Source organism: Oryctolagus cuniculus, chromosome 4 (assembly GCF_964237555.1).
Source record: "Oryctolagus cuniculus chromosome 4, mOryCun1.1, whole genome shotgun sequence".
Classification (NCBI taxonomy): domain Eukaryota; kingdom Metazoa; phylum Chordata; class Mammalia; order Lagomorpha; family Leporidae; genus Oryctolagus; species Oryctolagus cuniculus.
The window spans coordinates 174,840,129-174,962,024 of NC_091435.1; the positions used below are offsets into that span (position 1 = coordinate 174,840,129).

Here is a 121,896-nt window from a genome sequence, read left to right on the forward strand (position 1 = left end):
AACATACAAGTGATCATCCCTAACCTGAAAACCCCAAACCCTAAATGCTCTAAAATCTGAACCTTTTTGAGAACTGACGTAATACAAGTGGAAAATTCCACGTGACCTTGTGTGGTGCGTTGTAGTCAAAATGTAGACGCACTGAAAATCCTGTATGAAATTATAATCGGGCTGTGTGTACAAGTGTATCTGAAACACAAGTGAATTTCATGTTTAGACTTGTGCTCCACCTTCAAGAATTTGTTTTTGACAGGCAGAGTTAGATAATGAGAGAGACAGAGAGAAAAGTCTTCCTTCCATTGGTTCACCCCCCAAATGGCCACCACGGCCGGTGCTGTGCTGATCCGAAGCCAGGAGCCAGGTGCTTTTCCTGGTCTCCCATGGGGTGCAGGGCTCAAGCACCTGGGCCATCCTCCACTGCACTCCCGGGCCGCAGCAGAGAGCTGGCCTGGAAGAGGGGCAACCGGGACAGAATCCGGCGCCCCAACCGGGACTAGAACCCAGGGTGCCGGCGCCGCAGGCGGATGATTAGCCTAGTGAGCCGCGGCGCCGGCCCATCTTCAAGATTTAAAAAAAAAGTCATTTGAGGCCGGCAGTGGAGAGCTGAGACATGCACCCAGCCCACATGGGAGGCCGGCACTGCAGGCGGCCGCTTAGCCTGCTGTGCCGTCCTGCCGGCCTCAGCTTTTAATTTTTTTTTTTTTTTTTTAACATTAATCAGCTGCAGACCGAGCATCGGTGAGCCGCAGTCCTATTTTTGCCAGGACTCAGGAACATGATTTGTCTTTTGCTCTAAGGCCAATGCTGACGCCCAGGGCTCCGCCCACACCTGACCCTCTGGGCTGACGGAAGCTCCCGCGTGCCCTTCGCCACCAGCCGAGTGTTTGCAGTTCCTCACGGGGCCGCACCACTGCTCTGCCTTATTCCCCGCCAGCGCGGGGCACCCTCACTTCCTGTCTCCTGTGGGAGAGGGTGAGAAGGCTCTGGCTGTCCCTCTGCCCTGCACCCCTCCGGTTTGTCCCCTAGACAAGCAGTTCCGGCCGGTAATTGTCCCAGCTGAACTTGGCACTGAATCCCTGGTTTCCAGAGATACTTCTGCATCCGCATCGGCGTATTTCTGAGGCCTGCAGCGCGAGACGCCTGCGAGCGTGTGCACAGGGTTTCGATGACTCCCGCTGTGATCTGAGAGAGGACATCGTGTGCAAAGACCCGGGTGCATCAGCTTCCTAGGCTTCTGTGACAAGTCACCCCAACCTGGGGGCTTGCGCTCGCAGAAACTTACTCTCCCACTGTCTGAGGCCGGAAGTCTGGAACCAAGGTCCTGGCTGGGCCGGGCTCTCTCAAGCCTCGGGGGAAGAGCCTCACCTCCTTTGCCGCCTCCTCACGCCTGGTGGTTACCAGAAGTCTTTTTATAAACATGTATTTAGTTAGTTGTTTTAAAGTCAGAGTGACAGGGACGGGGGTGGGTGGGGGTGGGTGGGGGAGGGGGGGGAGGAGGAGAGCTCGTCTTTGCTGCTTCACTGCCCAAATGCCTACAGCAGCTGAGGTTGGGTCAGGCGGAAGCCAGGAGCCAGGAAGTCCATCTGGGTCTCCCACAGCAGGGCGCCAAGTACTTGGGCTTGCGTCTGCTTCCTCCCAGGAGGCCGCTGGGAAGCAGAGGCGAGACCTGACCCCGGCTCTCTGTAGGGCTGCACAGGAGCATTCCGAGCGGCAGCTTAGCCCACTGCACCACACCCACCCCTGCCAGCAGTCCTGGCTCTCCCCGACTTGCAGCTGTGTCACTTCAACTTACACCTGTCTTCACACCGCTGTCGTGTGTGTGAGTTCACAAGATATCCTGCCGTAGGTTTATCTCCATTTCTCCCAAAACAGCACCAGTCATCGGCTTAGGAACCACTGGACCCCAGCGTGACCTAATCCTAATTTGATTATGCCTGTTAAGACCTGGTTTCCAAGTACAGCACACTCACAGGCCCCGTGGTGAGGCCGCTCTCAGCACCACAATGGAAGACCCTTACCAGTGGAAGCCATTGCCGCAACGGCCGGGTAGCTGCAGGTAGAACTCAGGGTCAAGGGTTCATGAGCTCGGCTCTGGTTAGGCCCTCACGGTGGGTGGTGCGTGTAAAAGCGCACGTGGCAGGAAGAGATCAGGTCTCCAGACGGAAACCAGACAGTGATTCGGGGGTCTGGCTCAGGCTCCCTTGAGAACCCACTCGGGGGTCCCATGGGAACTTTGTTAATCCCTTCCAGGACAGTGCCCCTGCAGACCGCTCACTGGACTCCACTCCACAGAGGGTCCTCCACCTCTTCGTGGCCACATGGCAGACCGGTCTCCCACACCTCCATGTGCCTTTGGCCTGAACGCACTCCTCCAGCAGCCCTTACATTCACTGCTAAACAAATTCACCTTCTGGGACCCGACTCCTCTCTTATCTCCTCCTGGAGCAATGCCCATCATACAGTGGCGCTTAATCACATCTGTAGGGTGAATGAAGGAAACTACTGGCGGTATCTTTTGTCTACCAAATCTTTCCAAAAGTTCTTTTTTAAGATTTACTTATTTATTTGAGAGGCAGAGTTACAGAGAGAGAGAGAGAGGGAGAGACAGAGAGAAAGAGGTCTTCCATCTGCTGGTTCACTCCCCAAAAGGCTGCAATGGCTGGAGCAGGGCCCATCTGAAAACAGGAGCCTGGGCTTCCTCTGGGCCGCCCACACGGGGGGCAGGGCCCAAGCACTGGGCCGCCTTCCACTGCCTTCCCAGGTGCATGAGCAAGGAGCTGGACTGGAAGTGGAGCAGCCAAGACTTGAACCGGCGCCCGCAAGGAATGCCGGCGCCACAGGTGGAGGTTAACCTATGCGGCCACAGCGCCGCCCCCGGTCTTTCTTTGATTGGACTAACCATGGAGTTCTGGCCCTAGGGGACGTGCAGACTCTGCTCCTGAAAGTCTGACTTTGAGCTGGGCTCTGGGATGCGTCCACAGCCTCCGTGGCAACTTGGCAGAGAGGTCTCCCCACGCAGCCTCAGCAGAGTGCTTTCCCATCACCAGTGGGGACAGTGACCACTGAGTTCCACCCTGAGATGGAGGGGTGCCGAACGCATTCACTCTGGGAGAGACCAAGGTGCAGAGGGCGGAGACCTTGGCCCTGGTCTGCCAGCAATCTGTGGGAGGGGTGGCCGGCCTCTGCAGCTCCCAGGGAGGGATCCCCCTGCCCCACCCAGCCTCCCGATCAAGCTGCAGGGCATCAGGAGTCCTGAACGGGAGGTGACTCCCAACGGTCAGCACCACACACGCAAGAAGAAACAAGATGACGTCTTGAGATGCGGCGCTGGCCTTGCTGTCCCTTTAGAAATAGGAACTCTGAATGAAACCCCCCAGGCCTTTTGTGCAGAGCACAGGTGTTACCAGGCCAGGGCAGCTGTCCGCCAGCTCTCAGCATGCAGTCATGCAGGGCCCTAAGTAACACGGCAGCTTCCACGCGGCCACATGCCTGCGGGTTCTGTCCGGAGAAGTCTGTCTTGGTAAACATGGCCTCTGGTCATAGTCGAAGTTAAAGGACCAGGACGTGTTCCGGAAAGGAAGAGACCCCATGCTCTGATGGTGAAATTCGGAAGGGACGTCACCATGGAGACCCTCTTGGCTTCTGACACCCGTCGGGAGGAAGGCTCGCCCAGCTGCAGCCTTGCCCAGTTCTGACTTGGTGACCAGGGGCGTGCAGTGGTGAGGATGGGGCTGGGTGACCTCCAGAGCGGGCAAGAGCGAGCACAGAGCAGAGAAACCCATCCGAACCGGATATGTCCCAGCGGGGTAGCCTCGCTAGGGCCCGGGGGCCGTCACCTCGTTACTGGTGGCTTCGTCTGCATCTTGCAGTGAACTGGAGGCGCTCGCGCGCACGGCATCGTTGAGGCCCCTGGTCACGCTGTCATAGGATGGCGGGAAAGACGTGGCAGACGCACTCTCAGATCTGTCTGGAAGCGCACAATCTTCATCTCCTGGGGGTGGCCCGACCTCCCCCTCTGCCCTGGGCACCCCCAGGGGGTTGGCGAGGGCCGAGGAGCGGTGCAGCACGTAGCTCCGATAGGCCTTTTGAATGACAGTGGCTGAAATGTCTTCCTGCTTCCACCGGAGGGTGGTTGCTATTGGCTCGTAGGACGCTTTGGAAAGATTAGTAGCCATAAACTTCTCTTCCATATTTGCCTTCAGAGAATCCAAGTCGCCGGAGTCTCCCAGCACATGCTTGGTGAAGGCAAACAGGATGTCCAAGCAGTGGATCTTATCCCCAGGGACCAAGGGCAGGTCCATCTGCATTAAGATGTGCTGGTTGGGTTTTGGGATTCGCAGGGGGCCGGAGAGATTGTCTGCAAAATTTGAGAGGGCAGAAAAGGCGATGAACTGCGTGGCCTCGGGGTCGAACTTCTTCCAGATCTCGTAGAACATGTCGAAGTCGTCCTCGCTCAGCGGCTCCGTGCTCTCCTCCGTGGCCACGCTGAAGTTCTCCAGGATGATGGCGATATACATGTTGACCACGATGAGGAAGGAGATGATGATGTAGGTGGTGAAGAAGAGGATGCCCACGGCGGGGCTGCCGCAGTTGCCCCGGGAGCCGCTGCCGGTGGGCAGGCTGGGGTCGCAGTAGGGCGGCCCCGTGTTGAGGATGGGGCTGAGCAGGCCGTCCCAGCCAGCCGACGTGGTGATCTGGAAGAGGCACAGCATGCTGTTGGCGAAGGTCTGGAAGTTGAACATGTCGTCGATGCCGGCCTCGTGGTTCACATGGGGAAAGCTGGCCATGCCGAAGATGGAGTAGATGAACATGACCAGGAAGAGCAGCAGCCCGATGTTGAAGAGGGCGGGCAGGGACATCAAGAGGGCGAACAGCAGCGTGCGAATGCCCTTGGCCGCCCGGATGAGCCGGAGGATGCGGCCGATTCGGGCCAGGCGGATGACGCGGAGGAGCGTCGGGGAGATGAGACTTTCAACCGACTTAAGAAGGGCGGAAAACAGCAGGCCTTAAAAAAGAAAGAAAAGAAAAAAAGAGTGGGGCTGATTTACTTAGCACCACCGACCACCAGCCCAGCTGGCCACACCTGAACACTCGTCCTCAAGGACTCCGGGTCCTCCACGCCTAGCACAGAGGTCGGCAGGGAGCGGGCTCAGGAAATGCTCATTGCGCGAATCTGCTACCCCTCCCGGAAGCCTTGCTTTTCCCACTATGTCCTTGCCTTTCCCTCCACCCACAGCTGTCTTCTTAAGTCGACCTCTGTGGTCAGAGCCCTGTCTCCTGCAGCCCGTTGCAGCTGGAAGTGACTGCACCGCACCCACGTGCCCACGGCTCTCACGCTGTCTGCTCTTGCCCGACGCTGCACCTTGTTCTCAACGCAGGCCCTGGGACGCCCAGGCCCCCACGGACTTGTCTCCCTGTCTCCTACTGTGCAGAATCAGTCCCTGGCGCAGGGTCCCGTGGATGATTGCACAGAGCCCGGGTTAATTATAAGGATCCCAAGGAGTCAGCAGCTTGCCGACAGCTGAAGCGGACTGGTTTTGGATGGCCAGATGTCTGTATGATGGTGCTAATTTGCTCCTTTCGTTTCCCACTGTGCTTGAACTCAGTTTGGGCCCGGAGATGGGCTTTTTTAGGGTCAGTTACTGCCCCCAGACTCAGTTATGAATAAGGCTGAAGGATGAAGAAGGTATATGTTCCCTTATTTGATGTCTAGTTGGGGGTTTTTGAAGCTTGGTCTTGGGGACCTGTAGGAGCCTGCTGGGACCCACAGAGGCTCCATTGGAACCAAAGTTGTCCCAGTGATGAGGCCAGGGCTGGGGCTGGGGGGCCGCACTCCTCAGGACAGGTGGTGAAGGAGCCTTCTCAGGGGCGCTGATTCCTGGCCTGCCCTTTGTCATGCCGCAGGGCTGGTCTCAGTGCTGCGCTGGGAGGAGAGAGGGAGTGGGAAAGGCCTTGGGAAATCATTGTGATCCTGGATTCTGCAATCTTTGGGAATATCTTTCTCTTAAAGTCCAGTTTGACAGGGACATCTTCCTATAGTACGGGAACATCGTGTGTCCATACAGTCTATAGTTTTCTGCTAAACCGCTGGCCTTCAGCTTTTAAAAATATTACTTCTGTATTTGATACACACACAGAGTGAGCGAGCTGCCATCTGCTGGTTCACTCCCAAATGCTTCCAGTAGCTGAGAATGGTCTGCCCGAAGTTGGGTCTCGCGTGTGGAGGGCAGAAACCCAAGTGCTTGAACCATCACTGTGGCTAGCGAGGACCCTCGCTGGACAAATACTGAATCCAGGCGCCCTGCTGTGGGGCATGGGCGTCGACATCGTTGTCCTAACTCCAGGCCTGCTGCCTGGGCCTGGTCTCTGCTTTCAGTTACGTCAGGCCCTTACTCAGGGTAGATGAATCCTCACACTTTAACATCAGATACTCGGTGACTGTCTCCGAGTGGAGAAGGAAGGGAGGGAGAGGGCAGACAGACAGGCGGGTGCCTCCGTGTGCACTCCAGCTGCCTCCGCGAGCGGTTCCTGCTCACTGGTAGCTATGTGTCCTCATCACAGACCTGACTACTTGGGGTGCATTTTATCTCTAGCCTGATGATATGTGAAGTTACATAAGGAAGCTCATTCCTTTAATATAAACTAAGAAGGGTTTACAGCTCTCCTTTGGAAAGTGAAGCAAAGCAAAGCAAAACAAAAACTGATAAAAACCAACCTGTTGCTCCCCCCCCGCCCCACTATGCTATGTGAATTAGGCAGGTGCAGATGGCAAATGTGAGAAGGGCCCATCCACACGAGAAATTGGCACTAGCCAGTCTCGAGGGAGCCAGAGTAGGTGGTTTCCGTGGGGGGAGAAGGGGAAGTGGAAGGCGGAGGCAGAGGGCGCGAAGCTTCAGCACGCAGCACGCAGGTGGGAAGGCTCCACAGCTGTGCTCTGCAGCACAGTGCCGGTTTTTAATGTTTGTTTGCTTATTTATTTGAAAGGCAGCGTTGGGGTGCGTGCACTTCCAGCCATTGGTTCCATAGTGCTTAACGTTAACAATACTGTATCGTATACTTAAAAATTTCTAAGACAGCAACTATATTTTAAGTGTTCTTAGCACATAATACAAGGAAATTAATGAGTAAATCAGGCAGGAGGACATTTTGGAGGTGATGGCGTGATGGTTTCATGGTACCTCCTCATCTCCAAGCACAAATTACATACACTGGATAGACACAGACTGCTGTATGTCAGTCTTACCCCGATAAAGTGGTTAAAAAACTACAGCAGCAACAACGAGACAGACAGAAAGAAAAACAACTCCTCACCAAGGCTAGGTGAGACCGCGCAAATGCTGCCAAGTCCTGCTGAGACGCTACCAGCTCCTGATAGGAAATCGATGGGAAATTTAATGTACAGCTCCGCCCTGGCAGGACAAGGAGAAGGATTTCCCCACAAGGGTTTACGGGTTTACTTCCGATGCACAGTGAAGCTCGTGAGCTGGGATTTGGCTTCTCAGGGTCACCGTTCAGCTGAGCCCCGAGCAGTGCAGGGGCAGCCTGCCGGCTGTGGAAGGAGGCCCTTAGTTCCTGAGAGCAGCCTGGTCTGAATCCAGCTCTGCCCTCCGTGAACGCTGTGCCCTCGTGTGACTGCTGAGTCTCTGGGGTCTGATTTGACGTATACTCAGTGAGGGCACCACCCTCCAAGGGCTGCCCGGCCCAGTGCCGGGAACTCCGCGAGGGCTGTCGTGGTTCCATCCCCCAAGCCAGCTTCAGACTCTACCACTTTCCCTGAGCAGCGGTGCCCCCGCAGCCCCGGGTTCAACACCCAGTGCTACCCTGAGAGCCGGGAGCTCTCGACTTTCCTACTGCTCAGGGCCCTCCGTGGACAGCCACTGGACTCCAGGGCCTCGGCTTAGTGGTGCACTTAGCAGAGCCCTCCTGGCCCTTCCTTGTTCTGCTGGGAGCCCACTTCTTCCCTGCCAGGCTGGACTTTAGAACTCACCACACATCACAGCACCCACCACCTACTCCGGAGATGCTGAAGGCGGCCCCTGGAGACGCCCTCACCTTCCAGCCTGAGGCTCAGGAGCCGGTGTTCCCCCGACAGCCGCTGGGTCTCTGGAGCTGGGCTGTGCCCCCGGCAGGTGCCCCAACAGACTCGACGGCGTGGAGAGAGCAGCCGGGGACACTTCCAATCTATGGTTCTCAACGTCTACCATGCATTTTGAAGAATCATCTTGGTTTTCAGAAAGCAGCCCAGACGACCCCAGAGGCCAGATCTCCCCTCACCCCCCCAAGCTGCCCACTTACTCCCAATGGAGAGGACCATGACGATGAAGTCAAACACATTCCAGCCGCTGGTGAAGTAGTAATGCCTTAAGGCGAATATCTTCAGCACACACTCGGCCGTGAAGACAGCCACGAAGAACTGGTTGATCCTGCTGAGGACCTGGGCCTTCTCCTCGCTCTGGTCATCAGTCTCCACCATCATGGTGATCATGTTGAGGCAGATGAGGGCCATGATGGCGATGTCAAAAGCTTGTGTGGTCACGATGTCAAAGACGAAGCCCTGGCACTTGTTCTGGGAAGACAAGGGGTGGCGGCATCAGGGCCTTTGTGCTGGCACAAGGAACAGGCCTCCGGAGGGGCTGGGTCCCCCACAGATGCGTGTTAAAAGCCTGCCTGGGGTGGGCACTGTGGTACGGTGGGTAAGCTGCAGTCTGGAATGCCCACATCCCATATCAAGCACCAGCGCTGGTCCCTGCTGGCCCACACCTCCAGCCCATCTTCCTGCTAATGCACCCGGGGCAGCAGAAGGTGAGCCAGGGACTCGGGTTCATGCACCCACGTGGGAGACTCCCCCGGCTGCTGGCTGTGACCCGGCCAGCGCCAGCTGCTATGGCCTTTGGGGAGTGACACAGTAGACGCAGGATTCTTTCCCTCCCTGTGTCTCTCCCCTCTTCCTGTCATTCTGCCTTTCAAATGAATAAGTGCATCTTTTCAAGTGTCTGTCTCTCTTCTCTCACTCTACATCCAGACAGAAGCCACATCTTGTCCATTCCAAAATCCTTCTTCAAGTAGATTCTACTTCATTACCCCAGTTCCAGCCCTCGCCACCTCTCCCAGCCCTCGGAGGCCTTCGGGCGCTCCCTGCGACCTGCTCTGTGGTCTTCCCTCCCCTTGCAGTGCCAGTCCAGTCTGCTCTCTTGGGGATTATGTTCCAGTAGTCCTGAGGGGCCACTCTTCCATTTCGTCGCGCCGGGCACACTGCGCTGGCCCTTCTTTGGCTCCCTCAGCCTCCACGCTGACCCCGAGTTCTGACCCCCGTGGACGCTTCTCACCTCTACTAGACAACGAGCCCTTTGAGTTCAGGGCCCCCCGTGGAGCGAGGGCTCAGGAAGCCCTTGCAGAATTGCTGAGGGGAGGGCACCTGCTGAGGGTAAGGTGTGCAATGACGCGACTTACCCCTGAGAAATCTCTCTATTCCTGGGGTGCACAGACGTCCGAGCCGATGCAAGCAGGGCATCCGGTCAGGTCCTGATTCTCTGCCCTCTCTCGGGAGAGGCACAGGGGCCTGGGTAACCGGGGTCATTTGCATCTGGTTATTTTTAATGTGGCCCTCTATGCTTTCCTGTACTGTTAACATCCTACTGCTGTGCGAGCCCTTAGTCCCTACGTCATTTTCTAGACCTCCTCCGTGTGGTGCTGCCCTGGGCTGAAAACACGTCTTCCTACTCAAAGGCCACCACTGTCTCTGCCCCAACACCGCAGGGTAAGGGTCAGGCCCGGCTTCCTCCTTGTTCCCCACTGTCCCCAAGCCCTGTGCTGTCCCGTGTCACATAAAACCCTTCCTCCCCTGGAGCCGGTCACCTGCTCACCACCACCCCCTACCGGCCTCCTGGTCCCTTTGCTTTGCTGCTGCTGGGTCAGGCTCTTGGTCACACTTGTCCTCCCTTGGCTGTCGCCACTCTTCTGACATTTATGTGGATGTCTCTCAGTCCTTGGCTCCTTAGGTAAACCTGCAGTGACTTAACCACTCTTCACGTTAATTAAACTCTTCCTGAGGCTCCAACTACAGCTGTGGTCTCTCCCCATGTTCACAGCTAGGTTTGCTGAAAGAGCTGTGCAAACCCCTTGCCTCCTATTCGTTGCCCAACACTGTTCTGGCCCCCATCCTGCCACTGACGCGGTTCTCGCTAAGACCTCTGACGACTCCTGTGCAATCCAAGGGGGCCTTGCTGGACGCTGCTTCACATCTCTTTGACCTTGAAGCTCCCTGCCATGTTTTCCTTCACATCTGACTCTGATTTTTGCTTGCCCTTCAGGCTGCTTTTTAAAAAGGATTTATTTATAGGGCACAGCGAGAGAGAGAGAGAGAGAGAGAGAGAGAAAGAGAGAATGAGAGCCAGAGAGAGGTCTTCCATCCACTGGTTCACTCCCCGAATGGCTGCAACAGCTGGAGCTGGGCTGATCCAAAGCCAGGAGCCAGCAGTGGTCTCCAGGTGGATGTAGGGCCCCAAGCACTTGGGCCATCTTCTACTGCTGTCCCAGGCCATTAGCAGGGAGCTGGATTGAAAGTGGAGCAGCCTGGACACAGACTGGTGCCCACATGGGATGCCTGCGGTGTAGGCAGTGGCGTGACCCACTCCAGCACAACGCTGGCCCCCAGGCTGCCTTTTCAAGTCTCCTCCGCCCCACTTTCGGACACTGCAGTCCCCGAGGCTCCACTGCGGGCACCTTTGCCCTTCCCTCTGTTCTTTCTCCCTCCAGCCCGGCACTCCTCCGGCCCGGGAATTAGCACATGTGTGGTTTCTGCTAGATTTGTCCCTGTCCCCGGGGTGTATTCTATTTTTTTTTTTTTTTGACAGGCAGAGTGGACAGTGAGAGAGAGACAGAGAGAAAGGTCTTCCTTTGCCGTTGGTTCACCCTCCAATGGCCGCCGCAGCTGGCGTGCTGCGGCCGGTGCACCGCGCTGATCCGATGGCAGGAGCCAGGTGCTTCTCCTGGTCTCTCACGGGGTGCAGGGCCCAAGCACTTGGGCCATCCTCCACTGCCCTCCGGGGCCACAGCAGAGAGCTGTCCTGGAAGAGGGGCAACTGGGACAGAATCTGGCGCCCCGACCGGGACTAGAACCCGGTGTGCCGGTGCTGCAAGGCGGAGGATTAGCCTAGTGAGCCGTGGTGCCGGCCCCGGGGTGTATTCTCTGAGCGCAGGCACTTGGTTCCCCTTGTTCACTGCGCTAACCCTGGGTCCCCCCAGTGCCTGGCGAATGCGCGGAAGACAGAGTGGGCCGCTCTGAGTGGTCTACACCTCAGTACGATGCACCAGCCGCCCTACCAGGTTGGATTACCCTTCCCGCTGCACACGGGTACCTGTTGCATACATGCTAGGTGTGTGTCTGTGAGGGAGACCAGGGAGCCGTCAGGGGCTGTCAGAGCAGGGAGCTTCCAGCGAGGCTCACTTGGCCTCTGCGTCGTGGTGGGAGGGCTGCCCCTGCTGGCTTATAGCGAGCTGACAGACTCAAAAGGACGTGGGCCCATGCACAACTGCCGCCTCACAGCTCTCCCGGGGCTGGAGGGGGTCGTCCCCCATCTGTTGAGGGGGCTCTGCCTTCCGCAGGTCTGTCTGGAGCCCCTGTAGGGGCCACATCCATCCCAGACCAGAGCTGTTTACAAACTCCTCAGGCCTGGGGCCTGGGAGTCCTCATCGCCCCATCTCCAAACTCCACCCTGTTCTCCTGTGCAGACTGCGCTGGCCGGGAGAGGCGGTCGGGCTGGGGCCACAGACACGACGCTGGGCCTCACCAGGGGCCGCGGGATGGGCTTCTGGGGCTTCTTGGAGCCCAGCTTCTTCATGGCGTTGTAGTACTTCTTCTGCTCCTCCGTCATGAAGATGTCCTGGCCCCCTAGGTGCACGAGAGGGCCACACTCTGTTACTAACACAACAGGAACCCCCGGGGAGCATGCTGGAGGGGGAGGTCCATGCCGGCGTCTCCCCTCCTCTGCGGAGAGACACGCCGAGCCCAGGACCGGGGGCGTCTTGCTTGGGTGCCTCAAGCAATGGCAGAGCTGTGGGGCTGGGGCCAACCGGGCTTTCCCGTGCGGGTCTCTGAAGCAGAGCTGGTTTCTGTTCTCCGGGGACCCAGAGGGGCTGCCTGGATACACGAGAGGGAGGGCCTGCGAGCTGGACTCCAGGGGGAAGGACTTGCTTGTTCCCATCTGAGCCTTGGGCCCAACCCTCTTGCAGTGAAACTCACTGGGCTTCTTGCCAAGGGGCCAGAGCTTCCCGCAGGGCCTCTGGAGCAAGCCCTGTGGGGCTCAGCCCCTCTGGCGAGGAGCTGGGGACATCCGTGGCCTTCTCCCCGGGTCTCGGCCTCAGAGGCACCGTGGCCCGTTCTCCCGAGGCCCTGCCGACTGCACTCCCTGCGCTGCTGCAGTGGTAGCAATCTCATCGTGCGAGTTTTCTTTACGGATCCCGCGGGCGTGCTGCACCCCACCCCTCTCCTTGCACCTTCCAACAGGATTTGAAACCACCCATTTCAGAAGGATGTTGGCACAGATGGGTCACTGCACGTGCTGGAGGAGTGCCGAGTTCCGTGGGGCCGGGAAGGGATGTTGGGCAACTTCTGGACACAAGCGCGGGGCAGCACTGAGATCTGTGCTGGAAAACTCTACTCCTGAGACCGCTTCTGCAGCAAAGGCCTCCTGGAGAGGACTCGGGGGGACACCGTGGACCCCTGGCTCTGCCACTAACGAGGCCAGCTGTGTCCCTGCTTCTGTCCCCTCACCTTGAAGGGGAGAGGGGCCGCTGCCGTGAGCTCAAAGCCCTAGGTTCTGATGAGCGGGCACTGTCGTGCTGAGCCCCCGTAGGGCAGCCACAGACCTGTCCTGCCCACTTCGGATGCCCCGGACCTGGTCGGCAGGACGCCTGCCTTGCTGGATGTGTCCTAGTGATCCCTGGCTCTGAGTGTCCACTCCTGAACTGGGCTCTGTTTACCTGAGACTTGGGGAGATGTGCGATGTGGCCGGCAGGGGACTGAGTCAGGAAGGCCAGCCCGGGCGCCCACGGAGCCGGAGGCGTCACCCCTCACGCTCCGATCTAAAGTGGCGCCCCACCAGCCTGAGGGGCAGGGAGGGTGGCACGGGGGCCTGGGCTCACCTGCACTGGTCTCACGGCTGGAATATCAAATACGAGAGGTTGGCTGGGATTGGGTGCTGACCAGCCAGTGGGATCAGGCCCTCCCCGGGCGAGTCAGACAGTGAATGGAGGTAAGACAGGGACTCTGCTGGGCCCGGGGCCCCGGCTCTGCCTGTGCCATCCCAACCCAGCCCTTGGAGGGGCCAGAGCCTCAAACAAAGCTGGGGGCGCAGCCCCTTCTCTCCCGATGCTGCCCACGGGGTCCCACCTGTGCCAGTGGGAGGACTGGGGACCCAGGGCGGGGGAGGGGAGGGGTGGCGTGGCCACGGGAGGAACGCAAATGTCCCAGCAGTGGACAGGGGCGAGGGCTTGGCCAGGGCAGGTGGTGTTGGTGCTGAAGGCCAGAGCCGGGTCAGGCGCCAAGGGCTGCGAGTGGTCTCCAGGCCAAGGCTGAGTCCCTGTGGGCAGAAGCACCCAGGCCCCACTTATCTTTTTCTTCTGTTGATTGAAGTTGTCAATTATGACCCCAACAAAGAGATTCAGGGTGAAGAAGCCTCCGAAAATGATGAAGATGACAAAGTACAGGTACATGTACAGGTTTTCCTCCCACTTGGGCTGGCAGTTGACCTGTGAGCAGACGAGGTGGGTAAGGGGAGGGGCTGGCCCGAACGCCCACCTGAGACAGGCCATTCACCTGGGAGCGGAGCTGGGGAGGCAGGAATGGGCGCGGGGGGAAGCAGCAGGAGCCCAGAAAGGCTAGCGGGAGGGGTGTGGCTGCATGGGCGGCCACGGCGGGCAGCTGTGGAGGACGCGGCTCAGCCACGCACCCCCAGAGCATTCGGGAATTTTCTACAGTCTCACCAGACTTGTGCATGAGGGTCGCCCACGCGGACCTCGAATCTCCCTCTTTCTGGGGGTGCTGAGCCAGCCCAGAACACTCCGCAGGCACCGGAAGAGCAGCCTGCCAGGAGCCCAGGTGGGCCAGGCCGTGGGGGCAGGCACGTCCGGCGGCTGCCACGGCCCGAGAGGCTCCGCCCCCAGCAGCACCTCCCCACCTGGCTCCCGCCCAGGGAACTCCTGCACACACACTGCCTGTTCCGTTACCTGATGCTTGCTTCCCTCTGGGAGGAGCAGAGGCGTGTGTATGGGAGGGGACGGGGTGGGCTTGGACACCCGACAGAGGGACCACTGCACACTGCGCACACAGGGATGGCGTGAGGCTGCTCCGGCATAAGGCCACGTTCCGCTCTTGTCAAGGACAGACCGGCATGGGTGGGACACGGGCAGAGGAAGGCTGGGGGCACAGCGGGCTTGGACTCACGTCTCGGGAATCAACAGCTGCGTACATGATTTCCATCCAGCCCTTGAAGGTTGCCTGGAAATGCGGAGCAGAGGCCTGTCAGTGTCTGTCCCTCTGCCTGCCCAGACCCTCCCTGGTGAGTGGGGGAAGGCACCCAGCTAAGGGGTCTTGAGGAGCAAGGGGCTCGGCAGCTCATGTGGCTTTCGGGACAATAAACTGACGCTGGGGCCGGCGGCGGCACGGTGGGCTTCTGCCCTTGCGATGCCGGTATTCCCTATCAGAGTGCCGACGTGCATCCCACTGCTCCCCTTCTCATCCAGATTCCTGCTAATGTGCCTAGCCTAGGCCCGAGTGCTTGAGTCCTGGCCACCACACCGGAGGCCTGGGTGGAGCTCCTGGCTCTGGCTACCTGCAGGCATTTGGGGAGTGAACCTGCAGCTCTCTCTCTCGCTCTCTCTCGCCTTTCAGATAAGTAATTCTTATAAAAAGCAGACATGGAGACATGCACAATGGGGCATGGACTACATGTCTGGCTCTCCAGTCAGCTGCTCCCAGGCTGCTTCGTGACCCTGGTCGAGTCTCTGTCTTGGGACTCAGATTTGCTCAGCCACGTTCGCACTTGCTGCACAGGCCATCAGCACGGGCTGTCTCCCCGCCTGGAACGGAAGCCACCCACACTACCGTCTCCAGTTTAGTGTTTGTGAGTTCCTGCACGTGGGCGTGCCCTCTTGCACCCTGAGCCTCCTGGAGCACTTGCTGGGCTGTTTCTGTTCATTTACTTGGGTTTTTCTCATAAAACATCGGCCCCTGGAGCCAGGGCTGCACTGTGTCCCCGAGGGAAAGCACAGCACGCGGCACAGCAGAGCTGCTCAGTGGATGCGGGAACAAACGGCAGCAGGCAGGGCTCCTGGGTAACTGGATGAACGAGTGGGAGGCGGCACGGCTGCATCGGAGGCCGGCGTCAGCGTGAGGCGTCGTACAATACGCCGACTCGGAAGTCACGACTGCTCGGGGACCATGTGGGTCGGAAGACAGAGACCTGGCTGCACCTGTCCGCTCTGCACAGGTGGTGTTGTCTGAGCGGTCACACGTGCGATTCCTGGCAGCCCCAGCCCTTCACGCTCCTCCCCCACTGCACCACTGTGAGGCCACGCTGCAGCTTGCAGGACAGAGAAGGCCCTTGGCTCTCCCTTCCAACCCTGGCAAAACCCCACGGGCATCTCCTGCCAGGCCCCGAGCAGCTGAAGGGAGAGGTGCAGCTGGCTGCCGGCTGACTCACCACCTGGAGCAGCGCGAGGTAGCCCATGGCAACGTTATCAAAGTTGACTTTGACGTTGACCCAGAAGAGCTTGCGAGAGTCATTGTGAGCCATACAGTCAGACTTGTTGTCCACAATGGAGAATGGCACTATGGAAAACACTTCCTCGGTGGTGTTGATGCACTTCCAAAACTTGCCGGCGAACAGGTTCACGCCCATGATGCTGAAGATGAGCCAGAAGATGAGGCAGACGAGGAGGACGTTCATGATGGACGGGATGGCGCCCACCAGGGCATCCACCACCACCTGGTAAAAACAGGACAGGGCCTAGAACACTCAAACGCAGCCTGAACTCCCTCCTGCGGGGCCCCATTGACTCCTGTGCTGCTCGAGCCGGCAGGCTCTGAAGGCAGCCAGAGAAATGCGCTAACTAGCGCACCAGCAAGCTCAGGCTCGGACTTCCTTCCCTAAACCTGATCTGGGCAGGTCTCCGTGTCTCCCTCAGCACCGAGGCGAAAGAGGGGCTGGCAAGCACACACTCACTCGTTTGGGGATGTGTGTGCATGTGTGTGTGCGCATGTGCACCTGTGTGCATGTGTGTGTGCGTGTGCGCATGTGCGTGTTTGTGTGTGCACAGGTGTGTGTGCGCACGTGTGTTGCATGTGTGTGTGCGTTTCACTGCACTTGCAGTCTTCTGGGACCTCGCGTTGTTCCCTTTCAATACCACACACACAATGCAGTGTCAAGCACGCTGTGGTCAAGAGTCAGTGCACATCTGAATCCGTGTTCATAAGCCTGCTCATTTGTGAGTCAGCAAACAAGAACCTGGATGCAAAACGAAATGCATTTCAAGCCACTTCAATCTCTAGCTTCACGCGCTTGTAAAGGCACAAGTCAGTTTCAAAAGCCCCTGCTGTCTGAGCCAAGGGTGTAGACACAGCGTGAAACCTCACTCTCTGCCCCCTCTGAGGGCCAGCCTGGGTGGGCGGGGAGAGCAAGGTGGGGGCTGAGGATGCGCGTCAGGAAGGGGGTGGGGGAGGGGAGGACGGCCACAGGGCCAGGTGGGTGCCGATGGCTGGTGCTGAGCTGATGAGTGGGAGAGCAGCGACCGTGTGATGGAAACACAGAGAACCTGGCGGGTTCTGAGGACAATGACAGCGAGAACAAGAGCGGAGCTGGGATGCCTGTGGGGCCACGCGTGGGCATCACCACCTAAGAGCAGGAGGGGGTGGGGCCTGAGTCCCGGCAGATGGGATGTGTCTGGGTGAGAAGGGAGAACGAGGGAGGCAGGCTGTGCAGCACCACGCCCGCCAGGGCAGGAAGCGGAGCCGCAGAGCCGACCTCCGACCTTCGACCTTCGTGGTCGGGCCCAGAGCTTAGGGTGGGTGCTGTGGGGGTGTCGGGGGGCCTGGGCTCCCAGCTGCTCCGCGGTGGTCTTACCCGCATGCCTTCAAATCGAGACAGGGCGCGCAGCGGGCGCAGGGCGCGGAGGGTCCGCAGGGCTTTGATGGACTCCACATCCGAGTACTTCAGGATCTTGGCGATGAGGCTTGTCAGGGAGATCTGCGAGGGGCAGAGAGAGGGAGCATCGGCCTTGGGGGAGGAGGCGGGTGTCTCATTCCGCATCCCCCCGCCCTTGGCTCCCTCTGTGCTGTGGTCCTCCTTTATCACAGATCTGAGCCCCGGGCAAGGGACGCTCAGCCAACACACAGCCACCCTGGCCAGGTCTGTGCCCCAGCTCCTAGCTGCTGAGTCAAGTCTGTCTTTCCCTTCCAGGACCTTGACTGTCAGCAGCTCCAGGCTTCCCTGCGTCTGGCCTTGTCAACAGGTACAAGGTCAAGACCCTTGAGGGCCTCACGTGTCAGCTTGACTTGGCTATAAAAGTGCAGAGGAGCAGTGGGCTTTCTGGATGGAGGCCCAAGAATTGAGCTGCCCGGGCACTGGGGGCGCCATGGTGTCAGGACTTCATGGTGCCCGGGCACTGAGGGCGCCGTGGTGTCAGGACTTCACGGTGCCTGGGCACTGAGGGCGCCATGGTGTCAGGACTCTGTGCTGCCCGGGCACTGAGGGCGCCATGGTGTCAGGACTTCACGGTGCCCGGGCACTGAGGGCGCCATGGTGTCAGGACTTCACGGTGCCCGGGCACTGGGGGCGCCATTGTGTCAGGACTTCACGGTGCCCGGGCACTGAGGGCGCCATGGTGTCAGGACTTCACGGTGCCTGGGCACTGAGGGCGCCATGGTGTGAGGACTTCCTGGTGCCCGGGCACTGAGGGCGCCATGGTGTCAGGACTTCACGGTGCCTGGGTGCTGAGGGCGCCATGGTGTCAGGACTTCACAGTGTCCGGGCACTGAGGGCTCCATGGTGTCAGGACTCCGTGCTGCCTGGGCACTGGGGGCGCCATGGTGTCAGGACTCTGTGCTGCCTGGGCACTGAGGGCACCATGGTGTCAGGACTCTGTGCTGCCCGGGCACTGAGGGCGCCATGGTGTCAGGACTTCACGGTGCCCGGGCACCGAGGGCACCATGGTGTCAGGATTCTGTGCTGCCTGGGCACTGGGGGCGCCATGGTGTCAGGACTTCACGGTGCCCGGGCACTGAGGGCACCATGGTGTCAGGACTCTGTGCTGCCCGGGCACTGAGGGCGCCATGGTGTCAGGACTTCACGGTGCCCGGGCACCGAGGGCACCATGGTGTCAGGATTCTGTGCTGCCTGGGCACTGAGGGCACCATGGTGTCAGGACTCCGTGCTGCCTGGCCCTTACCTGCACGGGTATGCAAGGTTCCTCTCAGACTCCTTGCTCAGTGCTCCTGGCTATTTGGAGTCGCCTTGGCACTAGCCACAGCCAGGAGTCAGAGGGCAGGCCCCGGCCCCAGACGCCCCCCGCCCCCCCGCACTCACGGCCACGATGAGGAAGTCCAGCCAGCACCAGGCGTTGGTGAAGTACTTCTTGAAGCCGTAGGCCACCCACTTGAGCACCATCTCCAGCACGAAGACGAAGGTGAACACCCGGTCCGTGTATTCCAGCAGGGCCTGCACCGTGGGCTTCTTGTCCAGGTAGCAGTCTTCAAAGGCCTGGGGGGAGGGGCAGGACAGGCTGCCGGCTGGGCCCCACGTGGGGGCCGGCGTGGCCCTGTGTGCCGTGGGGCGGTGCTGGAGGCTCGGGCAGAGACCAGCCGCGAGGCGCTGCGAGCCAGCGGGGATGCAGGCAGCCCTGTCGATGCTTTGCAGGGCTGCGAAAGCAGGTGGGAGGGAAAGCTGTTCGCTGGCGTTTTGGAAGTGAACTAAAGGGAGCCTGGGGTGTGGACTAGAAGGAAAGGCGTCTGGGGATAGTCCCGGGCAGCTCTCAGAAATGAGTGAAAGCTGGCACCGAACCCGCGGGGGGGATGCCTTGGGGCCGCGCCGTGGACAGTGGGTTAAAGCCCCAGTGCAGGTATCCCACAGAGCTGAGGGCATGGCACAAGGGCCGGGCCCACCTGGACGCTGTGCAGGCTGACGGCAGTCAGCCCGCGGGGGCTGGGCATGACCCGCAGGCGGGCTCTTCCCCGCTCCTCTGCTCCTCTGGGGGGCTTCACCAAGATGGGGGCACAAGGAACCCGCTCTGGCCTGCGCTGGGGTGGGGGCTGGTTGCACACACTGGGGAGCACAGCCAGGAAGGAGCTGGTTGCAGCCCTCGCACGCAGGGGTCTGGAAGCTCTTGCTGCGAGACCCTGCTGAGACAGGACCAAATGCACAGGGGGTCTTCTGTTCAAAGGGCGCCGGATTCTGTGCAGGGAAGCGTGGGGGGGAGCCGTGCCAAGAGCTTCCTGAGTGCAAGTCTGTGAGTGACAGGAAATGGGTGTTTTCCCACTGCCCTTTGCTGTCATTTCCAAGTTCTTTTCCTTTGTGCTTCATGTCGTCAGACGAAGACTCCTGCCACTTTTAAAAGGTGAATGCATAAGGAAGACGAAGTTTGGTGTGGGGCTGTGTGGTCCCTTGGGGATGGAGATGGGGGTGCTGGGGTGGCTGCTGCGAGATCTGAGGCCCTCTTGGGAAGGGAGGGGCAGGAGGCGGTGGCTGGCTGAGAGGAGGGGGGGAGCGCAGGAGAGCACTGTGCTCCAGGCCGGGAGGGCCATCCCACCCCTGCCCTGTGCAGGCCAACGTGCAGCTCCCGGCCCTGCAGCCTGCTCCGTCGCCCTGGAGACAGGGCCCTGGCCCTGCCCTGCCCCCTGCTGCCCCGTGTGGCTCATGGCTGGCAGTGCAGGCACCACTGGCAACTTGCTGGGGATGTGCAGTCTAGGCCATGCTACAGCTCGTCCTACTCAGAATCTGCCTCTTCATCAGCTCCCCAGGTGAGGGAAGGAGAGGGAGAGGGAGCGCAGGTAAGCCCTACCATCTGACGGCTCGCTCTCCAAAGGACTACAGTGGCTGAGGCTGAGCCAGGCTGAGGCCAGGAACCAGGAACTCAACCAGGGACCCCCACTTGGGTGGCAGGGACCCAGCTACCTGGGCCGACACTGCTGCCTCCCATGGTGTGCACTGCCAGGAGGCTGGGATTGGGCGTGAGGCTGGGACCTGAACCCAGGCTCTGTGAAGTGGCCAAACGCTGTCTCCTCGGCACCCCAGAAGGGGTCACACCTGGGGAGGTGCCCCTGCAGCGATGTTCCGTGAGCTTGCAAGGCCAAAGAGCAGTTGCAGGTGGATGGACAAGGCAAGGAAGGACGGTCCTGTTTGTCAGAGGCCAGCAGCTTTGGGAGGTCAGAGGCTGGGAGGCCAGGGACTTTGGGATCAAATAAAGGCAAAGTTAGATTTTGCGGCTGATAAGCTGGGTGACCTTGAGCAAGCCCCTTGACCCTTTTGTCTTGGTTTCTCCAGCTCTAACGTGGAAAGCACACATTCAGGGCCTGGCATGCTTGTAGCCAGGGTTAGCAGGCCCTAACACGGGCACCTGCCATGCTCTGGGCCCTCATGCTGGCCTGTGGCTCTCCTCGCAGGCACAGGCCGGGGGAGCCCTTGGATGCAGCTCCAGGGCCTCTGGGTTGGAAGACCCCACCTGGAGGGCTCTGGGGCAGACGCCCCCTCCCTTACCAGCGCCCCACTGCTGAGCAGGATCATGAAGATGATGAAGCTCTCGAACCAGCTGTGCTCCACGATGCGGTAGCAGGTCTTGCGCACCTGCCAGCCCACGGACCACGGGAACTTGGCAGTGTTCACTTTGCAACAAGGACAGCGGCGAAGGCAGCCTGTGGGGACAGGTGGCCGATGGTGGGTGTCCCATTAGGCAAAGACGACCACTTCTGCTGTAGCCCCGCAGAAAGACCCCTGTCCTGGGAAACTCACTCACAGCCCTTTGGGTGAGAAGCCTCTCTCGGAATATGGGAGCAAAGCGTTTCCTCCCAGGCCGTCCTACAGCCCAGCGCCTCAGGCGTTCCTCTGGTCTTGGCCACTCTGTCGTCCTGCCCAGCCTCCTCCTCACGGACACACCAGTGGTCTGTGTCCTTAGCCCCCACCCCAGGTCCCTGGGAACCTGGCAAGCCAGCGGCTGTGGGCTGGAGCCGTCTGAGGGGCTGTGCCTTGAACCCATGCCAAACCGAGGGGTCACCATGTGGCCGGGATGAGGCCTGCGTCAACTGGAACTAGAAGTGCGTTCGTTTTTCTTCCCATTTGTATTTTGTAAAATCGAGGCTGCAATGACCGTTGCGTGAACTGTCTGCTTAGGTGTTCATGGTACGAACACGTGCTGAGAAAGGGTGCGTCGGAGACAGGCTCTGCCTTGAGTGACAGAAGCATGGAGGGAGCCTCGCGCGGGTCCCTCACGCCCGCATAAGCATTTATGGCGGCAGCTCCCTCTCCCCGGTGCCCAGGGTGGCTGGTTTGTCACTCAGGGAGGGCTTTCTAAGTGCACCGGGGAAGACGTGTGCTGTGTCTGATGTGGCGTGAGAGGCAGGCAGCTCTGCCAGCTGCCGCGCCTCGTGGCACTCGTGTCTGGTGCTGGTGCCCTGAGCCTGTTTGCCTCCCGTGGAGCCGACAGCGCCGGGTGCTGGCCCAGGCTGCCGCTTTACCGTCTGTGAAGCAGTCCTCTGGCTCTTCCAGGTCATCCGCCAGCTCCGGGATCTTGCGCAGGATCTCCTCAGGATCCAGGCAGTCCACCGTGCTGCCCTCCGAGGAGCTGGTGTCCTCCACGCCCTGTGGGCAGAGGCCCAAGGCAGTGAACTCAGCTCTGGGGGGGGCCGGTCACTGCAGGCTCAGCCGGGGGCTGGCAGGAGCACCGAGGGCGTGGGTTCCCGCCACTGCACCTGCCGGGCACCCCTTGTGTGTTGGGTGCCCCACAGTGGAGGCCCCGGGCACTGACCCTGGTGTGGAGCTCAGGCTCAGCTGTGCACAGCGGAGACCTCCGGGCCCTGATGGAGCTGGCGACGGCCCGAGACACCGTAATTACGCCCATGAAGACTCCTGGCTCTCGCTGGACTTGAATATTTAATCAGGGAGCAATGCTGCAGGGCCTCTGCTGCCCTCCTGGCAGCGCCAGCCTGTAATGTCTGCTGACCAATTCAATTAGGAGTCGGAGCTGTTCTCCCATTAGTACACCCGATAGCCTGGCTAATGGATCCAAATGCTGGGGTCGGTCCCCGTCTGTCGCAGCCAGGCCCCTCCCTGCCTGGCCAGGGTCATGGACAGGAACACAGGAACAAAGCCAGCACCGAGGCGTGTGCTGACAGCGGAGTGCTTGGATTACGTGGAAGGGCCCAGGCCACGCGTGTGCGGGATGGGCCGGCCCCGCCCAGTGGGGACCAAACCGCCTCCAGCTCCCACCGCAGCCACTCTTTGGCCCTGTCCTGCTGTGGTCAGCCTCACCTGAGGCACACAGCCCGTGGCTGATGGGCTCGGGGGGCTCTGGGGTGGATGATGGCTTCCTCACCTTGGCCTAGCCTGGGCCTGTCCTGCAGGCAGTTCTCGGTGGCCAGCTGACCAGATTCTTGATTCTAATACCTGGAGTATTAGAGCTGCCAGCCCTTCATGGACGCGGGGTGCCTGACAGCTGGCTGTCTTCAGAGACTCGCAAGTGGCACGGCTTATTTTTACCTCTTGTAAGGCATCCCTCAGCCCTGACGGGATGGGGACAAGAGACTGCCGGGAGGTGGGAGGTGTCGGGGAGGCTTCTCCGTGGGCGCCTCCGGCTTTTATCGGCTGGCTCCGAGAGATGGCTGCCTTTCCTTGGGAGTCGTCTTTTGTTTCTGCTTCCTTGGCTGTCACTCTCTGGGCACCTGCTCTGAGCTACACCTCTGACACGCGCCCTCTCATCTGAGCTTCCAAGTCACCTACGCAGCAGGCACTGCCGGCCTGCTTCTCAGATGAAGAGACCGAGGTTCAGAGCGCCCCCCAGCTGCCGCACGGCCCCCTCTGCCTTCCTGTCCCCACGCCGGCCTGGGCAGGGCGGGGACGCTGAGGCCCTGCTGCCGAGCCAGAGGCTGGGGGACTTAGAAGGTCCCCAGGACCAGAAGTGAGGCATAGGGTTGGGTGCAGTCTGGAGCGCTCCGCGCCGCCCCCGCTTTGGGGCCCTGCTCGGGGCCCGGCCTGCGCCCACCTCCTCGGGGCGCTCACATACCTACCTCTGCGGGCACCTGAAGCGCGTCCTCGTCGGCCCGCTTCTCCCGCAGGTACGGGGCCAGGTCCTCGGAAGATGTCCCAGAGCCAGGGCTCCCGGGTGCCCCGACTTGCTGCAGCTGTTTCTGCTGGGGAGAGGGGTTCCGGCTGGGCGCTTGGGCCACCCCTGGCTGACCACTTCCCCAGTGGACGAGCTCGCTCCCGGCACCCGTGGGCTTCACGTGTGCAGCCACCACACAGACAGGCACAGCCTGCGTGCTGCGTGCTGCGTGCTGCGTGCTGTGTCTGGCTCCGTGTCTGGCTCCGTGTCTGGCTCTGTGTCTGGCTCTGTGTCTGGCTCTGTGTCTGGCTCTGTGTCTGGCTCCTGGCTCCGTCAGAAGCCGTGCGAGCTCGGGAGAACCATGCGTCCTCCCTGCTCATCTCCCACCTGCAACCCTGAGATGGCAGGATCCAGCGCTCCGCGGTTCTGACGACGAAACGCGCCCACGTTTATGAAACACCACTCTGCCACGGCACTAGGCTCAGCTGGTGCTGCCTGTGCCGGGTATTCCTTGTCCAGGAGTGAGACTGGGTGTGGACCTGGTCACCTGGAGCGCCCCAACTCCCAAAGTGACTGAAAATGCCCACAGAGTTCCTGTCCTTCCCTCTGGGGTGGGGTGGGGTGGGAGTGCCCTGCCCTCGGCTGTCACCCAGACAAAGGCCTGTGAGAGGTGGCTGCTGGCACACAGGGAAGCGACAGCTGCGTAGGGAGAGGTCACAGAAGAGCAGCGGCCTGAGGCCACTCGGCCTGGCCGGCAGCCCCGCATGTCCCGAGGGGCCACCCAGGGATCCCTGGCCTCCGGCAGCGTGCAGAAGTGCACGCTGTGTGTCACTTAGAAGAGGGTGGTGAGGGCTCGCATACCAACTTAAGATAGTAAGGAATAGTGAAATCATTGAAAAATGTGGATGGCCCCAAGGGCTTATGTGTGCCTTGCGTTCTTTGGCTCCGGAAGCAATGTGTGCCATTTCCCACGGCGACACCTGTTGGGCAAAGCTGGCTGCGTGAGTCACGCAGTCATCAGGAACCCTGCTCCCGAACAACATCGTGTTCTCGGAGCAATCTCATCAGCATGTCATGCGCAGGGCTTGGGCTGGGCCCAGCCAATGGGGCGGCTGGGTGAGAGATGAGCCCCACGTGTCGCACCAGGTGGCCTGGGGCTCGCCAGCCGCCTGCCCCCTTTCTTTCAGGTTCTGTTCAAAGGCCACCTGCTCTGGAGCCCTTGGGCCGGTTTATGCCCCCGTATATCCAGGTGTCCTGCGGCCTGGCCACGCCGGCCCGGCTGTGGGAAGGCCTCAGTTGTGACTCCCTTCTGCCCCGTCCCTCCCCCTTGGCCGGGGCTGTCCCAGGGCAGAGCCCTCACCTGTCCTCTGGGGACCCCATCCTGCCCGGCGCTCTGGGACTCCTGTTCACCGTCCTCTTCCAAGTCGTCCAGGTCGGATTCACCCTCAGCAATGGGCACAGAGACCCACACGGTGGAGCTGCTGATTAAATCGCCGGGTCCACCCTTGGGGCCCTGGGGAGCTGGGAGCCCTCCAGGGCTGCCCGCGGCCGCATCGGCAGCAATGCAGTTCTCGGCTTTGGAGCTGGACAGCGGCAGCTTCACCGGCAGCGGGGGCTGTGCCTTGGGTGGGGGGAGCCGGCAGTGCCTGCTGAAGAAGCTGCGGAGGGACTGCCAGGCGCGCCGGCCGAACACCTGGATCCGCGCCAGGGCCACCTGCAGGTTGTTCACCTCCCCATCTTCCTCCGGGGCAGTGAGGTTGTCGGCACTGAAGGAGTTGAGCAGCAGGGCGATGAACAGGTTGAGCACCTGAGGGGAAGGAGTGGGAGGGGAGACGGAGCCATCAACCAGCGGGGCCCCACCGCAGCCATGTCTGCGGCTGGACGGCGGGACGGTCACAGTCCTGGCCTCTCCCTGCCCACCCGCGATGCTCTTCCCGGAGAGCCCTGGGGATGTCCCAGGTGACCTGTGCGCTGTGGACAAGGCTGGGGGCACGCTGTCCCCCGTGGAGGAAGATCTCCCTGCTGAGCCAAGGGTGGCACCCTGGGACAGCAGGGAAGAGCCCGTGTGGGCCAGCACTGGGGTCACCCCATCTGCTAATGCACTCGCGTCTACTCCTGCCTCTGGGGTCCTGGGCACGTCTCCTGCTGCTTCCGGCTTCACATGCTCCCCCTCCTCACACGTGAGCAGGGCTGGGGACTTCCCACCCCCCGGAGTGCCTGTGAAGACTGAGTGATGCAGGGATGTGAATGCGTGGAGGGAGGCGCGCTTCCTGGCTGAGGGTCGGGGCCCCTGTGGCTCCACAGGCGAGCTCAGCCCCACGCTTGGGGATGCAGGCTGGAGGCATCTCTGGATCAGGGACCAGGAGGGAAAGACTTCAAAGTGTCGGAATCTGTTTCACATCCTGTCTTGGCTTAGCATTCTCCTGTCAGATCCTTCTAGAAGAACCCAAGTTGGCCACCTCCCAGGGCTCCTCTCACACAGGCATGCAGTGCCAGGCAGGACGGGGGCCCTAGAGCAGGTGGGGGCAAGTCGGGGCTGGGGAAGAGATGTTACAACAGATTGGCAGGATGGTCTCCAGAGGGGACCGCCCCAGACCCGGGAGTGGATACTGCTACCAGTGTCCATGGCCCCGCCCCTGGCCTTCGTCTTGTCCACAGGCCTATCCCCATGCCCTCCTGGGTCCTGAGCAGCAGCCCTTACTCCTCTGTTGGGCCCCTCCCTCCATGGCCCCAGAGTGAGCAAGGAAAGCTCTCCTCCAACAGCTGCCAGTTCCTGCCGCGGCCCAGACCCCGCGGCAGGCGATTTGCAGCAAGCCCGGGAGTGAACGCTGTTTGCTCAGTTTTTAAAGGAAGTTAGAGCACAAGGAGGTTAAGTCTCTTGCCATGGGTCACCCAGCTGGCAAGCAGTGGGATGGGGGACTCCACACCAGTCTGTCTCTGCCAGCTGTGCCCGTGTCCTGTGAGTCCAGCTGCCGTCCAAGACACAGTTCTCATAATGGGCGGGGCGGGCAGTCTGAGTCTGAAGACTCTGCAGGCGGCGGGTGCGGTATGGGGTAACGGCGCGCAAGTCAACCCGGACGCCCCCTCCGCCGGCCCCAACTCACCACCAGGTTCCCCAGCACCATCACCGTCAAGAAGAGGACGAGGCACATGGCTGCCTGGCCGACCTGCATGCAGCTCCACATGTTCTCGATCCACTCTCCGCAGAGGATCCGGAAGACGATGAGGAAGGAGTGGAAGAAGTCGTGCATGTGCCAGCGGGGCAGCTGCCCGCTGGATTCAGAGATTTTCTCCCTGTTTTGGAAGTAGCTTTCGCCCAGGAGCTGCTTGCCAACCAGGGCGAAGATGAAGACGATGATGGCCAGGATGATGGTGAGGTTCCCCAGGGCCCCCACTGAGTTCCCGATGATCTTGATGAGCGTGTTCAGGGTGGGCCAGGACTTGGCCAGCTTGAAGACCCGCAGCTGCAGGGAACCAGAGGCGGGGTTAGGCCGTGGCGGCTGTGGTCATTGGAAACCAGAGGGCTGGGAAAAGCATAGGACAACTCATTCCATGGAGACAGAGGGCTCCCTGGACGCTGCTTCCAGCAACCTTTCTTCCCAGGTCACAAGTTACTCAACAATCGGACCAGCCTCAGTGTGCCTCACTGGCTGGGGTCTCAGGCCGGGGTAGTGGTCTTCCACATTTACTGTTCAATAGCCACAAGCCTGATCCGTCCTGAAGTGGGTGGTCCCTCCCTGTAGGGGTATGGTGGGGTTAGAGTGGGCTCACAAGTGAGAGCAGGCTTGCTTTTGACTGGAAGAGAGGCTGGCCAATTCCACCAACGCATGGCCCACTGCAACCAACTGGGCACTGCTCACTTTGGGGCAGTGGACACCGTCTGCTGCCCCTCCCAGCTCTGAAACTGCAAGTGTACATAGTTTCATGCATACAAGATTCAGGAGTTCTAGCCAACCAACGCAGTGAACCTCCCCACTTTAACAAACACCAGAAACACGTGTGCTGGCCTGTGATGTATGTGGCTGTGGGTTCCTGTCCTAGTTACTGAGACAAGAGGAAGACTCAGGGAGTCAAATATGCTGAGTCCCATAAGAGAGAAAGCACTGTGAATAAAGATAAATGAATGTTTAAAAAGAACATGTATGGTCCTTTATTAGAGAGAGTATCTGAGCTCTTGTCTGTCACCAGTCAAGGTATACTTGTGGAGCGTCCACTATGAGCCAGACTCTGGCTTGGGCGCTAGGGTGTGGAGCTGAACAGAAGTGAGCAGCAACCAGTGTGTTGTCCAATAGGCAGGTGGAGCCCTCTGACGCAGGAAGTACCACATCCACTCCTCTGTGTGATGGGGAGGGGTCTGTGTTCACCTTAGAGGTGATCTGGAAGGTGCTCTTAGACTGGATGCAGAGGTAGCTGATGGAGACCAGTGAAAACTGGGCATTGGTCACTTTCTTGGAGGGTATTGGGGGAATGTAGTTAATAATACAGTGATGAAAGTCGCCATTCTCACTGCATATTCTGGACAAGTGCAAAAGCAGAGGCCAGAACAGTCTCTGACACTGATAACAGCTGCCCACCACACCATAAAGACTTGCAGGCACGATGGGGACAGGGAGGGATACAAGGACGTGCTCTTTAGCACCTGAGCAAAAACACCAGGCACTGGCCCCTGCCTTAATCACAGCTGGCTAAGGTTTCTACCAGTGCCTTAGTTAGTTGTGGGAGAGTGTTAGCAATTAGCATTAGAATCCCCTTAGATGGCATTTTGTTGTGCAGAATTAAGCTCATGCTAAACTGTTAGTAAACTGTGAGGAATTCCAAGATGGCGGAACAGGGAAGGCTGTACCGCTCTAGGCTAGGGGTAAAAAATTAAAAAAAAAAAGTGTAGGATGTACATTCTCAGGGGAGAGCTAGAGAGAAAGTCACAGTGGAAATTCTACAGAATTCTACAAAGATACCTGCAGGCTGAAAGAGAGGATAGAAAAAGATATTCCATGCTGACAGAAGTAGAAACGAGCAGGTGTAGCCATCCTAATATCAGACAAAATAGACTTTAACATAAAAAACTGTTAAAAGATAAACAAAAGGGGCCAGTGCTGTGGTGTGGCAAGTAAAGCTGCTGCCTGCCGTGCCGGCATCCCATATGGGCCCCAGTTCGAGACCTGGCTGCTACAGTTCCAACCAGCTCTCTGCTATGGCCTGGGAAAGCAGTGGAAGTTGTCCTTGGGCCCCTGCACCTGCGAGGGAGACCTGCAAGAAGCTCCTGATCCTGGCTTTGGATTGGTGCAGCTCTGGCTGTTGCAGCCAATTGGGGAGTGTACCAGCAGATGGAAGACCTCTCTCTCTCCCCTTCTCTCTCTGTGTAACTCTGACTTTAAAATAAACAAATAAATATTTAAAAAAACAGAGAAGAAATAAATAAAATTGAAACCCCCCCCCAAAAATACAAAAGATCCATGGAATGAAAAGCTATTTTTGACAAAATAAACAAAATTGATACACCATTGGCCCAACAAATCAAAAAAGGTGGGAGAAGACCCAAATCAATAGAATCAGAGAAGAAAAAGGAATTTAACAACAGATACCACAGAAATAAGAAGAATCATCAGAAATTACAACAAAGAGCTATATATCAACAAATCAGAAAATCTAGAAGAAATGGAAAAAGAAGATCAAGTGGATAGATTCCTGGACACACACAACCTTCCAAAATTGAAAGTTGAATCATGAAGACACAGAACACCTAAGCAGCCCAACAACCAAGACGGAGACTGAATTGGTAATAAAGACCCTCCCAAAACAGAAAAGCCCAGGACTGGATGGCTTAATTGCTAAATTCCACCAGACAAATAAGGAAGAGCTAATTCTAATTCTTCTCAAGTTATTCAAAACAATTGAAAAGGCGGGAATCCTCCCAAACTCCTAATTCCTAAACCAGAAAAAGGAACAACAGAGAAAGAGAACTGTGGACCAATATCCCTGATGAACATAGATGCAAAACCCTCAACAAAATATTAGCTAATCAAATCCAACATCAGGAAGATCATTCACCTGAACCAAGTGGGATTTGTCCCTGGTACCAGGGATGGTTATCTGCAGGTAATATGGAAGACTAGGCTGGATCCCTTCAGTCTCATTTTTGCCAAATAACACCTAAAAGGCTGGAAAACAAAATCTTCAGTGTTTCGATGACCTGTCAATAAAGTAAGGAATTCTGCAGGCAGAAATGAAATTACAGGAACCCAGAGAAACCCAGAGAGCCGAACTGATTGCTAAAATCAGCTTCTCTCTGGAGACCTTTACATGATGGCGTGGGCCTACATGGAGGCAGCAGGGGTCTCTGAAGCACGGGAGCAGGAACACAATGCACGTGTGTGAAAGGTACTGGTCTCACCAACACCGGAGCCCCTCACAGACTGGTTCCAAAGAGCTGGTGCCTCCCAGGACGAGCCAGACACTGCCCAGCAGGACGCAGGGGAGCAGGGGAGCTGCACTCCAGTGCTGGCCACCAGGCAGAAGGGGCGAACAGACACTGAGAGTTTGGAACTGCAAAGCGCTTCTCACACAGGCTTTTAGCTGGGCTTCACACTGCTAAGGTATTTCAAGTGAGCATTTAACTTAGAGGAATCTTACAAAGTGCCCTGCGGATATAAACGAAATACTCTCTGGAAGAACCTGTCTTCATTCCAGGTTTTAAAGGATTCCCTCTAAAGGTGTCTGAGAGTTTTTGTAAAAACTACCCTGCCAACCAAATGAGCATGCGTGCACACACACACACACACACACACACAGGCACCAGGGGTGAGAGGGATCCAGGAGAAACCTGGCAGCAGTCATTCACACAGCAAGGTGGTTACCCCAAGACTGCAATATAATTAGGGATAATAGGTTTTAAGAAATAAAATTAAACCTGAGGCTATGTGCAGAGAACAAGAAACCATAAGAAAATTTGAAAAATAAATAAAAGAGCCTTGACAAATGAAAAACATAATACTTAAGATTAAAAATCTCTTGACAACCGACAGAATGGGAAAAAATATTTGCAAACTATGCAACAGATAAAGGGTTAATAACCAGAATCTACAAAGAGATCAAGAAACTCCACAAAAACAAAACAAGCAACCCACTTAAGAGATGGGCCAAGGACCTCAATAGACATTTTTCAAAAGAGGAAATCCAAATGGCCAACAGGCACATGAAAAAATGTTCAAGATCACTAGCAATCAGGGAAATGCAAATCAAAACCACAATGAGGTTTCACCTCACCCCGGTTAGAATGGCTCACATACAGAAATCTACCAACAACAGATGCTGGAGAGGATGTGGGGAAAAAGGGACACTAACCCACTGTTGGTGGGAATGCAAACTGGTCAAGCCACTATGGAAGTCAGTCTGGAGATTCCTCAGAAACCTGAATATAACCCTACCGTTCGACCCAGCCATCCCACTCCTTGGAATTTACCCAAAGGAATTTAAATTGGCAAACAAAAAAGCAGTCTGCACCCTAATGTTTATTGTAGCTCAATTCACAATAGCCAAGACCTGGAACCAACCTAAATGCCCATCAACGGTAGACTGGATAAAGAAATTATGGGATATGTACTCTTTAGAACACTATACCACAGTAAGAAACAACAAAATCCAGTCATTTGCAACAAAATGGAGGAATCTGGAACACATCATGCTGAGTGAAATAAGCCAGTCCCAAAGGGACAAATATCATATGTTCTCCCTGATCGGTGACAACTGACTGAACACCAAAAAGGAAACCTGTTGAAGTGAAATGGACACTATGAGAAATGGTGACTTGATCAGCATAGCCCTGACTGTTAATGAACAACTTAATACATTATCCCTCTTAGTAGTTTTTTTTTTTATCTGTTCTACTTAATATGACTGGTTTAATTCTGTGATTAATACACATTTATTCTTAAGTGTTGAAATTTAACTGAAATGTGATCCCTGTTAAACATAAGAGTGGGAATAAGAGAGGGAAGAGATGTATCATTTGGGACATGCTCAAGCTGACTTGCCCCAAATGGTAGAGTTAGAAACATACCAGGGGATTCCAATTCAATCCCATCAAGGTTGCATGTACCAATGCCATCTCACTAGTCCAAGTGATCAATTTCAGTTCACAATTGATCATAATGAAAGGACTAAGAGTCAAAGGGAGCACATAAACAAGTCTAGTACCTGCTAATACTAACTGATAGAATAAAGGGGAGAGTGATCCAACATGGGAAGCGAGATACTCAGCAGACTCATAGAATGGCAGATGTCCTAAACAGCACTCTGGCCTCAGAATCAGTCCTAAAGGCATTCGGATCTGGCTGAAAAGCCCATGAGAGTATTTCAGGCATGGAAAGCCAAGACACTCTGGCAAAAACAAACAAACAAACAAACAAACAAAACAACCTAAATGAAAGATCTCTGTGAATAAGATCCCAGTGGAAAGAACAGGTCTTCAAAGAAGGAGGTACCTTTCTCTGAAGGGAGGAGAGAACCTCCACTTTGACTATGACCTTGTCTAAACAAGATAAAAGTCGGATTACTCAAAAGGCTTCCATAGCCTTGGAAACTCATGACTGGAGCATAGGGAGATTACTGATGCCATAAACAGGAGTGTCGATTTGTAAAGTCAACAACAGGAGTCACTGTGCACTTTCTCCTCATGTAGGATCTCTGTCCTTAATGTGCTGTACATTGAGATTTAATGCTATAATGAGTACTCAAACAGTATATTTCACTTTGTGTTTCTATAGGGGTGCAAACTGTTGAAATCTTTACTTAATGTATACTAAACTGATCTTCTGTAAAAAAAAAAAAAAAAGAAATTATCAATCCCCAACTTGACTCTCACTGGGATTAAATATGACAATAGGTCTGATCTGATTTCATCATCATTTAAAAAATCATCTATTATTTTTCACTTTATGTTTCTGTGTGGGAGCAAACTGTTGAAATCTTTACTTAATGTATGCTAAACTGATCTTCTCTATATAAAGAGAATCGAAAATGAATCTTGATGTGAATGGAAGGGGAGAGGGAGTGGGAAAGGGGAGGGTTGTGGGTGGGAGGGACGTTATGGGGGGGAAGCCATTGTAATCCATAAGCCGTACTTTGGAAATTTATATTCATTAAATAAAAAAAAAAAGAAAAAAAATCTCTTGTAGTTTTTTTTTTCAAGATTTTTTTTTTATTTTTATTTTTTGACAGGCAGAGTGGACAGTGAGAGAGAGAGAGACAGAGAGAAAGGTCTTCCTTTGCCATTGGTTCACTCTCCAATGGCCGCCGCGGCCAGCACGCTGCAGCCGGCGAACCGCGCTGATCCGATGGCAGGAGCCAGGTGCTTCTCCTGGTCTCCCATGGGGTGCAGGGCCCAAGCACTTGGGCCATCCTCCACTGCCTTCCTGGCCACAGCAGAGAGCTGGCCTGGAAGAGGGGCAACCGGGACAGAATCCAGCGCCCCGACCGGGACTAGGACCTGGTGTGCCGGCGCTGCAAGGTGGAGGATTAGCCTAGTGAGCCGCGGCGCCAGCCTCTTGGAGGAGTTTTATAGCACATTTGACACAGGGAAGTTTGATGAACTGAAGATAAATCGAAAGAAATGATCTATAATGCAGCCCAGAAAAACGTGAGATGGAAAAGTTCAAAATGATGTAAGAGGGCCAGCTGTGTCTGCACCCAGCAACCAGCCAAGTGGAGACTCCTGAGTCTGGTGGGGAGAACAGACAGAGGCTGGGTGCCCGTGACTGTGGGAGGCTTGTGCGGCAGGGCTGTGAAACACTGATGCTGCCTGGGAGGAGTCTTCGTGTGGCTGGGACCTTAGGAGTCACTGTGGGAGGCTCCACACAATCAGGGCTCCCTGCTTACCTGGTGAGGGACACTGCTGGGGAATCTGAGCTTAGACCAAGGACTGCACAGATCCTTTGTGTGGTCCTTGTGGCACAGCAGACAAATAATACACTCACAAGGGCTAGCATCCAGGACTGGTCTCCTTCAAGGGGACTCAGCTGAGTCTACCCCAACAGACAAGAACAAGCCTCCATCTGATAAGAGAGAGAGAGATTGATTTACCACGCCAAACCTGGGAGTGTCACCTCAGACAGGCCCTTCACCCTGGAGCACTGAACACAGCTCCTTGGCCTCACACGCCACATGCCTCTTAGGCATTCCCTGAAAGCAGACACTACTAATCCACACAGACACAGTCCAAAAACAAAAGCTGCCCCAGTGAAAAAAACAAAGAAAATACCAACGAGTATCTCCATAAATGCGGAATAACAAACACACCAATTCAAGAAACAAGAATAAGGAAGACAACATGAGCCCCCAAAGAACACAACACTTCAATACTAGATTGTGAAGATGATGATATTGAAGAAATGTCAGAAATCAGAAATTAAGAATTGATCATAGAATTACTGAGAAGTAATCAGAAGTGAATGCATGAACTAGTGAAATCTATACATGACACGAAAGAAAATTTCTCCCATGAAATTGAGATCTTAAAGAGAAATAAAATTAAATCTTTGAAGTGAAGATTTCAATAGAACAAATAAAAATGCAGTGGAAAGCCTTAACAGAATCAGTGAAGCAGAACAAAGAATATCCAACTTAGGAGACAAAGCACAGGAAAATACACAGTCAGATTAAACACAAGAAGAAATTAGAAAACTAAAAAACACTGTTGGGAATCTACAGGATACTATTAAATGCCCCAGCATATGGGTTACAGGAGTTCCTGAAGGCGTGGAAAGAGGGGAAGGATTAGAAGGCCTTTTTAGTGAAATAATAACAGAAAACTTTCCTAATCTGGAGAAAGAAAGGGACATCCAAGTACAGGAAGCACACAGAACTCATAATAAACATTACCAGAAAAGATCTTCACCACGATGCATTGTAATCAAACTCACCACAGTGAAACAAAGAACAGATTCTAAAATGTGCAAGAGAGAAACACCAGATTACTCTCAGAGGATCTCCAATTAGACTCACAGTGGACTTCTCATCAGAAACCTTATAGACTAGGGGAAAAAGGTACCCTAGTCCACTGCTGGTGGGAATGCAAACTGGTAAAACCAACATGGAAGACAGTACGGAGATACCCTAGAAATCTGGATATAGACCTACCAAATGACCCAGCCATCCCACTCCTGGGAATTTACTCAAGAGAAATGAAATCAGTATCAGTAAGCAAGAGTTATCTGCACCTCCATGTTTATTTCAGCTCAATTTACAATAGCTAAGACATGGAATCAACCTAAATGCCCATCAACTGAAGACTGGATAAAGATATCATGGGATATGTACACTATGGAATGCTCCATAGTGGTTAAAAAAAAATCTGGTCACTTGCAACAAAATGAATGAATCTGGAAAACATCACAATTAGTGAAATAAGCCAGTCCCAAAGGGAGAAATACCATGTGCTCTCCCTTATCTGTGTGCACCTGAAATGAAATTTATTGAAGTGAAATTGACACTTTGAGAAGCAATGACTTGAACAGCCCTTGTCTTAACTGCGGAGGGATAGTTTCGTCTTTTTTTTCTTCATACTATTTGTTGAACTCTTCACTTAACATAGAGTTAATCATGAATATAAAGTCAGATCTCAGTAAAAAATAAGAGTGGGAATAAGAGGGAGGAGGAAGTTTGTAACTGTAAAGCTGTATAGTTCTGCATACAGTCCTATGGACTTACTTCAGAGGGTATAGTTTAAAAACTTGTCATGGGACCCCAAATCCCATTAAGCTGGGTGGTAGAAATGCCATCTTAATTGTTAAAGTGATCATATTAAGTGTTAAACTGAACATATAGATAGGATTAAGTGTTAACATGATCATATAAATAAGATCAAGTGCCTGGTAATAATATAGATAGAATCAAAAAGAAAATGTTCCAACATGGGAAGCAGCCGACACATCAGACTCACAGAATGATAATCGCTTTAAATAACACTCTGACCTCAGAATCAGCCCTTAAAACTTCCTGGTCTGGCTGAAAAGCCCGTGATAGCATTTCAGGCATGGAAAGCCAAGACACTGTGGCAAAAAAATGTTCTACATGAAGGATCTCTGTGAGTGAGACCCCAGCGGAAAGACGTGGCCATCAAAGAAGGATGCACTTTTCTCTAAAGGGAGGAGAGAACTTCCACTTTGCTTCTGGCCTTGTCTAAACCCTGACAGAGTTTGTTGACTCAAAAGGCTTCCACAGCCTAGGCAGCTCATGTCAAGAGCCTCAGGTGATCACTAACATCACACATAGGAGTGTTAATTGTTAAATTAATAACAGGAGTCACTGCGCACTAACTTCCCATGCAGGACCTCTGTCCTCAATTTGTTATTATGAGAATTAACTATAAAGCTTGTTCTCAAAAAGTTTTTTTTGTGTGTGTGCGCACAAAATGTTGAGATCTTTACTTAGTATACAGTTGGTCTTCTGTGTATAAAGTTAACTGAAAATGAATCTTAATGGAGAAATGGGACTGGGAATGAGAGAGGGAGGAGGAGGTGGGGCGGGAGTAGGGGAAGGGGGTGGGTATGGTGGGAAGAATCACTATATTCTTAAAGTTGTACTTATGAAACTTGAACTCAATAAATAAAAGATTTCTTTGGAAAAAAATAATAAGGGAAATGGTGTGTGGGGTATAAGGAAAAAAAGATTAAAAGAGCTTGAAGGAAAAAATAAACAACAACAACAACAAAAATGACCTAAGAGATGTGGAGGGATGAGTGACAGAGTCAGAGTCCAGAAGGAAAGAAAGAATGGAGTGGAGGCTACAGATAATGTCTGGGAACTTTCTAGAACTCAAGAAAATCTATAGATTCAGAAAACCAATGTATTCTACACATTAGAAATAAAAATAAATTTATACCGAGACACTTTATAGTGCAATTGCAGAACACTGGAGACAAAGACAAGGTTTAAAAGAACCCAGAGAAAGGCAACAACAGCAAAATGAAAAGCTGATGGCTCATCAGCAACAGTGGAGATGAAACCATCACTCAAGAGCTCATACCCGTAGGAATATCTCTCAAAGACAAGAAGAAAGCCAAGGCAGATCTCAGATAAACAAAACAGAGAGCTTACTGCACTTACTCAGAGATTCTAAAGAAGGCACATTAGCCAGATGGAGAACCATCCCAGAAGGAAGGTGTGATACACAAGGTATGAAGAGCAAGCAAGTGCTAAGTGTGAGAATGAAACCCAACGGACATGAAATGAACACCACAGTGATGTCTCACGGGGTGTGGCGGAGACTCCCAGATGCGCAGGCAGACTGCGTTACAGCTTGCAAGTGGTGGGAACGCAGTATCGGATTTTGGCCCTGGGATGGAGATGGAGGCATTAGGGGTGTACATTATCTTCAGGTGCAGCCACAAGCCCCTGGCGTTTCTCCTTTCCTTCCGCGGACACCACAGAGGCATCCACTGAGGCTCATGTCATCACAAGATGAGGTCATCCTGCCTCTCGGCGTCATCACAGAGCAGACGCTCCCAGGACAGCTGCCTGTTGAACCTCTACTACTTTAAGTCACAGATTTGGGTTGGGGATTGAGAGATTGCTGCAGTTAGCTGTATGTCTCCTGATTAATGTGGAAACGAATACAACGAAAAGGCACCGTCATTTGGAAAACGTCCAATGTGCGGCACTGGCTTAGTGGTCATGTGTTGGACAAGAAAGCCAAGAAGGCAGGCTGGACAAGGCTTGCTCTGTGTTAATTTTCATGGCAAAAGTCTAGCTTGCAAAAATTCTGGAGGCAGATCATAATCCTCTGAGCCAACTGCCCAGGTGGAAGGGTTTGTAAAACCTTGGTATTGTGTGTCAGTTGTAATTCAGACTATTTGTCTCAACACTACAAAAAGACATGACTCCAGGAAAGATTTTGCTGGTTTGTTAGAAATAAAAGAACCTAGAACACAGATAAAGTGCCTTAAAAATTTGGGGAAGTCTAGTGCCTCCTGATCCCAGGGAGCAAGCAATGGGGTCAGACCTCTAACTGCTGAAGACTGATTCGCTTTTCCAATGGATGAGCAACTCCGGCAAAGATCATGTGTTAATGGGAGAGCCACCATTTGTCTTGAGAGAGAAAGGCACAGGGACAGAGAGCAAGCAGAGAAATAACGTGGAACTGAGGACTCTGTCAACAAAAATACGTTGAATGTGTAGCACAGGAGCAGTCTGGAGCCACTGCAAGGATCTGTACCGCGAAATAAACCAGGAGCCCTGATTAAGAACATTTCCACACTTTAAGATAGAAAAAAAAAAAAACCAAAAACCCCTGGACTCATGATTTTGCACAAACAAGAAGAAACTCTGAGGGCTGAAGGCTTTCTTCAGGTATGGGTCAGTCACTCCTTGAAGATGTCCCATGAGAGCTGCCTGGCTTCCATCAGGTGAGTGAGGGATAAAACTTTATTGGGTTAAACTACTGAGTTTTTGGGACTGTTGATATAACAGCAATATTTACCACTAGTTAGTGAAAAAAAAGGTTAAAATCAAGATAAAGTTAAAATACTTAGCATGACAATAAGTCAAGGGGAGGGGTAACTGGAATGAAAAGGTGTTGGGGGGGGGGTGAAGATTTTATCAAGCTGTTGACTTTGATTAAGTTGCACTTATGCTGTCACTTCCAAGGCAACTACTAGAAGACCCAAAGCAGAGTTTTCAGTTTTCAAAGCAGCAAAGTCGGGAAACAGAACAAAGAGAAATCACCACGTTAAAATCAAGGAGCGAGAGGGACCCGGCTTCACACCTGTCCAAATACATCAGGCTTCACAGTAAAACAAGTGCACTTAATGTTCTGGCTAGAAGACAAAGCCTGGATTGTCAGAACCAAATACCAGCCCAAAACTTGAGCGTGTGCTATTTGCCAGAGACACATAAAAGCCCTAAGGATCACAAAGACTGTCAGTACAAGAGCAGATAAAAACATAGCTGGCAAATTCTAAGCCAAAAGGATGCAAAGGTATTTAATCAACGTCAGGCAAAAGAGATTTTTTTTAAGGCAAAAAACATTTCTAGAGATAAAGAAGGTCAATCTTACAGAAGTTTCACTTTATTAGGAAGACACAGCAACTTAAAAATATGTATGCACTTGGTAATGTAGCCTCCAGACAGACCCATAATCAGAACTGGGAGATATTTTTATACATCATCCCCCAGTAACTGCTAGAACAAACAGCAGGCGACAATAAACAGGGATATGGAATACTGATATCACACGATGAACTTTCTCTACCGAAAGGGTATATGTAGACTATTGCACCCCACAACGGCAGAAGATAAATTCTTTACAAGTACATAAAGAACATTTTCAATATATTGAGCCAAAACCAAATTATCTATAAACTTCAAAGCATTGAAATCATACAGCATATGTTTTCTGACTACAATACAATTAAGTTAGAACTCAATGGCATAAAGATGACTAGGAATGCCACATATGTTTTGAAATTAAGAATTGCACTTCTAATTAACCTTTGAGTCCAAAGATGAATCAAAGTTGAAATTAGGGAATAGTTAGAACTAAGCAATAAGGAAAATTTTACATATTAAATCAGTTCTTAGAAGGAAATTGAAGTCTTAAGTGACTCTATTGGAAAAGAAACTAGACTGAAAATTGCATCTTAAGAAGTTAGAAAAGAACAAAATATGTAAATGGAGGATGTAATTAAGATAAGACACAGGATTATATGAAATAGAAAAACACCAGTGACGCACACAGGATTAAAAGCCAAAAGTTGGTTCTTTGAAAAAATTAATTACATTGATGATCTTTGGCAAGATTAATGAAAAATGATGAGAGAAAGCACAAATCACTATTATTAAGAAAACAGTGACACAAGCGTAGGTGATACCGACTTTAAGAGAAAGAGGCATAGTGCACTGGTTCATCGTTCCTATAACAAAATACCCGAGGCTCGGTATTTATCAGGAAGAGAGCAATTTAAGCCACCGTTCTGCAGGTGCAAGGGCATGGCCCTGGCACTCGCTCAGCCCCGGGGGAAGACCTCAGACACACGGCCTCAACCGTGACAGGAGCACAGGGTCGCACCACAGAACTCGGGGTGAGAGCAGCTGGGGCCCATGAGGGCTGCATCCGTCCCTCTGAGGGCGCACCGGCCACGACCTAGCGAGCTCTCACTGGGTCCCAGTTCTTAGAGCCCCATCGCCTCTCAGCCTTGCCTCTCTGGGACCTCGCCTCAGACAGAGCCACACAGGCTACACACAAATGATAGCATAGCATACACAGCTCCGTGCGAACAAACTGGAGATTTAGATAAGAGGGAAAAATGGAACGACCGGTCAGAGAAACAGAAAACCTAATTCAATCAGCAACCACAAATCTTGACCTCCAGATGACTTCACTCCGAGTCCTACCAAATCGACAAGGAGCAGGCAATTCCACTCCTACTCAAAGACTGAGTATAGAAGAGAGGGAGAATGCTCAGCTCTATTTTAAAGGAGACTGGCATAACCTCGATACCTTACCACCACACTCGGCAAGGATGACGCAGGTGAGGAAAGTTATGGGTCAAATACTACTCGTTAATATGGACGCAACAATCTACAGCAAATTATCAGCAAAATGAATGTTCTAATGTATTCAAAATACATTATGGGGGCAGCACTGTGGCGTAGTGGGCTAAGCCTCTGCTTGTGTCGCTAGCAGGTTCATGTCCCAGCTGCTCCTTTTCCTAGCCAGCTCTCTGCCATGGCCTGGGACAGCAGTAGAAAATGGCCCAGAGTGCTTGGGCCCCTGCGCCCACATGGGAGACCTGGAAGAGGCTCCCGATTCAGATCGGCCCAGCTCCGGCTGTTTCAGCCATTTGGGGAGTGAACCAGCGGATGGAGGACCTTTCTTTCTGCCCCTCCCTCTCTCTGCCTATAACTCTACCTCTCAAATAAATAAATAAATCTTTTAAAAAATACATCATGATCCAGCTGGGTTTATTCCAGGAATGTGAAGTTGATTCAGTCTTAGAAAATAAATTCATATAATTTATCACTTTAACAAATTAAAAGAAAGTTTCATGGCCGGCGCCGTGGCTCACTAGGCTAATCCTCTGCCTGCGGTGCCAGCACCCTGGATTCTGTCCTGGTTGCTCCTCTTCCAGTCCAGCTCTCTGCTGTGGCCCAGGAGTGCAGTGGAGGATGGCTCAAGTACTTGGGCCCTGCACCCGCATGGGAGACCAGGAGGAAGCACCTGGCTCCTGGCTTTGGATCAGTGCAGCGCACTGGCCATGGTGGCCATTTTGGGGGTGAACCAACGGAAGGAAGACCTTTCTCCTCTCCTCTCTCTCTCACTGTCTAACTCTGCCTATCAAAAAAAAAAATTCATGTGATTATCATGATACACACAGAACAATTACTTGATAAAACTAAACATCCATCTGTGATAAATATTTTGAACAAAAAAGAGCTTCCTAAATTGATAAAGTTCTTTGTTTTTAAGAAGTCTTGCCACAGATGTCAGACTTGGTAAAATACTGGAAGCGTTCTCTCTGGGGTCAGGAAAAGGGCGAGGATGCCTGGTCTTACTGCTGCTCTTCACAGCCCTAACAGCCTGGTACAGAGAGGGAGGAACCAGAGTAGAAAAGGAGGAGAGAACTTGCTGTTCCTACATGACCTCATTGTGTTAGAAATCCAAAGGATTATACTAGACAACTCATTGGAATTACTGAGATATTCCTGGATGATAAATTAAATATTACAATGTTAGCCAAAATAGTTAGAAAAGGGTACGTTGTGGCTGTCTGGGGAGTGAACCGGCAATGGCAGGGCTCTCTCTCTGAACCTGGAAAGTTGATCTCCCAGAAGTCGAGAGTAGAGCAGGGGCCCCAGCAGCCGAGGAGAGCAGAGGAGAGGGCTGGAAGGCTGGACCACAGGCACTGAGTCAGTGCTGGGTTCTGGGGTTCTGCTCCACTGCAGGGTGACCACAGACAGCGATGACTGACTGTATATTTCAGAAGAGCTACAAGAAAAGGCTGGGGATGCTTTTAGCACAATTAAAGGGTGGGTGCTTGAGAAGACGGTTTTGTGCACCCTGATCTGATCTGAGCATCACACTGTGTCCACATATATTGAACCATCACCGGACTCTGGCTTCACGCAGGGGGAAGGTCCTCTTGGAGGAGGTGACTTGTGGGCCAGGTGCCCAAGGTGGAGAGTAGCTGAGCCCAGCGGAGGCCACAGGGGAAGCCTTCCAGGCAGGGGAACACACGTGCTGGGAGAAGTCCTGCTACGTGTCGGGAAGGGAGAGGCCTCAGGCTGCAGCAAGAGGCCAAGAGGACAGTGCTTGGCGAGTGAGTAGGCGGTCAGGGGAGCTTTGCACACTGCCAGCCAGACCCTGCACTCTGTTCTCGCAGCAGTGGGAAGCCACTGGGGAGTTATGTGTAACGCATGTGCTGTTGACAGTAGGGGAAACCCGGTGTGCGTGTGTTTGTATGCAGTATACGGGAGCCTTCTGTAATACCTGTCTACTTTTCTGAGAATCTAAAATTGTTCTGAAAAATAAAGTCTGTAAATTAAAGCTATGAGACTGGCCCACTGAGCCATATTGTTTTTCGCCAGCAATGCCCACGCCTTGGATGCAGACGTCAAGGGAAATTGTTGGCTTTGACTCCAGGCTATGGGTTTGCCATGCACACAGAGCTGCAAGGGCAGAAGGCAAGGCCTTGGTGATATTGCAAGGCCATGGTGATACTGTGGGCCATGAATCTGAGCCAGGGCAGGAGGGAAGTGCTGCAGACCCCACTTCCGTTGTGGAGTCAACCTGTTTGGTTGTTGGGGGCTTTGGACATTGTAGGTCGCACCATGCACCTTAAATCAGCAAGCTGTTTCCCCGAGGGTACCAAAAACGCTTTATCAGAGGACTCACAGTGGCTTCTTTGGGGACCACGTCTGGATGTCTTCCACTGGCCCTGCCTTAGGGCCCGCCCCTTGCTTTCGTGTTCTGGCTACTTAGAGAAATAGGCTCTTCTCTAAACGAGATGTCATGTCAAGAGGCCGGCCTGGTGCCCGACACGTCATAAGTTGGCATGAGTGTCGTTGCTATTATTATTTGGGAAGAGAACAAAAGCCTGCTGCTGGTGCAGAGGCGGCGACCCGCCCAGGGTCAGTGAAGTCAGCCCGGGAAAACCACATCTGCAGGCTCCCCGGAGCCGTGCCCACCTCCCTGGGGACAGGCAGGAAGGGGAGCCAGCTGTGGAGTGCTCGAGCGCTCGGGGACAGAGTGCGTCCCCCAGGCTGAGCGCCTGGAGGTGGGTGGGGTTTCCGGGGGCAGCGTTACCAAGCGGAAGGTGCGCAGCACGGACAAGCTGCCCTTCTTGGACATGCCCAGCTCCAGCAGGCTCACAGTCACGATGATGCAGTCGAAGATGTTCCACCTTTTCTGGAAGTAATAGTAGGGGTCGAAGGCGATGATTTTGAAGACCATTTCCGCAGTAAAAAATATGGTAAACACCTGTGGGTGGAAGCAGGTTCTTCAACACAGTGGGGTCTGTGGGGTTGGGGGATGATGGCTAAAAGGAGAGCCCGGCCTCCGGTCTGGCTTCTGTCCCATTTTTAATCTCCAGTGCTCAGGGGGTGTGCGTTAGAGCCACGTGGACGGTAGTGGGGTGGGGTAAGTGGATCGTCTCCAGGGAGGCTGTTGATGCCACTGAGGTAGCTGAGGGGCCAGTCTGCTCCGGTGGTTAACAGCGTGGGTTGAGTGCAACCACCCAAGAAGAATCCCAACTCAGCCGTCTGCCGGCTTGTGTGAGCTTCACTGGTGACACAGCCCTTCTTAACCTTAATCTCCTCATGGGTGCAATTAATGCATGTGCAGCCCTCAAGCAATGGGCTGGCAGGTATAAAGCATTAATAAACATTCGTGATTAGCGGGAACAAAGGACATTGTGAGATTCCTTTCCGCTCTGAGTGTCTCTAGTTGTCTTAAACAGGACAGAATTCTGGCATTGGAAGAGGCAAGGAGGACAGCAGAGGCCAGGGCCGGGGGCTCCCCTCATTCCCATCCATTCCATCAGAGCCCGCTGGCAGGCTGGGAGGCAGGCAGTGGCAGCCCTGTACTGGCAAGGGAACAGGTGAGCTGACCACGCAGCCAGTGCCATAGACCACAGCTGTGGGACGCACAGCATCTGCTGTGTAGCCTCTGCAGGCAGCTAGGATGGTGCATGTGTGTGTGCCTGTGTATGTGTGTGTGCATATGCACACGTGTGTGCACAGGTGTGTGTGCGTGTGTGAGGTCCTGCATCTTAGAGAGACGGAGTCAGCTCTGGCTCCATCCTATCAGCCTTGCAACCCTGGGCAGGATACTTGACTTCTGAGTGTTAGTGCTCTCCTGGGATGCGATGCTGGTGACGACCACGCAGCACAGGTACGCTGCTGAGGTCACATTCCCCGAGCACTGAGCACACGCCCTGCCTTCCTTCCTCAACTGGCTCTGCGCTGTGACTCCTCAGCGTCTCCAGCTACAGAATGACAGTGGGTGGGGCTCAACAGTCTATTTTTTGCATTCGAGTTTTAAAAGATTTATTTATTTATCTGAAAGGCAGAGTTGAGGGGAGGGGGGAGAGAGAGAATATCTTCCATCCACTGGCTCACCCCCCAAATAGCCACGACAGCCAGGGCTGGACCAGACTGAAGGCAGGAGTCAGGAGCTCCATCTGAGTCTCCCGAGCTCTGGCACCATCTTCTGCTGCCTTCCCAGGGGTATTAGCAGGGAGCTGGACGGGAACTGGAACAGCCAGGGCTTGAACTGGTGCTCATATGGGATGCCAGCATCACAGGCAGACTCCTCAAGTGCCCACAGTCGATGGGGCTGGGCCAGGCTGGGGCTGGGAGCAGGGAACTCAGTCCAGGTCTCCCATGTGGGTGGCAGAGACCCGACCACGTGAGCCATCCCTGCTGCCTGCAGCACCAGCAGGAAGCTGAAGTCAGGATTCAGATCTGACACTCAAACCTGGATACTCCGATATGGGACGTGGGCATCCAGCACCCTAGCCGCCAGGCCAAGTGCCCAGCCCTGTGATTCTCTGAAATACAGCACAGCTCTCCTTGCCTGCCTTTGCGATGTAACTGCACATACTGATGGGGCACAGTATCTCGTCTCACACAGCTTTGGGCAGAACACGACAGCCCAGCTTAGGTGCACGCTGACTGTACACTGTTCTGGAGCCTGCTGTGGGATGAGGGGGAGGGGGAGGAGACTTCTGGGGAAGAGTTTTCTCTGGGACCCCTGCACCCACGGCTGCAGTCTCTGGGGAGCTGGAAGAGCTGGGAGTCCCAGTGCACCTGGGCGACCACCTCTGGGGGACCCGGAGCCCTGCCAGTTTCTGCTTACTAAGTGTGTGTGTATACACGTGCAGGCACAGGCACACACACACACACACACACACACACAGCAGGTCCCTGAGGCGGTGCAGCCCCAGGGTTAAGAAGAATGGGCTCTGAGCCAGTCGGCTTGGGTTCAGATCCCAGGGTAAGTTTCTTAACCTTGTGCGTCTCAGTTTTCTATCTGTGAAAGGGAGCAATAATAGCACCTGCCATATAGGGTCGTGGTGCAGATAAAACGAGGTAATCCAGGGCCGGCACTGTGGCACAGTGGGCTAAAGCCTCCATTGGTGATGTTGGCATCCCACTGGGCACTGGTTCTAGTCCCGGCTGCTCCTCTTCTGATCCAGCTCTCTGCTATGACCTGGGAAAGCAGCAGGAGACGGACCAAGTCCTTGGGCCCCTGCACCCAGATGGGAGACCAGGAAGAAGCTCCTGGCTTCTGATTGGCCCAGGTCTGGCCATTGCAGCCATTTGGGGAGTGAACCAGCAGATGGAAAACCTTTCACTCTGCCTCTCCTTCTCTCTGTCTGTGGCTCTACCTCTCAAATAAATAAATAAATAAACAAACAAACAAATAAATAAATAAAACCTTTCTTTAAAAAAAAAAAACACCACAGCTAATCCACAAGGAGCTTGGGAGAGCACGTCTGGGCTTGAGTGGGTGCTGTAACAATTATTGCAGCAAAGACCAGGCTGGGCTGCTGCTGTCCCTCTGAGTCACTTTAATTCAGCCTCCACTGAAACTCAGCGTGGATTTTTTTTTTAACTTGTTAAAAGCAAATAATACTAAAAAATGCTGGAGGAAGGTTTAAAGTAGCATCGTGCCTAAACTGGATGTGACAGGAAAAACAGACACCCAGCACAGGGGTCCCCACATCCCCCCTCCCTGCCTCCTCCTGCCTCCTCCACTCACCCAGCACAGGGGTCCCCACATCCCCCCTCCCTGCCTCCTCCACTCACCCAGCACAGGGGTTCCCACATCCCCCCTCACTGCCTCCTCCACTCACCCAGCACAGGGGTCCCCATGTCCCCCCTCACTGCCTCCTCCACTCACCCAGCACAGGGGTCCCCACGTCCCCCCTCCTTGCCTCCTCCACTCACCCAGCACAGGGGTCCCCACGTCCCCCCTCACTGCCTCCTCCACTCACCCAGCACAGGGGTCCCCACGTCCCCCCTCACTGCCTCCTCCTGCCTCCTCCACTCACCCAGCACAGGGATCCCCACGTCCCCCCTCACTGCCTCCTCCTGCCTCCTCCACTCACCCAGCACAGGGGTCCCCACGTCCCCCCTCACTGCCTCCTCCACTCACCCAGCACAGGGGTCCCCATGTCCCCCTCACTGCCTCCTCCTGCCTCCTCCACTCACCCAGCACAGGGGTCCCCACGTCCCCCCTCACTGCTTCCTCCTGCCTCCTCCACTCACCCAGCACAGGGGTCCTCATGTCCCCCCTCACTGCTTCCTCCTGCCTCCTCCACTCACCCAGCACAGGGGTTCCCACATCCCCCCTCACTGCTTCCTCCTGCCTCCTCCACTCACCCAGCACAGGGGTCCCCACGTCCCCCCTCACTACCTCCTCCACTCACCCAGCACAGGGGTCCCCACGTCCCCGCTCACTGCCTCCTCCACTCACCCAGCACAGGGGTCCCCACGTCCCCCCTCCCTGCCTCCTCCTCCCTCCTCCACTCACCCAGCACAGGGGTTCCCACGTCCCCCCTCACTGCCTCCTCCACTCACCCAGCACAGGGGTCCCCACGTCCCCCCCTCACTGCCTCCTCCACTCACCCAGCACAGGGGTCCCCACGTCCCCCCTCCCTGCCTCCTCCACTCACCCAGCACAGGGGTCCCATGTCCCCCCTCCCTGCCTCCTCCTCCCTCCTCCACTCACCCAGCACAGGGGTTCCCACGTCCCCCCTCACTGCCTCCTCCACTCACCCAGCACAGGGGTCCCCACGTCCCCCCCTCACTGCCTCCTCCACTCACCCAGCACAGGGGTCCCCACGTCCCCCCTCACTGCCTCCTCCACTCACCCAGCACAGGGGTCCCCACGTCCCCCCTCACTGCCTCCTCCACTCACCCAGCACAGGGGTCCCCACATCCCCCCTCACTGCCTCCTCCTGCCTCCTCCACTCACCCAGCACAGGGGTCCCCACGTTCCCCCTCACTGCCTCCTCTACTCTTCCTGTGCCTCAATGGCAGCACTGAAAACCAGGGCCGCTGTGGTTGCAGGCTGGGCCGTAACGGAGCTGGAAGGAACCTTCTGTGTGCTTGGATTGCCACTAGCCGGGGAAGCGCTCTCTGGCTTCATTCCAGGAGAAGCAGCCAAGAGCCCGAGTCGAGTGGCTGTCCCAGGCTCTGTTAAGGGGTTCCAGAATACCGCCTCCCACTCAGGGCTCTCTCCAACCACTGGCCTGCGCTTGTTCATCCCAAAGTGATTTCCGCCAGCTCAAGCCGGGTCCTCCAGAGTCGCCCCCTGTGCCCCGTGTCCCCCCCGCCAGGGCTGCCACCCCGCCCCCGCCCCGCCACTTACGATGTTGCCTGTCTGCAGCATGGTGTCGAACGTGCTGCTCATGCCGTGGTGCTCCATGGCCATGAAGATGGTGTTCACCACGATGCACAGGGTGACGGTGAGCTCGGTGAAGGGGTCGGTCACCAGCTCGAAGAGCCTGCTCTTGAGCCGCACCCACGTGGGGCAGCACTCCCAGATGAGGTACTTCTGAGCCAGGCCGGTCAGGCACGGCGGGCACCTCTGTTCCGACTCCTCCAGTTCTGCATCACAGGGGTGGTCAGGAACAGCTGTCAGCGCCCGCGTCTCCTGGGACGCCCGTCCTATGGCCATCTCACAGGCCTTGCTAGAGCTGGTCACGACCTCAGCCCCCCTTCTCCCCAGGAATCCTCCCTGCTCCCTGGCTCCTTTAGTCTCGCAGCTTCACCCAATCCCTGTCCCCATCCCGTCCTCAAACCTTCGGGCACGCACAGTTTACTGCCTGTTACTTCTGTCATGTTCTCCACCTCCCCGGCTCAGCTGTCACGCCTGTCCCTTTAACAGACCCTCAGTTCCTTTACCTTCCTCCTCCATCGCATGTCCCTGGGAAACCCAACTTGAATGCACCCGGTTTGCAGACTCCTGTGCACTTGCACCCAGGAGCTGAACCTGGCCGGGGAAGAACACACAGCCGCGCTACCTGGGCCCAGCAGCGATGCGGGAGCCCCAGCGTGTGCCTCGCAGGAGTCCTGCTTCTGCACCACAGGCTGCCCCTTCACCTGTCCAGCCTCCTCCGGCCACCAGCCCGGCCTCTTCCCCTCCACTCCTCACTCTCTTCTGTTTCACTCAGGATGCACAACTGCCCTCCAAGGACTTCCTCTCCTCCCCCCACGCCCCGCAGTGTGTGAGTCACTCTTCCCTCCTACTCACGAGGGGCCTTTCCTCTCCCACCCTCTCAAGCCCCTGCCATCCCCCTTGCCCCCTTTGAACCACCCGCACCAGCATGTACACTGGCAGTGTCGTGTGCAGGTTAAGCTGCCCCGTGCGATGTGGGAACCAGTTCGAGTCCTGGCTGCTCTGCTGCTGAACCAGCTCCCTGCTAGCGCACCTGGGAAGGCAGCGGAAGGAGGATTCCGATTCACGCACGTCACTGTGGGACAGCACGTTCCAAGCTGAGTCTTAGCCACGCCAGCCAAGTGCTGGAGAACCGAAGCATTCTCTCCTAGTCTCCCTTTTTCCTCTGTCTAGAAAATCTCACTGAACCATCTGTTTGCCGTTTATACGAGAGTATTTTTAAAGTTCATGGAAAAATGGAATTAAAAGTTTGTCTTGGTGCAAAATATCTTGAAATCCATACATAGTTGTTTCACGATGTGCATTTCCCACAGACTTTTGAAGACCGTACATATGCAGGGATTTCCTTCTTTTTCTTTTTTTGCATCAAAATAAACTGCCTCTTCATCCTGTTTTCCACTAACTTTTTGAAATGTCTGCGTAGGCACGGTTTCTGCACTTGATCCTAGCCAAAAGACTGAGCAGCAGTGTGTCCAGTGTCTGGTCTCTTCCTTCAGCACTGGGCTCCTGTCTCTCGCTGCCTCCATTGAATCTCCACTTGGGTGTGTAACCAGGAATTTCATGGCTGTAAGTACAGCAGTTCCACTACCAGACACGCGTCCTGTATAGACACCAGCCCACATAGGCCAAGACAGACGGTGCCCGCTCTTTACAATAACAACACAGTGAAGAACATTATGAGAAGGGAGAGGGTGATGGAGAAAACCTTTCTATGGGTGAGGGGTGTGTGTGCTCGTATCTGGATAGGAAGTGGCTTACAGGATACAACAGCGACTGGGAAGGGGTGTGCTGGGAGACCAGGCAACGGGGTGTGGGGTGGGGTGGGGTGGGGTGGGGTGGGGTGGGTGGGGGTCCTCGGCAGGAGGGTGTAACTTGCACTGCAGGCACATTTGCTGGGAGACCAGGTCACGGGGTGGGGGTGTGGGCTGTGGGCTATGGGGAGGGTCCTTGGCGGGAGGGTCTAACTTGCACTGCAGGCACACTGCAAGGCTTGAATGCTACTACTCCGGGCATTTTCTGAAAGCAAATGAAGGTACCGGAAGTACCAGGCACCACATACCCCGTCTGCTACCAGCTCATCCCCCACTGCTTCCCTAAACATTCATGTCACGTGCTTTCCCATATTTGTGGTAACTGACAGAGAGAAAACAAAAGAAATGTAACCTAAGAGAGAGAGACTGACCGGCCGAGATGTGACTCCTTACAGCCCTGTCTATCCTCGGAGGAACAGTGGTTTTTCTACTTCACTACTTGCTGGAGTCTTTACTTAGTGGAGCTGTGCTTATGAAACAAGCTGAAGGTGTCATTGTAAAAACTGAAACAAAAGTAGAAAGGAAGGGGGGAGGGGGGAGCAAGGGGGGAGGGGGGCAGGGCCTGAAGTATCACTGCGCTCTCAAACCTGTATATCTGGAATACACGACATCTGTTCACCTTATAGAAAGGAGAGAATTAAAAACATTCATACTCAGATTGTCATTGCTTCCCTGTTTTCTTGCATTCACGCCGTACCTGTGAGGCTTTTCTGTCCGTGCCTTCTCCTTCCTTTTGTTTGACTTTTTGCGTGGAGAACTTTGGTACACTTGGGCTTATTTTGGGTAAGGAATAAGATATTGATCTGGCTCACTTTTTCCAATCTCTTCTTATTAATACCAATACTATTTACAATCTTTCACTTCCCCGAGGATTTTGTCATTAGTTATCTCTATACTTGTCTATATATTTCATATATTTGTGTCCATTTCTCTTTCATAGATAAGCTGCCTACCTTCACCACTGGCTTGCTTTAACTACTGGCTGTGGATTTTTCAGACACCAGAAGTCAAAGCACATTTCCGTAAAGAAGTCGGCACATCCGGGAGCAAAACCAACCACCCCAGGGGCAGAACGCAGGAGCTTCCCCGGTGCCGAGGAGCAGCCCGGCAGCCATGGAGCCGCCTGTCTGTGAGGCGTGCTGGGAAGAGGGGCTGTGCTTTGTAAGCAGCGTCAGCACTGCTGGGCGACTGGGGGCTGAGAGCCACACACGTGCCAGTTTGCAGCATGACTGTCGCCCCTCCCCAGAGAATTCTCTAGACGAGTGAGGCTTTTCCCTCCCCTCCTGCTCTGGTGCAGAGGGGCTCTGCCGCCGTCACGATCAGTGTCTAGGTGTGCCTCCTCTCTCCTTGATCTTCAGTCTGCCCCGTTCTCACAGGTCCTCCTCATAGCATATACACTCCAAACACACACACCAATGCCTCCAAAACACAAAAAACTAAAATCCTCCTACCCAGGGCCTCCTTTCCACCCTCACGGCAAACCTCCTGTCTGTGCGATGCCTCCTCTTCAAGCCACCGACGTTGTGTCTGCCAACTCCTGTATGCTGTTTGTCCCCTTCCACTCGGGTCACCACAGATAGCCACGGACACTCCGAAGGCGGCGTCCGGCCCGACCCTTCCGCAGCACAGCCTCTGCTGCTCTCTGGTCTGCTGAAGGGTTCCCTCCTGGCTCTGCACTGCGCGCCTCCGGGCCTTGTCCTGTCTGCAGGCACGCCCGCTGCCTCTGTCCCCTCTCCCCCACGGCTGATCATTGCAGTTTGCTCCACCTCTGCCCCAGACCATCTTGTCTTTGGGCTTGATCTCCACGACGCCACCTTACCCACTTGCCTCTTGTCGGAGTCCCCATCTATGTTCACACACGCTTTCCAATACGCATGCCCAGGCTGCCTGCTGACTCCTGCTGTAGCATCAGCTTGAGACTGGACATCCCTAGCTGGATGTTTCCCAGGGAACCCGGAACCCGAGTCCCAGACTTGAGTCCTCCTCTCATCGTTGTCCAGCGAAGCCCCCTGCTCTCCCTGAAGTGGTCACGTCCAGAGTAGCCCTTTGCTTGCCCACACCAGAAAAAGGTGCATCAAGTCCTGGATCCTGTGTCCTGGGGGGAGCTCTCAGACCCTTCCTCTTCCCTTCACACCCACCCCCCCGCCCGCCCTACCCCAGAGCCTAGGCACTGCCGTCTCTTACCCAGGTTCCCTGCCGACACACTTCCCCTCCTGACTCCTCTCTGAGTATTCAAGCGACCTTTACAAAACAGCTCCCGGCCTGCACTGCTTCAGTGGCCGCTCACTGCTCTCAGGGTGAAGTCCACTTCCCCAATGTCGTCGGGGGAGTTCTCGGATCTGCTCCCAGCCCCTCCTTGTTGCTCTCTCTGTCCCAGCTACATCAGGGGTTTTCACTCTTCCTCAGGATCCTTGCAGCCTCGAATGCTTCTGTGACCCCAGACTAAACGTACCAATTTCCCTAGCACCCTGCACTTCCTCCAGACACTCAGCACCAGACTAGTGACTTGCTCCACGTTCTTTCCTGCTAAGCGTGAGGCAGCTGTCCTCACTGCTCTGGTCCTCATCTGTTCGTCTGCTTTGGACAACTGTCAGATCTCAGCGTGCGCGGCAAGCGTAGATGGCTCATGTGCCTTGAACTCAGTGAACTGCCAAGTCCTCGTAGGCCTCTGAAGCCCTTTATCACGACTCTGACAGCATGAGTACGCTTCGTGTAGCCTGTGGGCACCGAGGCCCTAACACGTGGCCAGGGAAGGCTGCACGCACTGGGCTCAGAAAACTGACACTTCAGACCTCACCAAGGTTTCCCTTACGAGGCTTTCTGGAAAGTGTCATTTCCCTTGCCTTTCTCTGTCTCCTCTCACAGCATCTTTATGGGAAGCACCGTGTCCTGTCCCAAGTATCTGACTGCTCCTTATTTTCTTCTTCGTTTAGTCAGTTCAGATCATTGCAAAGTAGCACCACTCGCCCCAGTGCCGCCCCGTGAGGCCCAGTCATTCACCACTGATTCATCTACCATCTGCCGGCGAGCGCTCTGCGCCGCGCACTGCTCTCCTAGCTGTGAGCAAAGCAGGAGCATCTCTGCTCGCACGGAGTTTGCAACCTGGTGAACAGGACAGTCACCATCTGGAGAGCATCTACCATGCGCCAGGTCTGGTTCAGAGGATCTTCTTGGATCGGAAGCCTCACAAAACCCTGCCAGGTAGGTACATGTTCAGTTTTTACTGGTGAGAAAACTGAGGCACCGCGAAGTTCATGGAGCCCAAGGGTGCAAGGCCTCCCACCACGGCAGACACAGGCCGCCACCAGGCGCTTGGGCTCCAGGCTGTGTCCTTACTGACGAGTGTCCTCCGTCGCCTCCCCTCCACCCCAAGGCCTCCTTGCATCTTTCTTACACTGGGATGTTGGGTTCACTGCTGTCCCCGTCTTGCAGGTTTTGCTCACTGGTCACGTGGACGGAGCGCTCCTCCCTGGATTCTCCTATGACTGACTCCCCGCCTTCACTCGATTCCTGCTCTGCGCATGGAGAAGGGCCTTCCGGAAACACGCGATCCAAAGCCGCCCTATCTGCGCCTCCCTTCCCTCCTCTTTTGCTCTCCCAGTCCTTATCACTGGGAAAGTGACAAGTGGGGGGTCCTTACCCAGGGACTCTCCTGCCACTCTGCATCCACAGAGCACTCTCTGAAGGTGCCTGGGGCGGTCCCTACCCAGGCACGTTGCTGGCCTGTGCCATGCTTAGCTTGTGGATCTCTCTAATGTTTTCCAGCTCTGGATTCGCCTAGGACAAGGCACCTACAGGCCCTGCTTTCAAGTCCCTCAACCGTTCTGGGAGTTTCCACTGCATCACACCCTCTGCCCACGTCAGGCTTTATCCCAGGGCTGGGAGGAGAGCGCCTACGCTCCTCAACACTCAGACTCCCACGACACTTCGATTTGCCGGGGGAGGTTCGTAACTGGGTACGGCCAACCCCGCACACCACACAGCCCGAGGCAGAATAAAGGCTAGTCAGGAGAACCGTGTGCTCAGGTGAGGGATGAAATCACCCACTATGGGCTCTTGGTTGGCAGGTGGCCGGAGCCTGGTGCCACTCCCTTCCTCCACCCTTTGGTTGGTACTTAGACACAGCCCTGGGGAGCCCGGGTGGATTCCCACTCGAATGTCAGAACCCAAAATCCACAAAAATTTAGTGAAGCTGATGGATTGATTTGTTTACCTTTCAATGTCTAGCATTAGAAGCATGGGGTTTGTGGCAGAAATTAATTCACAGCTGTGAAAGTTACAGCCACGAAACACGGGATAATTTTGTCATGTTAGAAAATGTAAGACTGTTACATTTCTAGGAGCTGGAGAGCCGGCCTGGATTTCTCTGGTCTCTGACAGTTACTTCTTAAGAACCCACTTCCGTGAGTGCAGAGGGCACCTGCTTCGTAGCAGATGTGCATTTGAGCAACAGGTGGCCCACAGCGCTCCATTCACCGGAGTCTTGTGATTTTGAAAAACTACAGACGTGAAAACCGCACTGAGAAAGGGTGAGGGCTCTGCCTCGGCACGTGCGGGAGGGGCGTTTCGGATCTCAGGACACAGAGGAGCGTCCACGGGGCCGAGTCGGGGCCTTCTCCTGCTACTCACACGGCTACTCAGCACAGCGCAGTGAACAGACGTTCCGCGAGCGGCACTTACCCTCGATCACGGAGGTCATGATGCTGACGACGCTCATCGCCCTTTGGGTCCTGAGGGGCTCATCCAAGTACTCTGCTGACAAGAACGCCTTCGCCTTCCCTGCATCAGAGGCCTGCAGTGACACGACAGAGGAGGGTGCTCAGGCCACCCTCAGCCTTCCCTGGTAACCACAGATGTTGGCCAGGCTCCTAGGACGGAGCTGCCAGTGAGGCTGCCCTCCACAGTCAGACTTGGAGAACTGGGGCTGGTACTTGAACCTGGGCTAAGCGCTCAGCCATCAGCACAAGGACGTAGGGCTGAGACGGAGCCAGAGCCCCGGGTGGAAGCTGACAGGGTGGCGGGCGAACCGGCAGCTCTGTGACTGTCTACGCTAGGACAGGACCTGGGCAGCAGGGTGCGGACGGGGCTGCCTCAAGCTCCTTCAGGGTTTCTACTATGGGGCGGGAGCTGGGACCAGGCAGGGCGTGGGAAGCTTACAGAGGATTCCTGCTCTGTGGCGGACTGTCCTGACCTCCCTTCTCACAGACCACCTCCTTCCCAACATACATGGTCTCTCTGCATAGACTGTCTGTGCGACTTGACTGTTCAGACACAGGTTGTCTGCAGTAGACTGAAGGTCTGGGACCTACTCCAATGTGTATGTTGAAATCCTAATGCTGTGGGTTTGGAGGTAACGGTATTTGAAGGTGGATTTGGGAGGTGATTTGGTCATGCAGGTGGAGCCCTCGTAGCTGGGACAGGAGACTCCAGGGAACTCCCTTGCACTGTCCATCCTGTGAGGACACAGCAATAGGCAGCCTCTGCACACCAGGCGGTGGACCCTCCCCAGACAGCAAATCTGCAGGCACCTGACCTTGACGGCCCCAGAAAGAGACTTGCATTGTTTACAGTCACCCAGTTTATGATGTTCTGCTATAGGATCCTGAACTGCACAAAATGTTGCTAGGACTCCTAGGAGCTCCTCTGTTCTTCGATGGACACTTTGTTGTTCTGATGAACCCTCCAGCTAATTAGAGAGCATTTTACGAGGAGAGACAGGAGGCTCGGGAAGTTTAAGTGAGATGTGACTTGTGAGTGAGGTCTGACACCCCTATCAATGCAGCGAGGAAGGGCTCGAAGCGTTAGTCTCAGGCTAGCCGAACAACTGAATGAGAACGAATCAAAGTCAGAGCCTGCTGGATGGTCAGAATCTCGGGAGCAGACAGAGGAAGGTGAGGGCCCTCAGGAGACAGCACGAGACGCCTGACTGCGGATGGACTCCTTCCCAGAGGCCCGCCAGCTGCCTTCACCTTCGGGGCTCTCTGCTCGTTCGGTCTGCCCAGCAGACCTGCTCTCCACCTTCTCACCCCGCCACTGCCTGGGGAGGGTGACCTGGCAGAAGGCACCACATTCACTTTCTGGTTCTGGTCAGGTCTGGTCAATGGGAGGCGCAGACAGGCATCAGAGGATGATGGGGAAGGAGAAGCAAGTCAGTGACGTTATCTCCTGGCTCCTCCGGGAGCAGAGGCTGAGGAGCAGCTGTGATCATCTATCTAAGATCACAGGTTGTCTCAGGCAGCCCCGTCGGTTCTGACTTCCGCTCTAGGTGTGCAATAGGTCTCCACTGTTGCGAGCATCCAGGTGCCTCCTCATCCCAGCTCACACCTCTGTAAGGGTTTCCTGAAGCTCTCTCCACTTGGAGTGGTCTCTGTTTCTTGCTGGGACCCTGAATCACGTGACACTTCATCAGGCTGAGCCAGGGCAACTCTGTGCAATGCATCTGAGTTAGCAGAATCATACAGGGCCTCTTTGCAAGTCTGTTTACAAATTGCTCTGTCTCCCTGGTTAGCCAGAGAGGACAGCTGAAAAACACTAGGAGCATCATTACTGGAACGGAGGGGGAGCACCAGTTAGCTTCCAGCCCCAGCCTAGTGAGGAGTCCCGGGTTTGCCACTATGCTCTGTGATTGTTCTGTCAGAGTGTGGTCGGGTGCTCCCTGCTGCCCAATGTGTGCATTTGGGCCGTTTTTCCTGTGAGTAAGCAGGGATTACTTTGCTGCTGCTAAGATCTGCTCTGAGCATCTCCACGAATTTCTCTGCTTCCCTCTTGCCAACCCTGGATTCTCAGCACAGAACCACAAGTAGGAAGAGACACTCACCTTGGGAGCAAGAAAGTCCATCTCTAAAACAGTGGAAGTGAATAGGGATGGGGGGGAAAACAAGATGAAATATGGGGCTGCATGGAACATAAGCTGCCTCACTGCACTGCAGGGTGGACCAGAAGCCTGTCTGAGCTCAGGTAAACCCACTCTCTCTCGGTTTCACTTGCCCTGTCTGTAACAGGGGAGTTGCTGGAATGACAGCTAAACACTGCCGTTGGTGATACACGTGGCTTCCTGGCCCCAGATCTCCAGATGGAAGGCACCTTTAGAGTCGAGAGCACTCACAAACTCACCAAGACTTCAGTGGCTCCAGGAGCAGGCTCACTGGTGGGCAACGTGAGGTGTCCATCTTTTCCATGCCCTGAGCCAGGGTTGGGGCGTTGAGTGAGTGGGCTCCTAGGGAGAGGGCCTTGTTGTCCAGGGCCCTGATGGCTTTCCTGATCTCCATGAAAGACTCCATCATCTGTGACCCCATCATGGAATGAGGCATCTCGGTCAGAGGCTCGGAAGTGAAAGACACTGCCGTGGCTAGCCCGGCGCCTCCCAGAGTTCAGGCCTAGGAAAGACTGGGCATTGCCCCAAAGGAGTAGAAAAGAAGGCTGGAGGGAAGCTGGTTCTCCAACAAACCCAGTGCACAATTTTCTCCACCCACTCCATTTTCTCCAGCCTCAGTCTCACGGCTTCCCTTGTTCAATAAAGCCAAAATCCAATGGTTGCTTTGGGTAGACACAGGAGGGAACAGGGGATAAGGAGATTCTGGACAGAACAGGGGATGGCCAGGAGAGAGAAAAGATCGCAAGACGTTTGCTTATAGGTCATCATGACAGCTTCATCCACTGGATGGGTCAGCTGTTTGCTGGCCCTTCGCCACAGGGATAGAAAAGTCTGTTTTAAGCTCCCTTTTCCTCATTCAAAGTTGTGACCTGAGGAGATTTTAATATGCACACTGGTCCTGGAATATGCTTGGTAAGTGATTGTTGAATGAACGTGTGCACTCTATTGTCTGAAAATTAGTTTGTACAATTCATTAGATCCAGGCTGTAAGAATGTTGCAAAGGAGGAGACTAGAGTTTTATTACATAATGAGCTTCTAGGATCCCTTGAGGCGGCTTTGAACCATCAGCAATGGAGAGATAGAAAGGAGAGTTGCAGACTAGTTTCCTGGAAGAACAATTCCCTCCCTCCAAATCAATAAACAATTCCCATCAAAACCTCCCACTGAGAGACCTGTGTGGCTCACCACTGCCAGGGGAAGAGAGCTGATTCACAGACTCAGGGCCCCCAGAGGGTTGGTGTGCAGGGTTGGCCAGTTCCCATGACCACAGAGGCAGCCTGACCAAAGAAGTCATCGAATTCTGGCCTCAAGTCATATTAACTATTTCTAAACTACAAACATCAACTTGTTACTAAATTTTTACCACACTGCTTGATTCCCCCTTCCTTAATTTCTTTTGTTTACAAAATTACTAAGGCAGGAATCTTGACAAGTAGGGTTTTCCTTCTTTCTCCCCATATCCCAGGGGACTGAGTGTCTGTGCCTGACTATCTGGAGCTTGGTCCTGTTCAGGAGCCATCACTGGAAGTCCAGTATAAAACGAAGCACTCTCTGCCTAGAATACACGCCTAAGCACTACATCACGCATACAAATCCTTTGGAAGCAAAGGAGCAGAACTGACAAATCCATGTAGAAGATCAAAAGATGGAGTGCTTCAGCACCAAGCAAACCAACGAAGAGGCGGAGAAGAAAGCCTGGGTCCTGCCTTTGACACCCAGTGCCTATCTGGCCACCAGTTGTTTCAGAATTAACCTTTTTGACAAGTGACAGGCAATGATCCCCAAGCCTACGAACTACAATGGCCTTAAAGTTGCATCATACAAGAAGGCCAGCTGGTCTCAAGTGCGTTGTGTCTCTTGCATGTCTTACCTCCAGCCACCATGTCATTGCTCTTGGTCAAAACATGGTTTTCAATAAAAACTGCCTCAGCCTATTTACCAGAACTTACGGAGAAAAAGAGGAAGTGGATGCCTTCTTGAATGAGCTCCAATTAATCTATTACCTTAAAGAAATACCCAGGGGTAGGCATTTGGTGCAACAATTGAGACCTGCATCCCAAACAGAGTGCCTGCGATTGATTCCTGGCTCTGTTCCTGACCCCAGCTTCCTGCTAATGTCACACCCTGGGAGGCAGCAGTGATGGCTGGAGTGACTGGGTCCTTACCACCTACATGAGAGACCTGGGTTGAGTTCCTGGCTCCTGGCTTTGGCTCAGTCCCAGTGTTGCAGGTATTTGGGAAGTAACCCAGTGGATAGATGATCTCTCTCTCTGCCTTTCAAATAAGAAAGTTAATAAACAAGGGGTACCCAGCTGGCATCTCAGTCTTTGTATGCACAAGTTCTTTTTCCCAATCTGCTCCTCAAACCCTCCCAAGTCTTCAGTTACTACTCATCTCCATTGTTCCTCTTCCTCTCCCTGTAGGAGTGGATGCTCCCTCCTGTATGGGGTCTTCAAAAAGTTCATGGAAATGCATATTATAAAAACAACAATGCATGGACTTCAAAAATTTTTTTTGCCACAGAACAAACTTATCTTTGAATTCAACTTCACTTCCTCAAACTTTTTGACCCATGTATATGTCTTTAATACAGCATTTGACACATAGCTGTTTTTGTATTTGCCTCCTCACCCCAAATGGAAATCTTCAGGAAAGAGACCATTTTTAGTCCTATATATCAAGCACCTAGTATTGTTGAGCGAAAATTTCTCTTTTCCTGCCCCTGAAGGTAGCCTAACTGGAGAGGTAAGCACACAAGCCACACAATTGTTGGACATACAGGTGCTAATCTCTGAGGGGCTGACTCCCTGGGGAACAGGAATGTCTGATTCAGGACTGACACCTCCCTGGGAGCTGTGACTCATCCTGGCCTGTGAGTGCTGCAGTCCCAGCCAAGCCTCCTTTGGAAAACCACAAAGACTCCAGGGTGTGCACGCCAGGTGCTTCTCAAAAGAGGCAGAGCAGGGAAGAGAAGGGCACAGGGCGCAGCCCAGTGCCTTGTGTGGGGTGGCACTGAGGCTCGAGTGCATGAGTGTATCTGTGCATGAAGCACACGCACAAATCTAGGCTTGGAGAGGTGAGGCTGCCAGATAAAGCAAGCAAGCAAGCATCCTGCAGGCGAGCACAGGAAAGGGGACTGGGAGGGAAGAGAGGGGCAAGAGGCCTGGACAACAGCACGTGGGCCCCCTTTCTGTGCTAGCAGTGCTGGAGTTGCCCTCCCATGGGGAGGGGATTGACTCTCAAGCCCATGGAGAGGGATTTTTAGTGCAAGCCTTGAAATGGGAGGCAGAACATTATGAGGGGGAGAGTTGATGCAGGGTCTGAGGTGAGGTTCTGAAGCCGTATCTGGGCTGGAGTGTGTCACAGCGATGGATTCCAACAAAAACATGACAGCTTGAGCCATTGGGCCTGAAGCCTGGTGTCAGACTAGCTTGTGGATTATTTCAGCACCATGGACAGGAAACCCTTCCCCACCCCCGGCCTGCCAGTCAGCGATTCCACTGCCCAGTTCTGAAATTCGGGAGTCATCTTGGACTCCTCTCTCCTCTTTCTGCATCCCAGCGTCCAGTCCTGCTCATCACCCCTCCTCCACAGAGTTCTCATAACTCATCCCTTTCCTTAGCCACAACGTCCATTTTAGTTGAGGCTGCATTTGGAAGTGGTGCCTGGGTTGCTGAAACGTCCTCCTGATCGCATGCCCCCAGCTTCTCCCACCATCCAGGGCAGCTGGAGAGGCGGGCGGTCTCTGCAGACAAACCAGGGCCCCTTACCATCCTGCGCTGGTTGTAACGCTCGGACTGTGATGACTTGTTGTCGTCTGTGGAGCCCTCTGACACCCTCGGCTTCGTTCTGTGCCTTCTCTCACTGGCATTTTTGGAGGCTAAGGGTGACCCACTGTGGGAGTGCAGGGAGGCTGTGTCAACCCCCAGCGCTGTCAGAACCTGTGGAGAGAGAAGAGCAGCTGCAGCAGCTTGGCCGTATCTGGTGGAGCCCAGCCCACACGCATGCCCCAGACGTGAGGGGCATACACGCGTGCCCCAGATGTGAGGGGCAAACACGTATACCCCAGACGTGAGGGGCGTACACGCGTGCCCCAGACGTGAGGGGCGTACACGCGTGCCCCAGACATCAGGGGCATACCCACTTACCACAGACGTGAGGGGCATACACGCATGCCCCAGACGTGAGGGGCACACACGCATGCCCCAGATGTGAGGGGCATACACGCGTGTCCCAGACATGAGGGGCAAACACACATACCCCAGACGTCAGGGGCATACACGCATGCCCCAGACGTGAGGGGCATACACGCGTGCCCCAGACATGAGGGGCATACATGTGTGTCCCAGACATGACGGGCATACACACGTGCCCCAGACATCAGGGGCATACCCACTTACCACAGACGTGAGGGGCATACACGTGTGCCCCAGACGTGACGGACATACATGCGTGCCCCAGATGTGAGGGGCAAACACGTATACCCCAGACGTCAGGGGCGTACATGCGTGCCCCAGACGTGAGGGGCATACACGCGTGCCCCAGATGTGAGGGGCAAACACGTATACCCCAGACGTCAGGGGCGTACATGTGTGCCCCAGACATGAGGGGAGTACACGCATGCCCCAGATGTGAGGGGCACACACGCATACCCCAGACATGATGGGCATACACAGGTGCCCCAGACGTGAGGGGCATACACGTGTGCCCCAGACATGACGGGCACACACGTGTACCCCAGACGTGAGGGGCATACACACACACCCCAGACGTGAGGGACATACACGAGTGCCCCAGACGTGAGGGGCGTACACGCATGCCCCAGACATCAGGGGCATACACACTTACCACAGACGTGAGGGGCATACACACGTACCCCAGACATGAGGGGCATACACGCGTGCCCCAGACGTGAGGGGCATACACGCGTGCCCCAGACGTGAGGGGCATACACGTGTGCCCCAGACGTCAGGGGCATACACGTGTGCCCCAGACGTGAGGGGCATACACGCATGCCCCAGACATCAGGGGCATACATGCGTACCCCAGACGTGAGGGGCATATAGCGTACCCCAGACGTGAGGGATTTGAGCCAGAGGCGGCCAAGACTTAGGACTTGGGTGGTGGATGCGGCCATGGCGAGGCAGCCGTCCCTGGTCACCTCCCTCACCGGATCTCACAGTGGACTGCTGGGGTCTCCAGGGACGGCAGGGGACGGCTCACACCTGCAGCCCTCTGCACATGCCTCTTGCCCTGGGCTGGGTGTGAGCAGGAATCGACTCGTCCTGCTCCGGAGCTCCAGCTGAGAGCACTCCACCTAGTGTCCGCCTGCCATGGTTTGGCTGTGGTTTGTCCCTCAAGGGCCCATGTGTTGGGATCCCAATCCCTCCAGCGCAGTGACACGGGAGTTGATGGAACCTTTAAGTGGTGGGACCTATTGGGAGAGCCTTGGGTCATTGGAGGAATACACTCAAAAGGGACTGAGGTAATTCTCATGGACTCGCTTGTTAGTTTTTTTTTTTTTTTTTTTTTTTTTTTTTTTTTTTTTTTTTTTTTTTTACAGGCAGAGTGGACAGTGAGAGAGAGAGACAGAGAGAAAGGTCTTCCTTTGCCGTTGGTTCACCCTCCAATGGCCGTCGCGGCTGGTGCGCTGCGGCTGGCGCACCGTGCTGATCCGAAGCCAGGAGCCAGGTACTTATCCTGGTCTCCCATGGGGTGCAGGGCCCAAGCACTTGGGCCATCCTCGACTGCACTCCCTGGCCACAGCAGAGAGCTGGCCTGGAAGATGGGCAACCGGGACAGAATCCGGCACCCCGTCCGGGACTAGAACCTGGTGTGCCGGCGCCGCAGGCAGAGGATTAGCCTAGTGAGCCGCGGCGCTGGCCTCGCTTGTTAGTTCTAAAGAGAGGTTTGCTATAAGAGCCTCGACCTGTCTGCAGCCAATTCTTGGGTTTCCTGTTTCAAGGTGTGATTGCCGACTCCCGTCTGTGGTCCCACAACTGCCACTCACAGGGATGTGTGCAGCTAAGAGGCCTCCCCAGAGCCAAGCCAAGGCAGGCACCATGCCTTCCCTCTCCAGAGCTGTGAGCTAATAAGCTCCTTTCTTCACAGGTAGCCTGCCTCGGGTGTCGTGTGTTGGCCACAAAGGGCTGACTAGTACACAGCCTCCACCCATCCTGCTGCCTCCACTTCCCTTCTCTTGAGGGCACTCTCAAGGGTATCCTCACTTGGGCTCTCCTTCGGGAAAGCCTGACCTACGAGGGCTCTGGGGTAAGAAGAGTCCTCCTACAGGTTCCCAGTGCTGGTCCCGCCTCAGTCCGAGAACGCAGCCTGCAACTGGATCCACGGTCTTCTGACCCTCACAGACCTCCTGCTCCTTCCTTAGCAGCTCGAGGGTCTCCTCGAACTGCTTCTCCTTTGCTTCAATCTCGGCCATGGTCGCCTGGTTCTGCTCCTCATACGCCATGGTGACCACAGCCAAGATCAAATTGACCAGGTAGAAAGACCCCAGGAAGATGACAAGCACGAAGAAGACCATGTACATCTTGCCAGAAGCCCTCAGCGTCTGCAGTCAAGGGAGAGAAAAGAGACATGTACCCATAGCATGTGGGCCCCTGAGATCAAGGCCAGATCTTCCACATGGCTGACCTACCCAGCCTCCCACCAAGCCCACATGGGGGCACGCAGATCCATACCTGCTGGTAGAGGCGCTCCCAGGAGTCCTGTGTCATGAGGCGGAACAGAGACAGCAAAGCCCAAGCAAAGGAGTCAAAGCTGGTGTAGTTAAAATCCGGGTTCTGAGAAGTTTTACGGCAGACAGAACCAGCAGGGCAGTGGCTGCGGCAAGAACAGAGAAGGTCACCAATCGTGTGGGCCCTTGCTTGATGGGGCCCGGGCAGCTTGGAGCTGCAGGACAAGAGTTTGAAGGCAGAGATCAGAGTCCAAGGCCTGACCTTTCTCTAATTACCCGGATGACTTTGGCCACTTAGTCTCTCTAGCTCAGTTTCACTTATCCATGAAGTGGGGGACACTAGTTCCTTTCTCCTCAGAGTGTCTTGGTCAGGCAGTGGCCGGGGGAGGCCAGCTGATGGCTCAGATGTGATTCCACAAGACATCAAACTCTTTGGCAGTCCACACCAGGAAACAGAATTAGTAGTAGTAATACGGAGCTGAAACCCAGCCTGTGGGTACCATTGCGAGCTGCCTGTTGAAGGAGCACTCGCGTTAGCCAAGCTCCCCGACGGACTGTATCTAACGTGGGGAGGACCCTTCCCGCTCACTGAGCACGTCCCCTGTGCCTCTCTTTGCTCTAGGTGCTCTACAAACAATATGCCTGAATCATCTCAACAATTCTACTTGACAAACAGGAAACTGTAAGCCTTTCTTTTTTTTTTTTCAGATTTATTTATTTTATTTGAAAGTCAGAGTTACATGCAGAGAGGAGAGGCAGAGAGAGAGAGAGAGAGAGAGAGAGAGAGAGAGAAGTCTTCCATCTGCTGGTTCACTCCCCAATTGGCTGCAATGGCTGGAGCTGCGCCAGTCTGAAGCCAGGAGCCAGGAGCTTCCTCCAGGTCTCCCATGCGGGTGCACGGGCCCAAGGACTTGGGCCATCTTCTACTGCTTTCCCAGGCCACAGCAGAGAGCTGGCTCAGAAGTGGAGCAGCCGGGACTTGAACCGGCACCCATATGGGATGCCGGCACGCGGGTGGCAGCTTTACCCACTATGCCACAGCACCAGCATCAAATTGTAAGCCTTTCTATAAAGAGAAGCCAGTTGCTTACAACTACACAGGCGCTTTAAGAGAGAAGTACAACAGCAAAGTACCCCAGGACTTGAGTCAGTCCAGCCTGCTCCTGAAGACTGGTCCATGAGTAAGGCCACACCAGAGATGACTGCTCAGTGAGTGCTGGGTGGAGGGGGGGGGGAGTGTTGGATTCCTATCTCTTAGTCAGTAGGTGAGTTGATGTCAAAAACTCTCTCAGGGCTGGTGCTGTGGTGTAGTCAGTTAAGCCTCTGCCTGCAGCACTGGTGTCCCCTCCGCGTGCCAGTTTGAGTTCCCAGCTGCTCCACCTCCCATCCGGCTCCCTGCTAATGCACTTGGGAAAGCAGTGGAAGACGGCCCAAGTCCCTGGGCCCCTGCACCCACCTGGGAGACCTGGAGGAAGCTCCTGGCTCCTGGCTTCAGACTGGCGCAGCTCCAGCCATTGCAGCCAGTTGGGGAGTGAACCAGCAGATGGAAGACCTCTCTCTCCCTCTCTCTCTCTCTGCCACTGGGAAAGCAGTGGAAGACGGCCCAAGTCCCTGGGCCCCTGCACCCGCATGGGAGACCTGCAAGAAGCTCCTTGCTCCTGGCTTTGGATTGGCCCAGCTGCAGCCATTGTGGCCATCTGGGGAGTGAAGCAGCAGATGGAAGACCTCTCCCTCTCTCTCCCTCTCTTTGTAAGTCTGCCTCTCCAACAGAATAAATGAATGTTTGTTTTTTTTTTTTTTTAAATAGAAATCTCAGCTCAGGGCAATGGGGAGGGCCTGGCGAGGAAAGGGTAATGCCTTGTTTAATGTTCGGGATTCTTTTACCCCCAGGTTCCTTCACCAGCATTGAGCTGGGGCTCTCCGACTGCAGACACCCATGGGAACACACAGCTCCAGGACCCATACCATGGGTCAGCACTCCCTCCAGACAAGGGTAATCAGTTCCACTCCTACCTGCACTGTGACTGGAGGGCTTTGAGCTTCCTGACCCTGCAGACCCACGCTCACGGGCAATCTCCTGCTGGCTGTTCCAAGGAGCAAGCCTGCCCCTTTCCTGCGGGCTTCCTAAAGGCAGCCTTGAGAGTGCAGCCTGACTTTTACGGCCTCTGCAGAACCCCACTGTGGCCAGTGCGTATCAGCAGCTCACTGCTCTGAGAGTTAAGTGAGACCACCGTGCAAATCTCCCGTGTGGTGTCCTTAGCGTAGTACTCATTCTACATAAAATGCAAATTAAGTCTGGCTGTTGTCATCTCAGGCGTGATCAGAGGACGGCCTGGAATAATCTGTGTGAGAATGCTGAAGATCATCAGATGCTCCTTTAGCAGCTGTTCCCCGCCTGTTCTCCCACAGTGCAGCTGGTCAGAATGGGCCTGCGCTCTGGCCCAGCTCTTCTGTGCCCAGCCGGGTTTCAGGGCTCTCTCTGCCCCGGTCCTGGGCTGGCCTCCCCCTGCCATCCCAGTGGGGGCCACTCCCCACTGCCTGCTGGGACCTCCCTGGCTGTGTTGAGGGGTGTCCGACAGATGAACCTCACAAGGGTCCCCTGGGGGTGCTTGAGCTGCCCTGGAGTCACTGCCTTGAGAAATGCCATTGTGTAGGCGGCAAAAGGACGTGGAGGAGGCGCTCAGTTTCAATTTACGCTAAAGCAAAGGAATGCTGTTGTCAGAAAACCCTCCCCAAGCCAAAAGCCAACGCCAAGCGCCTGAGTGACGAAAGCTCCGGCAGAGATGCAAACGCTAGTGACACTGGATCCGTGCACTGGATTCTCACGCTGCACTCCATAAACTGAGAACTCTGACGTCAGCTGAAGGACAGACACCACAGAGCCTGCTGGGGCCAAACACCCCGTCCACTCCCACCTCGCAGCTCGATCCCAGGGCGTTCTCCAGGGGCGCTGATGAAGGTGCAGCCTCCAGAGGCTCCACGCGGCTCCACCTGGGCAGGGTGGGGCTGGAGGCCTCTCAGGGGCGGGGATGCAGCTCTGATCTGCCCCCAGTCCTGCAGTGGGGGAGGACGGGCTTTTCTGGAATGTTGCCTGAACATGTTCTGCTCCTGCCCCGCTCCAGTGATCCACAGAACAGGCCGAGCTGAGGGGTCCTCACCCCTCTGTCCTTGAACGCTCACCTCGACCTGGCCTCCAGGAGGTCCTCCTTGACCTTGCTATTTGCCCTGCATCATCACCGAGCCCATGGAGCCCACAAGGCAGCACCTGTACATGTATGTGAGAGATCTCCAACTGGAAGCCTGTAGGCTGGATTTGGCCTACAGAAATACTTTGGCCCCAAAATAGGCATTTGTAGTCAAATCCATAGCTGGGAGATTTCACACAAAAATTTAGATTTTTTTTGTCTCTCTCTCAAGTGTTGGAAGAGCTGTAAGTAGTGCACCCACATTTCCACGGCAACCTAGAGCCCGGCAGAGCAATGGCTGACCCTTCAGATGGGACGTGAACTCTCGGTTGCCATGGTTCCCACCTGGCCCTCCCACTCATTCGCCGTGAGTCTGGCCTCTCAGAACTTGAAATGTAGTCTGAGGCATGTGTCTCCTCCTCTGCTGTGTGGGGCTAATGGAACCCATACGGCAGAGTGAGCCGTGATGACTCACGACACGAAGGCATTGCATGCACAGTGCCTTCCTCCTGGAGTCCATCTTTTGCAAAAATGACCGCAGTCTGCCCCTCCTCACCCACCCCCTGGGCACTATGCCCCTGCAACGCCTTCCTTGGAGGGGTGAAGTGTATTTTCCCAGCCCTCGGACTTTGGTCAGCAGAAGCAGAAAGTGTGCCGTCGGGCCAGTGGTAAGCTTGGGCCTCGGGAGGCCTTGCCCACTTCCAGTCTTGTGAGAACAGGCCCAGGCTAGTGTGCCGGGGGATGAGGGACCACATCGAGCGGAGACAGCGCACCCTAAACCAGCCAGCTCTCAGCTGCCCTGTCCACCCTCTGGACACCCACGCCTGAGTCCAGTCCATGCCAGCCATGCCCTGATGATCCCGCCCTCGCTCTGGACTGACACACAGGACCCGGAGCCCAGTAGGCAGTCACGATTCTTGGAGTTGTTTGCTTCCTCACACACCCCTCCCTGTGGCTGCGAGTCAGGGCACGGGCCAGCACGTGTTCACTGCCACACCTCCCGTGCCACTGGACCGCCAGTCTCTGCCCAGAGATGCTGGGAGAAGCTGGAGAAGGGACTGCCGGCGTCGGTGCTGTCGCGGTCAACTACTCACCCCGCATCAGATCCGTTGCCGCACAGCAGAGGCTCAGACGTGCCTGGCTTGTTGACGTAGGAGCCTGCCGAAGAAAGGGAGAGGTGAGGCCCCCACCCGAGGGCCCTGGCCCCCACACCAGCTGGGTGCAGCCAAGGCCACGCCTCCCCGGTCCTCTTCCTGAGGCAGGTGGGCTCCCCGGCTGTGCGTGCTCAGTCCCACTGCAGAGGAGGGGCTGAGCCGGCAGGGCCTCGGTGCCCGCACCTGCAGCTCATTTCCCCAGCACAGGGATCCTGGGGAGCTCCAAGTGACACACACCTCGGAGGAGGCATGTCAGCAGGGAGGAGGAGTCCAAACACTGTCCTTGTCTGTGCAGGGTGCTTACCCCCATCCGGGGTCTGCAGGGTGCCCCTTGTCTGTGCAGGTGTGTGCGGCCCTCCGGGATCTGTAGGGTGCCCGTTGTCTGTGCAGGGCCCTCACCCCCATCCGGGTCTGCAGGGTCCCCCTTGTCTGTGCAGGTGTGCAGGGGCCCTCGTCCCCCACACACCCCTGTCCCGGTGTCTGTAGGGTCCCCTTTGTGCAAGTGTGTGGGACCCTCACCCCGACACCAGGGCCTGTAGGGTGCCCCTTGTCTGTGTAGGTGTGCAGGGGCCCTCACCCCTATCCCAGAGCCTGCAGGGCCCCCTTGTCTGTGCAGGTTTGTGGGGGCCCTCACCTTCGCCCTGGGGTCTGCAGGGTCCCCCTTGTCTGTGCAGGTGTGTGGGGCCCTCACCCCCGCCCCAGTGTCTGTAGGGTCCCCCTTGTCTGTGCAGGTGTGCAGGGGTCCCTCACCCCCATCCCGGGGTCTGCAGGGTGCCCCTTGTCTGTGCAGGTGTGCAGGGGGCCCTCACCCCACCCTGGGGTCTGTAGGGTGCCCCTTGTCTGTGCAGGTGTGTGGGGCCCTCACCCCCATCCTGGGGTCTGCAGGGTGCCCCTTGTCTGTGCAGGTGTGTGGGGCCCTCACCCCCGCCCCGGTGTCTGTAGGGTCCCCCTTGTCTGTGCAGGTGTGCAGGGGGCCCTCACCCCACCCCGGGGTCTGTAGGGTCCCCAGGTCCTCAGTGGACTCCACTCACTTTCAATGTCGAGTGAGTAGTTGGCCCCGTCGTAGAGAGCAGAGTCATTCCTGATGCACTTGTTCTTGAGGTTGCCTTTGAAGAGCTGCAGGCCCACCAGGGCGAAGACACTCAGGCAGAAGATGGTGAGGATGGTCACGTCCACCAGCTTCCGCACCGAGTGCACCAGCGCCCCCACGATGACCTTCAGTCCTGCGGGCAGGTGTCGCTGACACTGGACGAGGGCCACGCACGCCTCTGCCCCTCTCCCCACATGAGCGGGAGGTATTTGCCAAGTGCAGGGGAGGGCCAGCCCCAGCGTCTCCCCTGCACCTGGCGACCGCTGAGAGGCAGGCCAGCCACCAGGGACTGCGGTCCTCACTGGAAGATAAGGCAACGGAGACCCCTGCAAGGCACTCGTGGTCCTGAGGCTGAGGCATTCCTGATACCAACAGTTCCAGTAAAGACCAGCGGCTGAGGGCCCTGCCAGGCTACGGATTTTCCTCCAGCTCTTTGGCATCTGTTTTCCTGTACCTACCTAAGCCCTGGGAGGCTCCCTGAGGCTTGGGAGCGCAGGAGCCTTCCTGTGTGTGCTTGTGTGGCAGAGGGGGCAGGCCAGGGAGACATAGATACCAGGGGATGGAGCGAGGCAATGATGGAGACAAAGACATAGACAGACGACCCTGGCAAAGGAGTGAGACCCTGAGAAACACAGGGAGAAACAGAGGGACACTGAGAAGAGCTGAGGCTGACCACAGCTGGCAGCACAGATGGGGCCCTGCTTGGTCACGGCTGTGGGCAAGGAGAGTAACTTCTCCAGGAGAGCAGCTTCACGGGCAGCAGGGAGAGCTGTGCCTAAGGCAGCCTCTCAGATCCTTCCTTGGCCCGTCGTTTTGGTAGACAAAGAATCCACCGGCTGCCATGCGTGTCAGCCCCTGAGCGATGGCTACAGCCGCAGCATACAGTGGGGTTGTCCAGCCACTGAAGGGAAGCCCCAGGACACACAACGGAGCAGCCCTTACCTGAAGCCCAGCGAGGGAGTGGGGTGGGGTGTGGGGAGGCAGAAAAGCACAGGGAGTGTCGTGGAGGAGGTGGATCCTCGGGACAGCCCTGAGGAGTGAGTGTGAGTCAGGAAAACAGACGGGGACGCGCTTCTGCACGAAGCAGCACTGGGTACACAGTGGGGACACACTTCTGCACAAAGCAGCACTGGGTACACAGTGGGGACACACTTCTGCACGAAGCAGCACTGGGTACACAGACGGGGACGCGCTTCTGCACGAAGCAGCACTGGGTACACAGTGGGGACACACTTCTGCACGAAGCAGCACTGGGTACACAGACGGGGACACACTTCTGCACAAAGAAGCACTGGGTACACAGTGGGGACACACTTCTGCACGAAGCAGCACTGGGTACACAGTGGGGACACACTTCTGCACGAAGCAGCACTGGGTACACAGACGGGGACGCGCTTCTGCACGAAGCAGCACTGGGTACACAGACGGGGACACACTTCTGCATGAAGCAGCACTGGGTACACAGTGGGGACACACTTCTGCACGAAGCAGCACTGGGTACACAGACGGGGACACACTTCTGCACAAAGCAGCGCTGGGTACACAGACGGGGACACACTTCTGCACGAAGCAGCACTGGGTACACAGTGGGGACACACTTCTGCACAAAGCAGCGCTGGGTACACAGTGGGGACACACTTCTGCATGAAGCAGCACTGGGTACACAGTGGGGACACACTTCTGCACGAAGCAGCACTGTGTACACAGACGGGGACACACTTCTGCACGAAGCAGCGCAGCCCCAGGTGGGCGGGGGGTGAGCAGGTGAGTGAGTAGGAGTATTTGTGGACCCACAGGTGGGTTCTGGAACATGAAGCAAGGTGGGCCAATGTGGAGAGGGCCAGGCCAGGGGTCTGAATAACACTCAGGTCTTCCTGGTTGAACATAGGTGATGGAGAGAGCAAGGGCAGACCTGTGGGTCCTTGTGGAGTTTGTCCAGAGACTGGAAAAGGCTTTCCAGTGGATCCCTGCAGAGCCAGACGCAGAAGGCAGAGGGATGCTCCCTCCAGGAGCAGGGTTTCCATTTCACAGGGGCAGAGGAGGGTTCTGGGAGGGGCAGGGCAGGGAGCATCAGGCCATGGATGAGTGTGGGGTCCTGCGCCTGGCCTCTGGCCTCACCGTCCCCACCATCTACCTGGTGGGAGGCGAGAAGCAGTGGCCCAGCTGCTAGCAGCAACACAGATGTAGGAGGCCCAGGCCATGAGTCGTGGGGTGCTACTTTTGTGTCTGAGTTCTCTGTAACCAAGAACTATCTGAGTCTTTTCTCCTCTGCAGGTCCAAAGACAAGGCTGGGGCTCAACCTCTTAGAGCTACAGAAACAGTGAAGATACCATCGCCAAGTTTAAATCCTTGGTGTAGGCATAGATGACAATGGAACCCGACAGGGAGGACCGAAGGTGAGGACACGCCTTGTCGTCTACTGCCGGTGCGGCCACTGGAGTGTGGGCACAGCTCTGGCCTCCAGCTGACCCTGCCTGTCCAGCGGAGACGACATCCCTTCCCTGGGACCTCACGGGGATCCTGTGCCGACGAGCCCACGCTCTGCGGGTGCACCGGCTCACCTGGAATCACCGAAAAGGTTTTCAGTGCTCGGAGAACCCTGAATGTCCGCAGGCCGGAGATCCCTCGGAGGTCTTTGGCGATGGCCACGTATCTGCAGGACCAGAAGTCAGCAGCACCACGTGAGAAAAGCCTACTAGGAAGACGTGCAGCCCACACGAGGACACCTTTGGGTCACACGAGCCTAGGAAGCACCCGGAGAGGATGCTGGGAATCTACAGGCACCGCCATCTACAGTCTGATGCCAACGCCAAGTTAGCCATCACAGCGTCTTTCGGAATGGACCATCTGAAAAGACGCACAGTGACAAGGAGGCTGTGATGCTGTGTGGACGGACGCTACGCAAGCGTGCACACAGGCTCAGCCAACCAGTCACTGACACCTCAGCAGAAGGCCTTGTCGGCAGGTGCAACACCAAGCCCTCCGACGGTCCAGATCTGACATCCTTGACTTCCTGTGCCCACGGGACTAACCCTGCAACGTGACCCCAAAGTAGCACTCCTGGGAGAAAATCCCAGGCCCTGTGGGGCTAAAGGAGGGAGCTCGGCTGAGATGAGGAAATGTCCGTAGTGTAGGGGCCTGAACACAGCTGCCAACGCCACATGGACACACACGGACACATACACACACATGGACACACACACAGATACAGACACACACATGGACACAGACACACGGACACACACACACGGACACAGACACAGACACACAAACGGACACAGACACACACATGGACACACACACATGGACAGACACACACACAGACACTCGGACACACAGACACACGGACACACACAGTGACACTTGAACACACACACGGACACTTGGACACACAGACACACCGACACACACACATGGACACAGACACACACAGACACACACACGGACACAGACACACACACGGACACTCGGACACACACACACACACACACACACATACTCACGCCAGGGTGATGACACTGAAGTCCAGCCAGTTCCAAGGGTCTCGTAGGTAAGTGAACTCATTCAGACAGAACCCCCTGGCCAGTATCTTCAGCAGCGCTTCGAAGGTGTAAATGACGGTGAAGACATACCTGGGGAGGAGGGCGGAGAGGAGTTAACGAGGGACAGGGCTCGGGGTCTCCTCCGCCTTCGGGGGGAGACATGGCTGCTGGGACTGTTCCCGGGAAAATGCGCAAGGAGCATCACTGAGGTGGCGAAGAGAAACAGGGCAAGGCAAGGACACGAGACGCAGACGAGGAGGGCCAGGGAGGCACAGAAAGACACGGGTTGGGAGGGCTTCGTGTGACTGACGGCGGCGCACGGGGCAGGGGACCAGCTCCGTGCAACCCCTCCCCCCCCTTAAAGATTCATTCTATTTATTTGAAACACAGAGTTGCAGAGAGAGGTAGAAACAGAGAGAGATCTTCCATCCACCAATTCAGTCCCCAAATGGCCGTAACGGCCGGAGCTGAGCTGACCTGAAGCCAGGAGCCAGGAGGCTCCTCTGGGTCTCCCTCACAGGTGCAGGGGCCCAGGCACCTGGACCATCCTCTGCTGCTTTCCCAGGCGCACTAGCAGGGAGCTGGATCAGAAGTGGAGCAGCCGGGACTTGAACTGGCTCCTATGTGGGAGGCTGGCACTGCAGGCCGTGGCTTTTCCAGCTGCGGCCTTTTTACATGTCTCCACTTCTGTTTTCATAGCAGGCACCACTAAAGGTCTTTTTTTCTTTTTAAAGAACCTTTTGCATAGCAAAGGAAACAATGCACAGAGTGAAGATAACCAACTGAACGGGAGAAATATTTACAAAGTATTCATCTGACAAAGAATCGACATCCAGAATCTATGAGGAACCGAAACAAGAACCAATCCAAGCAGTCCAGTTAAGAGATGGGCAAAAGAGCTAAACAAGTATTCTCCAAAAGAATTTGAATTCCTAGCAAGCTGGCCGCGGGGAGCCTCCCTCGAGACCCACGCACCCCAGGGACTCAGCTGCACCCATGAACTGCGGGCGCATCACAGAAACTCAGCTCCGTGACTGCAGACGTACGCAGGGAGACTTGGGGCCAGACACAGCCCTTGCCTCCCCCCGCCCTGCCAGCCGTCTGAAACGACTGGTAGAGCAGTTTTCAGAAACAGGCGCAGGGCAGGGAGGACGCAGGCAACACAGCGTTCGGAGACCAGGTGTGGACGACCGGCTACGCCGAAGCGTGCGCGCAGGCTCACCGACCAGTCACTGACGTGGGCGGTGGCTGGCAGAGCCAAGCTAAGGGGAAGCGGGGAGCCCCGGCGGTGCCCAGGGCGCGGACAGGCCGGAGCTGCGGGGCCAGAGCGACTGGCAAGGGGCGGGCAGGACCAGCTGGTGCCACGCGCGCGGGCAGGATTGCGCTCCGCCCAGACACAGCCCGACCTTCGCTGGCCGAGTGCTAAGTAAGAGCTGCTCGCTGCAGCTCAGGGAGCGGAAAACGTGTCTGGTCATTCCATGCACACGCCACGTCTGCACAATCCAGGCTGATACAGACGCGGCGACTGAACAACGAACAGCAAGCGGCGCTTCCCCTGCCACCCCAGGAGAGGCGAAACCAAGCAGGTCCCAGAGTTGGGAGCCCGTCGCAAGCCACCTGGCCTGGGATGGCCGGAGACGGGGAAGGGCGAGCGGAACCCCGCGGCAGCCGAGTGGTAGCCGCCGGGAGGCCGGGACCACGCGACCTTCAAGCCTGCATAGGCACTTCCCCGGAAAGCAAACGGAACCTCGACGTTACTAACCGGGTCGCCTCCGGACCCGTGAGAGGAGAGCTCGGGTTTGAGGCCGGCCGTGGAGCGGCCTCTGGCTGTGTCTGGGCCGGGTCTGGGCCTGAATCATCTTCCAGGCTCTTGTCTTAGAGATTTCCAAATCCAGGCCCAGACGCGGCGTGCAGTGCGACAAACTTCATTTACAAAGTGAGGGAAACACACAGGCTCATTAGGGCTCCATTCAGGGAGAACGGGGCCAGAGAAAGGGAATGACCACACCCTGCTGTGTCCGCCCTCAGTCCAGTAGAGGCGAGACCGTGCACTTCCGGTCTCCCTAGCCTTTTATAGGCGGGAAAACCGGACGTGTTTACGTGGCTCCGCCCCACGTCGCGGTGAGAGGCGGTACTTCCTGGCCAGGGGTCGCCTGATGGACAGGTGGGTGAACATGGCACCACAGAGCGAAGGAGTCCAGCCGTGGACTTGGAGCCGTCTCTCTGAGCCGGCCCACGTCAGCTGGGCTGTGTGCCCCGGGGCCTGTCAGCTTCCACAGCTTGCTGTCTGCCGCCCCCGCTCTGCAGCCTTCCTAACTTAGAAGTCCCCGACTCCGAGTTGGAGGCTGCGGGGGCCTGTGGCAGGTGTTTCCGGCTTCTCAGAGCCAACACAGACTAGAGGTTCCGTGCAGGGCCGTCCGGAGACCGTTCTCGATGGCGGCGAGCTGGAATTGAAGGGCCGGCTCAGCGCAGGCGGCGGCGTGCTCCCTGGTGAGTGGGAAAGTCCCGGGCGCCGCGGGGAACCGCCTCACCCTCCCCGCGCTCCAGTTTGGAGAAATCCCGACGTTCAGCCATTGCAGATGCGCTGTGCACTCGGGTCTCCCCGATGCTGGCAGGTCCCGGGGCAGTGCTTGTGTAAACCCGGACACCGCGGAGACGTGTCCGGGCTTCCGGGTCGCTCGGCGCGCCCCCGGCCCTGCAGGCAGAGCTGACGCGGTCGCGTGGCCGTGAGCCCTCCCCCCACGTGGCCGTGAGCCCTCCCCCCACGTGGCCGTGAGCCCTCCCCCCACGTGGCCGTGAGCCCTCCTCCACGTGGCCGTGAGCCCTCCTCCACGTGGCCGTGAGCCCTCCCCCCACGTGGCCGTGAGCCCTCCCCCCACGTGGCCGTGTGCCCTCCCCCCACGTGGCCGTGAGCCCTCCCCCCACGTGGCCGTGAGCCCTCCCCCCACGTGGCCGTGAGCCCTCCTCCCACGCACACAGCGGTCCTGAGGCGTGTATGGCCCGCTGGTTTCCGGGCTGTGCCGGCCCGGCGGAGTGGCGGGAAGCGGCGTCCTGTGGCACGTCCTGCTTCAGTGTCAGTTCCACATGCCTGGTTTTTGGTTTTTTTAGAGATTTATTTGTGGCATAGTGGCATTGTGGCGCTGTGGCATAGTGGGTAAAGAAAGCCGCGGCCTGCAATGTCGACATCCCAGATGGAATCCGGTTCGAGACCCGGCTGCTCCACTTCCGATCCGGCTCTCTGCTGTGGCCTGAGAAAGCAGTGGAGGATGGCCCAGGTCCTTGGGCCCCTGCACCCGGAGGAGGCTCCTGGCTCCGGATCGGCCCAGCTCCGGCCGTTGTGGCCACTTGGGGAGTGAACCAGCGGATGGAAGACCTCTCTCTCTCTCTGCGTCTCCTTCTCTCTCTCAGTAACTCTGTCTTTCAAGTAAATAAATATTTTAAAAAGACTTATTTGTATATTTGTTTATTTGAGAATCAGAAAGAGAGAGAGTCTTGCATCTGCTGGTTCACTCCCCAAGTGACCACAACAGCCAGGGCTGGGCCAGGCTGACGCCAGGAGCCAGGAGCTTCTTCCGGGTCTCCCAGGAGGGTGCAGGGGCCCGGGGACTTGGGCCGTGATCCACTGCTTTCCCAGGCCCAGCAGGGAGTTGGATTGGAAGCAGAGCAGCAGGACTCAAACTGGTGCCCATATACCAGTGCCACAGGCAGAGGCTTAACCTACACTGCCGCAGCACTGGCTCTTGTGTCCGCTTTTCCATACAGCTTTGGTAGAGTATACAGGACAGATTGATCACTGGAATCGTTTTAAGTGTGAAGTTAATGCGTTAGGCATGCACCTCTCCGGATCTTTCCTGTCACCTCGAACGGCAATGGAGCCGTGAACAGTCCCTCCCATCCTCCACTCGGACAGCGCTGTTCCGCTGCTGTCCCCGGGAGTCCGGACGCCTCTTGTTGGTGCAGGCACACAGGATTTGTCCTTTGTTTCAGGCTTGCTTCGCAAGTTGCGTGCTGTGTCCGAATCTCATTCGTGTTTAGGGACGAACAGCAGCCTCTGTTTATCGATTGACTACAACTTGCTTATCCCCCACCTGTTGATGGAAGTTTGGGATAGTTGCACCTTTTGACAGCCGTGAATAATGTGCAAAGCCAACACATTTTTAAAGACGGTTGCATAGTTTAAAACGAACCTTTAACCAGACGAGAGGTCTCAGCTCTGAAAATCAGCTTCCTGACAATAGGACAGTCACTGAGCCCGCCCCTCACGTTTGTGTGAGCCTTTGCTGACTGCTGTGCCCTTCATAGCTTGTCCACTCAGGTGTCTGTCTGCTCCCGTGAGTCACAGCCAGTGACGTTGCAAGGAATGCGGTGATTCGAAGGAAGGGACTCCACCAGTCGCTCTTGCTCCTCTCCAACCGCAGCTTTGTGGGTAATTTTGGAGCTGAGTTCCTGTCTTAGCAGCAAGAGTGCGACTGCGCCTGATTTTGATAGGAGGATGAATGCTAGCTCTGTAGTGTCGGTGTCTTCTCACCTTTTCATCAGATTTTGATAATTTTGTCCCGAGAAGACTCATTTTGTGCTTCTACAAGACACGGCCAGTTGGTTGAAGAGTGAGGTTGATGAGCTTTATTGGAAGTTCTGACCCAAATGTTAGATCATAAAGTAGGTATGAAGGCAAAGGGATCACTGGTCTCACAAAATTCAGTAACTTATTCACTGCCGTGGCTTCTGTTTTCTTCTATATTTTTATCTGCTTTTGTGAGATTATTTCCTACCTGTCTCAAGCCAGGTTTACATTTTTATTTTTGTGATGGAGTCTATTTATTACTTATATTTGTGACCTTATTTCATGTTGTAGGATATATATTTAAATTTTTCTCATTATTACATTTTAGCAGACCACTTTTGAAGTGCTGATTCATTTTTGTGAATTGGGATATTATGCAATGCAAAAGTAATGCTGGCAAATGCAAGTTTCACAAATGTAAACAACTGCAAATGACAAGGAATACATTGTTAGGAAACGCTTCCTGGAGCTGGTGCTGTGGTGTCGTGGGTCAGGCCACCGCTTGTGCGCCAGCATCTATACTGGGCTGTGGGTTTGGATCCGGATGCTCTGCTTCCAGTCTAGCTTCCTGTTGATGCTCCTGGGAAAGCAGTGGCTCGTGGCTCCAGTGCTGGGGCCTCTGCTGTGCAGATGATGGAACTCCAGCTCCCAGCCTTGGCTTGGCCCAGGCCTGGCTGTTGCGTCCATTTGGGGAGCAAATCGTCACTGTGCCTGCCATTCGCTTCATATTAACCACCACGCACTGTAGTCTTTGATGAACACAACTGCTTTTATGAACAAAAAAGTGAGAAATTCTATGAAAATCACGACTAATCCTGCATTTCGGATTTTTAAATTATCTGTGCATAAAATAATTGCATTATTTTTCTTCTGAGTCTTTCAAACGATTAAATGGCTACTAAGAGACTTCTGGTGACCACAGAGATTCTTCGATCACTCTTTGAGACATGTTGTATGGGATGGAGAGAGCTGAGTGGCTCTGAAAGTAAGCGAGAAGAATGTGGAGTTCCCGAGGACAGTAAGAAAGAAGCAGCGAGGCACAGTTGGAGCCCCACACGGGACAGTTTATAGAAGATTATAAGCCAGTTCCATTCCCAGATACATCAAATGAAATACATCCTGGCAAACTGAATCCAGCACAATGGGCAAGCTGGAACCATTAAAAATAGATTAGCAAATCCATTACTGTACCCTACTGTATTAATAGATGAAACACTATAGGACAACCTTAATAAATACAGAAGTATTGATAAAAAGCCAACATCCACTCATAATGAAAATCTTAGACTAACAATCGAATTTCCACAGCTTGAGAAAGAGCAGTGGTGAGAATACCACAGACGCCATGATGACAGTGAAACATTAAACGCACGACCTTTGAAGTCGAGAAAAACGCACTGCTAAGGCTTTGGTGAAGCATGATGCTAACGGTCCTGTACTACCCAATAAGACAGGAAAAATGAGTGACATGAGAATCGGAAAGAAGCAGCACATTTGGATGATAGAATTATCTAAATAGAAAAACCCAAGAGGACTGACGGAGAAATATCACTTACTATGGAGCTCAGCGAGGTGGCTGGGTGAAAAGTCAATATACAGAAATTAAGCACACTGACATTTTAGAAATAAAAATAAATGTTTAAAGATCAATCACAAGTGCAGTGTACCCAGTGACAAGTCTTTATAGAACACTGTTAAGGAAAATTAAAGGATGTCTCTATGTATTAACAGATAGTCCATGTTGATGTGTGAGGTTTCACATTCTGTATGTGACCCTTCCCGTGGTAATAAAGTGCATTTCCAATCAAAGCTGCAACAGTGTTGTAAGAAAGAGCATAAAAATATGACCCTTGGGGCTGGTGTTGTGGCGCAGTAGGTTAAACCATTGTTTGCAGTGCCAGTATCCCATGTGGGCACCGGTTCTGAGTCCCAGCCGCTCCCCTTCTGATCCAGCTCCCTGCTAATGTGCCTAGGAATGCAGCAGAAGATGGCGCAGATGCTTGGGCCCCTGCACCCACATGAGAGACCCCGATGGAGTTTGAGGCTCCTGGCTTTAGCCTGGTCCAGCCCCGGCTGTTGTGGCTACCTGGGAAGTGCTCCAGCAAATAAAATATGTCTTTTTTCTATCTTTCTCTGTAACTGTGCCTTTCAAACAAAATAAATCCTTTTTTAAGAAGATGAGGCTGGGAAAATACAGAGAGGAAATACTACCTCATGCTATGCACACACAAACATAAATTCTAGGAGAATGAAACACCTAAATACGGAAAGGAAAACTATGACTTTTAGCCAGAAATACACAATACGTTCATGGGATACAATATAGAAGTAAAAAAAAAGACATATCTATATGTATCCATTTAGACAAATCTCAGAAACAAAATTGATTTTTTGGAAAAAGCATCAGATAAGAACATCGATCTTTTAAAAAGAGCCGGATAAAGCACACATACCGTCTGATAGCATTTTGCACGTTTGAAAAGACAGGAAGTTACTGCTTTTTGCTCGCTGTGCCAGGCCTGTGCTCCCGGCTGCCACAGCACCAGCTCCATCGCACAGATTCTCTCCTTTCCACTGTGGTGTTCCCTGCACCCACGTGGCTGCCATCAGTCCCGTATCTGCCCAGAGTCTGAGCGTGGCTGGAGACGGGCGTGCAGGGCTGACCAGGAGCCCTTCCGTGCTGCTGTGGGGGCCCAGGGCATGGAGGGAGGGGCGTTCTGCTCTGGTCACACTTGCTCACCACTTCTGCCTCCCCTGCCTCCTTCATCTCATCCTAGTGCCCAATCTAGAATGTCCTTCCCCTCTGTGGCCTCTCTGGATCTCTAGCTTCTTTCTGAGCACAAGAAAGCATTGAGGGGCTGGCACTGCGGCATAGCAAGTTAAGCTGCCGTCTGCAGGGCTGGCATCTCGTATGAGCACCGGTTCAAGTCCTGGCTGCTCCACTTCCAATTCAGCTCCCTGCTAATGTTCTTAGGAAAGCAGTGGAAAATGGCCCAAGTGCTTGGGCCCCTGCACCCTCCTGGTTCCTGGCTTCAGCCTGGCCCAGCCCTGGCCATTGCAGCCATTTGGGAGTGAACCAGTGGATAGGAGATTTTCTCTCTCTCTCTCTCCCTCTCTGTCTCTCTCTGTAATTCTGACTTTCAAATAAATAGATAAATCTTAAAAAAAAGAAGCTATTGAAACATGGGCTATGTATCTCCATCTCCCCACAAGCAGAGAGAGAGGGAGCTACACTTATCAGCTGATGTGGTGTGAAGCTAATCTTTCTGAGCAGGATAACGACAGGGAGGGAAGATAAGGAGTGGGGCCACTTGGTATGAGAACATGGCAACAGATGGGCTCCTGAGTCCTCACTGCGTGTGACTTACTTCTCCCTCAAGCATCACGATGTGATATTTGGAACCTCAGTTTACCCCCAAGGGTGTTTACTGTCTTCTGGGCCCCAGAAACAGCTGGTGGCTGTTACCAGCCTGCACTGCAAAAACAGAATCTAGGCCAATAATTTCCATAGGCACAGCGCTCTCAGGCACCTGTCCCACAAGTCTCCATGTCTAGGACCAGATAGGTAGGTTTTGATATTTTATATATTTTTGGTGTGCTTACAAAGGAAATTGTGTCAATAATTCAGTTAATACAAATCCTTCACAGGGAATGGATTTAATGTTAATGGAAATGAAGATTGATATAGCTTTGAAAGATAACTTGGGAATATCTCAAAAATGAAATTCACATGTCCTTTTGTCCGGGCAGTTCCACTTCTGGAAATTCACCCCTCAGATTTACCCACATGGTGTGTACAGAGATGGACATAAGTGAGTTCACCAAAAAATTAGCTGGGCCAGCAAATAAGAGGACGTGCTGCTGACTAGCAACAACGCGATGTCTGTCAGGCGATTCACAGTTAAGTTTTGCTTACTCCAAGCAAGTAATGTCCATTCAGCCAATTTCTACAAAACAGCTACGTGTGGGGTTTTTATTGGGAGCCCGTTGATTTTTGGGGCAGCACTGATGTTTTAACATTACTGAGTCTTCTAATCCATTCACATGAGATGTCCTTGAATTTATTTAGGCCCTTTAAGCTTTTTCTTAAAAATATTTAGTCATTTTCAGTATAAGGTCTTGTACATATTTTTATAGTGGCTTTTGGATTTATTAGATCTGTTTCTCTATGTTCTAACTAATTTTTTCTTTTATACTTTCTTCTTTTTGTTTTCCTTTCATTTGTTTTATTGTTCTTTTTCTAGTTTTATGTTAAGTACTTAAATGATTTTCACTTTTTACTGATATTAATACCCTGTACTTCAGTGCTATGAATTGTTCTGGGGGCTCATTTGTACCTGCACCCAACGGGCGCTGATGAAACTGCTTTTAGTCTGCAGTTTGTCCTCATTCAAGAATTCTTCGAGGGAAGTTTCCAAACTTACCAAGTAGAAAATCCACTTATTGCTTTTGTCTGCTTTTGTTATTATTTTCTTATTTTATTGCAGTGTGATCTGGGATAATTTTCTTGTCCACCTTTTGGATCTTGTTGTTTTTGTCACAGCTTCATAGCAGGTCATTTGCATGGTGATTGAAAAGGAAGTGTATTCTCCATTCTCATGGACTAGAATTTGCTGCATGCTATTCATAATTATTAGTGAGATTGTCTGTAACTTCCTGTACTTTCTGGTGCACTTGATCAGCTGTTGCCTGAAAGACATTTAACTCTCCTGTCCCTACAGTGTTTTTTGTCTGTTTACCCTTAAACTTAGTTTCTGATTTATAACTGTTCTTGCCACAATATTTGTTGCAAACATCATTATTATGGGTTATTTAGCATTGCAGAGTGTCATTTTTGTACTGCTTAATACTTCCTGGCCTAATTTCCCTTTTTCCTGAGATTAGGACTGTGACTCCTGCTTCTTTTCTGTTTGTCTTGTTGCACATTCTTTAATTTCAGCTTTTCAGTATCACTTTGTGGAGTGTATTTTTTATTCAACATAACGTTGGATATCACTTTGCAATACAATATGAATTTTTAAAAATATGTGTGAGTTAAATCCATTTACATTTATTAACATGACGATTTTGCTTAGTCGTAGTTTGCATATATTACCTTATGCTTTACATTTAATAGCTTTAAATACATTTCATTATCTGCTGTTTTCTTTGCCTGATTTTTGGTGTCCAATTCTGTTATTTAAAATAGTTTGTATTTTTGTTTTAGATATGCTCTTAATAAGTATAAGGTTATTATAAATCTATATAACTAACACTTCAGTATATTGTTCTTGGTATGCATTTCTTTAAATAAGACCTAGTATTCCTGTTTGGTAATTCTCTTTCTTTTCCGCTCTGTTTTAGCCATCATCTCCCTGTATTCAGTGTTCTTCGTGCTCCCCTCTGGACTGCTGGACGCAATGACTGTGCCATGCATTGATTTAGTAACTTTAAAGAACACTCTCTAACTCCTGCCGTTACTGGGGCTGGGATCCGGGGGCAGAGCTGCCCGGTGTTCTTCCCGCCCTCAGCTCCCCGTTCATGCTCTTGAGTCGTGTCGGCTGCCGGGGGCCTGTGGGGTTTGTGGGAGGTGCAAAGCTGGGTCCTCACTTTCGCCGTCCCCTGCAAGCCCTTGGTTTAATGAGGCCTGCTTGCGCAGTGATTTACCTCTCTTCCTCCCACTTCCGGTCTTCCAAGATTGTCATGGCAGCATTGGTCCTCCAGTTTTCCTTTTCCCTTTTCCTTGCCCGTATACATTGTTAGAATAATTCTGTTCTTATTCCCACGCGGTCGTTTTACTGGCATTTCGAAAGGGTGAGGCAGGACATACACTTGCCATCCTCATATTTAACCAGAATCCCCAGATAACTCACGTTGAGGAAAAACAGTTTGCATTAAATGAGCCCAGGGGGGCGGAACTCTTAGGTGCTGCGTGATCTCGGCCTGTGTGATCTCGGGCTTTCTCTACCTAGTAGCTACATTCTGATTTATATTTTTCAGTATTTTGCATTTTATGCGATATTCATTTATTTTAAAAGTGATTTTGGTTTTTTGAAATCCTTTTCTTATGAATCTACCATGCAGAATAAAAACGCACCTAAATGCAGAATGAAAACATAGATTGGTTGCTGTAAACGGTGCTGAGGGTTGGTCATCCGACTGTCATCACGAGAGACCTGGCCTGGAGACTCGAAGGACAGACACTGATCTCTCACAGTCGTGCACACCGAGTCAGTCTGCAAAGGCCGCGTCTCCTCGTGGCTGTCCCCTCCACAGGGCACCACGGCTCCTCTCTTGTGACCTCATTCCGCCTCAGCCGCTGCCCTCAGTTTCCTGTGGACGGCTAGAGTCTCAGTGCATGCGTTTTCTGGAGACGCAGTTCGGTCCACAGCAGCGTGTGTGGCAACCTGCTGACCACGAAATGGGCGCCGTGAGCACGTACAAGCCCTTGCAACTACATCCTCCCTCCTGCACCCTGGAGGTTACAGTTTTCTTAAGTTTCTTCCATTTTCTTGTCTTCATGTATCGTTTTATCTCCCACTTGCTTCTCTGGGGTGGTCTGAATGTGTCCTCAAAAGTCCGTGTGTTGGAAACAGTCTGGATCCCTGTGTTAATGGGCGTGGAGGATGGGCCTGGGTGGGGGGCGATTGGAATTCCCCGAGGTGACGAGGTTGGGGCCCCGTGATGGCACTGGTGGCTTCACCAGAGGAAGGTGGGAGACCCGAGCAGACGCCTGCTGTGTCTCACGTGTGACGCAGCGAGGAGAGCTCCCCAGAGGCCGGGCCGTGCTGCACCCATGCTCCTGGGCTTCCTAGCCTTCAGAGCCACGAGCCAAATACACCCCTTCCTTTATAAATTGCCCAGCCACAGGGATTTTGTCATGGCAACCGTGCGTGGATTAAGACAAATCTGAACCAAAATGGTCTTCTTGCTTCTGCATTTTGTATAGAGTCATATTTACGAAACTTTTCCAATTCTGTATCACGTTGGTAAGACTCAGGCTTTGTCTGGTGCGGAGCCACAGTCTATTATTCTCATTGCCATACGCTATTCCAGTGTAGAATATAACAGGACCAGTTCACATGCTCCGAGACTGAATGCTATTCGGGTTGATTCCAGGATCTGGCTCTCAGCACACGCTCATAAACTCCCTTGCGTGCGTCGTCTGGGGCCACCAGTACATATTGCTGTCGAGCATGGAACTATAGGGACACAGTGTGTGTTGGCACCCTTGCTGGATAGGACCCACTGCTTTCCAAACAAGTCTCGGCGACACCCCCTCACCAGCCACGTGGGGGTTCCCCTGCTCTGGGTCTTTCCTGTCCGTCCACTGCCACACCTGCCTCCCTGGTTCCTCGTGTGGAGAGCCTGCGTCCACTGCCACACCTGCCTCCCTGGTTCCTCGTGTGGAGAGCCTGCGATACTCTCTCGGTGTGATTTTAATTTGCATCTTCTTGATGAAAGAAAGTTAAGGAAGCTTTGACGCTCATCAGCCCCTTGGAAGTGCTGATTGAATTCCCTCTCCCGCTCTGCAGTTGGGGGCTTGGCTGTAGCACCCTGGATGCCCGTGTGGTACAGGCGTCTTCGCAGCAGGCTTCTCTTCACTTTCTCCAAGTCCTTGGGTGAGCACAAGTTCCTAATTCTGCGTCAGTCGTTCCCCCGGGGCTAGTGCTTGTGCCACATGTAACAAAGCTTTTCCTAACCCGAAGTTACCGAAATGCTTTCCTTTGCTTATGTCCTTCGGAAGAGAGCCAGCCGTTTGTCTACGTCGAATGGATTCCTGAGAGTGGTGGCAGTGGGACGCGGCTGCAGTCTTCCCTCTGGGGTTCCTGCTTGTTCAGCACCACGTGCTGCAGGCTCTCTGGGGCCGCTGCGGCCCGCGAAGCCTGGTCTGCATTGGTCTGTCTGTGGGGTGCTCGTCTGCTGCCGCAGCGGCGCACGCTTTCCGTTCCGAGGGCTTCCCCACAGGTCACAGCAGCCAGAATGCGGCTCTGTCCTTCTTGCTTCCTACGGATGTCTGGGCTCTAATCTGCTCTTCACATTTTCATTTACATTTTAGAACCAGTTTGTCAAGTAATACAATGAAAGCCTGTTGGGATATGGATTGGAAATTACCTTAAATTTACCAGTCACCTGGTGGAGTTTTTACAATATTGAGACTTTGATTTAGAACATAAAAATTTCTCCCCGTTTATTAGTTTTTTTAAATTTTACTCTATGCCTTTTATAATTATGCTTACAGAAATCTTGATTATACTTTGATAATCTTATTCCTGGATACTTGATATCTTTACGTGCCAGCACAATATTTTAATTGCTGGCAGTGGTATTTTTTGGAAAGAAAACATATTTCTTGTTTGCTGCTGCTAGATATATAATTGATTTATATCTATTAACCTATACCTACCTATCGTGCTGTCTTATCTTATTGATTCTAATAGTTTATCTCTAGAGTCCGTAGGATGTTTTGTGTACTTAATATTACCAGCTCTAAATTGGAACACCTGTGGTGCTTCTGGGACCCTTTACGAAGTTGAAGGCCTGAGAGCAGCTATCCCTGCCTGTTCCCCTTTGTTCTCAAAGGGCAGGGTTTCCATGCTCACAGCTGAGCGTGATTTTGCTACTTCTTGAAGAGTGAATACCTGTGTCAGAAGGCGTTTCTCTTCTAGTCTAGTTTTTAAGGAGTTTTAAATCAAAAAATGGAAATTGAACTTTATCAAATAATTTTCAGCACTGATCTAAGATGACCACATGATTTCCCCCTTTTTAACCCACTAATAGAAAGAGGACACCTTTTCTATTGTGGCATGCAATTTGTTATAGGTAGCCAAAAAAAAAAAAAAAAAAAAAAGTTGGGAAAAGACAGAGTTTTCGTTATCGCACTGGAAGGGCTATATGAGCGTTCTGAAAAATCTCCACATTCTGCAACTGCAGAGACCTCTACTCCTCTCCTCCAGCCCAGGGACGCGGGTAACCTCAGGACAACTAGAGAGCTCTCTCCTCCAGCCCAGGGACGTGGGCAACCTCAGGTCAACTAGAGCGCTCTCTCCTCCAGCCCAGGGACGCGGGCAACCTCAGGACAACTAGAGAGCTCTCTCCTCCAGCCCAGGGACGCGGGCAACCTCAGGACAACTAGAGAGCTCTCTCCTCCAGCCCAGGGACGCGGGCAACCTCAGGAGCCCTGCAGTGTGCGAGCCGCGATAACGTGAGCTCTGTTCCTGGGCTATGTGCTGATTATACTCCTGGGCCATTGTTAGTTCAGCCTCTGTTTTGCTCCAGTTGTTCTTTCAGAGTAGGTCTTCCTCAAACTTCATTCATGCGTACACCTGATGAATGTGTGAGTGTGGAAGGGAGAGAGATAGAGAGTGAGTGAGTTGTGGGGGTGAGGAGAATACTTAGTCCTGCACACCCCAGACCAGTGAAATCAAACTCTTCTAGGGCTGAACCCAGACACCAGCGTTTAAAAATCTTCGCATGGAATTCCAATGTTTGGCCAAAGTTGAGAACACTAAGGTGTACCTCCTTGCAGTTAAAAACCTTCTGTGTGTTTATGAACCACACCCTAATGGTTAGAGGAGTCAGCATTGTTCAGATGAGATCGGGCAGGATAAAAGACAAAGGCCAGCAGCAGAGGGAAGAGAGAGGTGCAGTGGCAGCAGATCTACTCACTCGATCTCCGAAGATTCGGTCTGGGTCATGTACACACAGTTGGCGATAATGGTGATTGTGATGCATAAAGTGAAGCACCTGCGAGGCTGGTTAAGGAAGCGCTCAGAGCCCCACATCCTCCTGGCGTCACCAGGATCATCTCGGTGCTGAGTGATGCCCTCATCTCAGCTTGTGGCCCTGTCTCATGGTCACCAGCACTCTGAGCGCCCACCTGGGCCGAGTCCTTTGCGTACGCTGCTTTGACGTGGATGTGAGGGTCTACACGGGGGAGCTGGGGAAACAGCCTGCTAAAGCTGGGGGGTTTTCCCAAGATCCTGTAGCCGGTCAGCCCCAGTGCTGGGGGGAGAAGTCAGGTCATTTTGCTACCAGACCCCGGAGGAGGAGGGAGGAGTGGAAGGTGGCCTGTGGCTTGTCTGGCAAACATCTCTCATTCTAACAGACAATGGGAAGCCAGGGGGTTAGAGACGCATGGGGGGCCGACAACGTCTAGTCACATTGTCTTCCTAACAGCTTGAGGTCAGTGATACCGAGCGGACGGGCTTGTGGGCAGGACCGGTGGTGGAGTCAGGCACAGGGCAGTGCCTGAAACGGGGCTGGGGAAGAAAATTCCACCTGAGATTAGGCTGTCACGGGGAATTCCGAAGAGCCAGAGAGGTGGGAGGAGCAGAGGACAGGCAAAGGGATGACCAGAGGGGAAGGCAAGTAGGAGGGAGTCACAGGGGTTGGAAGAAGCATGGGTGGACGCTTTCCTCAAGAGGAGTCAGGCTCCCAGCAGTGCTTCCTAAGGAGAGGCACGGCTCGAGATGTGCCTGACCCAGAGGGTGCACCGCTTACCCTCCGTGAGCTCAATTTGAGCGGCAGGATTCGCATCTTTCTTTTAGTTCCCTGTAAATGCCCGCAGTACACGGTCGCTTGGGAACACAGCCGTTTTGAAAAGGGACAGGCCATTAATGAAGCCACATTTCCCTGCCGACTACAGTTGAATTAAGAGAGAGGCTCACACAGCAGGAAGTGTCTACCCAAGGAGTCAATTAAAAGCGCACCTCCGCGTCGACAAACCTTAAGATTCTTATGACATCCTATGTGGAATGTTACTTACGGAAACACAGCAGAGGGGATTGCAAGTATAGCTTTGGGGAAATATTAATACTAGGCCTCTGGGAATTCCACACTTCAAAGAGGTATCTTTTGGAATTCTCCAGTCCGTGAGATTTGAACACACAGCTGTAGAGTTCTGTGAGGGTGAGACCCCTCAACAGACCTGTTGCCCAGCTCAGTGCCACCAAGCAATCACTAACCCATCGACTCTCAAGATGAAGAGTTCCAAGGCCGGCGTCGCGGCTTACTAGGCTAATCCTCCGCCTTGCGGCACCGGCACACCGGGTTCTAGTCCCGGTCAGGGCGCCGGATTCTGTCCCGGTTGCCCCTCTTCCAGGCCAGCTCTCTGCTGTGGCCAGGGAGTGCAGTGGAGGATGGCCCAAGTGCTTGGGCCCTGCACCCCATGGGAGACCAGGAGAAGTACCTGGCTCCTGGCTCCTGCCATCGGATCAGCGCGGTGTGCCAGCTGCAGCACGCCGGCCGCAGCGGCCATTGGAGGGTGAACCAACGGCAAAGGAAGACCTTTCTCTCTGTCTCTCTCTCTCACTGTCCACTCTGCCTGTCAAAAATAAATAAATAAATAAATAAAGAGTTGCGCTGGTCACTTGGTTCCTTTAGAGGGGTTTTACTCCTGGTTGGCTGTTTCTTACTTCTCTAAGTGCAATTCAAGGAGGATCCATGGGGAACAGTCTGTAGGTTTGCCATTTCTCTATTGTTAATTTCTGGGTAATTGTGTGTGTGTGTGTGTGTGTGTGTGTATTTAAAGCAGTAAGTACTCCAGGAGAGGTGGCACACTGAGAGAATAATTACCCTAATTCATTTCCATTAATTGCCTCTTTCCTCTGCACTGACACTGCTTTCAACAGGATGCAGCCTGGACCTCTTCACTAGCTGTGTGGCCTTGGAGTATTTCCTGAAGCGCTGAGTGTTGGTTTTGTTGTCTGTGAAATGGGATGCTATCCCTACATCAGAGGCGTGTGCACCTGTAACAGCACACTCGGGAAATATTTCACAAATTGGGGGGGGGGGGCTGCTGGAATTGTCATTAGATATCCTTCCATAGAGTCTGGAAATCCAAGGGTCGAGTCTGGAGATGTCACTCCCACTGGTTAGCCATGAAGACAGAACCCATGCAGAGAAACCGTAGTGTACCTTTAGGAAACAGTACAATTTCTGCTGGGTGTGAGGTGACCGTCAGGGTGGCTGGCTCAGTCGGAACTGTGCAGCGCCCCAGCAGGCAGCCCAGGACGGCAGGGGTGGGGAAGGCTCCTGTTGGCTGGAGTCTTGTAGGGAGAGGCTGACAACAGGACAAGATTGATCTTGCACATCGACCTCCTGGAAGCTAGGGCTGAATTTGTCATTAGGAACTTCCAAGGCCAAGCCAAAGTCTTTTTCTTTCCGTAAGACTTCAGCTTGCATTGGAAAAAAAAAAACAAAAAAACAAAAAAACAATGAATCCAATGCAGACTTAGGTGTCTGCAGTCATTCCATGCCCCTTAGCAGGGACCCTCCCGGCACTTGTAACCTGCAGGTAGCTTTGCAGTAAGTTGAGATGCTGGCCTGTGAGATCCACTGGAGTGGTCTCTGCTCTGCCTGTCACAGCCTGCTCTTGTTTCTCTGTGCGAGCCCTGGTCTTTGGCCCAGTGAGCAGCCACTGTCCACCATGTCTCCGGCAGAGAGTAGGTAACTCCTGCTTGTCTCATCTGCCCGAGACAGTCCTGGGCCTCTCTCACTGGAGAAAGAGCCTGGAGGCATCAGCAGAACTCTGCTTAAATAAAGGACCTTTTGCAAGTTGAGTGGCCAGGTTAGTCTAAGGTAAAGCCAGTCACCGGTGAGCTACTCCAACCCTTTCTCTGCGTCTGGGACTGCTTGGGGTGTTGGACACGTCCAGCTCGTAGACAGCCTTTGCATTTCCTTGATCGCGTGGGCTGGGACTCGGTTGGAGAAAGGCTCTGTGGCTGGCTGCAGTGGGCACTGCTGACTCCACCATGTGGGAAAAGCAACCGTGCAAAGGATACATGTGGACAGACATTTTGATGGCCATCCTTCTGATGAGGTTGAAGGGGCTGAACAGCCACAGGGCACGAGTGGCGCTGAATCGGGAGATGGTCCTTCCTTTGTTCAGCACCATGAATGTCTGAAATGAAACCAGAGACAGAAAGTGAACCTCCAGTGAGGAGCAGGAATGCGTCCTCCACCGGTTTTCAGCGTGAGCGATGTCATCTTGGGCTCAAGAGTGAGAACGGCTTTGGGAGAGTTGTGAGGGGACTCTGGGCCGCGCCCACACTGCCCCAGCTGTGTCCAAGTCTGTGACGAACTGTGCACCGCGGCAGGTCCCCCGGGGAGTGCTGCACAGGCAGGAGGCTGACTCCCGCCTGAAAAGATGCGTCCTGCTCAGGGAGGGGTCCTGGTGACCCCAAGTCTCCCTTCTGAGTGGAGGCTCTCCTGCTGCTGTGTCCGCCCCTTCTCCGCCTCCTGGGTCTCTGCCTCTCACCCTCCTGTGGTTTCCTCTGAGCACTGAAGGGGGTACAGGCTCTCAACAGGGGGGAGACAGAGAAAATACTGTCTTTGTATTTTCTCTACAAGGCTATTTAAGATGGCCGATGGCTGCCCCCCTCCCCCAACTCCCAGAGTCGAATCTACCGCTTTTGCAGCTCAGTAGGCTGTCTAAGGCAGTCTGGGTAATTGTCACAGACAGCTCTTATTTAGACAAGTGGTTCTCAAACTTTGGGTTTCAAAAAAAAGTATTCCTCTCAAAAATTATTGGGAACCTCACAGGGCTTTTATTTGTGTCTGTTTTGGCTCAGTGTGTGTGTGTGTGTGTGTGCTATTGGAAATTAAGACTGGGGACACTGGAGAAGGCAGGAATCTTCAGGTCACCACCCTATTAGAGGGGTTCTGTGTACCCTTTTTGGATGTTCTCAGGAGAGTGGGAATGGAACACAGATGGCATCAGCATGTCATGTGAGATCATTTTGACCTCATGACCCCCTACAAGAGTTTTGGGAACTCCGGGAGCTCCAAGATCACCAGCTTCAGTGATTCTGCCCTGGTCCCTCTTCCCCACACGCCCCCAGCCCCAGATCGGTGGTCTCTACCTGCCGAGGCAGCTAGCACTCTGGGGACCCCAGCTAGAGCTCGTGTGAGGGCACAGTCAGTGTTCCCTGCAGCTCTGCAGCAGGCGTCTGCTTTTGAGAGTTTGGATTTGATTAGCTCTCTCATAAATATCAGGATTCCAAAAGAACAGCAAAGGGTGAGGGTGATGAGACTTGCTTCTGGTGAACTGAGTCTTTGGCAGACGGCTACATCCGCCAGGGCTCCTGGCCTGGGGCCGGTGGGATTGGGTAGGACTGGGGCGCCTGCTCCTCCCTCTTACCCGGTGTGTGCTGTAGAAGGGGTCAAGATCCTCCAGGGGCTCCCCGATCAGCTCGGCAGGGAGCTCGCCGTAGAACCTGGGCAGCTGGTTGCAGGCTTTCAGGTTGAGCTGAGGCCGACTCTTCCCTTCCTGGTCCTTCTTGCCTCTGTGCTTCTCCTGGACTTTCTTGGCTGCCTTCTCGGCGGCAATCCGCTTCTCAATCTGTGCCAGCGACTCTGGAGTGAACCGACGGAAGTAGGTAGTTCCCGGGGACCCAAAGGAGAACTCCATCTTCTCATTCTTCTCCAGGGAGAGTGTCTACTCTTGTGTGAGTGAACAGACCAAAAGGAGGTGACAGCTTGCCCCGTCCAGCCCACCCTCAGCACTGGAATCCACCACCCTCGTCTCCAGTCCTTCCCAGGATTCCACCCCTGGCGGTGCTGGCAGGGGGCGCTGTTCACCCCTTGCTATGCTGGGGAGCTCAGGGTCTTGACTCTGCTCCTGCTGCCCTTCCAAGTCATAGGACCGGCCCTGCTTGGTGAAGGCCACCTCCACAGCCAGGTGCTGCCCTCCCGACCTCTCTCCTCACTCTGGAACCGCCCCGGCACTCTCCCACGCTCCTCAGAGACCTCGGCTCACTGTCCACTTCATCTGGGGTCAGCCTACTTTCTGACCGGCATGTCCAATGTTTCCCCCTCTGTTTGAACTTCTCCTGGGCCTCCTGGTCACTTTCTGTTGCCCAGTGGCTGAGCACTTCTCTCACTAAGCAGATCACACCCATGGTCCGCTCAGTCACTCCCTTATCCCAGCCATGAACCTCAAGTCTAGGTAGCCTGGAGCGGCCTGATGCAGGTTCCTCTGTACCTGGACCACTGGCACCAGTGCCGCCTGGGAGCCACACAGTTTCCATAGCATGAGCTTCTTCTAGTCTGAGATGTCAAACTCCCTGTCTCCTCTGGCAGCGAGCCCGTTACCATGCTTCCCCGTTCATGGAGGAAGATGGAACTCCCTCAGCTTCAGCCCAGCAAGCCTCCAACTATAACCTGCCTTCAAACCCCTCCTGCCCCTTCCCTTCCCTCCCCTCCCCTCCCAGTGGGGGATTCCGGCTTGCACTAACCCTCTCCCTCTGCTTGGACACTATTTCCTGGCTACTTCATTTTTCTCCCTGTCCTGATCCCCCCAGGCCCAGTAATATAAGGCCCTGCCTGGACCCCAGCAATCTTACGGCTACTTTCAGGGACCCCTCAATTTTTTTTAAAGATTTTATTTATTTGACAGGTAGCGTTACATATAGTGAGAAGGAGAGACAGAGAGAGAGGTCTTCCATCTGCTGGTTCACTCCCCAAATGGCCACAATGGCCAGAGCTGCGCCGATCCGAAGCCAGGAGCCTCTTCTGGGTCTCCCACTGTGGGTGCAGGGGCCCAAGCACTCAGGCCATCTTCTACTGTTTTTCCAGGCCATCAGCAGAGAGCTGGATCAGAAGTGGAGCAGCCAGGACTAGAACTGGCACTCATATGGGATGCTGGGACCATAGGCAGAGGATTAACCTACTGTGCCACAGTGCTGGCCCCCCTCAATTCTTATCTTAGGGTCTTGGTGGCTGTTTCTGATCACTGTCTCCTGGAAATACTCCCTCTTTCTCCCAGACTATGGAGATATTCTCTTGTTTTCCTGCCGTTATGCCTGTTCCTCTCAATCTCCTCTCTCACTCATGATTGTGAATCATGGGGCTCCATCATTTTTCTTTTTCTTTTTCTTTCTTCTTCTTCTTTTTTTTTTTTTTTTTTTTGACAGGCAGAGTGGACAGTGAGAGAGAGAGACAGAGAGAAAGGTCTTCCTTTGCCGTTGGTTCACCCTCCAATGGCCGCCGCGGCTGGCGCGCCGCGCTGATCCGATGGCAGGAGCCAGGAGCCAGGTGCTTTTCCTGGTCTCCCATGGGGTGCAGGGCCCAAGCACCTGGGCCATCCTCCACTACACTCCCTGGCCACAGCAGAGAGATGGCCTGGAAGAGGGGCAACTGAGACAGAATCCGGCGCCCCTACCGGGACTAGAACCTGGTGTGCCGGCGCCGCTAGGTGGAGGATTAGCCTAGTGAGCTGCGGCGCCGGCCTTGTTGTCCTTTCTAACCCATTCTCCAACTGCAACCAGATTATCATTCTTTTTTAAAATTTCAGGACACACTACAGGGCAGTCGTAATCAAAACATCATGGTACTGGTACAGAAACAGATGGCTAGACCCATGGAACAGAATTGAAACATCAGAAATCAATCCAAACATCTACAGCCAACTCATATTTGATCAAGGATCCAAAACCAATCCCTGGAGTAAGGACAGTCTATTCAATAAATGGTGCTGGGAAAATTGGATTTCCACATGCAGAATCATGAAGCAAGACCCCTACCTTTCACCTTACACAAAAATCCACTCAACATGGATTAAAGACTTAAATATACGACCTGACACCATCAAATTATTAGAGAGCATTGGAAAAACCCTGCAAGATATAGGTACCAGCAATGACTTCTTGGAAAACACCCCAGAAGCACAGGCAGTCAAAGCCAAAATTAACATTTGGGATTGCATCAAATTGAGAAGTTTCTGTACTGCAAAAGATACAGTCAGGAAAGTGAAGAGAAAACCGACAGAATGGGAAAAAATTTGCAAACTATGCAACAGATAAAGGGCTGATAACCAGAATCTACAAAGAAATCAAGAAACTCCACAACATCAAAACAAACAACACACTTAAGAGATGGGCCAAGGACCTCAATAGACATTTTTCAAAAGAGGAAATCCAAATGGCCAACAGGCACATGAAAAAATGTTCAAGATCACTAGCAATCAGGGAAATGCAAATCAAAACCACAATGAGGTTCCACCTAACCCCAGTTAGAATGGCTCACATTCAGAAATCTACCAACAACAGATGCTGGAGAGGATGTGGGGAAAAAGGGACACTAACCCACTGTTGGTGGGAATGCAAACTGGTTAAGCCACTATGGAAGTCAGTCTGGAGATTCCTCAGAAACCTGAATATAACCCTACCATTCAACCCAGCCACCCCACTCCTCGGAATTTACCCAAAGGAAATTAAATTGGCAAACAAAAAAGCTGTCTGCACATTAATGTTTATTGCAGCTCGATTCACAATAGCTAAGACCTGGAACGAACCCAAATGCCCATCAACAGTAGACTGAATAAAGAAATTAGGGGACATGTACTCTATAAATACTATACAGCAGTCAAAAACAACGAAACCCAGTCATTTGCAACAAGATGGAGGAATTTGGAAAACATCATGCTGAGTGAATTAAGCCAGTCCCAAAGGGACAAATATCATATGTTCTCCCTGATCGGCGACAACTAACTGAGCACCAAAAAGGAAACCTGTTGAAGTGAAATGGACACTATGAGAAACAGTGACCTGATCAGCTCTTGTCCTGACAGTTGATGTACAATGTAATACTTGATCCCTTTTAGTATTTTTTTTTGTTCTAGTAATATTGGTTGAACTCTGTAATTAATACACAATTATTCTTAGGTGTTTAAATTTTAACTGAAAAGTGATCCCTGTTAGGAATTTGGAAAACATTATGCTGAGTGAAATAAGCCAATCCCAAAGGGACAAATACCACTTGTTCTCCCTGATCGGTGACAACTAACTGAGCACCAAAAAGGAAACCTGTTAAAGTGAAATGAACACTAGGAGAAACGATGACTTGATCAGCCCTCACCCTGACTGTTAATGAGCAACTTGATATGTTATCCCTCTTAGTATTTTTTTTTGTTTGTTCTACTTAATACTTTTGGTTGAATACTGTAATCAATGCACAATTCTTCTTAAGTGCTGAAACTTAACTGAAAAGTGATCGCTGTTAAATATAAGAGTGGGAATAAGAGAGGGAAGAGATGTGCAATTTGGGACATGCTCAAGCTGACTTACCTCAAACGGTAGAGTTAGAAACATACCAGGGGATTCGAATTCAATCCCATCGAGGTGGCATGTACCAATGCCATCTCACTAGTCCCAGTGATCAATTTCTGTTCACAATTGATCATAATGATAGGACTAAGAACCAAAGGGATCACATAAACAAGAATAGTGTCTGCAAATACTAGCTGATAGAATCAAAAAGGGAGAGAATGATCCAACATGGGAAGTGAGATACACAGCAGACCCATAGAATGGCAAATGTCCTAAACAGCACTCTGGCCTCATAATCAGCCCTTAAGGCATGCGGATCCAGCTGAAATGCCCATGAGAGTATTTCAGGCATGGAAAGCCAAGACACTCTGGGGGAAAAAAAATGAAAGATCTCTGTGAGTGAGATCCCAGTGGAAAGAATGGATCATCAAAGAAGGAGGTACCTTTCTCTGAAGGGAGGAGAGAACTTCCACTTTGACCATGGCCTTGTCTAAATGTGATCGAAGTCAGTGAACTCAGGGGGCTTCCATAGCCTTGGCAGCTCATGACAAGAGCCTAGGGTTATTACTGATGCCATAAACAAGAGTGTCAATTTGTTAAGTCAACAACAGGAGTCACTGTGCACTTACTCCTCATGTAGGATCTTTGTCCTTAGTGTGCTGTACATTGAGATTTAATGCTATAACTAGTACTCACACAGTATTTTTAACTTTATGTTTCTGTGTGGGAGCAAACTGTTGAAATCTTTACTTAATGTATGCTAAACTGATCTTCTGTATATAAAGAGAATCGAAAATGAATCTTGATGTGAATGGAAGGGGAGAGGGAGTGGATAAGGGGAGGGTTGTGGGTTGGAGGGACGTTATGGGGGGGAAGCCATTGTAATCCATATTCTGTACTTTGGAAATTTATATTCATTAAATAAAAGTTAAAATTTTTTTTTAATTTTAATTTTTTTATTTGACAGAGTTATAGACAGAGAGAGAGACAGAGAGAAAAGTCTTCCTCCCATTGGTTCACTCCCCTAATGAGCCAGGAGCCAGGTGCTTCCTCTTGGTCTCCCATGCAGGTGCAGGAACCAAGCACCTGGGCCATCCTCCACTGCCCTCCCGGGCCACAGCAGAGAGCTGGACTGGAAGAGGGGCAACCAGGACTAGAACCCGGCACCCTATGGGATGCCGGAGCCACAGGGGGAGGATTAACCAAGCCACCACACTGGCCCCCAGATTATCATTCTAAAATGCAAGTCTGGTTATGTTATGTCCTATTGAAACCCTTCTAACCCAAACTGTACACTTGCTTCTCCAGTGAGTCACCAGCCACACTACTTTAATACTTCAGTTTGAGCTGTTCCTTTCCATCTCAAGACCTTTCCATGTTTTGTTTCTTGTGCCTGAAATTATCCTCCCAGTTTGCCTTGCAGGTTAATCCTCTTTGATTCTTTAACTATTGACTTTGAACCAGATTTCTTCCTTTCCAAACCTGTATGAAGTGTATGTTAGGATTCCCATTTGATATTTCCATAGCTTGCTGTGGTTTATAAACCTCTGATTTGTAATTTGTTTAATTTCCTAGTTCTTCTACTAAATCATCAGTTCAGTGAAGGCCAGAAACATGTACATTGCTTTCAGCATTGATTCCCCATAGCTTGTAATAGTGCCAGGCATTGGGTAGATATCTGATGGATATTTACATTTATAGAATGAGTGGTGGAACTGCACTGCTCAGAAACTAAAAATCTAAAGACATTTTGTTCAGAGAAGTGCAGCAAAAAGTCAAATCCAATCAAAGAAACAAAGGAAACCAAAGGGAATATCGAGCCCAGTGACTTTCTAAAGCCAGCACATCACAGAGTCAAGCATGTGGTGCCAGAGGCAGCACTCGAGTGTAATCCCCCTGTAAAGGAGGCCCTGTTAACTGCCACCTGTTCGGTAGCTATTACACCCAGTGCCCATGTGAGTGACACCTTCCTGGCTGACACCCGACTGGACTGTAGTCTGGGGAGGAGTCCTCCCTTCTCTGCTTCCATTCCTCTCCTGTAATGCCTTCCATGGTTGGCTCTTGGAACTCTTAGGAAACTCTTCAAAGTCAACCTATATTCTGAGTCTGGCAAGCTGGCGGAATAGGAAGGGAGCACACTGAAACAGCAGAGGAAACTCTTCCAGAACTAGTGATTCACGGTGGTCCTGCATGGAGGGCGCAGATGCCCATGGCTTGGGACACCAGCTGCGGAATCTACACACCAGTGCTGGAACAGGAGGAGCCAGAGATTGGAAGCTGACTACCTTCAATTCTTCTCAGCTGTGCAGAATTACTTCCCTTCTGAATCAGAGAGAGAGAGGGAGGGAGGGAGGGAGGGAGAGAGAGAGATTTACCACGCCTAACCTGGGAGTGTCACCTTTGGCACACCCTTAACCCTGAAGAACAAAACAGAGCTCTCTGGCCACACCCATCTCAAGCCTCTAATGCTCCATCAAAAGCAGACAGTCCACTTAATACAGTCATAGTATAACAAGAAAAAACACCACAGTGAGAGAAGAATCCAAAGAATATCTCCACAACGCCAAGCAACAAACACAGAAACCAAGGAAACAAGAACAAGGAAGCAATTATGATGCCCCCAAATGAACAAGACACCCCTAGCCAAGATTATGAAGATGATGAGATAGAAGAAATGCAAGATACGGATTTCAAAAAAATTTATGATAAGAACATTTAGAAGTTTTCAAAAACAAGTTCTTGAACTACAGAAATCCTTACTGGACAGGATAGAAAATCTCTCTCATGAAAATGAAATCTTAAGGAGGAATCAAAATGAAATGCAGAAACTAGTAGAACAGGAAAGTGTGATAGTGAAGAGAAATCAAAATGAAATGAAGAACTCAATAGATCAAATGACAAACACATTAGAGAGCCTTAAAAACAGAGTCAGTGAAACAGAAGAGAGAATATCAGACTTAGAGCACAGGAAAGTATACAGTCAAAGCAAAGAAGAGGAAATTAGAAATCTAAAAAATATTGTTGGGAATCTACAGGATACTATTAAAAAAACCAACATTCAGGTTCCAGGAGTTCCTGAAGGCATGGAGAGAGAGAAAGGATTAGAAGGCCTTTTTAGTGAGATACTAGCAGAGAACTTTCCGGGTTTGGAGAAGGACAGAGACATCCTAGTGCAGGAAGCTCATAGAACCCCTAGTAAACATGACCAAAAGAGATCCTCACCACGACAAGTTGTAATTAAACTCACCACAGTGAAACATAAAGAAAAGATCCTGAAATGTGCAAGAGAGAAACGTCAGATTACTCTCAGAGGATCTCCAATTAGACTCACAGCAGACTTCTCATCAGAAACCCTACAGGCTAGAAGGGAATGGCGAGATATAGCCCAGGTACTAAGAGAAAAAAACTGACCCAGCCATCCCACTCCTCGGAATTTACCCAAAGGAAATTAAATTGGCAAATAAAAGAGCTGTTTGCACCTCAGTGTTTATTGCAGCTCAATTCACAATAGCTAAGACATGGAATCAACCTAAATGCCCATCAACAGAAGACTGGATAAAGAAATTATGGGACATGTATTCTATAGAATACTATACAGTGGTAAACAACAATGAAATCTGGTCATTTGCAACAAAATGGAGGAATCTGGAAAACATCACGCTGAGTGAAATAAGCCAGCCCCAAAGGGACAACTATCATATGTTCTCCCTGATCAGTGACAACTAATTGAGCACCAAAAAGGAAACCTGTTGAAGTGAAATGGACACTATGAGAAACAATGACTTGATCAGCTCTTGTCCTGACTGTTGATGTACAATGTAATACTTTATCCATTTTAGTATTTTTTTTTCTACTTAACACTATTGGTTGAACTCTTTAATTAACACACAGTTATTCTTAGTCATTTAAATTTAACTGAAAAGTGATCACTGTTAAATATGAGTGGGAATAAGAGAGGGAAGCGATGTACAATTTGGGACATGCTCAAGCTGACTTGCCTCAAATGGTGGAGTTAGAAACGTGCCAGGGAATTCCAATACAATCCCATCAAGGTTGCATGTAGCAATACCATCTCACTAGTCCAGGTGATCAATTTCAGTTCACAGTTGATCACACTGATAGGTCTAAGAGTCAAAGGGATCACATAAACAAGACTAGCTTCTGCTAATGCTGATAGAATCAAAAAGGGAGAGAACGATCCAACATGGGAAGCGGGATACACTGCAGACTCATAGAATGGCAGATGTCCTAAACAGCACTCTGGCCTTGGAATCAGCCCTTAAGGCATTCGGATCTGGTTGAAGAGCCCATGAGAATATTTTAGGCATGGAAAGCCAAGGCACTCTGGCAAAAAAACACAAAAAAAACAAAAACAAAAAACAAAACAAAACAACAACAACAAACAAAAAAAAACTAAATGAAAGATCTCTGTGAGTGAGATCCCAGTAGAAAGAACAGGCCATCAAAGAAGAAGGTACCTTTCTGAAGGGAGGAGAGAACTTCCACTTTGACTATGACCTTGTCTAAATGTGATCGAAGTCGGCGAACTCAAAAGGCTTCCTTAGCTTTGGCAACTCATGATTAGAGCCTAGGGAGATTTCTGACGCCAAAAACAAGAGTGTCAAATTGTTAAGTCAACAACAGGAGTCACTGTGCACTTACTCCTCATGTAGGATCTCTGTCCTTAATGTGCTGTACATTGAGATTTAATGCTATAATGAGTACTCAAACAGTATATTTCACTTTGTGTTTCTATAGGGGTGCAAACTGTTGAAATCTTTACTTAATATATACTAAATTGATCTTCTGTATATAAATATAATTGAAAATGAATCTTGATGTGAATGGAATGGGAGAGGGAGTGGGAGATGGGAGGGTTGCAGGTGGGAGGGAAGTTATGGGGGGGAGCCATTGTAATCCATAAACTGTACTTTGGAAATTTATATTTACTAAATAAAAGTTAAAAAAATTAAAAAAATAGTCAACCTATATTCCAGGATTTCACAACTGTCTCTTATTTCCTCCTATCCTAGAATTTCTTTGTGCTGTATGTTCACATTCTGATTAACACAGTGTATCTTTGCAATGATCACTCAGACATCACTAATTGATTGAATATAATCAGTGTCTAATTCTTCCCTTTTGAGTAACAAGGCCTAAGTTAACTTCCCAATCTAGACCTATTTACATGTTGAAATCAAATCTGTGTACCAAGACTTATTATAGGGAGACAATGCAGGGATTCCATTGGTTGCATGGAAAGCAGTCAAGACTAAGTCAGAGAGCAAGCTGACTCTGGTGGGAGAAATAACAGGAGACTAGACCTAGTGAATGTGTGGAACTTCTGAACCAGGACTGTGGGTGGGGGAGAATAACAGGGTGTGTGGGAGAACTCACAGTGTGGCTGAGATGCGAGTAGTCTCTGTGGGAGATGCCGCACGCTCAGGCGGCCCTGGCTACCCGCTGAGGGACACTGCAGGGGAATCTGAGCTTACGCTGAGGACTGCACAGATCCTTTGTGGGGTCCTTGGGACACAGCAGACAAATATTATACCCACTAGGGCTAGCACTCAGGGACTGATTGCCATCAAGGAGAAGAGCTCAGCTGAGCGAATTACTTCCCTTCAGATTAGAGAGAGAGAGAGAGAGAGAGAGAGAGAAGATTTACCACACCAAACATGGTGTGGCACCTTAGGCACACCCTTAACCCTGAAGAGCTGAACAGAGCTCTCTGGCTACACCCACCACAAGCCTCTAGAGATTCACTGAAAGCAGACAGTCCACTTATCTACAGAGTCATAGTACAATGAGAAAAGCCGCCACAGTGGGAAAAAAAGAAGAAACCAACAACAAATGCAACAACCCAAAACAACATGACACTCCTAAAAGAACATGACATTTCAATACAAGATTATGAAGATGATGAGATAGAAGAAATGCAAGAAATGGAACTCAAAAAGTTGATGATAAGAATACTTAGAAGAAATCAAAAACAAACGCACAAACTACTGAAATCCATGCAGGGCCTGAAAGAAAATCTCATGAGAATGAAATCTTAAGGAGGAATCAAAATGAAGTGAAGAATCCAATAGAACAAATAAAAAACACAGTTGAGAGCCTTAAAAACAGAATCAGTGAGGCAGAAGAGAGAATATCGGACTTAGAAGACAGAGCACAGGGAAGTATACAAACCAAAGAAAAGAAGAGGAAATTAGAAGTCTAAAAAATATTGTTGGGAATCTACAGGATACTATCAAAGAAACCAACATTCTAGGAGTTTCTGAAGGCATGGAGAGAGAGAAAGGATTAGAAGGCCTTTTTAGTGATATACTAGCAGAAAACTTCCCAGGTTTGGAGAAAGAAAGAGACCTCCAAGTACAGGAAACACACAGAACTCCCAATAGACATGACCCGAAAAGATTCACATTGACACATAGTAATCAAACTCACCACAGTGAAACAAAGATTCTAAAATGTTCAAGAGAGAAATGCCATATTACTCTCAGAGGATCTCCAATTAGACTCACAGCAGACTTCTCATCAGAAACCCTACAGGCTAGGAGGGAATGGTGAGATATAGCCCAAGTACTAAGAGAAAAAAAGCCTTCCATCGCAGAATATTATATCCTGCAAAGCTCTCATTTGTGAATGGAGGTAAAATAAAGACCTTTCATAGCAAACAGCAATTGAAAGAATTTGTCACCATTTGTCCAGCCCTGCAAAATGCTCCTGAATAAACACTGGGTCATAGAAGAAATCAAAAGAGAAATCAAAAAACTTTCTGGAAGCAAATGAGGATAACAGCACAACATATCAAACTTCTGGGATACAGGCTGGCGCCGAAGCTCAATAGACTAATCTTCCACCTAGTGGCGCTGGCACACCGGGTTCTAGTCCCGGTCGGGGCGCCAGATTCTGTCCTGGTTGCCCTTCTTCCAGGACAGCTCTCTGCTGTGGCCCGGGAAGGCAGTGGAGGATGCTAGGGCCCTGCACCCCATGGGAGACCAGGAGAAGCACCTGGCTCCAGGCCTTGGATCAGCACGGTGCACCGGCCGCAGCGCACCAGCTGTGGCAGCCATTGGAGGGTGAACCAACGGCAAAAGGAAGACCTTTCTCTCTCTCTCTCTCTCTCTCTCACTATCCACTCGGCCTGTCAAAAAAACAAAAACAAAAAACAAACCAAAAAAAAAAAAACAAAACAAAACAAAAAAAAAAACTACAACTTATGGGATACAGCAAAAGCAGTGTTAAGAGGCAAGTTTATAGCAATAGGTGCCTACGTCAAGAAATTGGAAAGGTACCAAATAAATGAGCTTTCAGTGCATCTCAAGGATCTAGAAAACTACAGCAAACCAAACCCAAAACTAGTAGGAAAAGATAAATATTAAAATTAGAGAAGAAATCAACAGGATTGAATCCAAGAAAACATTACGAAAAATTAGCCAAACGAAGAGCTGATTTTTTGAAAAACTAAACAAAATTGACACACCATTGGCCCAACTAACCAAAAAAAGAGAGAGAAGACCCAAATCAATAAAATCAGAGATGAAAAAGGAAACATAACAACAGACACCACAGAAATAAAAAGAATCATCAGAAATTACTACAAGGACTTGTATGCCAACAAACAGAGAAATCTATCAGAAATGGATAGATTCATGGACACATGCAACCTATTAAACCATGAAGACATAGAAAGCCTACACAGACCCATAACCGAGTCAGAAATTGAAACTAATAAAGGCCCTCCCAACAAAGAAAAGCCCAGTACTGGATGGATTCACTGCTGAATTCTACCAGACATTTAAAGAACTATCGCCAATTCCAGTTACTCCAGGAATTGGTTTTAGCTCCTTGGTCTCCAAAGGCTGTTGATTTTTGTGCATTGATTTTATATCCTGCCACTTTGCCAAACTCCTCTATGAGTTCCAATAGTCTCTTAGTAGAGTTCTTTGGATCCCCTGTATAAAGAATTGTATCGTCTGCAAAGAGGGATTGTTTGACTTCTTCCTTCCCAATTTGTATCCCTTTAATTTCTTTTTCTTGCCTAATGGCTCTGGCTAAAACTTCCAGAACTATGTTGAATAGCAGTGGTGAGAGTGGGCATCCCTGTCTGGTAACAGATCTCAATGGAAATGCTTCCAACTTTTCCTCATTCAATATGAGCTGGCCGTGGGTTTTTCATAAATTGTCTTGATTGTGTTGAGGAATGTTCCTTCCATACCCAGTTTGCTTAGAGTTTTCATCATGAAAGGGTGTTGTATTTTATTGAATGCTTTCTCTGCATCTATTGAGATAATCATATGGTTTTTCTTCTGCAGTTTTTTAATGTGGTGTATCACATTGATTGATTTGCGAACATGGAACCATCCCTGCATACCAGGGATAAATCCCATTTGGTGTGGGTGGATGATCTTTCTGATGTGTTGTTGAATTCTATTGGCCAGAATTTTATTGAGTATTTTTGCGTCTGTTCATCAGGAAAATTGGTCTGTAATTCTCTTGCTCTGCTGCATTGTTTTCAGGTTTAGGGATTAAGGTGATGCTGGCTTCATAGAAAGAGTTTGGGAGGATTCCCTCTCTTTCAATTGTTTCAAATAGTTTGAGAAGAATTGGCGATAGTTCTTTAAATGTCTGGTAGAATTCAGCAGTGAATCCATCCAGTACTGGGCTTTTCTTTGTTGGGAGGGCCTTTATTAGTTTCAATTTCTGACTCGGTTATGGGTCTGTGTAGGCTTTCTATGTCTTCATGGTTTAATAGGTTGCATGTGTCCATGAATCTATCCATTTCTGATAGATTTCTCTGTTTGTTGGCATACAAGTCCTTGTAGTAATTTCTGATGATTCTTTTTATTTCTGTGGTGTCTGTTGTTATGTTTCCTTTTTCATCTCTGATTTTATTGATTTGGGTCTTCTCTCTCTTTTTTTGGTTAGTTGGGCCAATGGTGTGTCAATTTTGTTTAGTTTTTCAAAAAATCAGCTCTTCGTTTGGCTAATTTTTCGTAATGTTTTCTTGGATTCAATCCTGTTGATTTCTTCTCTAATTTTAATATTTATCTTTTCCTACTAGTTTTGGGTTGGTTTGCTGTAGTTTTCTAGATCCTTGAGATGCACTGAAAGCTCATTTATTTGGTACCTTTCCAATTTCTTGACGTAGGCACCTATTGCTATAAACTTGCCTCTTAACACTGCTTTTGCTGTATCCCATAAGTTTTGATATGTTGTGCTGTTATCTTCATTTGCTTCCAGAAAGTTTTTGATTTCTCTTTTGATTTCTTCTATGACCCATTGTTCATTCAGGAGCATGTTGTACAGTTGCCATGTGTTTGCATACGCTCTAGGGATTCCTGTGTTGCTAATTTCCAACTTCATTCCACTATGGTCTGAGAAGCTGCATCGTATGATTCTAATTCTTTTGAATTTGCTGAGACTTGCTTTATGGCCTAGTATGTGGTCAAACCTAGAGTAGGTTGTATGCACTGCTGAGAAGAATGTAAAATCTTTAGACGTAGGATTGAAAGTTCTGTAGATATCTGTTAGATCCAATTGGGCTATAATGTCGTTTAAATCTGCTGTTTCCTTGTTGATCTTCTGTCCTGTTGATCTGTCTGTTTCTGAGAGTGGAGTGTTGAAGTCCCCCAGTACTATTGTATTGGAGTCTAAGTCTCCCTTTAAGTCCCTTAACATATCTTTTAAATAAACTAGTGCCCTGTAATTAGGTGCATATACATTGATAATCGTTATATCTTCCTGTTGAATTGATCTCTGAATCATTATATAGTGCCCCTCTTTGTCTCTCTTAACATTTTTTGTGTTAGTTTATTTTGTCTGATATCAAGATGGCAACACCCACTCTTTTTTCATTTCTGTTGGCATGAATACCTTTTCCAGCCTTTCACTTTCAGTCTGCATGCATCTTTGTTGGAAAGATGTGTTTCTTGTAAGCAGCAAATAGATGGGTTTTGTTCCTTAATCCATTCAGCCAATCTGTGTCTTTTAACTGGAGAGCTGAGGCCATTAACGTTCATGTGACTATTGATAAGTAGTGACTTTGCCCTGGCATTTCCCAAAAGATATTTTCTAATATATGCTTTGAACTTCCTGTGATCTTTTACATGAAATTATTTAATTTTCCTCATTGGTTACTTCTGGTACTATGAAGGTTTTCTTTACAAAAATCATATGTATACAATTTCAGCTATTCAGGTGGCTAATCTGTGAGCCCATTTTGGCTGTTTACTTTCATCCAAGTGCACCTGACATCTGCAGAGAGCCCACTGCGACCCAGAAGTGTGTGCTGACTTTAACACTGTTCACCAGCCCTGTACGTTTGCAAGAATCCTGGCCCAGCACCTGTTCTCTGGAGCTAGTCCACCATGCCCACACAACCCCTTCAAGATGCTCGGGGGACCCTCTGGTTTTCTGTGGGCTACACACTTTGAAGAAGCCTCACAGCCCTGGGCCTAGCATGGAGGAACAGAAGTTGGCTTGCCAGCACAGCCAGCGGAGTGCCATCTCGCTGTGCTCTTCCCTGCTGGCTCCCGCGATGTGGCATGAAGTCCCTACAGCAAGCTTTGTTCTTGCAGTAGCCCCTGGCTTTGTGGGTAGCACCGTTTTCCCACCTTCTTTGATAGTGCCCGTCCTCTGTCTAGTGCTGGGTGGGCTGCATCACCACCACGCACGGTGAGAGTTAGGGGGCAGATTCCTGGACTCCAACTGCAGATTCACATTAAGTAAGATGGAGGGGAGGCCCAGGGAACTGCACTCCTTACTGGCCCTCAGTGGACGCTGCTGAGGGCTTTTCCTTTTGGGAAGGAAGCACTGAGAGTGTGTCTGACTGTGCACGTGAGGGGAGCACAGGTCAGGGGATAGGATCTGGGCAGCTGAGACTTATTCCCAGGGCTCTGGAGCTTTGATGAGCTTCTGCCTGGGTTCTGCTGGCAAGTCAGGGCTAGTCTGGGGAGGGGTAGGGAGGAGGAAACCTGCGCTAGGTGGCCTGCATTCTTGCGGATTACTGCTCTACCAGCCTCTGTCTCCTCCCAGGCTTTGGTGGGGCAGGCCTTGGGACTTCCGCCTTTCTCTTGGCTCCTTCTCCTGCCTCCTAGGGTCTCTCTACCAGTGTGTACCAACCACTACCATCTTCAAGCAGACAATCCCTACATCTAGAACACTCTTCCGAGCTTGAGGACTATGAACCCGGTGCCTTTGGACAAACCACCATGAAAGTTCCATAGACACCTCAAGTCATCGTGTTCTGTGCTCTCAACCTCTTCTGTTGGCCTGAAACATCAGGAAGCTTAGCCTCAGGGGCTGGGAATAGGGAGGAAATGAGGTTGTTCCTGAGGGTCAAGCTTCTGTAGATGTTAGCTCTGTGTAGGGGTCCTGGGCTGCAGGAAGACCCACTGGGACTCCTCTGCAGGGCCCTGGAAGCTTCTTCCTGTCGGTTTCTGATCCCTGGAGAGAGAGCATTTAACCAAAAGTGAGCCATGTTTGTCATTTCACTGGTGATGGGAGCAGCTTTGGTTGGTGTTGGTCTCTGCTCAAGATCTGTGGCGTGGGAGGCCAGCAGACTCAGTGGAGGTGGGTGTGAGTAGGGGTGCAATGAAGGTTCCTGAGCAGGGGTAGCACAGAGGGCTCTCTCTGTTAGCCTCTGCGTGTATTAGGTGGAAAAATGTTCCTCTGGCCATCTGCACTCTGCCACCTCCCAAGTGTGTGCTGAATCACATCCAAGTCGATCATGCGGTTGACCAAGCCTCGGGAGAATTGCTTACACTTTCAATCCACAGTAACTCCAACGTCACTTAGGAACAGTGGGTTTACCTCTGCGTAATTATTCCCCACTGAAAGCCAAACCCTTAGAGCAGGTGGAAGGCGAATGAGAAAGCCAAGGACCGTGAGGCTCCGGGTTGGTGTATGTTTGGAGGATGCTGCATGGAGTAAACAAGCTCGTCTGAGTCTTGTCCTTGCAGCTCGGTGCTCTCCCATCTCTGGGATGGGTCTGGCTGCGGGAGAAGTCCTGGCATCCTGCTCAGAGGGGCGTTACGGGGGAGGCAGGAGATGCTGTGACCGTGTTGGCAGTTGGTGAGGTTTCAAGGTGCCTAAGGGAACAGCCTCCTTGTTTTTACAGCTTCCTGAGGCTCTTAGAATTCAGTAGAAGATGTGTCCCATTCAGGTTGCATTTGGCTTTATGTGGCAGAGAAGATGTGGAAGACAGGAAGTTAGTTTTTCCAGAGCTTGATTAGTAGGAAAAGGGCCAGCCCCCATCCCTTGTAGGCTCTACCAATGTATACCAACAGTTATCATCTTCATGGAGGCAATCCCTAAACCTAGACTTTTCTTCTGAGCTTAAGACCTGTGAACCCAGTGCCTTTGGACATATCCTCATGAGCTCCCTACACACCTAATAATTGTGCTCTGTGATCTCATTTTCTCCACTCAAACACAGTGTTCCCTTCTCCCATGTTTCCTGTCTCAGTAACTTGCATAACCATTTTCCTAAAATAGAAACTTACAGATCCTCCTTTATGCCTCTTTCCCCCTCAAGTCCTCCCCCGATGCCACACACTGATTTAGACTCTGGGGTGCGGCAGTAGGAAAGCTGTAGTCCATTGCCTTCAGGAGCTCACACAGGGCTCTGGGCCACAGCCAACAAGTGCATCCAACTTCCCAGACAGGGCAAGGCTGGAGCCACAGCAACAACACAAATATTCAGAGCTGCATCTGAAACATGAGTCTAAGTTTGTGTCTCCGGCCCAGGTCTTTCACCTACATCCTGAATTCTCGTATTCAGCGGTGCACTCGTCAGCCCCACGTCGATGTCAGACAGATGCATAAACTCAAGCTATCGTCGTCTTCACCCAAGACTGCTCTGCCTTTGCTCTCGCCCATCTCAATGCACTGACACTTCACCTCTCCCGGCGTTCAGGTTCCAAGCCTTGCCATTTCATAATTAGCCGTTTCTTCTCTCTTTCACATCTCACATTTGTTCCCCATAAAACCTGTTCCTGAAGTACAGCTGTCCGCTTCGCATCACAGCCACGGCCACTGCCAAATTCTAAACCATCCGAGTCAGCTCTCGTGCTGGTGCCGGTGCTCGGCCAGCACCTCCTCTCGCCGTCCTGGCTCCCTGACAGCGTTCTCCCAGCCCTTGAAGCCTCGACTCCCGCAGCAACCAGAGCGATCTACAAACACACCCTGCAGTGTGTTCCCAAAACGCCTCTCACATGACGCTTTCCTTGGGTCACAGCAACCCAGCCCCGCAGCCTGCCTTGCTGTCTCTTGAACACATCATGGACTTTGCCACAGGCTTTTTGAACTGCTGTGCGATCTTCTCGATATATTCTCTCTCTCTCTCTCTCTTTTTTTTTTTTTTTTTTGACAGGCAGAGTGGACAGTGAGAGAGAGAGACAGAGAGAAAGGTCTTCCTTTTGCCATTGGTTCACCCTCCAATGGCCACCGCGGCTGGCGCGCTGTGGCCGGCGCACCGCACTGATCCGATGTCAGGAGCCAGGTGCTTCTCCTGGTCTCCCATGGGATGCAGGGCCCAAGCACTTGGGCCGTCCTCCACTGCACTCCCTGGCCACAGCAGAGAGCTGGCCTGGAAGAGGGGCAACCGGGACAGAATCTGGCGCCCCTACCGGGACTAGAACCCAGTGTGCCTGCGCTGCAAAGCGGAAGGTTAGCCTAGTGAGCCATGGCGCTGGCCTCGATATTCTCTTTTCATTCATAACCTCACGGCTCATTCAAGTCTCACCTTGCTAGTGAGGAGTCCCTTGAGTCAAACTTCCCCAGCCACTCTCTCTCTCTCTCTTTGCCTCTCTTCATTGTTCTTCATAGTCCTGGTTGCCACCTAATATCTAACATTTTTGTTTGCTTATTTTCTCATTCATCTAGAATGTTTGCTCCCCAAAAGTGTGGAGTTTGCCAACTGTCGAATTCCTAACACCAATGCCGAGAAGAGTGCTTGGTCCTTTGTAAGTGGTCAATTAATCTTTGTTGAACAGATGACAGAATATTCAAGGAATCTGAATGGGCACCTGTTAGACAGTTATGGTCCAGAGGATCTCATCTGATACCAGGACTGAGGTTTGGGAAAGCACATGTGCCGGCACCGGCAGGCCCAAGTGGGTAGGAGCTCACCATTTCTCACACTACTGAAATGCAGATATCTTCCGTTCAGTAGCAACTTGCGAAAATCCACTCTGACTTGCAAGAGAGTGGTTCTCTAAGCCTGGAGGAGAACAATGAGGCCGGGAGCAAGAGGATCGTAGGGGCGGGGAGGCTCTGAGCAGTACAAAGATGCAGCAACCGAAAAGGAAGTGTCATAGAAACATCAGGCAGAGCCATCTTAGGAGCTGCTGAGCCTTGTTCTCACTGTGGGGATGGTTTTCATCAGGGGGACTCAAGGGGAGTGTAAGGACCACGGAGTGGAGAGGACGTGACTAGACTGCTCGAGTTGCTGGAAGAGAGCGCTGGTGTAACTGCAGACATGACTAAGCCAGTTACAAGAGGCAGCGAAACATCAGGGCCGTGACGAGGAGCTGTTCCGGGTTCTGCTGGCATGGCTTAGCTGCCTGGCAGAGGCACGCACGTGCTGTAAGGCTGTTATGAGGACCGAGAGTGCAGTGGACATTCCATGGCACTGGGTTGACAGTGTGGCTGGGCTGTGCTGAGAAGTAGCAGCAGAGTCCTACACGTGTGCTGTGCGTGGTGCTAGGAGCGTGGTCAGGTTCAGCAGCTCATGGAACAAATAAACAGGCTGCTTTAGCACCGGGGATGGTGCTGGGCTCTCCATGGCAACGGAAGACTGATATTAAATATCACTGGTTTCGGAGATGTGGCAGACTGGTCAAGGCTTGGAGAATATTGTCCTGAGATTTCATTGTTGTATATGATCAGCAGCACTGACGTGTGCCCAGCTAAGCTGTCCATTGCCCCGAAAATTTTAATCTTCAGATATCTGATTGGAGCAACAGGAGATTGGCCGTCCAGAGAAGAGATGGAACTTGAAGTAGCTGTGCTGAGAACGAGACCACACTCTGCACGGCCGCCTGCTTGTCAGAGCCTGAGCCTCAGCTACGTAGAGCACCCGAAATTCAGCACCAGCCCTTGCTGGGGCTGAGTACTTTCAAGTCGCCCCAGTACTCCACGGAGGTAGGGATCCTGTTGCACGTGACCCACCTCAGAAGGGGGCAGAGTTAATGCTCAGGTGGGAAGTGCCAGCCAAGAATGTATAGGGCGAAGACAGCGTGGGTGCTGCCCGTGTCTGAAAGGGTGAGCACCCGTTCCAGTATGGACCTCTGTGGCCGCTGGTACGGAACGAGCGAGGTGGGCGGGTGAGAGCGGAGAGGTTTGGGGACTGGCCTGCTCTCAGCACTGACTGGCTGTGCCGGGAGGAAGGGCCGGGAGTGGCATTCCTGTGGGAGCTAAAGGGAAGAAGACAGCCATTCAAGGAAGAAAGAAAGCGGGAGAGAGTGCCCACTGAGGCACTTAGTCAAAACGGCTCTGCCCAGCAGAAGTGGTGATCCAGGGGGCAGAGAGAGAAATGGTCCTTTCCTGGGATTTTATCCCCGGCCGTCGCCCAGCCTACTGGGAATGGGACCAGGAGGAGAGGAGAGATTTTTATATCCAAGAAAGAAAAGAAGTTTCTTAAAGCAGAATCTGATGGGTAGAATCAGATTCAGAGACTGAGTTATAATTATTCAGGAATCTGAAACAGTCCCTGAACTTGAAGACAGCACGTGTAAGTTGTGACACTGATGAGGTTTTCTGAAATCTCTGACCCTCATTTCTATGTTTTGTAAGCTGGACGTGATTATCTCTGCACCGCTCATCTGAAGCGGTGGTCGGGAGAATCAAGTGGTGCAGGCAAAAGCACTTTGTAAGCTAAGCTAAGTGCCACAGAATCGCACAGTATAGACCTTAATGTTCCCGTTACACATGTGATTAATAACCAATAGCCACTTAGCTGACTTCCATTCCACACCACCAGCTGTCACTGTATAAACCAAATAAACATGTGAGATTATTTGCAATTAAATGGAACTTAAAGAACTTATGATGTTCCACTTTGTTTCTTCGTGCCCCATCTGTAGTGTGAATATGAATTCACACTAATATGAATATGGTCCAACTGCCCAATACAGTGCACAGCAACTTAAATTACAGTAGCTCCAGTAAGTTGAAGGAGATCCATGTCGTGGGTCAGAGAATCTATCTAAAACATGGTATCTATTTTCTTTCTCCTTTTGCTAATCCCTCCCCCATTCCTCTCCTATTCAACAGGGACCCTATCAAAACCTATCACTAGAAACCGTTCCAAATTCCTGGGGACATGGTGTCCTGAAAGTAATGTGGCTTCTTACAGTTTTTAAATTGTGGTTTGACATTCCCAGGTATATTTAAGTAAGACAAGTAAGGCTGTAGGGTTGAAGAACAGGCTTGGTTGGACAAGAGCATTCAAATCACCAAAGCAGACAATTCTTTGTAAAGTCCTGGTGGGTAGCGAGATCCAGGCAGTCCATCTCATAACTGATTAGGGTTTTCTATGGATGCTAAAGGCACAGGTTTAAGTAGATGACACCGTACCACAAAGGACAGTCTTGAAAAGACGCATTAACCCGTGCCGTTACTCCTCAAGCCAGTCTCTGCAGCCCAGGCTTTTGCTAAGCTGCAGATGACCTCCAGGGGCCGACTGCAGGGGAACTCCAAGACTGTACTTCCCTGTCTTCTCAGCTGGGTTTGACACCACCGAGCGTGCATTTTTCCGGGGCCCTTCGAAGGCTCCTTATGTGTGAGCCATTCAGTCGTGAGTTTCTGGAGATCCTGTCCCAACCCTCCCCAGCCGCGAAATCTACTCTTCCCTCCCGGGTTTTAACTTCTGCTCAAACCCCTCTTCTGGGCCAAGTCCCTCTGCCCACCTCTGTCCTTTTTGGATATCTGCCCCTACAAATCGGCTCCTTCTTCTCAGCCCCTGTCCTGCTTTGTCGAGTGGCACCATCAAGCTCCCAGCTGCTCTCATCATAAACTAGGTCTTCCCCCTCCTCCCTCCCTCCCTCCCCGCAACTGTCCACATGTGCTGCAGCCTCCAAGTCATAATTACCTCTCATCTGCCCCCTTTGGTTGCTTATTAACCAGTCTCTCTGCGCATTCTTTGTGCCTGTGTTCATAGCAACCAACACAATCTTTTAAAATGCAAATCCAATCCTAGCACTCATCTGAGGATACCTTCCCGGGCCTCCTGAGCGCCTTGGTCAGGGCTGAATTCCCGCACCTGCACCCGGGCTGGCGTGGTCTGGCCTTGCCTGCACTTCTGCATCACTCGCCTCCTTGCTCCCCCGTGGCTACCTGGTCTTTTTGCAGGCCAATGTCATTCTGCCTGGTCCCTTCACACATGCTTTCCCCTCCCTCTCAGCGGTACCTTTCCCATCCCTCCCCACGGACTGTCTCCTCCTCCTCAGTGGGGTTTCAGCGTCACTTTGCTGACCCTCTGGACAGCCACAGTTCCTGTGACTCACTGGGCTAGCAGCCTGTGCGGTGGGTGTTTGTTTCAGTACTTATCTGTTCCGCGTCGCTCCTCTAGCACAAACTAAGCTTCTCGTTGCCAGGACTGTGCCCCTCGTTCCCTCCCGCCTCTCCTTAGCACCCGGGACAACGTGACCCATGGAAACATCTGAGAAATGTTTGCTGAGTGAAGGAAGAAATCAGTGAGTGCCAGTGGCTCAGAGCAGCCTCTCTGCTGCCACTGGCCTGGCTTAACCCTGAAAGACATTGTTCACCCCCTGAGAGACCAAGCACGACTGGATTCCTTCCTGGAGCTGAAATACGAAGGCAAGAAAACTAAAAGTGGGGGCGGGCGTTGTGGTGCAACAGGTTAAGCCCCTGCGTGCAACTCTGGCATCCAGTATTGGAGTCCCGGCTGCTCTGCTTCCGATCCAGCGCCACTGATGTGTCTGGGAAAGCAGAACAAGATGCCTCAAGTATTTGTGTCCCTGCCTCCCTTGCGGGAGAGCTGATGGAGTGCCTGGCTCCTGGCTTCAGCCTGATCCAGCCCTGGCTGTCACAGCCATCTGGGGAGTGAGCCATCGGAGGGATGATCTTGCTGTCTCTCACTCTCTCTGACACTCTGCCTTCCAAACAAACAAATAGTTACACGAAGAAAACGAAAATGGGAGATGACTGAAGGCAGATTCAAGACTTTGAGGGAGTCACTGGAAAGAGCCATCCTGGGAGAGTAAGGGAACCTGGAGCCGGCCTGGGCCGGTCTGCGCTTGTGATGCTGTTGCACCTGTGTCTCCCTCTGCTCAGCGGTCACCACACTCGCAGAAGGCGCCCTGGGGAGAGCGTGAGCGCCCGCATCTCGAGGAAGCTGGGAGAAACGTGTTGGCTCCGACTCTGACTTTGAGGGGGCACTGAGGCTCTGACTAGGGCAAGGCGGACTCCGTGCCACAGGCTGACTCACTGATGTCACACAGCAGGGCTGGGTTTTAGCTTGCGCTGGCTGCAGTGTTCTCCCAACGTGAGGGCTTGTTCACCGCCCTCTAGATGCACCTGCTTCCTATCTGTGCACGGAACGGGGAGCAACACATCGTGTGCTCTTGGCTGTGGTCAAAGGTGGGAGTGGCCTTGTGTTTTCCTGGTTGAGGAGTTTTGTTTTTAAAGATCTATTTATTTCTTTGAAAGGAAAAGTGACAGGGAGAGACACAGAGAGAGAGAGAGATTGTCCATCTGCTGGTTCGTTCTCCAGATAGCTTCCGTAGTGAAGCCGGACCAGGCCACAGCCAGGAGCCTGGACTTCCACGTGGAGCGGCTGGGACTTGGATCAGTGCTTGCATGGAATGCTGGTGTCACAGGGAGTGGCTTAACCTGCTGTGCCACAGCCTGGTGCGAGCTGAGGAGTTTCTGTACCGACAACTGTCGAGGCCTGGAAGTGCCTGCCAGCCTTCTGACAGATGTGGGGTGAGTTAGCTCCTCCTCATTCTGGTGCATAGTAAAATGTTGTCATTGTGAGTGAAAGCCCGTGTGCACAGAGCACCACTAGGTGCTCTGCGAATCGTGGGGTGTGGTGGAAAGGGCCCTGAATTCAGGAGACTGGACGAGCGGCCACAGGTCAGACGGGGCCCGTCGCTCGGCAGATCCTTGCTGCATCTGTTATCTCAGAAGGTGACTGGGCCTTCTATCTTGGCAAAATCCCAGGGTTCTTATTTTGGAAGAGTTTGAGTCTGCTCAGTCCTCAGATAAGTAGGCAAATAAACAAGAGCTAATGTAGTAAGTGGCTGTGATCATGGAGTTCGCAGCAATCAAGCCAGCCGCTTCACGGGGTGGAAGACAGAGACGGGCACACGTTGGAGAAGCCAGGAGACAGAGACGGGCACACATTGGAGAAGCCGGGGTGGAAGACAGAGACGGGCACACACTGGAGAAGCTGGGGAAGAAGACAGAGACTGACACACATTGGAGAAGCCGGGGTGGAAGACAGAGACGGGCACACGTTGGAGAAGCCGGGGTGGAAGACAGAGACGGGCACACGTTGGAGAAGCCGGGGTGGAAGACAGAGACGGGCACACGTTGGAGAAGCCGGGGTGGAAGACAGAGACGGGCACACGTTGGAGAAGCCGGGGTGGAAGACAGAGACGGGCACACGTTGGAGAAGCCGGGGTGGAAGACAGAGACGGGCACACGTTGGAGAAGCCGGGGTGGAAGACAGAGACTGACACACATTGGGGAAGCCGGGGTGGAAGACAGAGACGGGCACACATTGGAGAAGCCGGGGTGGAAGACAGAGACGGGCACACATTGGAGAAGCCGGGGTGGAAGACAGAGACGGGCACACATTGGAGAAGCCGGGGTGGAAGACAGAGACGGGCACACATTGGAGAAGCCGGGGTGGAAGACAGAGACGGGCACACGTTGGAGAAGCCGGGGAAGGCGTCCAGGACGAAGCTGCTGCTGACTGCACGTGGGCTGGTGCTGTGGCGCAGCAGGTCAAGCCTCTGCCTGTGACGCCGGCACCCCATAATCCCATATTGGCGCCAGTTTGGGTCCCGGCTGTTCCACTTTCCATCCAGCTCTCTGCTGTGGCCTGGGAAAGCAGTGAAGATGGCCCAAGTGCTTGGGCCTCTCCACTCACGTGGGAGACCTGGAGAAGCTCCTGGCTCCTGGCTTTGGCTCCGCCCAGCTTCTGCCATTGCAGCCATTTAGGGAGTGAACCAGCAGATGGAAGACCTCTCTCTCTGTCTCTCCCCCTCTCTGTAACTCTGCCTCTCAAATAAATAAATCAATCTTTTTTTAAAGACTGCCACATTCTCTCTCTGCAAGGGGCGCCAGTGACTTTGGGCTGCGGGACCCTGGCTAGTGGGCAGGTGCCTGCTGGCAGCATTTGCTCCGCACGTCTGCCCTTGGTCGAGCACTTCCTGAAAGCACGGGCCCCTGTCTGGGGCTCCAGTCCATGAGGCATCTCTGTGGTTGTTAATCTTTTTCTTAAACATCAATTATTTTAGAGCCAAATATGTTTCTCATGAACACTAATTCCCCTTTTCCTTTGTTAAACTGCTAAAGAAAAAATATGCAAATCCTAATAAAAAGTGACAGGTAGAAATGGGTTTTAGACAAACTTCTAAGGCAAGAGCACTGTGAATGTTATGTAAATGCCAACCAGTAATACAGCCGCTGGCTTATTCCAGGGAAGCCAAGGAGACTCGGAAAATCTGGTGCTGCGGCATAGCTCCTGACACTGAAGGAATTTGTCTTTTGTTCACAAATCACATTCTGATTGGGTCCTCAAACTCTGCTTCCAAAAGGCAAAGCCTGACAAAAATAGTGCATCTCCTTTTAGGTGGAAGCTTGCTCGGCGCTTCCTCGGAGGGCCCTTCTTGAACTTGCCTAACTCGGGTGCCCCCCGATGATCTCCCGGGGCTCGGAGGGTCCTTCTTGAACTTGCCTGTCTAACTCGGGTGCCCCCTGACAATCTCTGGGGCTCGGAGGGCCCTTCTTGAACTTGCCTGTCTAAACTCGGGTGCCCCCTGACAATCTCTGGGGCTCGGAGGGCCCTTCTTGAACTTGCCTGTCTAACTCGGGTGTCCCCCGACGATCTCCCGGGGCTCAGAGGGCCCTTCTTGAACTTGCCTGTCTAACTCGGGTGCCCCCTGACGGTCTCCCGGGGCTCGGAGGGCCCTTCTTGAACTTGCCTGTCTAACTCGGGTGCCCCCTGACGGTCTCCCGGGGCTCGGAGGGCCCTTCTTGAACTTGCCTGTCTAACTCAGGTGCCCCCCCTGACGGTCTCCCAGAGAAGCCTGTTCTCTTCGCTGGCACTTCTCACAGCTGCTAACTGGGTTTGTAAAGTGTGCAGCACTGGACTGGAAGTTCTTTTAAAAATACGTTGTGGTACTTATTTAAGAGGCAGAGAGAAAGAGATAGAGGTAGAGACAGATAGATAGCGCCCCCATCTTCTGGTTCTCTCTCCAAGTGCCACCATGACTGGGGATGAGCCGTGTGGAACTCAGTCTAGGTCTCCTACAGGGGTGGCAGGGACCCAAGAACTTAAGCCATCACCTGCTGCCTCCCAGGGTGTGCATCAGCAGGGGGCTGGGATTGGGAGTGGGGCTGGGCTCAAACCCAGGTACTTCAGTGGGAGTTGTGGCATCCCAAGTGGCATGTTAAGTGCTGGGCCAAGCGCCCACCCTGAGCTGTAAGCTCTCTGAGGGCAGAAACAAACTGTATTCTGTGCACGGCTCTCCGTCCACAGTGCCTGGGACCCTGAGCAGCACACAGCAGAGGCTACATGGGAGTTTGCTAATGTTGCATGAAATACTGTCATTGGGTAAAAAAGTGGGGTAGCAGTGAAATAGTCACATTGAAAAAACACTTAGTACTTAGTGTTTCTGAGTTTTCCAAATGCATCCAATTTAATGTATGAATCCTCTAAAAAAATTTATGCTTGGGCTGGCGCTCTGGCATAGCGGGTGGGGCCGCCACCTGCAGTGCTGGCAGCCCACATGGGCGCCGGTTCAAGACCTGGCTGCTCCACTTCTGATCCAGCTCTCTGCTATGGCCTAGGAAAGCAATAAAAGATGGCCCAAGTCCTTGGGCCCCTGCACCCACGTGGGAGACCCGGAAGAAGCTCCCGGCTCCTGGCTTTGGATTGGGTCAGCTCTGGCCGTTGCAGCCAATTGGGGAGTGAACCAGTGGATGAAAGACTCTCCCCCCACCCCCATGTAACTCTGACTTTCAAGTAAAATAAATATTTTTTAAAAATGTATGCTTATCAAATCTTTCCAGCAATACAATTTTTTCCATCGATTAGCGAGGCAGCGTAGTGTAGACAGGCTGCAGAGCCAAACTGCCTATGTTTAAATCCCCACTGCTGGCTGTGGGACCCTGGGCAGTTAGCTTCTCTGTGCCTTGGTCTCCCCATCTGTCAGAATTGTGATAATGACGCTGTGAGGTACTTGTGAGGACAGACTGAACAAGTGTACATAATTAAACATTTATAGAGTGCGTAGGACATAGGAAGAATGATATGAATTTGTTGTTGGGTCCAGAACTGTGGCGTAGTGGGCTAAGCTTCCCCTGCGGCGCCAGCATCCCAATGGCACCGGTTCAAGTTCTGGCTGCCCCACGCCCCATCCAGCTCTCTGCTGTGGCCTGGGAAAGCAGTAGAAGATGGCCAAGTCCCTGGGCCCCTGCACCCACGTGGGAGACCCAGAAGAAGCTCCTGGCTCCTGGCTTCAGATTGGCCCAGCTCTGGCCATTTTGGACATTTGGAAAGTGAACCAACAGATGAAGACCTTGCTCTCTGTCTCTCCCTCTCTCTAACTTTACCTTTCAAATAAAATCTTTAAAAATAATTTTGCTATTATTCTTTGCGGGAGTAACATCCTTGTTAAGTAGCTGACCCAGAAGAACAAGTGACTGTCTTTTACATCCAACCACAGTGTCCCCTACAGCTGTCCGGTCTGCAGGTGGCATGCCGAGGCCCACTTGGAGGCCAGCTCTTGTCCCAGGGCTCCGCTGGGAAGAGGCAGAGCTGGGACACAGCCCAGGTTTTCCAGTGGTTTTCCACAGCAGCGCCAGGGCTGTTCGCTGCCTCGGGACTTCTGCCCCCCCTAAGTCCCACTCTGGAAGGGCTTGGGTGACCCCAGCAGGAGTTAGGGCACAGGGTCTGATGAGCCCTCAGCCAGCCACTGAGCCGACGGGTCAGCGGGATGTTCTGGGCGCCCTTCCTCTCGCCTGCCTCACAGCAGGACAACGTGCCCAGAGCCTGGGCAGCACTGAGTACGCTGACCCGTGTCAGCCAGCTGAGGGGTAGCCTCCGAGTGTCACTGCTGAACCAGCTAGAACTTCAAAAAAAATCCATTGCAGCTTTGTTTGTTGAATTTAACAAAAAAGATGATTGCTGTCTTCCTAATAAATGCATCGTCTTGTTTGCTGTCTGAACGCTGGCCATTTAGTACTAAGCATTTTGTGCACACTGTGCCAGCACATGCTTGCACGCTCACCTGAAGCAGACCTGTTGTTAGCACAGTTCTACACGGAGGACGCTAACGCCTTAGGGTTGCCACAGCCAAGGGCAGAGCCTACTCGGGACTGAAGTCGACTCTCTCTTTTCCCAGGAGGTAATGAATTAAAATATTGATACTGATTATTCTTAGGCAGTAATTGTATTGGAGGTTGTTTTTAAATTGAGGGATAATATATATACACTAATTTCATGTTTATGGTTTGACTTTCTAAACATACGCAAACACGTGTGTCGCTGTCACTAAGAACACTTCCCGCACTCCAGAAGACTTGCCTGTTACCTTGGAGATAACGAGTGTTCTGGCCTCCCTCATCAGAGTCAGCACCTTCTAGATGCTTCTGAGTCTGGGCCCGGCTCGCTGCACCCTGGGCAGCTGTGTCTCCTCTCTTTTCCACCTATGCACTAAGCCCATGCACTATTCAAGTCCTGCCCCTCTCCATCCTCACCCCCTGCCGAAAATGCATTTGCTGTTTTCCCTGAAGCATCCTCTGGTTTGTGTCACTAGACAGTTTTGTGAGCATCTCAAAATAATGATAATAACCAATAATAATAATCACCTGACTTGCTCTACCTTCTCTCCCCAGGACTGTGTCTCTGTTGAGGTCAAGTTCACCCCCTGCCGAAGCTTTTGAGAATGCCTGGCTCCTCCCTGCAGAGTGTGAACAAAGTGTCTCCAACAGGGCTTCCCCCATGTCATCCTGGATCCAGTGCTGGGGAAATGCCTCACGCATGGCCAGGCCCCGGGGCTCCTGGGCGAGGGACCAGCTCTGTGACCTTGAGCCAGTCTGAAACCTCAGCTGCGAGTCCCGGCGTGGCGTGCGCATGCATAAAATGAAGGAGCCACGTGGAATAACACAGGGCTGGGTCAGCCCTGCACAGGCAGCCCCGCAGCAGTTGTCCTCACAGCCGTCGTGGGACTGAGCAAGCAGAAGGAGCGGCAGCCACTGCCTGACCTGCGAACACGCTGCGAAGCGAGGACCCTCACCAGAATCTGACTCAGCCCGCAAGGCCGATGTTCGCAGCCACTGCGCCTGGCCATGGTCACTCTGACCCCTTCCTGTTGTTTCAGTCTAGTTCCAAACACACGGAGAATGTGACGGAAGCGCAGCAAATGAGCAGAGCCCATGCCAGCGAACGAGCAGCCTCCGAGGACAGCGAGCTCCAGGTTTCTCAGAATTGAGCTGGCAGGCGAGCGGGAGGAGAGAGAGTGGCAGAGGGTCTGCATGCTTGACTCGTGCGCCCATGCAGTCCAGGGCACCGCCCCACGAGCCTCACTCCGTAAGCACTTACTGGACTCCTAATGCGTACAGAGTTTCGGTGGTGGGGTAAAAACCAAGGCGACTGAGACCTGCGCCCCACTGACGCACACCCTGGAGTGGAAGCCACCAGGACAGGCAGCACTGTAAGCCGAAACCCTCGCCGTGCCAGCCAGGTGAGGTGGAGGCAGAGCGAGGGAGAAGGGCCCGTCCTGTGGCGGGGTGAGGTCGCCCCCAGAGTTGGAAAGGCAGGTGAGTTTGGGGCAGGAAGTGGTGGTGCAGCCAGGGCGGCCTGGTGGGTACAGAGTGAGTGGGAAATGGCACCGCCGCGGGCGTGGCAGTGAGGAGCGGGAGTGTCCCTTGCACGGCCTCAGGAGTGAGGGACTCCGAAGTCACAGTCTTGGTTTGTAGGTGGGGAGCTGGGCTGAGGCTCATGGGAGCCGTCAGGGACCGAGGCTCGGTGGCGCCTACTTTCCTCCCCCTGCGTCAGCATCCCCTCGGCACTGTTCTTCGTGGAAGACCGGTTACCTCCGTCTACCACGGCACAGCAGCTGCAGGCCCCTGTCTCTTCCCTCTGATGGGTCTCAGCTGAAAGCCCTCCTTGTCCACAGCAATCCGCCCTTTCCCACGTGTGGCACGAGTGCTGCTGTGTCCGTTGCTACACTGTTCGCCGCTGTGCTGCCACTACGTTGGTGGACGGGGAACTGGGGGCTGCTTTGAAGGCCATGCGCACACCTTCCTAATCGTTCAAGCCAGCTTGATGCCATTTCCCCTCAGAGTTCTCATCAGTCTAACAGCAATTCATTTCTCCGTGTCACTTCACCCTTCCTCCCACACCGTGTGGCTGGGAAGCCCAACCTCTGGCTTCTGTTACTCAAAATATGTTAAGTGTGGCTCCTTTGCCTGCCTCCTTTTTAAGTCCAATAAAGCTGGTTCAAACCACATTTTAAAACCATAGCAGAGTTTCCTGTCTGTTCCTGGTACTGATCCAAGCAAGCAGTCTCAAAGAGCAAAATCCTGATCAAAAATCAAATTCACACTGAGTGCACTCGAGCTGTACACGGAAAAAAGGCAAGAGCCCTCGGAAATCCCTGAGTGAGTCACTCGCCCGGATTGCAGACTGCAGGTCAAACTAAATGTGGGCGGCCCTGGTGCCACCTGCCACCATCTCCCAGCAGGCAGACTTCTCAGCAGGCTAAACACACCCTCACCACCTGAGTTTGTCTTTTTCCCATCAGAGCATCTAAAATGTGCTGCTTAGCCTGGTTGTCCACCAGCTCTTTCTGGGGCTCACTGAACAACACACAGACTCCCTGCCGCCACTCCCTAGCTGTTCACAGCTGGTAGGCTCGGTGGGGCCCAGGAGCGGAGCCTGGGCTGCTGGAGCGTTCTGTTGTATGGCCATGGGAGGCCAGCACTGCCTTGGCTCTTCCCCACACCTCTCTGCTGTGACGCTGCGGGGCCTCAACTGGAAGGCAAATGGAAGTCTGAAACGGCACCACCAGCTACCCCAAGACCACGGATTTGCTGCGTGTTGAGTCCATTTTCATCTGGCTTTAACAGCCTCACCAACACTCCCGGGCTATTTGGCCCCTGTTATCAAAGCTTTGGTAAAATTTCCAAAATCACAGCTGCTAATAAAACACCTTTTATATCCACGTGACTCTGAAGAGCATACAGTGATACAGATGTGAGTGCGGAAAATGACAGTTTTGGGATTTATCTACAATTTTTTACTCCTGCGCTTCGGAGGAAGGGAAGCAGTGGGAATACCTACGTGAAGAGACTAAAGGTGGATCTTTTTAATGAACTATGGGTGTTTCAGGAAGCCCACGTATTTAAGCACTCTACAAAGCATGCTTCCTTTTTAGCTATGGGTAAAATCCGTTCTCCCCCAAGACCCCAAGCACGTCTTTTGATACCGTCAGCCACAATCTGGCCCCTGACCCCAAAGCCAAACCTTTGCCGCTCAGTCGTGTTGGTCTTCCGGGGCAGAGCTGCGCTCTTCAACCTCAGGTCGTCTCCGCTGGAAAGCACAACGTGCACTCAGCTTACTGTGTGAGATGACAAGAAGAAACTGCACCTGCCGGCGGCTCCCTAGCCGGAAGTCCAGGGGCTGGGTTCTGGCAGGGGAGCAAGCCCGAGACCCCCACTTGTCTCCCCTCCTCCGCCAGCGCTGCCTGCCTTGTCCGAGGGAACCTCACCCTCGCTCAGGCGGCGGTCAGGAACATGCTTTCCTGGGTGCCATCCCGCTGCCCTTCCTCCCCAAGTCCCACCCTGGAGGCCGGAGCTCCAGAGTGCACGCTGTGCCTGGAAGCAGGGCGGGGGAGCGCAGGGAGAGGCTTATGTGTGATTAGATGGTGGAGTAGCAAATGTGATTCTAAATGATCTCATGGGAAACGCTGAAACCCAAGAAAGCAGAGGCTGCACTTAGATAACCATGCCGCCGGCCTCCACCGTCGACTCCGCGCCTGGACCAGGCTGCCTGGACAGTGGGGCAGGCCGCTACCTGCCACTGACCCAGGGAGAAGAGCTGTAGCCATTCATGGTTGCTTCCTCTTCTCCAGGACCCTTTTCTAGAACAAACAGCATTCAGAGATGTTTCTGCTCCCCTTCCCTAACTGAAAACTAAACATTTTTTGTATCTTGGAACTATTTCATTGAAAAAGTTTCTTTGAGGCCGGCACCGCGGCTCAATAGGCTAATACTCCACCTGCGGCACCTGCATACCAGGTTCTAGTCCCGGTTGGGGTGCCGGATTCTGTCCCGATTGCCCCTCTTCCAGGCCAGCTCTCTGCTTGTGCCAGGGAGTACAGTAGAGGATGGCCCAAGTGCTTGGGCCCTGCACCCGCATGGGAGACCAGGAGGAAGCACCTGGCTCCTGGTTTTGGATCAGCGTGGTGCGCCGGCCACAGCAGCCATTGGAGGGTGAACCAAAGGTAAAGGAAGACCTTTCTCTGTCTCTGTCTCTCTCTCAC

General features: G+C 52.8%; 1 protein-coding gene across 9 annotated transcripts; it reads right to left on the bottom strand.

Moving 5' to 3' along the window:
* Positions 1 to 2,539: 2,539 nt before the first annotated feature.
* On the bottom strand, positions 2,540 to 121,248 carry SCN10A (sodium voltage-gated channel alpha subunit 10). Of its 9 annotated transcripts, none has more exons than XM_070073062.1 (29): positions 121,123 to 121,248; positions 120,879 to 120,944; positions 90,238 to 90,452; positions 88,880 to 88,998; positions 85,764 to 85,841; positions 71,513 to 71,641; positions 70,571 to 70,662; positions 67,951 to 68,142; positions 66,860 to 66,923; positions 62,585 to 62,726; positions 62,257 to 62,454; positions 59,660 to 59,830; positions 56,128 to 56,400; positions 53,695 to 53,806; positions 47,174 to 47,412; positions 42,602 to 42,775; positions 26,409 to 26,768; positions 24,665 to 25,111; positions 23,270 to 23,392; positions 21,722 to 21,845; positions 20,748 to 20,902; positions 18,582 to 18,755; positions 17,121 to 17,243; positions 15,702 to 15,986; positions 14,444 to 14,497; positions 13,612 to 13,749; positions 11,790 to 11,894; positions 8,296 to 8,566; positions 2,540 to 5,005 (listed from the first exon to the last, which is right to left on the bottom strand). In XM_070073062.1, the coding sequence occupies exons 4-29, from the start codon at positions 88,990 to 88,992 to the stop codon at positions 3,816 to 3,818; spliced, it is 5,526 nt and encodes a 1,841-aa protein (XP_069929163.1). In that variant the 5' UTR covers positions 88,993 to 88,998; positions 90,238 to 90,452; positions 120,879 to 120,944; positions 121,123 to 121,248; the 3' UTR covers positions 2,540 to 3,815. The 9 variants fall into 9 exon arrangements, with proteins under 9 accessions (XP_069929163.1, XP_069929159.1, XP_069929158.1 ...); XM_070073058.1 differs by having other exon boundaries at positions 90,238 to 90,534; XM_070073057.1 differs by having other exon boundaries at positions 90,238 to 90,539.
* Positions 121,249 to 121,896: the final 648 nt, after the last annotated feature.

Bases quoted from the DNA above. Each gene is read 5' to 3' on its own strand.
- SCN10A (XM_070073058.1), bottom strand. From the start codon at position 90,507: ATGGAGTTCTCCTTTGGGTCCCCGGGAACTACCTACTTCCGTCGGTTC. The intron at 42,776-47,173 runs GTAAGTGGCGGG...TTCCACCCACAG, and splicing joins TGCTGCAGACAGGCAACATC to GTGTTTACCATATTTTTTAC. The intron at 15,987-17,120 runs GTAAGACCACCG...TGTTTTTACCAG, and splicing joins CTCGATTTGAAGGCATGCGG to GTGGTGGTGGATGCCCTGGT.